General features: G+C 40.6%; 2 protein-coding genes across 2 annotated transcripts; both read left to right on the forward strand.

The window, feature by feature from the left end:
- The first annotated feature begins 413 nt into the window (after window positions 1–413).
- Window positions 414–63,352, forward strand: ANKFN1 (ankyrin repeat and fibronectin type III domain containing 1). The gene is made up of 17 exons (XM_074889223.1): window positions 414–599; window positions 7,866–8,076; window positions 12,617–12,811; window positions 14,229–14,342; window positions 28,576–28,673; window positions 30,182–30,272; window positions 34,065–34,172; window positions 41,420–41,519; window positions 42,706–42,838; window positions 43,448–43,564; window positions 47,320–47,535; window positions 49,666–49,832; window positions 51,265–51,415; window positions 53,174–53,342; window positions 56,792–56,958; window positions 60,269–60,488; window positions 62,559–63,352. The coding sequence occupies exons 1-17, from the start codon at window positions 414–416 to the stop codon at window positions 63,350–63,352; spliced, it is 3,237 nt and encodes a 1,078-aa protein (XP_074745324.1).
- A 28,473-nt stretch (window positions 63,353–91,825) lies between these two features.
- NOG (noggin) lies at window positions 91,826–93,607 on the forward strand. Its single transcript, XM_074889032.1, has one exon. It carries the CDS (start codon window positions 92,312–92,314, stop codon window positions 92,981–92,983), a length of 672 nt encoding a protein of 223 aa, XP_074745133.1. The 5' UTR covers window positions 91,826–92,311; the 3' UTR covers window positions 92,984–93,607.
- The last annotated feature ends 50,572 nt before the right edge of the window (window positions 93,608–144,179 follow it).

Genomic DNA, 144,179 nt, shown 5'->3' on the forward strand with positions numbered 1-144,179 from the left:
GATTACATACATGTTGTCCAAATTGTATAGTAACATTTACATTTGGGGGTAATTTTTTCTGACACCTGTGTTACCAGAACTCACTCTGTCAAAAGGCCATTCCCTTCATTAAATGAAACCCCTTCTCCTTATACAAATTAGCAAATAGTTCTGAAGTGGTCTGTTTCATTTTTCCATCCTTAATTCTCCTTCCCCATAGATATCCATGGGACTAATTCCATAAAGAGCAATTTGCCATTGAAAAAGCCCAAAAACGTGCTTCTGAGTGTTCAAAACCTGTCTGTGTGAAAGTGATTTTTGCCATAGAAGTCTTGCAATGCGCATCTCAATGATACAGTTCTGATCAATGATGCTAGTGTAGCAAAAACTTGTTAAACAGCTGTTGTTTTTCTTCTAGAAACTACTAGCTGAAAATGACACAGCAAATGCATAACTTAAGTCTCCTCCAGACTAAAAAGAACAGCGTGCCATCCTCTCCAAATGCTGCAAAGCGGTTATATCGGAACCTGTCAGAGAAGCTTAAGGGGAGTCATACGTCCTTCGATGAAGCATATTTCAGAGCTCGATCTGACCGGCTCAGTCTCCGTAAGACCTCAATGGTAATTACTTGATATTTATCAAATTGCCAATTTACTGTCCTATTAATCTCCTTATTCAATTTGCTTTTAATCTGTACAATTTTCATCATCTCACTTTGTTCCCTGACCGACGCTGTACGTTCTTCCCAGACATACCACTTATGGTTCTGTGTCAAAATAAAGTCTGACCTTCTTGAAGGCTAAAGAAAAGCTACCTTACTCAAGTGATGATGCTTTATTTTAGCAGTAAGGTCTTAACTTGGCATTAATGTGACAAAATGTAGATTAAATATATACACAGAAGTATTTCTCTTACAAGAAATAATGAAGAAAAAGTATTTTGAGAAAACTGAAGATGACTGTAATAGAAGTTCCCATTTTTCCAAACAACAGAGTAAGTGGAACTTACATGCTGTGACAGAAAAATGCAAGGTTGTTCACAGACTGTGGTGTGATGGTCACTAGATAAGACCATGGGAAAAGGAGATCACCCAAGAAGCAGTCTGGCCTGGGTGCCCTACCCCAGTTGCAGAACACAGCCAAGCACTCTGGTGCCAGTATAGGAAAGCATATAAGCACCTGCTGGATTTACCACTCACAAGTGCTCCTATTTATGCCAGTGCTGGTGAAGTTACACAACCTCCAGCAGATACATTTTGAAACATGGACTGTGTCCTTGAAATGATAGCACAGTGTAAGTTCAGTGCAGAACAGAATCTTTTATATTTGCTGGAGGAAGATGAACCTACTGTTGATACTGCCAAAACAAAATAATTTCCCCTTTTCCATAAGTAGGAAGAACTGACACATCCTTCAACTTCTTCTCTGAGTTATTTCAAAGAGTTCCTCTCCACTTCTGAAGAGCCATGACTTATAACAGTGTCTGTGAATATGCCCGGAGACACCTCTTGGAACCATTACTCTGCTGCACTAAAGCAGATGCTTAGCTCAGTGCAGGTCTAAACTCTGAATATGGCTGGGCCAGATAATAAAAATATCACATTTTGTCAGAATAAAAAGCACACTCTAGACTCCTTTAACACACACAAATCTTTGTTATGTATGAGAAAATTCATATGAATCAATGCCAAAATTGAAAATAATTGTAAAGGCAATTCAATGATCCTATCTGCTAGGATCACTCCTTTCTGGAAGTCAGAGGACCCATGCATGCTCCAAGGAAGAGCTAAGCTGAAACGTAGCTCTAGTGCATTGGAAAGTCAAGAGACTGTTGTGTCTCTCCTGTGAAGAAAGACTATGATCTGAAGATAGCAGGGGATCATGGCTCCTTCCTCTCAGCTCTGCCAGAGCCAATAGATTTTGTTTTACAGGAGAAGCCTGAAACTCAAACACGGCTTCATAGCTGAACAGCCTTTGCACAGGAGCCAACAGCTGTGCTTTGAGGCAGTGGGCTTCCAGATGCTTTCATTTTGTAGGGAACATTTGAGTTTGGGCCTCTAAGTATAAACTGTGGGAAAAGATTCTTTAGACGAATTTTTAGTCACTATCTTTTCTTGCCTTTTTCTTTTCAATTGCAAGCTTGTGTGTGACTAAGCGAGTGAAAGAGAGGAGGCTAAGCTAGTGCTGGGGACCATGCCAGAGCAGACTGACATGTAGACTGAATGAATGCCAGTCTGTTAGCATATATTCTGACCAGTGTTTCTCTAAATATACACTTAAAATTACATATTCCTTCAAATATGGGGTCTTCTGTCATACTTAACTAATGAGAAGAGAAATTGCGAATGAGCATAGCCCAAAAATTGAGGAGCAGTGTACTGCTTCTGAGGCTCAAGTCCTCTGCTGTCCATAGAACTAATTACTTACAAACTCACTTCTCTCCCTTTTCAGTCCAGATCTGTCAGGCGGTGGGTGTGCCCATTCAATCAGTAATTGTGATTAGGAGACTCGATTTTACATTGTGATTTGGATGGGGGTTTAACGGGATGTAGACTTACTTGTCCTAACTTTGTTTCCCCCAACCCACTACGCTGTCATGGGACTGATGTAGCTTTTGTCACTGCTGACCCACAGCAAGCACAGGTACCTCTAGGTATTATCAGTCGGGGGGCTGAGCTGGTGTCCACAACAGTCAGTGAACAGACTCCCACTGAACTCAAAAGGCTTTGGTTCCCATTCTATCTGTTCTGCCTGTTGTTTTCATAGTTTTCCCTAGAAATAAATAGCAATGAAACCATCAGTGAAGGGATGGAAATATTCCAGGTCAAGTTGCTAGCTGATGTATTTTCTAATCATTGAATTTCTGTGCTACAGAGCTAAGTCAATGACTAAAATCATGTCTCCAGACAAGTGAACAACACTTGTTAGAATTTGTTTTCTTTCAGCTTTGGCTAGGGAAGAGTTTTCTTTCCATTCTCTCTTGCTGTGCAACACTTTCCATTCAGTAAATTGTTGTCTTGCTGCAGACATAGCAATGTCCTAAAATAGCTTTATTCTTGAACTCCTGTTTATCAAAACAAGTCTTTGCAGAAACTACTTTAACATTTTTTCCAACTCCAGTAGCACATAGTGGACTTTTTCAGTAAAACCTAGAGCAAATATCTTGAAAGGGGCACTTCATTTTAATTAAGCTACATAAGATTGCATTTCTAAACACTCCAGCACTGAATCACTTACTGGAACATGGTTATTACTTACTGCAAAGCAATACTGTGGTCCTTTTCAGTTTATACATTTGTGCATCAGAGTAACACCTAAATAAATTAATCACATAGCACAGCTGTCTAGCTAATGATTGGAGGCTGCAGGACTGAGTCAATGAAAAAGCAATGTAAAAACTGCCCCTAAACTTTACCTGATCACTTGTAAATGTGATTCAGTTTCTCTTTGAATTCAATGGTTTTGCCTTTTCAGAGCAGAAGAAAGTTATCTAGTAAATGTAAATGAAGGCAGAAATTAGAAGGCTCTTGTTAGTATTTGTGACAATACCAGTTGGACTAAAATTGAACATGTGAGTCTAAAGATACTATGTCTTACCCCTCTTTGAATTTCTTACCCTCGGGCTGCAGATGTCTGAATAATGCTGCAATACTAGAGAGTCTTTTACACAGAATATGATCAACTTTTTGCAGAAAACTGTCTAATCTTCAAATATCTTTGAAGATATGCTGACGATATTTTCAAATACTCTGTTTTCTGTGTGAAAGCAAATAGTTGGGGAAAAGTTGGTCAGGTGTGTAGAATGTTTTTCTGGACTTGGAGAGCTGGGCTCGATGCAGGCTTCCAGATGGGACAATTTACTAGCATGACTGAAAATGTGGTAGATATTTTGCTGTCTCACCAGGATATTTTTTCACTGAAATAGATATAGCATGGTTAGATGCACACTGCTATGTGGATGAGGGATGCATACATGCCCATATCACAGTTCCCATGTTTTTATACTCTTTGAAGTTAGGAGACTTGCCAACATATTTCAGCCTATTGCTTGTGTCTGAATTGTTCATTTGGAAAAACTGATATTTGCAATTTGGTCTCATAATTGTTTGGATTGGATGAAGTAGCTTGTAAAATTCATGATCTGTTTCTTGTTTAAATCGGTGTAACTTTTTCAAACAGATTTCTAATGAAATAAAGAAATAGAATTTTTTTTTAAATTTTTTCCCATTCAGTGAAACATTCTTGCCAACAGATTAGCTGTCAAGAGCGTTTATGAGGAATTAACTTAAGCATGTGCTTAGAGTCTGTTTAGCAATTTACTTAAGGCCAAAATTTCACAAATACTTTGGATATTTCATTTGGCAAGCAAAAGTCCAAAGATGCCTTTTCAAAGGCATCTAAACAGGTCTAAATCTTGATAAATTAATCCAAAAATAACAATTCAAATCAAAGTTTTAAAAAGAGTTCTACCATAATCATTCAGGTAGGTAGAATCTGTTGTTAAAGTGTGCATGTATATATTTGAAAAGGGCCAAATGCTTTTGTCAGCCACATCATTGGGTTAATTTCAGCCGTAATGCTGAAGTTAGCCATCTTTTTTTTATTATGTAACAGGGATTTTTTGTTTTTATATAACACAAGAAATTCCTGTGATGTATGACAAGATTTATTGAGTTTCACACAAAATTGGAATTAAAGCCAAATAATGGTATTGAGCACTTAGGGTAGCACTCTACAAATGCTAACTCATTTAATTTTTATGCACATACATAAAAGCAATTAAAAGAGAATGACTATTCTGATTTCAAAAAAGGGGGAAACGATATATGTACCCAGGGCCACAGAAGTGGAAATGTAAACTGAGAAATACCTGGTTTGCTGTCCTAAGTGAGCACCACAAGCCTGTCATTGAGTGATATCATCAGCTGTACCTTTTTGTTCTGCTCTCAGATTGTTAGCTGGTGTTTCCTAAAAGAACTTAACTAAAAATGGAAACTAATGTAGTCATTCAGTTCAACCAATTCCCTTCGTAGTAAGCTCTTTATGAATTTGCTGTTAAATAAGTAGATTTCCCTAGCTGTGACCAGTTACAAGAGTAATATGATTTTGCTTGTTTTCTGATTGGATCAAAAGCAGACGCTTCTGAAGCATAATTACCCTTTATTTCCATAAACAACAGTATAAAGGAAGTTCCAAAATCAGTAGAAAACCAATTTGAAATGGGTGTGAACTGTGATGAAATTAATGCTTTTTAGAATGTTGATATATATTTTTGAAGAATTGGTGAATGTATTTTGCATTTCTAATAATTTATATGCAAAAGCAGTCTGTCAGTTCACAGTTCTGCATTCATAATAACGAACTTTCAAAGAGCAAAGGAGCACAGCTTTTTTTTTTTTCCTCTTTAGGTGGAACATCAATGATCTATTTATATGAATTCTGAGTACATAGCACAGTGACATACAGCTGTTAAATGCATATCTTTGACTTGAGTGGGAGTTGGTGACATATAGCACATATCAGAATCATACCATTAATATAAATATTTTGTAATTATAATAAAAATTAATTAAAATTCTTTTAATTTCTAGCCAGAGCCCTTCATCCCTTCAGGGTAGGGGCAAAATGCCAGAATAAGAGTAAGATCTCTGATTTCAGGATGATAAGGTGTTATATAAGCAACACAGCAGATGTGTGGAGCTACTGGAATTAAAAGAAACATTGCTGCATTGCAGTAAAAATTTCTGTCATTTTTACCTTATAATAAGAGAAATATGTGCTGGCCTCTTTTCTAAAATTTGTTGGAGATGTGCCCTCTCTAATGACAGTATATATCCTTAAAGGCAATTTTTTGCCTTGAACAGTGGGGTAGATAAAGAATGATAAATATTGCTGCTTGCCATTCAACTTTTTCTGAGATTTTTTCTCTTACACCTAACACTGAAGTATGATCTAAGAATTTGATAATGAAATTAAATCTGAATCTTACAATCTAGAGAAGAATCTGAAAACAGGAATTTGACACAGACTCATTTTGATGAAGCACTTGTTTAAGTAGTGTCTTTTGTTCTGCATAGAAATCTACAGAAAAAATATTTCTCCAGCGTGAGTTATTTTCTGTACTTAGATGTCTAAAGGGTAGATTCTCAAGTCGGCACTACTCTCCTAGATTTGCATAGTTCATCTCACTCTTAGGTAGTCGTCTCATGTAAGTATCTCATTTGACTATATTGATAATTTTGGGTAAGGATCATCTTATGTACATCTGTCTTCTTGTTCTGCTGATCCCTAATATTCAGCATAGGTGGGATCCATATTAAAATTTTAAGATAACATCATCTTTGCCATTGCTTAGTGTGGTACCAATACTTCACATACAAAATGGTAGACCAGATCTCTGTCAGGTCTGAGAATTTCTGAAGACACTTTTAACTTCAAGCTCAACTGAAAAAAAAAATGTAGAACTGATCAAATTCCAAGCTGTGGACTCTGGTTTTCAGAACTGCTTGTAAACCATTAGTTTATGCATTTTAGGAGGAGACAAAAGATATTCCAGCAGATCAGTGCTCTGTCAGAAAGAGTTGCTTCACTGAGAGCAAAACTTGGACAGGTATATGCCAAATAAAACTGCATCAATTTAAAAAAGAAAATGAAGTTTTAATGTGGCTGAAATGTTAATTTCTAATCACAGAAGACGGTTTCAATTCAATATTTCATATCATAAAGAATACGTTATTATATAAGAATTTTCTCTGTGTTTCCTCCATGTGGGTTTCAGGGCACGGGAAGTTAGTTTACATCATCTATCTGGATCGCTTGCTCTCTTAGGTATGCATTTCTTTAGTATGCCAGTTGGCACAATATGTCTACGTATATCTCAGTTCCTTTATGTGACCACATGCTGAGCTCTCCTTGCTTAGCTGGGCCTCTTGCTTCTACTAATTCATTCTTAAGAGGAAAAAAACCTATTGGGTAATTATGGCAATAGGACACTGGGAGAGAATTTAAAGAATCTTGGCAAATAACATGTCATTACTGTAGGCTCCAGAAGGATGTTCTCATAACAGAAACCTGCAGGCCATGCTACTCTCCTGCACCTGCTTCTCCTCAGCTCAATTAAGAAACTATATGTCTCTTTGTATTATAACATTCTTTTACCTCCTTGACATTGGTAAGGAAAAGGTTCAGTGGTTCTCCCTGCTTGAGAGTTTTTGGTTTTGGCTGCTTGTGTTCTCTGCTGTTCAGACACGTCACTTTCTGGACATGCATGCTAGACAGTCAATTTTTTCAGTCTCACTTTTACTTCTTTATTTAAGGACTATATGTTTCAAAGCTTCTTCTAGTTACAAGTTAAATGCAAAAATGTGTGCATCTAGAAATGACTGAAGTGTTGGAGTGAACAGCTATTACTAGCTCACACTGGAGCTGTGAAGTTTTTTTGCTCCAGAATTATCTTGTTTGATTTGGATTTTGATCACCTGAGTTTGTAGATTTTTACTTTAAATTTTGAGTTTGAAAAACTCAGTAGTCCAATACTCTGCCAAAATCATAGTCTTTCACCCAGTTGCACACTGAAAACATATAATATTGCTCATATAGTTTGATTACAGGACAGATGTCTAAATAAGTATGGGTTTGCTTTGTATGGGTTTGAATCTCACTTGAATCTTCCCACAGACCTGAAGCAAGTTCAAGCACACACAAGTCCAGAGGCAGACCAAGCTCAGTTTTGCTGCAAACAATTTCCATGTTTCTAGCTGAACCTAAGCTGGGGCTGGAGAATCAATATTTTATAGCAATCTCACAAAACACAAATTTTCTCAACGTATTTTTAAAACACTGACATTTGAATAGTTTTACTGAATTTCTGTTTTTATTGATACACAGAATTTCCAGTGCAATGAAGCTATGTTTGAGGCCGTAGAACAGCAAGATCTGGATGCTGTTCAGATTCTTCTTTATCAATACACACTGGAGGAACTGGACCTGAACACACCAAACAGTGAGGGACTAACCCCTTTGGATATTGCCATTCTGACAAACAACATCCCTATTGCTAGGACCCTTCTACATGTTGGAGCAAAGGAAAGCCCACACTGTAAGTAAAGAACACGAACTGACTTAGATAATTGTCTGTAGGAGATTAGGCTTGCTGTTGTTTTGGAAAATTAATTACATTACACAAAAATTGCTTGTTTTATCATAATGAAGATTATACCAACAATAGTACCACACTGCTGGAGGACATTTGCAGCAATATCTGCTTGTTGAATGCATGCTCAGTAGATCTTTTTGGTTCTCTATGTCAGATACACCAACTGATGAATCAGGTTGAGCTTCTAATGTGATTAACACTGGGGCAGCTGAGTTAATATCAGTATTGAGAAAAAAAATCTTTCAAAACATGGAAACGAACTGAGTGATTCAAAGATCATGGTCTGAAATATGGAGTTTGTCATCAAAATTGAAGGGACGATGGGTTGTCTAGACTTTGGTTTATTTTGATTATCCTTTTGATTTTGGCTATGCTGCCTTCAGGAAACAGGTTGTGTTGAAATCTATTATTTCCATTACCCACAGACTCCTCACTCCTGGTCTTCAAATGGCCTAAAATCCCACTTAAATGAGAATTTCAAAGTTCTACAGAACCAGAAAAAATCTAAACACAAAACAGGCTTCTAACTTTACTGGAATACCAATATTGCTTATAACTACATATTGTAGTTATAAAACTCCTTTGTATTCCTTCATGGGCATTTTTATGCACAATTTGTGGGTTGGAGGGTGACTTACCAACCCAATTAATCAACCGTACACCATGACACAAACTCTGACGCCTTACTTGTGTCTAAAAATACACCAATGTATGCGAATTTGTTTTAAACTGTCAATGCCTATATTTAGGACATTCCCAGCAAGGCTATAATGAGACTGTGTTTGAGGGGTTCGGCCACTGCAGACTCTGCCATTAATTTGAAGTTAGTTAAATTAACAACATTTAGTGCTGGCATGTCAATCTCGGTGCTCCAGGAAATTGCACCTTGAGGCTACTAACATTGCCAGTTTTTTCACTGGAGAGTGTGTGTGCATGTGCGTGTGTGTGTTGAGTTTTTTTGCCAGACCCTCAGTGTTGGTACACCTTTATTGCTTTTCTATGTCCACAGCACTTATATTATCATTTATTCTGGCCTCCTTTAACCTTCCCTGGAGATTTTTGCATAGTGTAGCTGCTCAGTGAAAAGAGTTTTTTAGTTTTATATTTATTTGTTTATTTTTCTGTCATGGTTCATGACTGAGGCTTTAAAAAAAAGTGTGACAGCATTTAGAGTACATGATTGACTGCTGAAGCAACATTCATTAACCATGACAAATCTAGAGGAAAACACAGTCTTGAGTGTTCTAAACAGCAGTAAAAAAGACTAAACTAATTTTTCATTGACCTCATCTGTAAATAAATGCAGTCTGATGGCGAGCAGGGGCAATCATAAATTAGTATTCATTTCCTGTAATTAATGCAAACATGCCTATGAACACAGAGAATATGAATATATAACCACCTCATTTCCATTTCAAAATATACCCACCAAATTTCCACTTCACTTATCTTGATTTTTAGTTTTTCTGATTGAAATAATGGATGAAGCATTCTCAATAAAAAGCAAATGATTGTTTGGTTTGGGTTTTTTTACCTTAAGGGTTTACATTTGCTACTTGAGAGCAAAATACAAAAAAGTTATTTTCAGCAGTCAAAACAAAGGTTCACAGCATCTTTGTATGTGGCTTCATTCTTGTGGAACTGATAGCAGTCACTTTCTATTTTCTCTAGTCTTTCTGCTTTGCTTTCTGTACTTAACCAACCCTGTTAGAATGAAATCCATTCTGTTTCTATGATCTCAGGGCTGCAAGAACATGCTCCAGCAGACAGTGGGAGCATTTTCTTTTCTCTATGATGGGCAGTTGAACAAGGCTTCCCCAGGCTGAGTGGGAGGGGAGAGGATATCAAGGTAAAATTCTGACTCACCCCAATTTTGAGACAGGACACAAGCATCTCTTAATCTGATTGGAAGTGTACAGGGCAGATGCACAGATCTGGGAGACTGCAAGGTAGAGGAATTCCCTGTTCCAAGTGCACACCAAAAGCTTCCTACAGAGAAGACTCTTGCTCTTCCACTATATGAACCGTAGTGATCCAGCTGAAATCTCAATACAGTCCCTAACCTAATGCTGTAGAAAAGAGGATCTGGAGGACAGATAGCTTCCATCTGTACCACCTGGATTTCTGCCTGGAATAGGAACAACAGCAGATAAAGCAACAGAAAGTAAAACTATGATCTTCATTTCCACATGGAGCTCAGACTGTATAAATCCTTACAGGAACCAAGCATCTCTTAAAAACAAAGAAAGATCAGAGAGTACAGCATTTAAAATATTCATTTAGTTGGGGAGGAAGCAAAGTCCACTGTGTTATCTTTTCAGTTACTCTTATTCATCATATACTTCATTGTTTGGCTTGGCTTGTTCATGTGAACTCAAATAAAAATAAGATTAAATTGTCCAGTGGCTGATTGGACACATTTCCAAGGCCTGACAACTGTGGATCAGAATCTTGATTAAACAGATAGAGCCAGATCCTCAGTGAGAACTTGAACCAATGCCAAGTTTCAATCACCTGAAGTTCTGGCACATAAAATCTCCTTCCTCAGTCCTGTTGTGCTATCAGATGTGTTGCATGCTTATGGTAGGCATGGATCCAGGCAACCATATCGCCTTTGGCCTCCCAGTAAACAGGCAGTTCTGAGGATACCAGCAGATTCCAGTAAGCCTGGCCATATGTCTCTGATGTCCATATGAAGAATGATCAAACTTCAAGAAGGATGGCTTCAAGCCAGCTTCTGAAAGCAAAGTTGGGGGTTTTTTCCAGTCTTTTTTTGAGACACACATTCTTCAAAAACAATCTTTTGGATGTCAGAGGTGTTGAGTAATTCTTTGCTCTCCTCCTGTGGCTTTAGAGATCCCATGGCACTTTTCACATCAGTACATAGGGTTATTCTTAGACTCTGATAAACTTCGACTGTGATATTGTTATGAGAGACAGAGGGCAAAAGTTAAAATGAGAGGTTCAGACTGGATAAAACAAACACCTTTTTCACCATAAGGACAGTAAAGCAGTGGAACAGGTTGCCTAGAGTCGCTGTAAAGCCTCCATCCTGGGAAGTTTTCAAGACCAGACTGGGTAATGCCATCAGTAACTTGGTCTGACCTCATAGCTGATCCTGTTTGGAACAAGAAGGTTGGACTAGAGAAGGTCCTTTCCAATTGGATTTGTCCCATAATCCTATGATTCCAGTTTAGGAATAACACATTCATATGCGCAGACATCTTCCCTCATGTGGTTTTTTGATGTCAAAAACCTGTCAGAGTCTTGGTCCTTTATATGGTACAGTTTGATGTTTTCAGAAATGTCCACTGCTCGTGGCTTATCAAGTGAATGATTGGTGCATCCTGTGCAAGAGTCAAAACCTTAGGGAAACCAAGAGCCTGGCTGTCCTTACATAGCAACTCCCCATCATTGCTAAGAGTAGCTGCTTGTGCTAGGGCAGCGTTTTCGGTAAATAGGGGCCTTTTAAATTAAGGCTATCTCAGAGCTCTTTCGCAAAAATACAAGACACCAGAGAAAAGTTATTTTCTGTGATTTCAGAATTCCTTCTCCTGTACACTATTCCCTGCATATTGAACATCAGATCAGTGGTTGCATTTGCTTTCAGATTAAACACCTTTACAAGTCCTATTTTCTAAACTGCAAATAATTTGAACAATTTGAGGCTAAGAGCATTTCTGATTCACCACATTTCATTGTATAATCAAGGGGCTTAGGGTAGTCTTGTGGACTTGGGCTAAAATCAAACCTACTTCAGTTTGTAACCTATGCAATCTTCATTTTTACCTTTATGTAGCACGCAGTAGTTCATACAGGCGATCTGAACTGCTAAACGTCAAATTAAAGTTTTTCTGAGTACTGGAGAAAACCAAAATGTCCATGTGTCAAGCTGCTCACTATCTGTCCAGTCTGTCAGAGGACTAATTATATAGTACATGGGCAAAACTGTGGCACAAAGAAAACCTGGAAAGAGATGCATTCTATACCAGCCATGGCCCTCAGGCACAAAACTCTCACTTTTAAATTTGCCAATTAGATGTCTCTTCGCCTGTAGAGATTTATATATTGTATGTGTTTATTACAATTTTCTATTTTTCTATGAAAGGTTATGATATTATGGCAAAGTAGGGGTTTCATAGAAACCAAATGCTTTATTATTTTAGTTTGGTTTTAATATTCCATTAATTTAAAACATATACGCAATTTCAGTCTAATTAAGACATTTTTAAGCATATGAGAAACATTGGAAGACATAATCTGATCAATTTATTCATGTTGTTAATCCCATTCAAGTGGCCAGATCCTTAAGTGGTATAAATCGGCACTTGCTGACAAGATAACTACTGGAAGGCAGTATTTAGTGATGTCTGATATAAGGTCAAGGATTTGACCTTACCTGTGTTACACTGGAATGCGTAAGGCCAGAATTTTGTCATATAGGTCCACCAAGCAATTACTTACTTTTCCCTTTTCTTGGTAGTTGTTAACATGGAAAGCAGGTCAGTGCATCTGAGTACATTGGTCCAGGAAGCACAGCAGCGAGTTACTGAATTGTCTGCACAAGTGATGAATGAAGGCCTGGATACAGACAACGCAGAAAAAGAGAAGCAGCTAAAAGCATGGGAATGGAGATACAGGCTATACAAGCGCATGAAGTCAGGCTACGAGCATGCTAGTAAGTAGAAGAAAGTAGTTGCAAAATTCAAGACAAGCACTGCTGTGAAGCAGATGAATGTTACAGTGGGAAAACTGAGGCATACAACTACATGGCCTTTCTAAGAATGAGAAGTGAATTGATGTTAGAGCAATAGAGGACCAAATATCTAAGAGCAACAATCACATAGCTCCTTTAGGAGTTAATGAGACCTCCAGACTCTTGGTTCAGGATCTAATGATTCTGTCCTGCTTATTTCTCTTTACATTTACTCCTGGATCTCAATTAATGTGCTCAGAGTTTAAACCAGGATGATTAGAAAAGAATATATAAATAGGGAGGAAGAGGGACTGGGGACATTGGCCTTTCTTCTGTTGTAATTTGATATTTATAAAAAAAATAATTATTCTGTTTTAGAAGAATGGAGTTCTAAACATTTGTTTGGAATTTTATTGTATACATAAAAGTTGTGAAAATTTAATCTTAATTTTGGCATCCATGTATAACATTTCATCAGTGCAGTCACAGATTGGGTCACTTTAAACAGTTGTGCAAGTGAGTCTGCACCCAAAGTAAATGTGAATTTGGGCCCATGGGAAGAAGTAAACAGGGCTGAATTGTTTCACGTGTAGATCTTTTAGCTGTATCCTATTCAATGAAATATAATCATTGCCATTAACATTTTTACAACCATCTTTAAATAAATGTACTTACAAATAATTTTCTCAAATTTATTGTATTCTAAGATTACTTCTTCAAGACAGATGTAGTGCTCCCCATATTAGTACTAAATACAGGAAATACAGCAGTAGTGTAAGTCAATATAATGATTTTTTAAATCAATCCCAGCAGTAAATTGTGACATTTTATGTTTGATTTCTGAACTGACTCTGATTGATATTCTGTGAATTAAGCTTTTTTTAAAAAAAAAAAAAAAAAAAAAAAGTTAGGCCTCAACTGACAACTGTATTTTGGAACTACTACACTGAAACATTTGTGGAATTTGCAATTTCTGAATCACAATAATGTAAAAACGTTTTCTGTTATTTGATAAATTTGAGTTTGTTAGTGAAACCATAAAGGTTTAATTAGCTCTTTGTGGTTTTGTCCTTTCTCCTCTCCTCCTACCCACCCCAAGAGATTTATAGGGGCTTTTCATTGACATAATTAGCATGAATCTGTTTTATTGGGTTACATATATGCAGGAAGATATTTTTAACCGAAAGGAGCCAAAAACCATGATAGAAACAAATGGTGTCTGCAGGATATTGTTAGCAGGGGCACTAATTAAAATGCTCAAAAGGCAGAGAACACAAACACCTACAACCCAAAGCTCACAATTGCAGGGTGATTTTCAGTGGGTTCTTTGAAGACTCAGAAACATTGTTTGAATAGGATTTGTTGTGCTGAAGAGCTGATGTTTTCTCTTCTCTCCCAGGAGCCCCTGAGGCGCCAACCAATGTCTGTCTCATGGTAACAAGCAGTACATCACTCACTGTCACCTTCCAAGAACCTCTGAGTGTCAACTCAGCTGTGGTGACCAAGTATAAAGGTACTGGATTTAGATATCTTTCATTTACCTTAACAATGTACAAAACTTTGAGGGCTAAGTGACAAAGGTATTTATCTACAAGAGCTTATATTACAATGTTAGTAATGTTTGAGTTTGTTTTCCCAGTTAATAGCTGTAGAAGTGGAATTTTCTTAAAAGATTCCCCAAAGACAAAATTTTTATTAAAAAAGAAAAATAAATTAACCAAAAGATTTCTCCATGAGTGCTTTGAAGAAGTTTGCTTGACTCACTGTGGTTAGGACATCGGCTCAATGACTGGGTTGAGATGAGCAGTTATAAAACACAAGCTAACTTTTGGTGCCTGTGGGCTTCTGAAACCATGTGTATCCTTGTAAATGCCAAACCCACACCATCATTCCTTAAAGGAATGCCTCTGGAAGCTGAAACTTTTGGCAGAGGCATCATACAGCCCAACTAATTAGCTATTCCAGGGCTGCCACATCATTCTTGGAAGAGCAATACGTTTGGGGTGGCACCAGTTAGTTGCAAAGTGGAATGAATAGGAAAATGCTTCCATCTGAATAGCGCTGTTGAATAGAAATGGTTTTAAAACAGAATTTCTGTTCCACAGAAAATTCCAACATTAAAAAAAAAAAAAGTTTTATTGAAGATTAGAACAAAAATGAGAAATTTTAAAATTTCCTGTTTAAAGGAACTTCCAGGTTTTCTAAAATGTTTGGAACAGTAAGTTCTTCAGTGTTAAGTGCAGCAATCCACAGCCTCCATCTTCCAGTGGGAGCCCGAGCCCTTCTAAGGTCAAGGAACTGAAAGCACTGTTCTGAAGATCTGAGGCCTTCTTCGCCCAGCCCAGGGGAGTCAAGGAGGGGGGACCCTGAAAGTCCTCTTAGTTATTTCCCACTATGTTTCTCTTAATGTTTCCTGTTGTGTTTGTTTCTTTGTATTAATAACTAAAACTCATTTGAGAGGTACTTGAACCTTGTGTTTCCATACATATAGCAAGAACCATAATGGCTGTGTTGTGGGGCAGTCTATTTCATGTTTCCATGTGTGGGTGTCACAGGGATTACTTCAACGGGGGAGATTCGGAAAGCCCCAGTCTATCAAGGGTCCAATAGCTCATGAAGCTCTTCTGACGGTGGGACATGCTGGTGCACAGGCTCCACGGGCAGCAAGCATAAGCACCCAAAGGACTGCATGAGTTTATTTTGGAAAAGGCAGATTCTCCCTTTCTTTCCTCCCCCTGCTTCTGGTCAGAGCTTCCAGTCATCACTGGCTATGCCCAATAAAAAAATTTTTTACAGCGCAAAAATAAAACCCAACCTCCCAGACATCGCTACAGCCATCAAAGTGATTCCATTCCTGATAGCCTCAGTAGAAGGGTAAATTACTGTATTACACCTAGTCAGCTGTGCAGTGCTGCAGGAAGTGTGATTTTCAAAAACATCAAAGCCCTTTAGAAGCCTAAATCTAATTTTCAGCAATGGGTTGGGTTGCCAGGAAACTAAATTTCATTTAAGGGCTTCCTACTGCCTGATTTACTTGTGAAAATGATACTTGGGCTCCTAAAACACTTAAGTTCTCTTGAAAATATCAGCCTGCTCTTTCTAATACACATATTTTAAACAACCTTGAAATATTGTCCACACTCTAACTATAATGATTGTTGATATTATCACAGTAAAGCAAATTCCCAAATAGAATTGGTTTTTAAAATAATTTTCTAAAGGTTGTAGTGTTTTTCTCTTCTGTATTCATTTGGGTTGAGTCTGTTTTGCACCATGTCACTTCTGTCTTCTTTTTGGTATTTAATTTAATTTAAAATTCAGAGAAATTTAATTCAACCTGACCTAACTTTCTAATCAGACTAGGTAGCATTGCCGTTGTATTTTGAATTACCCTCATTGGTGATCATTTTATGCTTTATCAAGTTGACAGTTAGTTTTGCCACAATGTTCTTTTTAAATCCCTTATCCCAGGAGGCTTGCATATTTATGGTTAGATAAAAAGAAAGATCATTAATAGCTCCTTTTGGTGACTTTCGGGAATTAATTAAGCACTGGTTGTAGAATTGTTTATTACATTATGGAGTGAGATTCTTTGTGCTAGTTTGAGGGGTCATAAAATGAACCTTTCAAATGATCACTTGCAAGAATGATTAGAACCAGCTAGCAATTACTAGCCCTGAAAAGAGAGCTTGATAACATTGTGTGAGGATCTTTTCAGTCAGATATATGTAAACCTCCTATGCAGAAAACCATCTAAGCGTTTTGCTAATTCCTGGACAAAAATAAACTGTTAGGGTTTTTATTCCCTCAATACTTTACCATTTCTTTTTCTAAGCAAATTAAAATCCAGGAGCATTTGCAGCAGTGTTTAGGGAATACCTGCTCATTAACAGAAGCTAATAATGTTCTTTTCTCCAGACCTGAATTATAGGGGATAAAAACTGACATCAGTTTAGTTTAGTTCCCTAAAAACAGTGAGAACCTGCCAACTCCTTTTTTCTGTGTTTTTTTTTTTAAAAAAAAAAAACGTATTTTTTCCAAAGCTTTATTTGCCCAAATGTCATTTAGAAACTGGGCTTGGAACATTATCTGTCTGCTGTTTTCCTGTGTGATCTTTTCCCTTGTTAGCTGTATAACTTACAAATAATAATACAGGAGAATAATACTTTGCACTCACTCTCTAACCACTAAAACCATCTCACTTCATTAGGAGATTTAATTTTAACCACACACGGTGAATGGGTATTGACTTTGGTGTCCCAGCTGGATGGCAGTTCAGTGACTGCATTCTGTTGAGCCATTTCTTTAAGGAGCCAGAGTATTCTTTACTTCCTCTCCTGGATTGTTGTTTAATGTTGCAGGCACCATCCTAATGGCTCCCTTCAGTTTCCCTCCAGAGAAGGCTACAGCGTGGTGGTGGCTGACATGAAATGATTCCTATGTATATTGTAACTTAGTAAAGTGTTTTGAGGCTGGAAGCAGACAGGCATGACATAAATCAATAACAATAGTAATAATCTGCTCCATGCTAGAAGAAAGATTCAAAGCCAGAGATACCTCACCCCAGCCAGTTTTAGGAAGGATGTGAAGCATCACTGTAATATTGAGAAGAAAACCCCCTGCCCTTGGCTAATCATGCCCTAAAGTCAAACTTCACATCCATCCTGGAAGTACTTAAGACCTGCTTTAGTTTTACATCTTTGAAAACACAATCACTACGTTCCACACTAACATACAAAATAACTTGCCACAGTTTGAAGCTGGGGTGGACCTTCTGTTTACAGTGTCATATTGTTACTGCATGATGTAATATTATCCTAGAGCTACACTACTGTAGCTATCTGAATGCAAAAAATCCCAGCAGCAACATAATCCAGATAGGTACCACCTGACTCCTAGAAGCAGTCCCAATACAGCCAAGTGCTAAATGCTTGTGGGGCTTTTAAGAACTGTTGTCCTTCACTAATTAGCCTTTCTAGGGTTCACATGTTCCACACAAGACACACACATTAAGAAAGCATGGTTTTTTAAAGAACAAAATTATAAGTAATGGTAAGTAGTTTTGTTGCACTTGTTTTCAGTGCATTTTAAACCTGATTATTATTCTGATTTGATGGTGAATGAGTACAGATAAACCTCCTCTTATTGCATATTTTTTTTTTCATCCATTTCCCATCAGAAGTAGTCAAAATAATACTTGTGATCCCAAATTATAGGATAAGGAAGGAAAATGGACAAAGTGCTGATCATTACATACTGGAAAGGATCACTATGCAATGGAAAATCTCTGTTTATATCTCATTTACAATTTTTAAACAAACATCTATATTCCCTTTTGGAGAAAAAATGAAACAGCTTGTATAACCAAAGTTAAGCTAATTTATTTAAGAGCCTGGAACTATTTATGTTTGAAGAGAGAGGAAGAAAGGAAAAAAATCTGAGCCATGTTTGATGTAGCAAACAGAGCTGATCTTCCCTCTGTTTGGATGTAGCTGTGGTTGTGGATGCCAAGTTATTTTCCAGATAGTGATACCAAGCTGTCCAGGCCACTTTAGCCCTTGTTACCTTTTCGTTTAGTTTGTTATTTTAGCAGAATATTTCATGGTTTTTGGGACTGCCCAGCTGCCTTCTAGGATTTCTGTTGGATGGAGAGAAGATTTTTTAATTTTCTATGTCAGTGTAGCTCTTAAAAAAAAAAAAAAAAGTCAGTTTAGATCAGGAAAGAAGAAGTTATGTCTTGCTTAAATTTTGACAAAAAGTTGCTCCCTGCCTCCCTTCTTCCAAGTCAATTTGTTGTTCATTTCAGACTTTTTTACATGAGAATAATTTAAATTGTCTTTAAATCAGTGGTTCAGTCCTAGCTAGATATGCAGTAGCCACAGTGTGTTGCTATCTCAAGGCTGCATGGGATGGGTTAGTTACAGGCAAGTACCCTTTGGTGTTATCATTGCAAGACTCAACTAAAGGATGAACAGAGCTGCCTTTTCATTAAAGGTCAGCACCTGAGATCATGGGATGAGGAAACCTGCCAGGTTGGGCCTGTATGAGATATGTTCTGCAGCTCAAAAAAAATCTGTATGTGAGATTTTCAGTTGATATCTCACTGTTTCAATGGGAATTTTTCATTGAAAATTTCAGTGTGAAAAACCTCAAAGTTTTTACAAAACCTGTCTAGAAACTTTGTGTGATTCTACATGTTTTACTCTCAGGAGTAATCCTTTCACAACCAAATAATCATCGTCTTGCATAGGCTTCTGCTTGTCCCTGTGAGCACGTACAAACAGCATATACCGTATGTTTTGTAATTATGCATTTGATTTGTCTATCAATAGTTGAATTACCATGTTTGATCAAGTTTGGAGTTGTTCCATAGCAGGCTTCCTGCAGTAATCCTTTCAGTACTGTACAGTGGTTTTGACTCCAGACAGATTTGGCTAGTCTAATAGGTAGAGCTTACACAGAGACCTAAGTACATATATATGTATGACATCTCCAGCTTTTTTTCCCGCTTTGGTGGCAACTAACTGTTCACATATCAGAGTAGAACACAGCAAGCCTGTGCTTGCTTTGATTTCTAGAAGAACCCTGGTTATGGAAATGGATGCTTGTAGAAGTGAATCTTGGGTATGAAAATGTGATGCCTTAATATTAATACCTATGCATATTTCTAAAGTAGGAGCTATGTCACTGCTTGATCCTGTTCCAGTCTATAGTGGAATTAAGTAGCATTCTGCATTCAACTTGATCTTGAAACCCTTTTCAATTATTCAAAGTTTCTTTGTATATTTTGAAACTCATTCTTTCTTTCCTCAAAACAGTTCTTACTCCATAAAAAGGAAAGAGAATACATTTCTTTGTAAGACATTTGAATTTATCCTGCTGAATAGGTGTGGTCTGATATTTTTTACAGTAGTTCATTTATGGCATTTTATTAGGTCTCCTGGGCACTTTATTTGCACATTACATTTTGGTAGCTAACAGGACTGTGCAATTTGACTTCTATTTTTATGCCTAGCAAGTACAGAAATGTATAAATGTTAAAACAAACCTTTCTATTTCTAGCTCCTGTCAATGTCTGTAGTATGTGTTGGACTTAACATAAAATTTAAGAACCTCTATTTTTTGAGTTTGCTATGTATTTAAAACCACCTTTGAACATGGATCACATATTAAGTGATGATGCAATTAACTAATGTAGTTGATCAGACACACCAGTTACTCAATTCAGTCATTCTTTCCTCCTGCTTTGTGTTTTATAAGGATTCTGAACAGCAGCTCAAGAGAAGCTTGAGAAAACCCAGACATACAGGCTCTGGTTTTGTCTGCCTTTGTTGTCTAAGAAAAAAGACTCATATCATGATGCTGCTGAATCTTAGACATTGCCTTACCTTTTACCTTTGTTTTGACTTACCAACATTAATAAGTGTTTTTAAAAATTATTTGAGTGTGGCTAAGCATTACAGCTTTCATTTCATAGGTACTGCATAGAAAAGGTGAATTTCTTATAATTAGTGGCAGGACTGGAACTCAAGACCTTCAGATTTCGTCTTGAAGGAGGTTTCTGATTTAGCAGATCTTTTGATTCATGGGTGTGGGAATGCTTCCTCACTGGAGACTTAAAACCAGAATGTCTTCAAAAGGATTGTGGCAAAGTTTCTCTGTTCAACACTTTGTCTGAAGTCTTCTCTGGTCCATCATGGACTTTTTTTGGGCCATTTACAAGCATAAAGGGTCTAAAACATAGCCAGTTTGCCTTTCCAACCAAAACCTGATACTGTTCTAGTAATTAGATCTGACCCACAGAAATGATAAATGAATGTTAATTTGGAATCAGGCCTTTGGATCTGCTTCAAGCTCCTACCTCATGTATTGAGCATAAATTGCAGGGTTTAGTTTTCATGCATGAGTGCCCAATTAGTTCACGCATGAACAGCCAATCAATTTATGCATGAGCACCCAATCAGCTCATGCATGAGCACCCATTTAATTTACTAATGAACACCCAGCTGGTTCACACATGAGCAGCCTATGAACTCATGTCTGAGCACCCAATGAGTTCACACATGAGCACCGGCTTAGCTCACACCCTGGTATTGTGTTGGGCATATATGGCAGATTTCAGTAGCCAGGGGCTACAGGTGTGGGAGGAGGTCAGGAGATGCCAGGTGCTGGTCACAACTGGCCCACCCAGCTCTAAATGTGATGGAAAACCCCATTGCTGAGTGTAACCTCATGGTGGAGACAAGGGAAGTTGGCAGTAGGAAAGGTGGGGGATAGGTGTTTGACTTGAGTTGAGCCTGGAAAAGGTGGTAGAAAGATGTTCACTTAAATTTTTGTTCAATTGTATATGTTTTCTTTCTTCTCACTCTGAATGAGTGATTAGAAGTTTGTGTTAATTGGCAATAAATTAAATTAAATAAAAATTTCCCAAATCAAGACCGTTTTGCCTGCAATACCTGGCTGCAGTGCTAGGGAAAGGTGAAAGCTCTTTAAGCTACTGTAGGGATTAGTTTATAAAGAAAGAAAAGCCTTAAATATAATTAATTAACATCTATGCAGCTAAATCCCTCTTTAAAAATATATTACAGGAGAACCAAAGGAAAAGCAGTGGAATCCCATTAAACAGAATACTTGATTTAGCGTTTGTGTATTTACTTTCTTTGTTAACAGCGCTGTGCAGCGTTCTGGTTTGTCTCGTACATTGCGATAGATTACTTTTTTGTTTGCATTTTCCCAACTGCTCATTATTAATTAGATGTTCATGTATTATGTTTTGGGAAGAAGCTGAGCCTAACCTATGCATGCTTCACACAAATGAGTAGTCCTTACTTTCATAAGCTTCCCCACCAGCTTTGGTTACACAGGTTACATGAGTAAAACATACACTGGGAGTGGAAATCTGCAGAATTGGAGCCAAGCCTGTTATACCTTTCTAGGATGTGAAGCCTTTGCGTAAGAACCCCATTTATTCTCCAATCCCTTTTCACAGTTCTAACATGTATTTTCTCCCACTTTTCTTTCCACAACCAGAATGGGATATGTTTGTCACTGCAGGGCTGAGACACAAATCTTGGCTGTTATTATAATCCATTGTAGCTTTTTAACCACTGGCCCACATTGGAAGGCAACATGCACTCACATGGCACATTTTCTTAGTTATTTATAAAATGTTAGTAAGAAATGTCATTTTCATGAACAGAAAGGAAAAAAGTTCCTTCTTGTACTGGAATGGCTGACCTTACTACAAACTGATAAAGAATTGTAAATACTTAGAAAATGCTAATTAAATACTTGAGAAAAAACAGTCAATAACCTTTTTATTTTCTCTTGGTGAGAATTTTATTACAATGCAATAAAAATAGTATCTTATAAATCATTTATATAATATAGATTTGCTATAATATGAAATAGTGAAACCATGATCAAGCAAAGATGTGTCTTTGGCACCCAGCCTGCTGTCATAATGCTTCCCATAAGCATCAAGACATAAAATAAGAGTATTCTGGCCTGGGTCAAAGGAACATCCAGAAACAGGGCCATGAGAAAGGTTATTTAACATCATCAGTTATTATTAGCAGGCATAACAGGTAAAGGAGCCCACAGCTGTTTGGGAAGAAGCTTTACTGCAAATAAAGTATTTGATTATTAAAAAAATTCTCTGAAACAAGTATCATGAAGATTTATAGGCAGGGAAGTTTCAAATGAAGATGTGCTCTCTAGGAAGTGTCTAGGAACGTTCTTCTTGGTACTGTTCTGACTGTTTTCCGATGAGAGGCCTTTAAATCCACGCATAGCTCTTTCACACTAAAACACAGCAGTGCTTTATTTACTTCAGGTGGACACAGTGCTGTTTGTTTGCATCTTTTTCATTCCTCTTCAGCCTTATTGATGTTTCTACTGACCCAGTGCAAAGAGCCTTGAATAAGCTTACAAATAAATGGAATAGTAGATAAGATCCAAAATAATGAACACTAGCATTTAGAGCAGTTAGGAGCTCAGGTTTTAATTTAAGTAGTACCTAGAGATCCTAGTACCAGGCCATGACTACACTGTTACAACTTCTGTGTCTGCTCAGCAATATGTCTAAATCCCTTAGGCATTGTAGTAAATCCAAGTTAGAGTCCCTAAACAAGCAAACAAATGAAAAGTTCACCTGTCCCTTTTGTGGCTCGTATCATATTGTCCCTGTCTACAATCTTATTGAGCAGAATGCAACCAATTCCAGACTTTCTAAGTTAGTGTGCATTTATGGATGGATCATACCCTTCAGCAAAAAAAATCCATGGGAACAAACATAACCTCCTCAATGCCAAACATTTGGTTTTTTCCTAATGGAAGCACTATGCTGGGACCTCCGTCAGTACTCCCTACAGCTGGTATGACTTGTCTTTATCATTCTTCGGAAAATTTCTAAATGTGAGGGAAGCATGAACAGAGCCTGAACCCAAATCTGCAAAACTGGGTTCCTTTCTTAATTCAGGAGGAGCTGACCAAATAATGCAAACTATGTTCTCCATCTGAGCTGGTGATGCTGTATCCACCAACAAACTGATTCCTGCTTTTCACTAGTTTTCAATTCTCTTTACTTTTTTTATACTTCTAAATATTTGTTTAGGTACTTTCATCCTGATTTTATTCACACAAACAGCAGTGTTCAATATCCTTAAATCAAGCTGCTAAGATATTATGAGTGTAAATTATTAAAATTATTTCGTAAAGATCAGCAGGCAGAAGATGGTGTGACGTGGTTTCTGGTGTTAGTGCTCTCTTTCAGTTCTACATTTCAAAGGAAGCTGTTGAACAATGCAATTATTGGTTTGGAGGCCCTTGGAAACACAAGCTAAGCTCTCGGTGTCCTTCAGCCTAGGGGCCTGGACATGGGAAGGAAGGGAAGGAGAGAGAATCCTTGCTGCTTAAGTCTGGGTTAAAAGCCATAGTGGCATAATGCTTTGCCCAAGGTCACAGCAAGTCAGTAGCAAATACGAGAATAAAACCCAGAATCCCAGCTCAGTACACTGTTCTGTAGACCCCATCAACTTAACAAGGTAGCTCATGTCCCTCGGTCTAATTAATCTACTCAGCAATTCAGTGAGTAATTTAAGTGCAAGCAAAAACAAATGCCAAGAGAAGTGACAAATTCTACTGTGGCTCAGGCTATTTACCTAACTCAGGAGAAGGTTCTTTCCCGAATGAATCTACAATAGGGTCAGGAGGTGTTTTGTGCCTTCACTTTGTCTCTTGTCTGTCTGCTGTCCATCCCTCTGATAAACTGTTTAAGGCATGCTCAGTATAACAGAAAGATAGCGAGTGCAAAAGAAACAGGTGAAAATAAACTTCTCCCTTTATTTTAAAGTGCATGAATTGGGTATTAAAAAAAAAAACCAAACCTTGGCCACAAGTAAGTTACATAACTTAAGCCAGTCTAAAATTATGTGCCAGCAATTTACATGAGTTTTATGTAACTGTTTATACTGCTGTTTATTTAAAAATTACTACTTATCTTGGCGACCGCAGCAACACATCGTGCATTTGCTAGCTCTGGAATACAGGGCACCTTCATTAAAACACATAGTCACCAATATATTAAACACACAAAAAACCCCTGCTCTGACATAACGTGAAGTGTCAGATGGAAAGCCGCAACAGCAAAGACATTCAGCGTTCACGACAAAGCAGCCCTTTGGCGTGTTCAGAACAGGACTGGAACATGCTCCATCCTTAATTCACCCAACAGCTTTCAGGTCCTTTACAGCACAGTTGGTACAGTCTACAAGACCAGCTCTTGTTCCTGGGCTCTTATAAAGGACCCTCTTCATCTTCAGGTTTTATACTTGAGCATTTTTATATTCAGCTTTTAAGGTGCTGAGGTTAGCTAGCCTTTTGTTCTTTCTTAAAGTCCCAAGTACTTTAGAGTTCCACAAATGGCTGATATTTTTTGTTTGCTATCAGAGCAGTCTGTCCCAGCACCCTCTCTCAGTAAGTAGGCAAAGATTTAGCAAAATCTTCATGAGGGGTTGCTCATGCACAAAGTTGCATAATTTTTAGATCCGGGTTAATCACAAGGATAAGACCATGGATGTGTAGCTTTGTACTGGTACCAGAAAGAGCTATATATATCCTACATAGCCAGAAAGTGGGAGCAACACTGGCCTAATAAATGTAATATAGGTCATAGGAGTTTGTCCTTTGTTGTTTGGGGGCCTTCTGAGTGAACAAGATGCTCTACCTCTCCTTGTCTTCATTTTCTCATCCATAAAATAGGAACACTGGTATTCACATCCTTCTAGAGGTTTAAAACCCAACGAATGAGTATAACAGAATATTTAGATGACTATTATGGTCATCTAAGGAAAAGCTGGCAATGTGTAACAGGAGATATAAACTTAAGTGATAAATGACTTAAGTTCATTTGCATTTCTTTAAAACTATATCATGTCATCCTCTTCTCACTTGAATCAGTAAAATCATGGGGAAAAAAAGTTTAAGATCAAAAGTCAGCAACAAATTCCAAAATTTGTTATGTGTTTCTTTATGACGGATATCATGAGTCAGAGAATGACATTCTGTCAAAAATAGCAATGCTTCAGTGTATCCTGTTGATATGTTTTCAGTACTGCTTTGAAACAAGGGGAAAAAGAAGGCATTATTCCAACACAGCTGTTCAAAAAATATTTATTTTTCAGTTAATGGAAATTTTTATTGAAATGGGGGGGCAGGGTTTTTTCCAAATGTGAGGTTTTTAAATGCATATATATGAAAATTGAATTTTGAGTAACTTTGTATACACCATGATGCTAGGTAAATGTCCTTTAAAAGAGTGGTTCTCAATCATAATGATTACCTTAACCTGATCCACAAGCTAATATCATATTCCTATGTTTTCAACTTTTCAGTGACCACAGGGTAAGCTAAAAAAAAAAAGTGTAAAATGCTGGCATTACTTGGCTGTATAATGAGAAGCACAGCTGAGCCTCGGCCTAGCAGCAAGTGCAGACTCGGCTGGTTGAGGGGATCAGAGGGGTTCACAGTCCTCCTCAGTACCTTGTGAAAAGACTAGTGGACTCGGTCACTCTCTCTAGTGAGTAGTTGTCCTTCAAGGGACTGGGAGATCACAGTGTCACCCAGCAAGTGGATGAGGCCTGCACATGGGGTTTCACTAACATGTGTTGGGGGCAACAGTTTGCCGTAGAACATCAGAGCAAAGCTGTGGTTTATTATTTCAAAACCCACTTCCTCGGCTGTTCCTGAGATGGCTTTAAAAACTTTTCTCCCCTTGGTAACTCAGCTTCTTTCTCTGAACTCAGTGGTCCTTGATTATTCCTGAGAACAAACTGCCATGAAGTTGCTAGTCATAATACTAGTATCATGATGTTCCTGCTGTACACATGCTTGCAAATATGTAGGATTGCAATCCTGTTTAGATTAAGACAGTTAATTCCTCTTCAGGCAGTGTGTTAAGATCTCTAAATATTAGGAGCACTTTTCTAAATGCCAGAATACAAGTGGAAGGGTTAAGAAGGAGACCCACATCAAGAATAGGGCTGCAATGTTTATTTGTGTAAGCTACCCAAATTTAAATATGCCTCTTGAACTACCAGTTTATGTTTGGGCGGTCTCCAGTCCATAGAACAGCTCAGTTTAGGAATTTGGGAAGCTCAAAAACAGCTTAAAGCCGCTTATTTCACCCTTGGTTTTTGTTTTGTGCTGCCTGAAGTGCAACCTTACCACTGCCCCTCATGCTGAGAAGCACAGTCAGACATGCCTGGGAATTTCAATGAAGACAGGATTTGTTGGCAGAATCTGTCTTGAGTGACACCAGCTTGCTTAACATGAATCTCTGAAAAGAAAAACGGTATCTGAAGTAACTGCAAGCTGTTGATAACCTGTTCAGCAGTTCAAACAGGGTTTCTACAATCTATCCTTCTGGAAAACAGATGCATCTAAGTTTGCAGCGTGTATACAACATCCTCAATGATTTAATACAGTGGAGTTATAAACCCTGAAAATCATGGTTTACAATGGAAACTCTGACAGGCCATCAAGTTCAATGGTACTTGTAAGTATTCCTATAATTAAGTTGTCAACAAAAACCTACAACACAGTACCATAACAGTCTCTACATTTTCATACTAATGTACAGAGATAGCTTCCTCTAAAGGTGGCAGTAATTAGGTATTTAAAACCTATGAAAAACTAGAAAAATATACACTGAAAAAGTTCAAAGACAATAACAAAAGTGATATCCTTTTCATTGCAGCAAATACAAAAATGTTGCAGAACATGCTGTGCATTCACACACTGCAATCACAGAAAAGGAGCAATTAGGAGAGAAAGGAAAAATGAATTGTGCTATTGATACTTGGCTATTTTAGAAAAATGTGTTGGCAGTTAAATGTTGTATGTGCTGAGCAAAAAATTCTGTAAAGCCTTTTTCTTTTAATGTGAACATACCGGTATGACACAGCCAGAAGATGAAAATTCCACATGCTGAAATTAAAATACCTATATTCTCTGATCTATTCTAAATTACTGACTCTAGTACTAATAAATATGCAAATATTTTGTGAATTTTAAAGGGGAAGCTTTGGGTTGAATTCTGTACCTTGGTATAAATCCACAAAATTGATGGGATTCTCCCATGTCTACAGTAGAATAATTTAAGAGATTATTTTCACTATGCTTTTGATAGGTTTTCCTGGAAGTTTGAAGGTACAAGTTACTAAATCCCAGAGGTATGACTCCGGGATTAATCTCTAATCATGGTCTCTGTCATTAATAAAATATAATTTAAGAAAAAGAGCTTGTTTTCCTACCTGCAGCCATCAGTTCCCCACTTGTATATATTCTTTTTTTTAAAATCATCTAGTAGTTTTTCATGGTCTGTTTGATACTACTTTACATGCATATTAATTTTTGCAAGCACTAAGAAAGAGTACTGACAGCAGGACTACTAATTTCATAACCCCTTAAGGAGGAATATGAGTCGTCCGTACAAGCTGATGGGAGCGCTTCAGTGAAGGTTCCCATTGTAATTTAGGCTGCAGGGTGGGTTGGGAGGGATGTGTCAGCCCAGCGCCACTTAATTCACTTCAAAAGTGGATACAACTCAGTAGGTCCTTGTGGAGCTCTGTAGTTTCAGTGACCGCAGCAGCATCTGGCTTGGGCAAGAGAGCCAGAACCCACTGAAACCAATGAAGAGACTCTAGTGGGTGTCAGATCTAGTGCGAGGAGGGTATTTCTATACAAATTAGCCAAGGCTAGATGATGAGAGTTTTGTGGACCTGTGGAGCCAAAAGGACTCTCTGCCCATGCTTACCTATGCAGATCCAATTGCAAAACAATACTTTTTGTAGGTTTGGATGTATGAACTGCCAAATTGCATTAGCAGGTCCAAATCCTCTACCTACTCTTTTCCACTACTTTGCTTTCTTTAAAAGGAAATTGTTTAAATGAAGGTAAATGTTGACTGAATGTAATTTGGATTGCAGTGTATTTTTAAGCATTCTTTCCTGAAAAGCTTTTGAGCAATATTTTGCTTTTCTCTCTGATACACAGACATATAATTCAATTATTGTGTGAGGTTTTGCTAAACATTATTGTTAAACATAACTTTTAGTATCCACATGGAAAGGGAAACTGCTAGGAAACTGCTAGGAGAAAAGTTAACCTCTGAGTGATTCAAGTACTTTGATTTCTTTGCTTGGACTGGTATCTGATTTTATTTTCTCCTGCTATTTGTTTCCTAGTGGAATGGAGCTCTTCAGAAGACTTTTCTCCTTTGGTTGGTGAAATAATTATGGATAATCTTCAGTCTTTGAGGTGCACGATCACAGGTCTCAGAACGGTAAGTGCCAAATGACTCATTTAGATCTTGATGCCCCCTGCTGCCCCAGTGATACAAAGACACTGAGAATTTGCATCCATGCCTGTTGATAATAAGTGTAAAGTGCCTTTCTTCTAGCAACAAGTTCCAGTCATTAAGCGTCATATGTCTGGTATCCATAATCTGAAAGTCACAGAGGAATAGACAGACAGCATGAACTGTTTTATAAGTTGTCATGCTTAGGGGAGATCAGAAAGGACTGGAGTGAAAGCTGCTGTTTTCTGGATCAGAGGATAATCTTAGTGCTGATCAAAGGCTCATGAAAGATGTAGTCCTGACTCTGATGACCAATAGCTAAAATAACAGTTCTTCCTCTTCTACTTCTTCCAGGAACACACACATTGATGGCAATCATTTTCATTTTTGTTATTTATTTTTGTATAAATATTTTACACTGATAAGAACTGGGTCAGCAATGGGGAAAATTGGTCAATATCCATAAGGATTCTTAAGCAGAATAATTTTGACCGTGTGTCTGAAAGTCTTTTTCCTATAGGTTGTTCAGGACTATTTGTGCAAGCAAATTTTGATTCACAAAATACTTGCTGAAAATAAAGCTTGTCCAAAATACAACTATTTCCCCTGGAATCATCATGAGAGGGGCCCAATCCATCATCCACTGAGCTGGAGCCTTTCCACTGAATTCACTGCACACTGAATCAGGCCTACAAAGTTATAGCAGGCAGAAGTATGCATGTGACCCTTGGACAGTGCCCCAAAAGATGGGCTCTCAAAATGAATTAACTTTAAAGAGTAAGCAATGGGCTCAATATAAAACCCTCTACATAGAATAGAAAAAATACTGGGTTTTTCTAGCCTGTTATTTGAAGAAATCTTTGATTTGAAGCACACTGTCTTCCAGGGAGCTGAGCCACAGTATGTATTTACTCTGTTTCTCATTTTCTAACAGAAAAACAGAATAACTGTTCTTAAGTTAAAATCAAGCAAGCTTGCACAGTCATTTCCATAGGCACATATTAAGAACAGTTCTTACTGTGTGTTTGTCTATACTCTCCAAAGTATATAACATATAAAGTTAGACTTTCCAAAGTGCTCTCTATCAGCCTAGATTTATTCATCAAAATCTGTGATAAAGGTCCAACTGATTTCAGTCGCAGACAAACTAAGCTTCTTTCATCACTGTACTGGCAGGGAGACTGTTAAATATGACAGGAAAAAGGGGAGTCCCTATTCCCGAAGTCTGATTGTAAGAGTTCACAGGGTTTGGCTTTGGTAGAAGAGATCGTGGTTTGTCAGATGGAATTGGTGTGTTCTGTAAAACCTCAGCAGACCACCTGTCCCAAAATCTTGGTACTATGTGTCAATTTGTTATGGTGCATCAGTTGATGCCAATGGAATCTATTTCATTTTTTCAAAGAAATCATCTTTGGGAGTGACTGCTTTCCAGTTATTACAGCCAGGATTTTGAGTCAAGTGATAGTTTTGACTCCAGTTGTTTCCATTTGCAGGGCCAGAGGTATTATGTTCATGTTTCAGCATACAACATGAGAGGATGGGGACCTCCACGCAAATCTACTCCTGAATATGCCTCTCCTTCAAGTAGGTTGAGTTTGTCTACCCTCCTAATTTGATTAGTGATGTTGCTTTGTAAGAATTTCTCCCTCTTCAGAGAACAGAAAAAGAGAAATATTCTGGAGTTCATGATTTAATTGCCATGTCATCTAGGAGTGAAATAAATAAATAAAACTCCTTCCACCCCTCAAAAATAAACAAAACAATCATATATGTATAATTATTTGTCTTATCTTTTATCCTTCTCCAGTCTGTTGACAGAACGTTGTCATCTAGTCACTAACACTTAAGAAAAATTTGAAATATTTTGGCCTTCATTTCTCTTAATAGAGTTCTGCTGTATGAACCTCATTTGTCAGTACATGAATGGATCAAAACCTGAATCTGAACTGATAGAATCAAAACACTTACATGTATCATATGTAGTTTTGTATTCTGCCTTGTAGCAGATGTAGATTCCTTTTAGTGGACCATTCTTATAGCACCCTGTATGTAAAATACTCTAGTGTGGACATGCATGTTGATAAGATCCAGCCCGTAAGCACTAAAATGTTCCTGACATGTCCAAAACCCTTCCTTCCTTTTCAAACCTATGACAGGTTTTCCCAGACTCCATTAGAACTATGATTTTTCATCTGTAATTTTTAATCTATTATAATCACATTGTATTGTTAGTTGCTTTGCCAGATTTAATGTTCACTGCCAAACCGGCTCAGCATATCACAGCTTCTTTTATATTGATTAATGCAGTAAAGAGGGACTTTTCATTTTATTGCATTAGCACTTGTTTTTATTAGGCTAATGTAACAATTTAATAACCTTGCATCCTAGTGTGAGAAAATAAAGCAAGCTGTACCTACTCTCAGTAGCCATAATGGAGAGGGTTGAATAAAGGAGGCTCTTGCAGTACTATTGTCCCATTTTGCTTCAATTTTGCTCTTGTTTACCCCAGAGCAAAACCAGAACTAAGGTAAAGAAATATTCTGTTTGAGAACAAAAATGTGCTACAATCATGGGACAAAATTCTACTCTTGGCTATGTGGATACCTCACTACTACCGAGTTGTTTTGAATAACTTATTATCATGCAGCTACCTTGACTATAGCCAGGTAGAACTACACAGGATTTGGCCCCAAAAACCAAAAATTTACATCAGCTGATAGACTCTTTTACAGTAGCTGCTAGTTATTCAGCTAAATATCCCCAAAGAATGGGGCACTCCTGGCAAGATAGGTGGCATTTAAGACTGTAGCTTTGTATGATATGAACTTTTGCTTTGACCATATTGCATCGTCTTCCCTGTGTATTTCTTGTCCACTATTATTAACCTTCTAAAATCTGACAATATGTGCCAGTTCCAAAGCTTTGGGATGTAAGGGAAGTTTTCCTGCAGATTTCACTGGATCAACACAAAAACTATGCAGAGAATTAAGTTCATTTCCCATGTTTAGTGTCTCAGGGATTCTGGGCTTTAAAGTAGCAGAAAGTCCTCGACTTGCTGGCATTAGGGCCGTGTTGTCATGTGCAGCTGCTCAGAGCCCAGTGAGGTCCCTGCTTCCCCCAGGGAGAGCAGTGCCATCCACGGGAGCACTACTGAAGTGCCTGGGACAATCACTGCGGGGTGTCTCTCTGAAAGGCAGCCAAGGTAACAAAAGGAGTCTTTTGGATTTCCCTGTAGGACAGCAGGAGCATCACTTGATATATATGGGATTTTTTGTGAGTTTATGGCAAAGAGAACTGTTTCTTCATGGCTACATATGTGTTTTCTTTGTTGATGAACACAGAAGCATTAGGCAGACTCAGCTCACTGTATATAGATACCTGGCAAGATTGTGGTATTTTCATTAAGTGACACATGCTTAAGCTTTTCAGCAAGTGAGACCACCAGAGCCTAAATGTAAATTATTTCATTAAGTAATACTAACATCAGAATTTTAGCTTGAGAAACAAGATGTTGTCTATCACTGCAATTACTGGGGGCAGAACTTCTTTATCCATGTGACTGCCTTCACCACTGATTTTGAAAACTAGCAGATTTGTGCTTGGCAAGAAGGCAGCAACCTGAAATTACACCAGTGTTGCATAACAAAATATGGCCCTAAGCTAAAAATTAAATGTGAATACATTAATACTCTACAAAGTTGTCTGTAACGGCAGCCAGAAGAACATGCAAGGGAAATGAAAGCTTCAGGGCTTAATCCTGATCCATTCCAATCCCAGAGCATTAAAGGTTAGTGACATCCTTGGAGATGCATCCATGTAGCATGGCAGTGAATGCTTGCCACTGTCCTCCTGCTTCCCCCACGTACACAGTAGCAGCCTGGAAAGTGGCCTGTGTTGTGAAGCTGGTCTGTGAAATCATAGTAGGCAGTAACATTTCTAGGCTTATTCATTAGCGTGTGAGTGATGGACGATGAGGGAAGCTGGTCTAATTTCCATGTCATTTTTAAGGTAGTCAGCAGTCTGGAGGCTCAAAAAGTTTGGAAACCACTGGAATAGAGAAATCATGAGGTTGTTCGAAACTCTACCAGTTTGATGACACCAAAGCACTTTGAAATTGGTGAGTTCCAGTTGGTTCCTCTTGGCTGCTCACAGGAGACCTAAAAACTGGCCTCCCCACACAGAGCTATAAATGCAGCTGGCCCTTGATCTCTGCAGTAGCGTAGGACATGCAGGATAGCCACTCTGCAGCTGTTACAACTGCCCACAGGCTATCAGGATAGCAAATGTCTTCTCTTTCCACCCTTTCATGGGGCTTACTCTAGCTGCTATACTAAATGGCAGCAAATACATATTTATATCCCTGGCATAGTGAGCCCATTGGAAGGAATGCTTGACTCCAAATTTGCACTAGAAACTAGATCTGTATATTTAGTGAGCGAGCAAACCGTTTGTTGGTGGCTGTGAACACATACATGGCCTCTATGCCAGCAAGATGGAAGCACGTCTGCCTTGCAGACAGATCTCTTATTACTTTGATTCACCATTACTTTGAGTCAGGAAACTGGTGCGATACTTTTTTCTCATTATAATGAAAGTATGAAAACAGTCAAGTCTGGAATTAAAAAGCTCCGCTCTGATACACACGGTTTCATCTTCCTATTTGTGATGAGATTGCTTGGTTTTTAAAATCAAGACTGAGATTGTAACTAGCAGCAAATGAGTAAAAACAAAGTCTTTCGTAGGTTGAAGGTATGTGAGACAGAAACCGCAGCTTCTTGCCTCACGAGTGCAGTGCTGAGCAGACCGTAGACTCTAGGGCAGGAATTGCCAGTGTTTGTTCAGGCCTCTGCTGGGAGCAGATTTTCAGAAGTGATTTTACTCAGAGCATGTCCCTCTGGCTACAGAGCTAGCTCTGGATGTAGGAAGATGTTCATTCTCTGCTTTGCAGTCAGTTTTCTATATAAATGTGGGAGAGTCATTGAGCCTCCTGGTGTCTCACCAAAAGGCAGAAGGAGCGGTAGCATGAGCTTAGTGAGGTACTGAGTGTCAGTACAGTACAGGCTGAGAGCAGCTCTGACACTACAGCAACAGAGGCCATTTATGTACTGAAGAGAAGTAGCCATTGTCTAGTCACTCACTACAGGAGCTTCTAAGAGCTAATTGTTCATAATCATTATGATTAATTACCTAGCTGGCAAAAGGCAACGGAAACGTACTGTAGAAGTAACAACAGCACACTTAAAAACAACTGCCATTTTTTCCTGCGTACCCAGATGTAAAACTCCTCTAAAGCTGAGAAGTATCAGAGGCAAGAAAATATTTTAAAACCTCCTGCTCCTTTGTGTTTCATTTCTGTTTATTTCCTTTGTTCAATAGACTGGAAAGACTGCAGTGGAAGAGAACCTCGGCACAGGGGACACACTGAGGCCCTGGAACGTCTCCTTCAGCAGGTTCGAGCAGCTCATCAGCATTATAATTGCAGAGGTAAGGATAAATATCTATGTGGTAGGGCACCGGCTGAAGCCTCTGTGGCGCCTGTAATTTTAGCAGTTTTCTAACTAGGTCATACCTTCTCATTCATCAGGAAAAGAAAGATATTAATATTGGCCCATCTGGAATCACTTTAGCGCACTATCTTGCTCTTAACCCTTGAAATTAGTTGGATGAAAACATCTGAAAGCTAGAATGCACACAAGAACAGACACACCCTTTCTCCCTCTGTATCCTACACACCTATTGATTTGGTTTTTTCCTACAAATAAGTTTCACACAGGATTCCACTAAAATGTTTCAAGGATCTCTCTCTTATTTTTTCATATAAAGAAATACTTTAGAGAGTTAACAACTGGTTTGGATCAAAAGAGAGGACTTGGCTGCCTCCAAATGGAAGACACAAAGTACTCTAGTGGATGTGATGCCAATCTATAATGAAAAATACTTGCACAATGCAGTGGGAAGATAAGATTGCTACATTTTCAAATAGAATGGATCAAAACTAGGAGAGAGTTCGAATCTCAGCCAGCTCTTTGCTCTTCATTCATGAGAAACAGACTGTGCCTTTAATAGCTCAAGAGCTAAGGCAACAGCTTGGCATTCTTTTTAAAGCATATATAAAAACTCCTGTTCTATACGGGTTGTTGAAAAGTACTATTTATTTTCTTAAAATAAACTTCTAACTGGAATAATGCTTCATTGCAAAGGAACTTATTTTAAACTGAAAAGTTGAACTACCATGAAGTTTTCATTTTTCTTCACCTAGTATGACTGTTATGTCAAGCTGCATCAATTGATTTAAAATCATAGAAATACTTAGGGCTAAAATCATCTGGCTGAAACATAAAGATGCAAATGTGCAAATATGTCACTATCACAATGATCCACAGTCTGCCACAACCCATTGTAACCATAGCAACTTAAACTACTCAGCTATGTTGCTTGGAAAGGAAAAGGAGATATTGCAAGAAAATGTTGTTTCTCTAATTAAAATTCATACAAGCATTATCACTTGCAGGTGGTCTTGGTACTGAAAATACAGATGATGTATTCCATATCTTACACAGATTTTTCATGCTATTAAGAATTCTTTTTTCCATGGTACAGTTTTTCCTCTCTGAAGTTAGCGCATATCTCAGGTCTTTCAGGCCACCTTCCTAGTCAACAGGGAATAAGTGATGGAACATCTGAAAATATTCTTAGTATAAATTGTTTTACTGACATACCAGCCCAGAACAGAAGCAGTTATAAACAACATGCAGAAAATCCCTCCTTTTGAGAATCTTACACCAGTGCCTGGTTCTTAGAAAATTCCACTGCTCCAGAAATTAACCCCAGTCTCAAAGCAAAGCACAGACAACTCTGTTCTTGATTTCCTAACTGCTTTTCCTTAAATAATAAATAACAACAATATAGAAAATCTGTTTAGCTCAGAACATTTTCTTGCATGTCTGAAAGAGGATGTGGGAGCTTACATGTGGCAGTACTGCACTGTGGAGTCAGCTTGAGCAACACCCTTGCCTCCAACCAAATAAAAATCTCATAATTGCTTGTAATGCTAGCATTACACAGTAGTATATTTTGGATAAATCAGGATTGTAACATAACAGGAGAGCCTTTGGAACTTGCCTTAAATATATGACTGATGTCAATCCCTTGTATTTCAGTAATTTGGTAAACAATCAAGGCAAAGAGTTTGCAGAAAAAGTAAGAATTATGACATCACTTTGACTCTGAAATTTGGTTCTGGTACTTATCAACCTCAGTGAAATTTGAGGAGTTTGATCAAGGATCTCAGATAAGCTACTGTACATGACTGAAAAGCCCAAATAATGGCTTTCACTTCATATAATACAGAGGCCTGAGTTAGATTCTTAATTTATGTAAATTAGCATGATTTGATTGACATCGATAGAAGTCAGCATGGATATGCTGTTAAGCTGAGGACCTGCCCAGGCATTTATCCATTCTTTACCATGCTTCTCTTTCATAGCATCATAGAATCATAGAAGGGTTTGGGTTGGAAGGGACCTGAAAGATCATCTAGTTCCAACCCTCCTGCCACGGGCAGGGACACCTTCCACTAGCCCAGGTTGCTCAAAGCCCTGTCCAACCTGGCCTTGAACCCTTCCAGGGAGGGGGCAGCCACAGCTTCTCTGGGCAACCTGTGCCAGTGTCTCACAACCCTCACAGGGAAGAACTTCTTCCTTATATCTAATATAAATCTACCCTTTTTCAGTTTAAAGCCATTACCCCTTGTTCTATCACTACATGCCCTTGTAAAAAGTCCCTCCCCACCTTTCCTGTAGCCCCCTTTAAGTACTGGAAGGCCACTCTAAGGTCTCCCCAGAGCCTTCTCTTCTCCAGGTTGAACACCCCCAACTCTCTCAGCCTGTCCTCACAGGGGAGGGGCTCCAGCCCCCTCATCATCCTCGTGGCCTCCTCTGGACCCACTCCAACGTGTCTGTCTTACACTGGGGGCCCCAGAGCTGAACACAGCACTGCAGGTGGGGTCTCACAAGAGTGGAGTAGAGGGGGAGAATCCCCTCCCTCAACCTCCTGGCCACACTTTTTTTGATGCAGCCCATGATACGGTTGGCTTCCTGGGCTGCGAGTGCACATTGCCGGGTCACACTGAGCTTCCTGGCAAGCAACACCCCCAAGTCCTTCTCCACAGGGCTGCTCTCAATCCATTCTCCACCCAGCCTGTATCTTGGGACGCTTGGGATTGCCCCGAACCATGTGCAGAACCTTGCACTTGGCCTTGTTGGAACTTCATAAGGTTCACTCTTCTTTGATTATACATTAATACTGTAATCTCTGTTTTCGTCATTTGTTTTAGAGATGTCAGTAAATAGCTGGACACTGTTTGGAGAGTGTCCTTGAATCTGCTTACAACCACTGATTTTCTGTCATTTATAAATGAGAGCAGAATCAAGCTCTGCACGAATTAAAGCTAGATGAAGATAGAGACAGGACTCAAACCTGGGGTCCTGGCACCTTGGCTTTTCACTAAGTGATTCCTCTGTGGGATATCACACTTATGCTGCTCAGACTGGCTGAAGGAGAGCGGAGGATGGTGCAAGGGCAGTGGAAAAAACTGAGGGTAATCGATCTAAAAGGTCTGAGATTATTTGAATAACATAGGCAAAAGCTTCCGAATACAGAGGAGCCAGAAGAGCAAGGCTGTGTGCTAGTGCACCAGCGTGAGCTGGGAGGGTTAAATTGCCTAGATTCCAGGCAGATCTCTTGCCCAAGTCTGCTCCTTCAGGCTTTGCACTGCAGCCTGCCTTTTGCCCTGTGCTTTGCATTGCAGGGGCTGAAGAAAACAAGCTTACAAAAATACCAGGAAGAATACATTGGAATGTACAGTGAGTTTAAGAGCTTTTGGAATTAGATCAGCTGTTGCTTTTGAACCTGCTCTGTGATATGATGAAATCTCCTAGGGAATTACTTAGGAAGCTTTGCTTTCATATGCTTAATCTTCTGGAAAACCCTGATGATTACAAACAACAGTCATCCATTTGTCTTCATAATATCATGCTACAGACTATCATAACTGAGTTACTACAATTGTATGTCCTGGCAAAACTTCAAATGTATTTTTTAAGTATTTTTTTCTTGTAGATCATTTTTTCTAAACAATCCTGAGTGGATTTAAGTAATTGTGGGATGCTTCATTAAGAAAGGAAGCCAACTCTTCAGTGAAATGCTCACCAGATATTTTCTTTCTGAAATTTGGTTGAAATGTATTTTACTAGACAAGGCAGAGGTGGAATAAAAATGTTCTAATTGTAATTTGATTCACAAGCAGAGCACATAGTTTTATTGCATTTAACAAAGAGAAGGATCTCTGATTTCACAGGCCAATTACAATGTTTAGATTATAATTATTGGTAAGAATATACAAAAACAGGCTTGCGAAACAAGCCATAGTTCAGGTAGGGAATTTAAAAAGTTACAATTTCAGCTGTTGAGCCTGACTTTGTAATCCAAAATATACCACCCAGTAATATGACTATCATGCCAGTAGCTTCTTCACGAGATACAGAATTTTCTTTTGAAAGACATCCCACACTGAGGTGAGGTAATACAGAATCTATCATGTTCTCAAGCTATTGAGGTGTCTGGCCACTACTTATGCCTCTAACTTCTCCATGCACATTATCACAGTGTCAGTTGTTTGCAATGCTAAAAATGTGCAGCTTTAAACTGAGTTTGAATTTGTCTGGAAGTTTCCAGATATTTCATGTATTTTCATAAGGTTGCACAACTAGTGAAAACTCTAAACCCCATTATATGCCCTCCATTAGGATTTCAGTAGGATCTAGCTCATCTTGTGCTAATTTGCTTCCTTATTCAGGGTCACCCTAAATGATATTTAGCAGTTCCGCAGGCTGTCTGATTTGTGGGGCTAAGATCTCAGATAATTTTGCACTGAGGTAATTCCATTTACTTCACATCTGCCCCACTTGAGGAGAGGCACCCGCTTGTCTAGTGATAGGACAAAGAATTCCAGATGATCTTCCTCCTCGGAGAAATGGCACGGCATAGCAGACATTCCTCTACAGCAGAGACCCCAGATGCATACTAGCAGCCTGAGTATGGAACTTTGCTCTTATTCTTCCACAATGGACTCGTGTTGCTTTTAAGTATCTGTTGTATTTAAGTGAACTGCAAAGAAACATTTATATAAATATACCTTTGTAGTTAATTGTCTATTTCAATCCAGGGTTGAATGCTTCCGATCTAAATCTAATCACCAGAAATTCTCTAATTTCAGCCACTAATTGTTCACTCCTGTGTTTCTATGAAAAGAGCTTACAGCTCTACTGCTGTATCATTTATTAATATAAACTTATTTTGTTGTTACTGGTGTTCTTCTATAAAGGTTACTCTATGTTATTTATTAGTTAATTAAATAACAGACAAAGTTCCATTTCCTGTAGATCCAAATTATCCTCTAATCTCAGCTCCATGTTTTTTGGCTTCTAGACACACTATACTGTAAAACAAAAGCAAATAGCAATGTAGGAGAGTTTAGAATCTCCATCTAGTTTTACATTGTTTCTTTTGTTGTTGGCTTCTGCAAAGCTGTGGACTAAACCCAAACCACTGAAAAGCCCAATAACATATATTTCACTTGTAATGTGCCCTCTTATTTTAATGCTGCAGTCTCTGAGTGTTTTAAATAGAATTATGTTGCTTTGCCTTCAGCAATTTCCTCCTTCATTCCCTCCATCCTTAATATAGAAGAAAATAAAAATCACATAATTAGAATGAAATTTATATTCCTAAATTGGTCTTAACCTTGGAAGACGGAAGCAGTAAGACAGGAGTTTTCATGTAGCATTTGGTTTACATTACTATGATATACTGAAAAAGTTCACAGTAAAATAAAAATTATCTGAGGAGATATGAATAGAAAAAAAAATTTTTTAAAGGAAAAGAATACAAAGATCAGTTGCATCAAAGGAGTAGTCAGGGATTTGGATGAGTCTGTTAAAACTAAACTGAACAGCACATTGGAGAATATGCCATGGAGAACAAGTTTCCACTGGAAAGACAATGGATTTGATGATCTAATAAGTCTCATACATCTGAACTGTATGATTTCACCTCTAATAGAACCTTGTTCTCTTTGTACTTGCTGTTCAGCAGAGTGGTAATTATTGCTAACAATGTGTCTTCTTTCTGTGGTTTTCAATGTGCAAATTTATTCATCATTTAAAAATATGTTGAGCACTTCCACAGATGGGGTTTTGACAATAGCAAATTTAGATGTTCTTTAAATGTTCAAACTTAGAACTCACTAGGGAGACACAGATAGACACGTCCTATTCTGCACTGGAGGTAAGTGAGAAATATGTTACTCTGAAAACACCTAAGCAGAGTGATTAGCAGCTTTCAGCAAATAGTTCTTTATGAGTCATATTTTTTCCCCACTGGAGAAGGGCATCCCTCAAAATGTTTCATGCTTCAGTCTGGATGGTTATCCATGCTTTATCCGAATAAACAGTCAAATCGTGGAAAAGTGAGATGTAGTTTCACAGTTACATTTTTCTTTTTGTCTTTCTTTTCAGATCACAGTAAATATCGGAAGAATTAATTCTTTTTTTAAATTAAATGTTTCTGCTGTTTCTCTGACAACAGCATTAAACAGGAGGGACATTGCAAAAGACAATGCAAAAAAAAAAAACCCAAAACAGCCCATTCCTTTTAAATGCCGTATGTGGACAACAACAACTGACAATACATTGTACATTATAGAGTCCTGCATGTTCCTGACTGCCATCTATTGGCACACCCTCTGAAGTCTGCTCACAGGTACACAGGTGGACACAGCTGTTTCACAGAGCTTGCAACTTCCAGTTCCCACTGGAAGATTTCTGGCTTACAAGGAAACTCAGGCCATGCATGAGAGAAGGAAAGACATTAAGTCAAATTCATGAAAATGAAAAATAATACAATGTATAAAAATTTAACCACATTTTTTTAGAATATTGGGTGAATATTTGATTTTATTAAATTCTTCTGCTGAAAGAGCTGGTCCAGAGATCCTTGCAGGCACACAGCAGGTCTCAGCTTTGACATGAAGTGAACAAACGAGTCAAACACCTCTTCCTTGGATTCCAGATTCCTAGGGAGCAAATGTAACTGTGAAAGTTCTGAAGCAATACAGGTGACTGGAAATTATTCTGATACAGAAAAAGAATCCAAACAAAAGCACATGCATTTAATGTGATACAGAGAAAGACAAGGGACAATCTAGCTGTTTTCTTAAAGCTTTTACTTAAGACTGGTGATGCTGTGACGTTAGTGATTGCCAGGGCACCAATTATTCAGTACTTAGAAGGAATTACAGCACCCTAAAATGTTGACTGATGGTTTGAATCTCTTCTTGGTTTTTTGAGATGATTTGCAAAATTCACATCTATTCTGAACATTAAGAGTACGTAGTACTGGTTCAAGCTATTCTTTGCCTAGGAGCAAAACATTTTTACCAAATCTGAGTTTGCTGCAAGTAAGGAAATTGTTTGCAGTTGCCTATCACTAAAATAATGAAAATATAAGCAAAAGGTTGTATTTGAGCATGTTTCTAAATGTGGCCTTTTGAAAGGTATATAGTGGGCACTGACTGAAATTTAGTATTGTGCTTCAAAAGACAAAGGTTCTTTATGAGATACTAACTGAAATTTAAGTGCTGGGCTTGGTTTGCTTTTTATTTTCCATTTTAGAGAGTTCTAAATTACAGAATGCTGGTCGCAAGCAATCAGTTTCCAGAAGCCTGAAGCACCTTTTCCACTCATCGAACAAGTTTGTGAAGACTCTGAAACGGTTTGTCATTCACTTTATCTCCCAAACGCTCTGAGTTTTAGCTAGCAGTTGTTGCTCTTATGCAATAGTGAAAAGCACCTTAGAAATGTATGTCAAGATTCCACTACCAATGAAACAGCAATCAATCAGAACGAACTTGATAAATTTGCATACATGTAAGACTGGTGCAGCTGATAGGAAAATAATGCTCCAGTTCCTACTGAAATGAATAGAATCTTTTCATTGTTACTGTTGGAAATATATTTGAATTGTAATGAGTGAAATATTCTGTGAAAACACAAAGTGCAGTTACTGTGGTATTTTGGAAGTACTGCCTCTGTTGCTGCTCAGTAATGAAATGGTATTTATTTCATTCATAATATAAAATGCAGAGCTCAGATAACATGTTTTGATAGTCTATTGGCAACAAGCAACACATCAAGAATTCTCTAACATCTTTAGCTAGGTTTGGAACTCAGTGTGACTCAAACAACCCTCAGCCTTGATAATTTGTTTTAGCAAATGGAAGTTTCTTATGCTGGATTATTTCTTCTTTCATTGCCAGGAGTGTTCAGTTTGCTTTTTCTTCTTTGTATTTTGATAAGAGTTTGATTCTTTCAGAAGAGCTCTCCAGAGTCTTTAAATTCCCTAAGGCAACTACTTAACGTATGTAACTAATTGCAAGGGTAAATATTGAAAGGAATGATCTCTATAAACAGTTTTGCAGATATGCTGGCCAAATTACACTCAATTACACTAACGTAAATCCATAATAACCTGCCTGATTTCAATTCAGTTACTTCAGATTTACTCTGAAGTAAACGAGGGTAGAACTAAGCCCGTTAATGATAAAAAGTTTTAGTAAAATTTCTGATTTCTAAAGGGCATAAAGCCTCTATTTTATACTGTTTACTCTGACAAAATCCTTACTAAAACTGTTGTCAGTGGCTTGCATAGATTCATAATTTCTTAGATTCTTGTAGTCTCACATCATCTAAAGCTGTAAGCTTCCCAAATATTTTTCAGAATTCACTGGCTGAAGTTGCCAGTGATCTATATAAGTTGCATGATCTATATAACACAGAAGTTATGACCAGATGATTCGATTTGTCTCCTCAGAACTTAACATCTATGATTCTTTGACTAAAATTTGGCATGGATGTGAGTAGAAATGAAGGTGTTTGACAATGTTTCCTTCTTTCTTTAGGGGACTCTACTTATCTGTTATATTTTTTTACAAAGACAATTTATTAGTAACCAATGAAGATCAAATCCCAATTGTGGAAATTGATGACTCTCACAGTAGTTCAGTTATGCAGGATTTCCTGTGGTTCACAAAGGTAACAGGAGCCTAATTTCATATATTGCTTCTACAGATTTGTTGCTAGCAATGCATAGGCCTTAGCTCTTCATTCTGAATTTTTGAAATGATGTCAATAAAAAGCTAAATGATGAAGTGCTTTACCTTCACTCATGTTAAAATGCAAAACACTTATATGGGTTAAATTCTGACTGGGTCGCTGACAGTGGCACAATTACTCTTTTAAATGTATGATCCAACATAAGTGACTGCTACTTGGGTACATAAAGGTTTTATGAATATTTAGAGGAAGAGTCTAAAGGAATAACTAAAAGGTTTAATGTTGGTATTATGGTTATGCCATCATTCAAGGTATCTTCACACTATTTTTTATACCCCAAAGAACAGTAAATCAATTTTACACAATAATCCAAAGAGCAATTGAAGTAGGTGCATGATGTTTACAAAGAAACTTCTGTGTCCGATTCAGTATGTGTTTCATGTTTATATAGGCAATACATTGCCGTCCACAGAAACTCAAAATGAGCAATATCCACTGATTTTTCCTAGTCCAAAATGCTTTTAATTTCATTTCTGTTTTTATAAATGCCGAGAACAAAAACTGATTGAACTGTATATATTTTTGCAGTTGTCTTGCATGTGGGATGATATCAGATGGCTGAGGCAGAATATGTCTGTATCCGTGTCCTCATCAACAGCACTTCAAGCCAGGCAAAAGATGCTTTCAGCAGCAGCACAGCTACAGGTTGGTTGCATTGCGTATTTCTAGCTATTAACTTGGTGACTTTCTGATCTCTAAGGGATAGTACTGCCAGCTGTCCTATGGTTCACCACTCCCCACTGGCCTGTTCTTTGGAGCAGCGTTATCATCTACAATGAAATGAGCCACTGAGCCTCTCTTGCCAGCTGGAAGGAAGAAGTTACATTAAAAGTAGGAAAAAGAAAGGAAAGAAACGAAAGTGGCAGACAAAGAAACAAACAGATATGAACCAGTGAATAATGACCACAGATAAACCTGCGGGTTTGCAGATTGGGAATTCAAGAGTTATAATCCTAATATTTGCTGCTCAAAAGCCTCTTAGAAAGCCTATTCATTATTAATTATTAATATATTAATAAAGGATTTAAACTCTGGGTAAGATTTAGCACTCCCTTGTGCTACATGGGAACCTGCAGCAGTAGGTAGCTTCTGTCCCCAACAGGAAGGACAAATAGACTGCGGAAGTTGCCAAAATAGCACTCTTGATTCACCCATAACTTACAAACTGCTCAAGTACAGCTTCTAGGGCAGAACTACACTGTTTGACAAGCAGGATGGCTATGCTGTTGTGGATTGTCAGCAGGGAAATAAAAATGAATCTTTCATTAAGTTATTAACTGAGCCGCCAAAATTCTTAAGGTGAAAATGTACCTTTGTGCAAAGAACCAGTCAGAGGCCTATTTAGACCCTTAAAAACAGAGACTAAGAGAGATTAAGTGGTGCATAGATCTTGTGCTGACCCCTCAGCGCAGTGGTGAGGACAGCAGCACTACATGGACTATTCATATCATGTTAAGGTGTAGCAGTGACTCTCAGGACGGTTCCGTTCCAACATGTGCTACAGATATAATCTGAGTGGTACTGAACAGGTCACTTAATCCTTCTGTGACTCAGTCCACTATTTGTTATGCAAATAATAATTACACTTTCTCCAGCAGAACATTTTGACATTTATTGTAATGCTTCTGAAGAATGGATTTCATGATAACATGAAATCTCTAGCTGAAAGACAGACATTTTCATAAAATACTTACTTTTGTGGCAAAATACATTTTCAAAAACGTGTGCATGATTCTTGCAGAAAAGTATATCCAGGCCTCACTTTCTCCTACCTTTTGTTAGAATAAAGTCACCAAAGCTTCCCAGAAAAATCTATGGTACAGTCATGGAATTAATGAAGATCTTCATATTGGTTGGCTCATGTATTAGCCATACGGCCATCCCTCGTTATTGCCAGTCAATGCAATAAGCTAGGTTTTATAGCAGCTATGAAAGCCAGATACTTTGTGGCCATTATTAAGAATATCCATGTGGGGTTTATTTTACATCTTTTGGCAAAGCATGCTGTACAGGAGAGTAGCCTTCCTGGGCAACCACCTGTCTTGACTGATTTCCCCAAAGTATCCCGAAATCTATGGAATGCCAGTCTCCTGTACCTTTATTGGAGGACCACCTGTGTTAAGCAGCAGCTGTTTGTCAGTCCTTTGAGCTGTCACTAGGGAAAGTTTTAACTATATCTGCTGAATGTTCCCTCTGGTGTGGTTAGCTCAGCTTAGGTAGCACATATTCCTTTGGTTAGCTCAGTTTCATTCCCTCTGTGCAGATTGTCTTTAACAGAGCATTGCTAGTATGCACGGACTGCACTTTGAGATAACCAAGGTTCCTAGTACATTGTGCTATTATTTGCTACCGGAGATGTTAAGAGCAGAGCTTGAAGCACAGAGATATACCAAATGTGTCCATGTGGTATATTGCTCTGTTGAATTTCTGGCAAATTTATTGTCCTTAACATTTGTTCTGTTAGCTTGGTCCCCCGATCAACGGAGGGATTGTCACCGATCTGCCAACATCTAACAGTGTGTGTGGCCTAATGGGATCCACCAATGGAAGGATCTCAATAAAGTTTATACGGTTGAATACATTTTATTGAGGCAGTTAATAGACTGACTCCACAAGAATTTAGGACAGAATGGAAAGATCAGTGACAACACAGCTGCTAAGGGACCAGATCAGTGGATTCAGAGACAACAGGGACTGTAATTTTGCCTGTTCTTACTGCTAGACAACTAAAGCAAACAAAACACAAGTGATGGGGTGCCAAGCTAAGTAGACACAAAACTTTCTTAGTATATGAATTAGTCACATCTTCATATTAGTAGGTACACACTTTCTCTGTGCTGGAATGTCATTCAGAATATACAGTCAGTGACAGTAACGTTCGTTTTCATCTAGGCACATTCATAGGTTGCAGTGATTAATGTGACAACTAAATGGTTAACACCTACCTGCAATCATTTGTCCCACCTGTGGACACATGGATAATACAAAATGTATACTCAAGACATCCAGTGCTAATCAGTTATGCAGGATAACCTCAAAAGACAGAACAGTTAAAAAAAGAAGGGAGGTGTTGTATAGACATCAACAGTATGCCCTGGAGAGGGATGCATAAAGCTAAAATAGCTAAGTTATACCACATAAAGAACAGTCACTGTGCTGACTACCTAGAGTTTATAAACAATTTAATAATACAGTTTATAAGTAAATATTGCCTGCTAAGTACAGATAAATAATTTCAGGATAACCTATCCATTTACAATGTCATTAAGTTAACGTATAGCACTTCCCTAAACATACAATGTGCTATATTGTAAATTCAAGTTTTCATTTTAAACTACCCCCATCCCTACCCAGCTTACTGTAGACCTCTTGAAAAGTCACAAAGTAATGAGCATATTTTAAATGTTAGGCATTTTTCTTTAAGACATCTGGGAATCTCTTCAGTGGCTGGTCACTGGATTGAGTGTGTTTGCACCTATAAGCAGATGCCTTACTGTGTGAGAAAAGGGATTTTGACCAAAATATGTATTTTATGTGGAGTCTTTTAAAATTACTTTTCTTTAATCCTCACATATTTTCCTGGAGAGCTTTGCCCTGCTAGTTTGTTAGTTTCTGCTGGTTTTGTCTAGCACATTCTTGGTATCTGAAGGAAAAGGAAAAGGGTCCGTGTCTCTTCAAATCCTTCTGTGTTCCTTCACAAACACACTCCACAGTTTAACTCCAGATTTATTTACATTCAACATAGATATGAGGGCCTCTTGCTTTTCTTGCTGAAAATAATCTGAATAATTTTAAAATGGAGAACAGAAAATGGAGATTATCATTAATGACCCTAAGAGAAAACATTTGAAGTGTCTATTATGAATGATTTGGGGGCAGGGGAAGAATTTTGTATCATCTCTGACATTTGGTTAAGGGGAGGTTAAGAGAGCACCTAGCTCTTCAGTAAGTTCAAATCAGAAGGGCTTCATTGATACCGAAGGAATCACCACTAGAACAACATTGAGTGCTTTTGAGAAGTGCATCCTTTATCTTTACCTGACTGGGCAAAGATAGGAAGTTCTGTCCAAATAAGTGATTTTGTAGTGTTTCCTTTTACAAAGTCATGGGGTCATAATAGTCTTTCTGATGTTCTCCATTAAATGTTGGACTAAACACTGCTGGGCCATATACATCAGAGGATCCACAATTCAACCCACAAACACAACCTCGGGAAAAACTTTTCCTTTTGCCAGTTGAATGATATGACTGTAGGACAAGTCTTTGAGAAACACTTTGTGTCTAGTTTTTCTTGAAGTCAATAGGACTGATGTCAGTGAGCACAAAGTTATGTTTCAAAAAATACTACTCTCTTGATATGCAATAAATAACTTTCATTCTATAATTTGCTTGTTTTCTAGAATTTGCTGGGAACTCACAACTTAGGCAGAGTTTTTTATGAGCCAATCAAGGATCGACATGGCAATATGCTGATAGTTACTATAAGAGAAGTGGAGAGTCTTTATTCATTTTTTAATGGCAAATGGATGCAGGTATCCAAACTACAAAGCCAGAGGAAATCCCTTTCAACTCCAGAGGAGCCAACAGCATTAGACATCTTGCTTATAACAATCCAGGTAGTGCTTTGCTTCTCTTACTCCATGTTATTTGCTTTTGTAAAGTCTGTGCCAGAGTCCTGATTTTTGGAAGAGTCTTGTAGAATTTTAGGCCTTAATCCAGTGCCCAATAAAATTAATGGCAAGGCTCCCGTTGAAAGCAAAGACTTATATTACTTCCAGTGGGTCTGGGATCAGATCCTTAATATGTAAAATATCCATGAGATTCTAAAGAAATTACTTCAAAGTCCTAGCAGAGAATAGTAGTTTCTATCAGTTTCGGGAAACCATGCTATAGAATTCTGTAGCAAGGGATATAAAAACCTTTAAAATTCTCTGGGATGTTCTTAAGCACCTATACAGACACTTACATTTTCTACACTCCATAAGATTTTTCCATCCAACCTTGAACACTAAATCTAGGTTTAAAACTTTACTGTTCTACTTAATAAACTTGTTCTGTGGGGTTCAGAGTTCCTTGGAGCCTGGTATAGTTGCTAAAGAATTCTTTACTGACCACAACCCTTCTTTAATTTCTGCCTAACATGCCCCTAGACTTCAAAATTAGAAAAATACCAAGGTAAGGACTGATCTTGGAAGTTGCTTTGCATAGTCAGATCAGTTAATATCATTGAGAGTCATGGGTTTTCAGCCCTTCAAGCATCAGGGTATCTGCAAACTCATGTTAAACATAGATAGTTCACATAAAGATTAATACATGTTTTCTGTAGGTAACAGCAACCTATTTGTCACAAAATGTAAGTAGCCAATCTCTCTAAAACTCAGTTGCATAGTTACCCAAAATGCTACAAGACAAGTCATTGTCTTAGTCCCTTCTTTAGCACCCTCAACTAGACGATGACTGCTGTGATTAATTTTTGAATTAGAGGCACTTTCTTGAGCAGAGACTCTGCTTTTCGTACCGGAAACTGACAGGCAATCAAAATACACATTACCAGGTTTTAGGAACGTTAAAAAATTTCCAAAAGACAATAAAACTTACCTGATCTATGTTAGATTTAATGTATTAAAATGTGTTAAAGGTGTAGAAAAATGTCAATCTGGGCAAAAGTTTTATATTAGGAAACCCAAAATACAGGCCTGATCAGATTTCCACAGAGATCCTAGTGGAAAAAATGTTCCCCTAATGGTTTACACATTCCTATCTAATGCCCACCCTTTCTTCTATTACTTGTTTAATCATCGAATGGGTATTTTGTTCATGAAGTGCTTGTGAAAATGAGGGTCTAATTGCATTGGTCAGAGCCAAGCATAGCACTAGCAGATAATTTGATGGTTCCAAGAGTAAAGGCATAAGGCCAGGTGTCTAATCCTCACCCACTGCAGAAGCACACATTTCTCAGGATGGCAGCAGACATCATTTTTAGGGTAGTTTTGGGGAACTGCTATACATAGCCTTGAAAATGTCTCCTGGCTTCAGCAAATACACCATCATTATTAATTCCTTCTAAGCTCTATTTGTTAATAAAGGTATTTGTTCAGAAAACACCGCCATTAATTAAATTTTGCAAACCACCAACCCCCATGGTCGTAGAGATCTTCCTGTTGACAGCAGGTGATACAGAACAGGTTTTTGAGAGATGTATTTGGGACTCTACAGGGATTTCTTTGGTGACAGTACGGGCTTACACAGCCCCTCTCCTCCACCTTCCCCAGGTGATAGTTTTTTCCCAATGCTGCTCTGCTACACACCAAACGTCAGCCAGGGAACTGCTCTGGCTGAAAAATGACTGCTCCTTTTTCCGAGTTGTTTTTCAGCTGAATCAGTTCCCCAACCCAGCTCACTGCTGAAATGATCAGACAGGAGTGCAGAGGTGGGTGTTATTTAAGCTAGTTTAAATACTACACTTGTAGAAGATTGAAACCTCAGTTTTTTAGAACCAATCCCTGCATGACGTGGAGAGCTTAGAGAACCTGTGTATGGCTTTAAGTAAAAAGCTGTCGAAGTGCATCCAAACTACCAGAGATTATTTATATGCTTAAGCATGTGCTTAAATGCTTTGCGAATTGGGAACACTGTTGAAACAAAAAGACGGCTGTAAAAACATTTGTTTCTTTTTGATCCCAAATTCTTCCGCTTATGTGGAAAAAAAATGAGATTTTTATGTAGGACTGTTTCTCTTAAAACAGGACATACTTTCCTATCACAAACGAAGTCAGCAACGCCTCCCTCCCGGCTTGTATCTGGGTTACCTTAAACTCTGCAGTTCTGTGGATCAAATCAAAGTGCTTGTGTTGCAGAAGTTGCCTAATGTCCTGTGTCATGTTAAAATCCGAGACAACAGCAATGTCTCCAAGTAAGTGAATATGTACATATTTACACACACATATGTAGAGAGAGAACATTTGTTTTAAGTTTGAAACAACTGATCAAATTTAAATGCTAAGGCAATTTTTGCCGTTGCAAAATTGTAGGTGCCAGCAAAGTTTGGCTCAGGTGTGTACCACCCCAGAGATCAGCGCTGAACTAAACAGGTGCACCTGTGTGTTTCCAGCAAGCTGAAGGCCTATCCAGAACACATGCGTATGAGCCCACTGGTTTCTAAGGACAGTGTTCTCTGGTTGCTCAAATTCTGCACAGTGGTAATGATCTTCCCTATATCCGTTAGGAAGACCATAGCCTGCAGCCCTGATTCGGCCTCCAGTGAATTCAATGTCACCCTTTTTATTGATTTTCACTCACCATGGGGTGTTGGAGCAGGTGATTTTTCTGTGTATTCTCTTATGCAATATCTGGTTTCTCGCTCTAATGCACAGCAAGCATACAGCAATTGAAAACACATATTCGGACAAACGCTATCAGCCATTGAACTGTTGTGCTCTGGGAAAGCCATCTTCCTCTTCATCCATTGCTTCCCTTATCTATCGGGCAAGTGCACTTATTTGTACTGCCTAGACCTTGCCTAGTGGGCAACACATTTTCCTGGCTTTTCTGGAGCTTTTTAATCCTATATCATTTCAGCAACCAGCTGATAATTTTGCATATGGAAAAAGGAGCTGGATATCTATATGGGTAACAAGGATATCCAGAATGTAGTAGTTAACAGTAACAAAGATTTTGGAAGGAATATAAAGCCTAGTGCTTCAGAGTTTATAATAATCTCTGACTCTTGAATTTTAAGATCAGATCTTTATTTAGGAGCAAACTGTACCACATCTATTACTCATCTTGTAGTGGCGTTTCCTGTACATTTTTTTCTTGAATGTTTGGTGCTGGCTGCTTTTCAAGACCGAATACTGGGCAGGGTGAATTAAGGATTTGATCCAGAAAGATGATTCCCATGTTTATCAGGTCTAGAATGGATATATGTCGAGCAAACCAGGAAGTTCTTTGGCTCCAGTGAGTATAAGAGAGTCTGTCACAGAAATTAAACTTCCTGCTAATTGTCACTGTTGTCATTTCCAATGTATGCTTTTTAAAATATTGTGGTAGATAGGGAATTATGTGAAGAAGAAAACCTGGATTGAGAAGCCTTAGTGAAATATTTCAAAGGCAGTTGGACTTCCAGAGGTTTGCAAGGAATGTTCAGCCTGATGTACATGTGCTAGAAAAATTAAACTTTTCAAAGTTAGAATTTTAACCACAAACAATCAAGATTGCACAAGTTTAGAATGTTTTGCTATATGAGGATTAAACTATCAACAGATCCCAAATGCACATACATTGAATTCCTGCTTGTGCACTGAACTTTTGTTATATTTCTAATTTTAACTTGACTCAACATACAGAGATGAGTGGGAATGGATCCAAACACTTTCTGGCTCAGAATCTGTGGAAAGTATGGATCATACTTCAGACTGCCCTACTCAATTGTTCTTGTATGAGCTCCAGATGGCAGTGAAAGCTCTCCTTAAACAGATCAATCTACCTCTGCATCAGGTATTTTCCTTTGTGGTATTTATCACCTTTTTAAAAACTGATTCTTAAGAACACTAAAAGCTACAAACTGTGTAACTTGCAGGTAGGGATTAAACGTTAATGGTCGCAAGAAAAGAAAAGCTGAGAAGTATTGTATTCCATTATTCTAAGTGTGTGTAGAGGAACATCTTCAATAAAACAGTTATTTTCCTGCATACTTGAACATATAAGGTTTAAGAGACAAATCTTCAATTAGCTCCTATTTTTGCATCTGTTAGTATATTTGTGCAACTTCAGGCAGGTGCAAATAAGCACTTTTGCACGAAACTAGTAGTTGCAAGCACCTTTAACCAGCTGGCAAAGAAAAACAAGTATTTTTCCAGGTGGGCAGGGCAATTGACTGTTCTTTTGGAGGTAGTGAGGGTGTAAGAAAGTCCTGCTGAAGACACACACAGATAAACGTAGCACTTCTAAAACACATAGTACCAGACCTCCAGATTGCTGTGGGTGAGGAGAGGTATCTGGCTTCTGGCTTTACATTTAGGTACAAGAAATGCATATGTGAATAAATAAAGTCAGGGAGGATAATCTATGATGTGAAAGATCCATGAAAAAATAAGCTAAGGAGTTTGTTTCTTGTTTACATGAATTCCATTTTATTTTGGTCTACAAGGGTAAAGAGGGCTTAAAGTAGAAGTAAATCATCTTTATATTCACTTCAAGGTCTATTTGTGCAGCTAGAAAGATGTGGCCTTAAAATAAATTAATCTGGTTCTACATTTCTTGATTTTGAAAGGTTTAGGTTTTGCTTTTAAAAAGAAATCCATCAGTGCTGCACCTTCTAGCCTGGGAAGAGCCAAGTAAGACTCAAGTAAATCCAAAATTGAGACAGATGGTGTGTGCTGCCTTGTGGGCAGTCACTCTAATTCAATAGGGCTCTGTACAGGTCTCTATGCTAGTGTATTTTCTTGGAGGTTATAGCTTTTGTGCTTGTCTTTTTTTTTTTGAGCTAGGGACTAAAATATTTAAATCAATGTGCAATATGTTCCTTAGGCTGCAGCTCAGCCAAGCATTTAAGCTCATCTATTCTGCATGAGAGATAGACATAAACATGACCTTGCAGTTAAACACAGTTGTAAATGTTTTGATGACTCAGGACCAAACTTCTATGTTAATGAATTGAATTTTTAATTCAACAGATTTATTTATGTATTTTTATTATTTTTGTGGTAAGCAGAATCATGGACAGTGACACTGGTGCATACCCAGGGTAAAATGCAGTGCTGCACACAGCAGCTCTACAGCAGCCTCAGGCCAACTCCTGTGTGTGCCATTTTCTCTTGCTGCAGCACTTGTTAAACCTTTTCAGTGCTGTGTTGAGGGAGAGCTGCATATTTCTCTTAACCAACCCTAAATTGAATCTTAAAGGTTTTTAATTGAATCCATTTTCATGTTTTCACATAATTATGCAATCATAATCTTGAAAAGCACATGGCATGTGATCATTTTCTGCCTAATAAGAAACATAAATGTTGTTTTCAGGGGGGTTGTGCCTGTGTGTTGTTTTAATGTGGAACATTGCAGCTTTAAATCTTTATTTTATGTAGTGACATGAACCCACATTTAGCCCCCCCCTCCAAATATTTATGTTTTATAAAAATTCCGAGCTTGATGTTGTGCAAATTTTCTTTAATGTTTTATATCATTTGGGGTGTTGTTTATATAAGTGCCATGTTGTAATTCTCTCCTATTTCTTCCCCCGCGCGTGTCCCTCTACAGGCTAAGCACTTCCGTCTGTATACACAGGAGGTGTTGGAACTGGGTCACAATGTCTCCTTTCTTCTCCTGCTCCCCGCCTCAGACGACGTCTGCACTGCCCCAGGACAGAATAATCCTTACACCCCACACTCAGGATTTCTTAACCTCCCTCTTCAGATGTTTGAACTTGGTATAGTAGCTTGCTTCACCTAGAAATATTAACCCAGTCTCCTTATAATAAAATCACAAAGTTGTATCTGTTTTCCCCCTTGTCCCAGTGGAGAGTCAATAAATCACATGATGGCTTTGGCAACAACACTACCTATAACTGTGTACAAGTTATAGAGAGAGCAGAGCAGTTAAAGCATATACTGTAGCAATCGTTATTGAAATGCAAAGCATAGAGCAAAGCCCACAGTTATCCAGTATGTGTCTATAAGCTTATTTGGATGATGTTCTTTAAAAAACAGAACCAAAGAATTACACACAACATAGCAAGGCTGGAGTGAAAGGAGATGCAAAAAAAACCCATCTCTCTAAGTAGTCACACAAATAATCACCAGTTTTGTAGAAGAGAATTTTTGCAGTTCCCGATTGCAGATGGTCCTGCTTAAGGTCTGACTCCCTCACACCTTTGTGAAAGGTCTGACTGGAGTTTCCCATGTGAGGGTCATCTTTTCCTTCTGATTCCTGGAAAAATGCAGGAGAGTCAGTCCTGTTGCTGTGGTGCAGGAAAAGCCTGTTGTGAAAAATGCCAAAGCACTGGACTTGAATCTATTTCTGTAGGGAGCACATCCTGTGCTGTAGCAGATTCAGCCCTCTTGTTCCACTGCATTGCTGACTGGGTAAGAATTCCCCAAAACAGAGTTTTCCAGCTGTCTCACAGAAGGCATAAGATGCTTTAGCTTCAAGGTCCTCTAGTCCTCATTTCTTCTTCTTTGGTCCACAGAGAAAAGAAAGGTTCCACATAAAAGCAGCTCATAAAGACTTAATAGCTCTTTTTAGAAAGAATATTGTAAGTATGGGGACTGCTGAGCCTTACAGGAGCCTTAGTCTCCTGTTTCCTTCTGGCCTGTAAAACCAGATATCTTTCTTTCCTCTGCCTTGGAGAAGAGAGAAAGATATGAGCCAAAACTGATGGAGTCAGTACACAAGGACCCACTACAGAATAAGTCTCAAGTGGCAACTGTGTCCTCAGTGATACCTCTCTTAGGTGTTTATGTGGCACCAGTACCAGCACCACCCTATTTCCTACGTATCATTGCTAAGTGCTGCTAGAGTCACTAATGTAGAAGAACGATGATTGGATGTTAATGGAGGATCTTACCAAGACTCCATTTCTGTAGTCACAATAGATCCGTGACCTACAATAATCCAGCAACACAAATTTCATTTGGATCGTGCAGGGATATACAATTGTTTTATGCCCCATCAGCCAGAGCACACAAAGTGGTGCCTGTGACAACTCTGGGTTTTTATGCTGGTTGTGGGAGGACAGATGACAGCTGAGCTGCCATAAAATTATGAGTGGTACAGACAGACAATACATGAGCTGGTGTAGTCTGCCAAGGAAAAGTAACCCCTTCAAAAGAAAGCTAACGTAATTGAACTAGAAGAGTTAGTTCAGTGCTTTGGGTCATATGGCCACGGCTGTAGTGCCCTAAAGCCAGACTTACTATCTTCTTGACACGCAACCCTGAAGCCGACAGTTAGACTCTGTGTACTGAGCATGTCATTTCTCCCTATGAGAGGTGACTGCTGCATTCACTGTGCAAATTAATGTATGAAGCAAATTCATCTCTGCTGAAATTAATCTCCACGCCAGAGGTTTTGCAGACTATTTAACTCTCATTATGTGGTACAAAGGCCAGGGGCAGGAGTCATTCTCACTTCTGGGACACAGTTTGCATCAGGCTGACAAAGCAACAGACACTGAAGGGGATGATGTACAGATAAACATGCACCAGAGTGATCTCAAACAGCATTCTGGGTGCAGACCTCTCTGTTTAGCAATGTTGCTGCAGTGGGAAAGCTGTTCATGGCGGAGAAAACAGTATGGAAAGCTGCATTTTACTTTTAAGGGTATTTTTTTAAGTAAGCAATCATCTGGCCAAAGGCAGATGACATTTCTATGTGACTTATTATATATGTATCCCTGATGTTCTATAAAGTGACTGTGATTCACATCTCAAATATTAGAAGCTTCCATTCCCCATTAGCTGGTGGCTACCAACTATATAATTGCATAACCACAAAAGACTATGTTGAAGTAACATTTGTTAAAGTAACATTAAAGGGTCTGACTTAAAACCACAAAGGCTAGAAACTTCAGCACTGAAGCTGAAACCGCGGCTGTAATTCACTCAAGAGTCCACCACATATGGCATATATACTGTAAGACCACACACTATTCAGCCTAGATCCCTGCAATATCTAGGCATCATTGAGAAACCAGAAGGTAGAATCCTTTCTTTCCTTGTTTTTTGTGGGATTTCTATGTTTAGATTAGGCCTTTATTGTTATGCTAATGATGTTTCTGTGAGTGGATTTCTTAGTTTGAGAAATTCTTCTCAATTATTCTTATCATGTTTTTTATAAGGGATAAGTAGATGTGACACTGTTTTTATTTCTTTTTTAATATTTATGATAAGAACATATGCAATTTACACTTGAAACACCCTGAAAAATATCATGTCACAATCCAGAAAAGTAGCAGTTATAAGTCAACTGGCATTCACTGCTATAACAAGATCATGCTGCATGCCTGCATTTATTGAATCACCAATGAATAGAGAAGTATTTCTGAAAACTTGTTCTCCCTCAGCAAGTTTCAGTATGTCTGTACTGCAGTTTGTAGAGATAACTGGTAAGTTTTGCCTTTCAGGTTCTGGAATAAGGTAGCTTTAAGAGGCCAGGTAAATTAACATTTGTGAAGCTCCATGGCACTGTAGCTGTTCTGCCTCTGTTACCTAGTTACCTCTTTTAGAGGTAGCTCAGATAGCTCTGTGCTACTCCAAAGTCAAACGACACAAAGCAAGAGGTCATGTCTGAACTTTCTGTGCTACGTTTCTGCATGAGAGTTCAGAGGATGATATGTGATAACACCTAAAAGTTTTAATTGTTTTACCCAAACTGTGATATCACTGAAATGCTTTTACTGCTGAGCGATTTACATTTAAGTTACTGATTTAAGCTAGCCTAGCCCAAGAGAAAGTTATCATCCTTTGAAATGATATTTTCTTTCTGAAACACTCAATTAAAAAAAAGATTAATTCCATTTTCCAGTCATGTCACTACTTTCTTGATAAAAGAAATTATGATCTATAAAAGCCTCAGAAACAGCCTTTCTGATTAAAGCTATCAAGGGCAAGAAAGCCTCTGGAGTTGCATACTAAGGACCTGATTAGCCTTTCACTTAGATATAAATTAGAAATGACTCTTTTGAAATCAGTGAAGTTACAGAGTAAATCCAGTGTAAATGAGAGAAGAATTAGAGCCTGTAATATTTATTTCTAGCTTAAAGTAACCCATCCAGAGTTAGTAATTATATTTAATAAAATTTGTGTTCTGAAAGCTAAGGATTTCATATTTCATAACCAGAACATAACAATGTTTCCTTTGCACTTGGTCTTTTCACAGTTCATTTTTGCTGTTACAAGGAAAAATTTATAAGCCTGTATTGCCGCCTTTCTGCTGTCATAGAGCTGGACTCTCTGAAAACCCAGCAATCCCTAAGGGAAGCAATTTCAGACAGTGAAGTCGCTGCAGCCAAACAAAGACACCAGCAAGTTATAGACTACATACAGGTAATAGTCTGTTTCTGGCTATTCCAAGGAGATTTTAAGGTGGCTTTCTTAAAAATTGCATGGGGCTGTAATTTGAAATCTAAATGGAGAATTATTCACAGACATCATAAAAAGAGTAGTTGTATCAAAAGTGCAATTCTGTTTTTATGAAATTCAAACCCAGAACATGATTTCCTTAGTTGTTGCTTTTATACAAGGATTTTTATGGGTAAAATCAAATGACAGTTATACTAGACTGTTATAAAGAAATGTGTCAGTCTGCTTGTAAAACTTGCTCCCATCTAATGTGAGGTAGGCTAGTACTGTGCTTGGGCATTCATTTGTGTAACCATTTTTCTCTGTCTTTGTGAATTGAGGACATTTTTCACCGTGATAAGTTGCCAATTAAACACATTAAAATGAAAATTCAGACTAGGTTGTGGAGACAATCTTCATCAATGATATCACAGTGAAGAAAGCAGCTCTGCATTTAAGATGGCAAGCTAGCCCCAACAGCATCTGTAAGTCTGTCCAGCACCATGCAGTGATATTGCTTCAGTCCCCCAAATGTTATCAGACTTGTCTAATTTGCTTATTCTCTGTCTCTCACACTGATTTTCCCATACTGTTCCCAGATCAGGACTTTACCTACTCAACTCAGGGATCTTTGAACTACACCTCATTGTGCAGCATGGCAAGGCCTGTCCTTTTGCAAACCATTTTGGCAATTGGTTATTTATAGATAAAACTCAAGACCTTTGCAGACTGCACCTATGGACACAGTTGATCTGTCTTTCTACAGGGGAGGTGCAGATAAGTTTACAGCTCTATATTCTTAATATTCAAGCAACCTTCTGTTGGCATAGGAGCCAAGACAACCATTTATCCCATTGATAATATGTTTGGCTCTCCACAATTATGAAGGAGATGATAATATTTCTGTTACTCTTTGCTCTGAATTCAGATCCCCTTTGCCTTGTCCACTTTGGAGCAACCTGCAGGGGAGCAGAGAGGAATGTTCCATTGTACTTTCACCACTCAATCATCTCCTTCCACCTCATCTTCCCATTCTCACACTCAGAAAATCTAGCTTTTTCCCAGGGTGCAGGAGAATTTGGAAAATGTCTATCTTTCACAGCAAAAATAAGTACGTATGTATTAATATGCATGTGCTGTATAGACAGTTCTGTATTCTTCTTCTCCAAAGTGTTTGTGTCACATATATACATTGGGAAAACATGGCAGAACATTTTAAACTTCAGTGTTTTGTGCTGAATTATTGTGACAGTGTATTAGCCTTGTCAGGTTTCCTCTCAAATGAAAACCAGCTGTATTCCACCTATTGGCAAAAATATCTCAGCCCACCACATACCGCAATCTTCAGTGGTGACCACAAAACCGCAAGAGCATTTGTGTGATCCTAGATCTAAGACAGTGTTGAAGTCACTACACAAACCAAACATTGTAAAGAGCAAAGGAGTCTATATAAATGCAGTTCTGAAAAGGAGTCAGAGGGCATCTGAAAAGTAAAAATTTAAAAAAAAAAACAAAAACCCAACAAAAACAGCAGATAAGGTACTTGGAGTCTTTACCAGAATGTTACACAGCAAGAAATCTACAGACACTGAAACTACAACTGAAGTTAAGCTGTAATTTATATAGCGTAATGTTTCAAATGTTCCTAAATTGTAAAAGAACCACAGTTCATTAAAATGACTGGTCCATTGTCCCAGGAGACACTGCAGAATGTCATCAGGGAGAAAACTGACAGGATTTGCATTTTATTAATCTTCATGCAGTATGATTTTTGTTTGGGGTTGAGGGAAGATCACAGAAAGGAAATACAAAAACTCCAAAATCAAGTAGGTGAGAAGTTTGCTAACTGGCATTCTCTTCATGGAGCTACACAGAAGTCTTGAAATGACGTAGGATTATGAATTAATCTCTGAACCATTTGATATTCTTATCAGGGTATATTCTTAGCTCAATTAACTCAGTGGCAAGGCTTGCACTGACATCATTGGAATCGGGATTTCACCTTTATATAAAAATGGCCATACTAGGTCAAAAGAAAGATCCATCTATCCAGATATCCTGTCTCCAAAACAGCTCATCAAGAACTGCCCTAGCTAATCTGGCATCTACAGTATCCTTTGGCAATAAATTTCACACTTTGAATGCACATTTTGTGAAGAAGTCTCTCCAGCTAAGAGTATGTGCTGGAGAACTCGTCTTAGAATATATCAGTCTGCAGACTCCTTTTCACTGATCCCTCTGTTACTTCCCTATTTGATAATACTCACTGCACCCAGTACCACTCACTTTTGCCTATCCATTTACTGACCCCAGGCTCTCATTCTGCATTCTTGAAGAATGTAGCTTGTGTAACTGCAAAGCAGTTTCCCTCAAACACTGCAATATTAATATGAAGGCTCACTTATTTAAATGCATAATCTTCTGTAGGAAGAGAAGTACAATGAAGGTTCTAGAAAGGATACTGCAGCAGAAGGATATTATACCCACAGGTACTGTCCTTTGCTGGTTGCAGCAACATTTGCTCAGTCATCAAAGATCTCAAATTGCTTGAAGATGTTAAAGGTGTTCCATTATCAAAAGACTCTCAAGACCCACATTAAATAGCATCTTTCTTCTCTGCCTAGATACTTAAAGCTATATCCTGCTATTGATTTAGGCACTTGTCTCTTATTGCCATCAACAGGCATGTGTTAGAACTGTCTTAGTGTAGATTTATACTATTAAAATATATGCAGACCAAAATTATGATAAGGGGGAAACCTGCGGTCTGGTGCATAGCGGTGCTTCAAACCTCCATGTGTGGGTATTCTTCTACATGTATGTATATTCTTTCTCTGTTAAAAACTAGGTTTCATCTGAGCACTCTTCTTTTGAACATAATCCTGGGTTTGCAAGGATGCTCAGCAAGTCTTGCTTTTGTTCCAGTACAGAATGAAACCAGCTTTCAAATGTGCTACAAAATTTATCACATTTTTTACTCCATCAAAGACAATTTTTGTTTCCTTTCCATGTCAGAGTTTAGGCCTGGATTCACCCCTCCTAACTACAGGTTCCTAACTGAGGTACCTAATTTGAGAGCCTGGTGGCCCCAGGCAGCCTCCGCAGTGGTGGAGGAGAACAAGCACCTAACCAAAGGCAGTTCAGACCACCTAAATCTGAATCGTCCTGTCAGGGGATCCTTCTTCTCTCTGTTGGCAGTGACTACACACCTACTTGGGCACTTGAAGAAACTACACACTTAGGTAAATTAATAGACAGACTAAACTGTACTTTTTCAATATTCTTTTCTCTACAGCAAATTGATGAGATCTGGAGGGACATGAGATGGATCACAGAAGCACTGCAGTATGCAAGATACAAGCAGCCAGCAGCTGGCCTACCCATAAAGAAGCTTGTGGATCTTTCAGAAGAACACTCTCAAAAGAAAATCAGTTCAACCTCTTCACATCTAGATTGTCTTCCTTCACCTCCCCCTTCACCTGAGGCTAGAATCCAGAGGAGAAAAGCTGTGAGTGGTAAGAGAATTTTTCTGTGTTCATCAAGCAAAATCTTTCAACCCACTTTTAATTAAAACAGTTCTTGTATGTCTTTTATAAAAGGAATTAATTTTTTTCCATACCTGCCATGGTATTTTAACAGTCATTTTACCAGTCATTTGCGACTCAATATCCTGAGATCCCTCTACCATCTTCACAATCATTTTGTGCTTTCAACTACTCAGAATAATCGCTCATCATCAGGCACCTTTGTCACCTCACTGTTCCAGATCATTTAATGAAGAGATTGGAAGGGACAAGTGCTATCACTGCCATCTCCATGATGTTCAGAATTAGAAAATCCATCCATAGTGAAAGCTGACTACTTCATTTGTTGTCTACACCAACAATCTGCTATTAATATATGGAGAGAGCTTTCTCTTTATCCCAATTACAGCTTCATTGCTTCAGAACCTGTGGTAAAGAACCTTGTCAAAAGCTCTTCAGAAATCTAAGGATGCCTGCGTATTAATTGTGCACATGTTCATAATCAATTCTTCACCATAGTTCTAATAATTTGTCCGGAATCTAAGTCAAACTTTTCCATAGTTTCCATTTGTCACCTTCTGTTTCTCTGATACTACAGCCATTTTCTATCCATGTTTTGACTGTTCCTCTGCTTTGGAGCAATTCTTTCTTACACTCTTCTTTGTTTTGATAGAGCAAATTCTAGTGCAAATAGTCCGGTTTGATTTAACAGTGATTTTCACATACCTCAGTGTTCTTAGTGTTTTAGACAAGCACTTTAAAACCCAGAATTACACAAATAAGTACCCACCTCATTGACCATATTGCTTCTCTGAACAACTGGAGAATTAAACTGATGAAAGAAATGGATCACAGCAAATAAAGATGAAGCAAATTAAACAGTAACACCTAATTTGCTAACAGAATAAGGACTTTGGAAAAAAATGTAAACCATCATTCTGCTGAGCTGTCTTTTAAGCAACAAGTAAATAAAACAGTAGAAACAAAAGCAACAGATGCTATGTTAAACAATTGCCATGACCATTTTGGTAATAATAATTTGTTTTTTCAAATTGTCAGTTCCATACAGTTAAGAAAAATGAATAAATCTACTCTGATTAGATTAGGTTAAAAGAAAATAAACCCAAAGCCAATGGTGCTTTGATTTGCTCCATTACACAGTGGTGTTCTTTCTCAGCATCTCTCTCTGAGCTAATTTTTCTCCCTGCATTACAGGCTATGAATGCAGAATAATCCTTAGCTTTGGCACCATGTAACCTAGAGCATTATCTTGTCCTGCATGGGCTTGATTCATTATTGCTGTGCTATATGGTAATTTACACTAGGTCAAAGTGAATAGTCAGCACTGTATAAAATCTACGTTTTCTTCCTTGGATCTAATATAAACTATCCAGGGCAGTGGAGCATCAATCCATTCTATCACATATGCCACTATTTATTATGTTATTGATCCTTCTACAGCCAAAAGACAGCAGTGATTTCGGTGCCAGTGTGAGTTTTGCTCAACAAATTCACATCTGCCCTGGTGGGCAAATGGGTAGTTTTTGTTCATCTACCTCCGTGTCTTGCCTCAAGCCTCTTAACGCACACACACATACAGTTGCACCCTACTCACAGTTACAGAGGTATAAATCTGAAGTAACTCAACTGACATCTTTAATAAAAACAGAACCCTGATTAGAGTTTTTCTCTTTCCCAAATCTCCATCTCTATGAAATTTGGTGAAAACAAGATAAAAGAAAACGGATCCTTTGAGAACGTAGTCCCAATTCAAATTCTCATTCTTCCCTGTACTTAACAGAATAAATTATTCTTTTTTGGTTTTCCTAATTCTACCACCACCTCACTAATGCATCTGTAAATCCTCCCTGACTACTGTCTTTGCTGTCACCTAGGCCCATGGACAATTCCACAGAGGAAACACACATACATTGTCAGAATTGTAGATTTGATTCTGAATTAAAAAAAAATAAAATAAAATAACAAAACACAACATAAATGACAGGTAAGTAAGTTCTCTCCTGTGCTTGTCTTCTTAGTGTTAATCAGTTCTCTTTGCAGATTCTCAGCCCTGCTCAGATGAAGAAGGCTGCTCAGAAGTATTCCTTCCAACTGACAGCGACTATGACTCCAGTGATGCATTAAGCCCCAGAGAATTAGACCTGATTTACTCCTCCTCACATGACATAGCCCAGCAGGCAGGCAGTGGCCTGGGTGGCAGTGCACCTGATGTTCTCCAAGTCCACGACATGAAGCCGTGCCTAACATTGAAAGAAGGCCTGACAGAGTGTAGTGCCTTTGATACTAACGCTGAATGTTGCACAGAGTCTATGAGCAATCTAACAATGTCAGGGCTTACATCGAAAAGCATAGACAAGTCCTCTAGCTCCAAGCAGCCATTGAGCTTTTTAGGGAAAAAGCTAGGGAAACATCAACATTACAACTACTTCAGCCGGCATCATCGCTGGCTGCGTGTGCACAGCGAGACACAGTCTGGCTCTCTGTCTGAAGGCGTGTATACTCAGCATCTCATGAGATCTTCAGATTTGTCTCAAGAACCTACCTCCAGTGAGCAGTTAAAGATTTCCATTGATGGGTCTCGGAGCACTTTCTTGCCTCATGCATCCAGCCTTCCAGAAGATGGGAAAGGCAAGTATGAGGAATCAAGGCAGAATGTCCACAGGATACACGTGGAGCCTTATAAAACAACACTTCTGGATGAGGAGGGCAAGTCCTGGGCAACGAGCACACAGTCTGTAGAACACAGGGATGTGCACAGTGCTATGCAACAGATAACGGGTCCAGATGACCAGTCGGGTTCTGCTGTCTCAGAAGTCTTCAGCAGCACACTTTAACCCCAGGCTCCTGCCTTCCTTCCCACTGCTCTGCATTATGCTCATACTTTCAAAACCACTTGTAAAGATCCAGTTCCTGAAATGGCAACTCATGCCACTCGAAAGAATCCTAATCTTTTGACTTCATCACCAGATTTCTGGTCTTACAGGGGTATCTGTCATGATGCAAGCATATTATTGGCATCTGCAGTTTTGCAGATAGAGTCGTAACAGTCACCACATACAGAACGATCTGTGGCTGCAAATCTTGCAGTTCTCTCGATTTCCATGTTTCTCTGAGCATGCAAAATTTTAAGCATGAGTGGTTCTGCCTGCAAGTTAGCAGAAACTGTAACATCCTTGGTGTCCTCATGTTAGGACTGTGTCCTAAACTTCTATTAACCTCTTTTGCACCATTTCCTAAAAATTTTTCTACTTCTCAGCTGTCTTGAATGGATTTAGGTTGCATATAACTAAAGCGCTAACTGGTCTAGTAACAAAGTTAACGCAGAGTTTTTCTAGTCACAGCGAAATGAAAATCCTTTCAATATCTATAAAATGCAGTCAACACCATCTCTGAATGCTGTCAGAGCCTGACATAATTATCACAATGGGGTTTTTTTCAGGAGCTTAGATTTCAAATTATCTGAGTAGCAAGTTATTTTAAAAGCTTAGGAGGTGAACCTTTGAGGTCAAGAGCAGGCAGAATGAGGCCAAGTTCTGAAGAAATAATACGCAGGGTCTAAGTGAGATTGAAGCAAAGCTTGGTCTCTTCTTCTGCCCACCACACAAGAGTGCATTTCTTTATGTTGGCAGCACTCTCATACACCCATTGGAAAGACATGCCCCTACTTTTGTTCCTGAATATTCACTGTAAACTTCAAGTGTATTTGATCACCATGTCTGAAACTGGGATATTCTGGCAATTCAGATTAGGGAAATTTGGGGTGCAGTTTGAATCTAAGATTTTTTATTTGGGCCACCAATAAATATTAATATCATAAGGCGGGTAGGAGGTGGTGTTTTAGCATGCTGTATTTCTCTAAAGGCAGATCACAGTGAGTCATGGTTTTGTCTTCTGCAACCAGAATAGGACTTATAGTACTACAGAAGATGATCTCAAAAATGAAATCTATATTAATGAGAACCATAACATTTGAGTTGCTAAGAAATGAACTAATGTGGAGAGAAACCCCAGCTGTTGCACAAGCTTTAATTTTTCTTAAACAGTTCTTGAAGTTTAATTTTATAGGCCACATTCCTGCTGGTTAAATTCCCTCACTCCATGTTTGCGCAGCCTTCTACCTTTCAATTTTTCAGCCTCCAGGTGGATACATTCTAAGGCCTCCAATAAAGAGATTTGAGTTAAATAGTTGAGTTTACAAGTCCTTGAGGTAAAGGTAAGGATTTGGGCCCATGATCTGTGGTCCTTATTAAAATAGCACTTCCATAACCCCAGTGCTATTAAAATCCCTGTGAACTCAATCCATAAATTCAAAAATAAATGTTATTCACTATTTTATGCCTGGTCAGTATGTGGAAGCCAAGAAGAGTCTTTGCAGTGATATAAGGGCAAAAACTTTCTATAAGGGATTTACATTTGTAACTTCTCTTTTTGCAAGAGGGAAGTTAACTTTTTGCACCAAAAATATTCATTCATTACTTGATCCAAAGCTCAGTGAGGATGGAAAGACTTCCATTCACTTCCACAGGGTTTGAATGAGACCCACACTGAAAATTCCTGTGGGTGAGAAGATGCGGGGGGGAGCAGAAGTGTCAGTGCCAATTTGCAGCTAGAAGGACACACACTGTATGTTTTATGCCACATGGAACTGCATGGGGAAAACCTGACTCACACTCCATAGAACCAAACAGTGATGTTTTACTGTCACTGACAGCAGTAACAGCTTGTTACATTAGATTATGTTCATTAGCAGAAGGCTTTTCACCAGGGAGAGCCGGAACAATGTAATGCTCATATTCGGAAGTCAAAATAATTTACATTGTTTTCTAGCATACAGCACCTAGCCCAGGCTCCCCTAATCTGTTTAGCCTCTAAGTAAAACTGCCATAAAACTGTCTATTAAAGAATAAAAATAACAATATGCTGAGGCCATATGTTTTTGCAGGAAGTGACGAGATAAAACAAGATGTTACTAAATGAAACCCACCTTGCTTTGCTTTGGGTCCTCAGGAATGGTGAGGCAAGAAGCAGCAAAATCTACAGCAGAACAGGTACACACTGCTGGTTAGATAAGGATGTAAAAATCTCTTGTTATCTACTCCTGCTGCTGGACTTTTTCAGTAGTCATGTATCTAATAAAGCACTAGATTCTTTACTGGTAGAAAGGGCTTGACTTCATCATAATCTTCTGTGCTAGGATGGAATTTGGCTCTGGGAGTGCAAATGCCAGCCACAATCTACCCCATCTTGATTTTTAACCTTGTTATATGGAAGTAGTGTTTACGTGATGGCCAACGGGGCTTGCTTCCTTGATCCCATTACCTCCAAACTGAGGTTCTTCCACATAAATAGTCAAAGTAGTAACTGATAGTTCTAAATACTTCTGATTATAAAGCACTGGATTATCTTTTGGTAGAAATCCATGTTCTTTGCTCAAAATTGCTATCCCTACCTATTTGGTGGGTGACTCAGTAAAGCAGCTCCTTAAAAGAATAGTAATTAACACTAAGAGATAAATAAATAGTAGAAAGCGGTGCCTTTCAGGTACTGTCATAATACTAATAGTGGTACTAATCATAATACTTCTGTGATTCTCTTAGGAAAATCACTCCCACATTTCACAGGCGACTATAGCAATTCAGAAGAATCCTGCAAAATACAGCACTGTTATCCTCACTCCATAGAGGCATGAGTGACTCTTCTGAGTAGAGCTTATAGTAAAGGCTCACAGTCAGGAATCAAATTAAAATTAGGAACTCAGACCTTTGCTTTAATTACTAGGAACCCTTTCTCCAGGTTGAGCTAGAGTGCCCCTCCAAGGATTCTTGCACAGAAATGGGAAATGCTGTGGCTCAGAGCCCACAGCATACTAGAATTTCATTAGCCAGCAGACAGCTCATTCAAATGAGTCCGTACCCACTTCTATCAGCTGAAGCTCTGCTCTAAAATGGGTACTTGGGCTTTGCAAACTTCTAGATATCTCTCTCTCCTACTGACGTATCTTGCCACAGAACCTTTATCCTGCATTTTCCAGGGAGTATACTTTCACCTGGGCTGAACTCAGTCTCTCCTATTTCTAGGCACGACATGGACTAGCCAGAAAAGAATATAGTGCTAATAGTATGACTCTACAGAAAAAAACCAACAACGTGGACCATACTTCCTATGGTCTAAAACTTTCCTGTTTCTGCTGGTAGGAAGCGAGATATAGATAAATGGCAAGGTTTATACTCAAAATTCCTTGCATCCGCAAGAAGGCAGTCTGCCCATGGACAGTCTGCCTCAAGAAACCTGTGGCTCAAGCATTTATTTCCCATGCTTGTATTATTTTTTCTTTGCCTTTAGATATTAACAATTGGATTTTCTACACAGTAAGAGCACACACAGAGAAATATAGAAATTAGTATTTTTAAATATAGACATTAAAGGGGGAGGGGGAAGATGGAAGATTTTATCCTGAACGTTTATGTTTAGAGTGTTTTGGAAAGAGATGGTGCATCTTTAAATTCTCTATGGTATAAAGAAATGCATTAAGTTGCTGGTCAACTCTTTTAAGGTGTTTAAATGCATGGCTCATGACTGTTATGTAAAACTTCAATACAGCCTTACAAACAACAAGGGTATAGTGTATTTGAAAATATGGTATACAACTTGGAAACTTACTCTGAATTTCTCTGAGGTGTTGAACTTTGCCATTAGCAAAAAGTATTTTTAGTAAAGAGGCCTTGAAATTTCAGACAACAGAGATTTCTTCAGGTGGGTCTCTGATTTTTCCACTACAGAAAAACATTAAATAGCTAGAATACTTTATTTGTAAGTATAATTTATCTTTTGATTCCATGAAGTAACATTCATAAGGCTAAATCATGCCCAGAAGTGAGAAGTAGAGCTGTTGCCCAGTAGATTCTCTGCAAAAACCAAGGGCAACGTTGCCCAGGGTGGGCTGCACATCACACTCTGGCAGCGTGCTTTGCCCAGGAGTTCACCCCTCTTTTGTGCAGACACCAACTACAGCCCTCTCTTCTGCTAAGTAAGCATCTGCAAAGTCATTAGGAGTCACTCTGTTGATGTGACTGGGCTTTAGAGCAGGCCCCATACATTGTTGAATGCTGTACAGACCCTACCAGCTCAGAGACCATCTCCCCTGGGTGCTGATGTTTGTGAGCTCTTACCCAGCTAGCTGTCTCATACTGGGCTTTTGGGGTGAAAGAGCCAGGCTAGAATAGCTTCCTCAGCACCCTGGGCAAGATTTAGCCTTTAAACCAGTCATCCTATGATAGGATAATATGTTACTAAGCTTGTCTGTCACTAGGCTATAGAAAAGCTCCTATTTTCCTGTCAAATAGTAAGAATAGATTTTCAATGTTTATTGTTATTTTCATTTTCTTCCTTGGAAAAGCTACATGAAATTCATCTAACAGTAGAGAAAGTGATTGGTGTAGCACTAACCTACCTTATTACTGTGAACTGTAGTAATTTATTGAGCAGATTTTAAGCTAAACGCATGGACTGTTTGTGTTTTACTTCATATAAAGGTCAGTTTGGGGCCAATCCTGCTGTCCTTGGACCTCATTCCAGGCTCTTTTGCACCAGTGTAAATCAAGAGTAGTTCCACTGAAGCCGAGTCAGGTCTTACCTTGTATAAATCGGGATACCTCCACTCGCTCACAAGGCTGGCTCCGTGTCCGCTGACGGTCTGGATCAGTGGAGTCATCATGAAAACAACACATTTATGCTGGTGTAAAAAATGATATGTGTAAGGAAGACAAAAGGGTTTTTATCTCATGGAATATTCCCCTAGAGGTCACAGGGACTGTTGTCAGAGCCGGGCTCAGAGAGCGAGCCCACCATGCTGCTGTGTTACCAGTTGTACTGGGGGGAAATACGGACTGCATAATGTATTGCTACATTTTATAATAGGGACCAAATTTCTCTCCCATGTTATGCAAATGAATCCCCTACTGAATGCAATGGGAGTTCCAGTTATTTTGCCGATCAAAATGAAGACTGTTTAGGGTTATTGGGGACTTGGGGGAGGGGAAGAGGGGTTGTTTGTTTTTTTCCCCTCAGAGAAAAAGTAATTTAAGTGAAATGTGCAAGGCAGTGTTTAATTGCTTCCTGCCTTGTTTGTACATAGCAATTTGGCTGTTTATTGGTTGTCTTTGTTCAGATTTTTATTGTAACTTGTTGCTATATATGCAACCAAGCGTATGTTAAAGTTTAAACTTTGGTACGTAATAATGCACAATTTTATGTGCTTTAAAACTTTGTAAATATATAGATGAACAATGTATGCTGTGCTAACTGTGATCTTGGGACTTGACACAACAATATTTTCATGCATATGTACCTGCAAATGGTTTGAAAATAGCAAAATATATATTGAGGATGGCCATGAGCCAAGAGTAAATGAGTGCCGTATGACTCATGCTTCTTTAATAATTCCTGAAAGAGGCATGTATAGTACATAAAATAGACAATAAAAATAATTTTCAAGACTACAAATATTTTTTATAACTTCAGATATTAAATACTATTTTAGAAAAAAGATTGGTTGGTAAAAGAAATCTTAGGTTTATTCAAGTGAATCATTGTCATAAAAATGTTCTTAACATAGATTTTTTTGTTTGATCTAATATCATAGAAACCTAGCTCTTTTAAGATTTAGAAGACTTGAAGTTCTCTTGCATTCTTACAATGCCTGTGATCTTCTAAAATTATGTACTTCAAGACTTCTCCCACATTAACAAAAAAATGCTAGTGTATACATTCACATAATCCTAAATACCATGTGTAGTTGCATATAATCTTTAAACTGTATTTTTTTGAAACATGTTATAGGGGACCATCATCAAGTACCCACATATGTGAGCCTTACAATCCACGGAAATCTGCATGTAGTTTGTGTTTTTCCCTGAATTCTCTTATTTTTATTGGAAAGTGACTTTTCTAAGACCAAGCTTTCAAATATGGTCTCCAAATTTTGATTTTGGTCTACATATTCAGAAATCAAAATGAAATAGGCATGGCTTCCAGAGTTTGTGGGTAAAAATAACCTCCCTCCCATCAAAGTCAACAGAAATTGAAATTCAATTTATATAAACGTAAATGCCTTAATACAGAAGTGCTTTCTGGGTAGTCAGATTTGAAGTGGCATCTTTCTAACGTGTGTTTCCCAACTGCAGCAGTTGCTAGCATACAAGCATCTTTGCATCAAAGCACTGAACAGCCTAGAACTCTCGCAGGCTGACAGACTGAGCCCTCTTTCCCCACGCCTGGGGGCTGTTGTACGGGCTCTGCAGCCTTCAGCTGTGTATTTACAATGACAGCCAGACAGGATCTGCTGTGCATTTCTGGTGTGAATCCGTGTTTGCAAGCCACGTTGTAAACATACTGTACTGTGGGGATGTATAATCTTCTTGTAGTCGAGAAACACCCCAGATATTACCTACTGCGGGAATTACCTTATAAAAGTGAAACACACTCTTCTGCTGCGATCCCTCTGTTTTTCACACACTCTTGTACACAGAAAAGCATGACATTTCTAATGTAGTATAAAATTGAGTTACTGTGTGTAAGCAAGAGAAGTAAGAACAACTCCATTTTGAATGCTGAAGTAAAACTGGAAAGATTCTGCTTTGGGTCACTGTTTACCTTGTTTCAAAGACAGACAGGTTGCTAAATGTATTTTAACTACCGTACTGTCTGAGCCTCTCAACGCTCCATGCACTGTTCTCCCTTTTGTACAGATAATGCCATAATTGGAATAAGTGACATGCCCAAGGTCACACACAGAGCTTGTGACAGAGCAGGAACACAATTTTCTGGCTAACATCCTTACAACACCATCAGTCGATTATCCATAGCTTGCGCACAAGTATATATGGTAACGTAAATGTTGACAAATGTCTGTACTTAGGCCACGACATGCCAACTCTTTGCAAGCTTCAGAATAACAGCATCTTACTGGAGTATCTGTGGTTATTTCACACATGGAAAATATTTTAACCAAAATGCAGCCAAAGTGAAGTTAAGCAGCAGAACAAAATAATTCTTAAAATGTAAGATAAAACAAGACTGTCAGCCATTTCTGCTTCCTTGATTTTTAATTTCAAAACATTGAGATTGTTAGCACATTTACTAAGTAAGTAAAAGAAAAAAACCAAATGCAAGTAATTAGTCATGTACAGTAACCTAAGAAATTAACTAGAAAAAACACTGCAAGACAAAGAAGGATTTCTGTGTGCATGTACTTAAATTACTTCGGTGCATTTTTGCATGTACCATGCATTTTTTAGGGCCTGGTTGTTCATATGTTTTGCTTGCCCCAAACTGAGGTTTCTTCTTTATATAAGAAGATAAGTAGGTGAACGCTGCAATTCTTACAGACCTTTATAACAAGTTTGCCATGGTTTCTTGAAGGACAGTGCTGTTTTATAATTGCCTCTGTGTTCTATGCTGTTTTACTGAAATGCTTTTAAACCAACTGGAAAGAAGTTAACAAACTCTTACAGGCATGTTTTTGACTTGTTACTCTGACAGCAAAAGATAACCATTTTGCTGTTCCATTCAAATGTATTAACTTATATAAACTGTCATCTCTCTGAGCAAACTATTAACTTATTTTTTAATTCTGTCTTTAAATAAAAGCTTTGGGTTTGATTGGGGTTTTTTGTTTGTTTTGCAAACACACAAAAAATCTTTATTAATAAGCTTCACTGTTCTCTTCCCCAGACTGCTATTTTCAAACTCTCTTTTCAAACAAATATATGTTCATTTAGAAAAGGGTTATTAAAATGTTTCTAGTTTCTTAGAGTTTTTAGTTAATATTAATTAATCAGTCCTAATTAACCAGTAGGACTTCTTCTCCTTACCTGTGTGAATAACAGATCTAATTATTCTGATTTTTCAGTTCATCTCTATTATAGCAAACACGCAGGAAAAAAATTCAGGTTGAATCCTCTGGTCTGCTGCTCACATACACACTCAGTTTACAAAGAAAAAATCGTAAACTGAGCAGAAATTTTTGAGCTTTATAAACTAATATTAAAGTCAATTTAAAGACAAAACAGCCTTTTATACCAGTAAATATAAAAGCTTTGTTTTGGAAATACCAAAATAAAATTACTGAATTTAGTGATATGGGCATTTTTTTGACTGAATCAATGCAATATTTTGAAAATAAATTATTTTAAAATTTCAACCAAATTTGATTTTTCAGGGGAAAAAAAAGGCAACGCCAAAATGTTTTGTCCAGCACTGTTTGTAATCACTTTTTGAAAATCCTGAAGCACATTTCATGTGTGGATGCCTTTATTAAGTGGTGATAAATAACTCTGTAACAGATTCAAACACCCTTCTGTAAGAACTGCCAACATCTGCCACTGCTGTTGATTTCAGTGGTACTTGGGAGTGCTCCTTACTTCTGAAAATCAGGTATTTTGTTTAAGTGCTTAGTATTAGTCACACATGTATGAGAACGTGGCTCCGGTTCCCCTCAGCTGTGATCATTTCTGGACCACAAAATATTTTGCCACCTACATGGGGGTTCCTCACAAGAACCTGCATGGCCTTTGCCTTTTCTCATATTGCTTTTTAAAATGTTTGAGAAAGTTTCAAAAAGGTCGCTTTTTTTTGCTTATCTCCTTTTTTTCCTGAAATGGTTGCAGAAGGGAGCTACATCAGATCTTGGGCTTGAATAGTTTAACGTCTGATTCTCATGGCTGTAGATGCTTTGATTCCACCCACCCCCACCCCCGTCCCGAAGGATTTTTTCAAGCTTTCTTCTGGGGCACACTTGCTCCTTCCCCCTTCTGTGCCTTGTGGTTTCATTCTGATCCCCTGCTCTCTCGTGGCTCCATCCTGATCCCTCTCTTCCTCGAGTCTGAGTCACAAGAGCAATAACCCTGCCTGCTTCGACCTACTCAGTGCCTCAGCTGTTAGGGTAAAGCCCACGCTCCCAAGGGACTCACGTTTGAGTACAACCCCAGGATTGTCAGGGCTCTGGCTGGCAGTGCTGCCGAGGGGACAGTCTAAGGCTCTATTTTAATCTTCTGGAGTCCGGCCAAACACTGGAATGGAGCTGCCAGCACGAGGGGGGCCCTCCTGCTCACTGCGCCTGACCTCCCATCAGGAGAGGTGCTGGTGTGTTCCTTCTCAAACTACTAGGGCTCTTTCATTGCGCCTGACCTCCCATCATGAGTGCTACCAGGGATCCAGCTTCGACTACTGGGGGCTTAACCCTGGCACAGGTCCAGCACACGAGCTACACGCTGCTTGTCTCCAGATGTAAGATGCACCAAGTGTAAATTCACGCGCCACAGGCTCAGCTGGAGGCGGCTGTTTCAAGTACTTTGTAAAAGCAGCCATGGAGCGCCGCTGACTCCTTGCCCTGTCTTAAGAGGTGGACATACCCCTGCACGGTTTTCAGCTGCTCCTTATCTTTTTATTTGGGTGTAGCCAGCATTTCCCACGCATCCATGGTCCTAGCCACAGTCCATACTCCAGCAGCTGCCTCTGTAGCTTGACTATAGATACACACTCCTGTCTCGAGTGGCATCAGCTCCACAGCCTGTCCCCACAGACAGTAATTAGGTAAATAAGACCCAGCTGTGCCACGGGCCTCGGGGAGGAAGCCTGCAAACAACTGCGAAGCACAGAGTACGCCCTGCCCTCTCTCAGATGCCCAGAGATGTGAATTTTACAAAAGACAGTTTCAGAGGTCAGTAGTTCAGCTAAGTCATGATGGGTTTTGCTGCTCAGCTTTGCAGATCTCTCCTTCAATAGAGGCAGCAAAGGCAGCAGTGGTCTCCTCCTGCCCTGGACTCCTGGTTTGCCCAGAGCGCCAGGACATCAGCCAAAATCCGTCCCGCGCACCAAGAGCTTTTCCCTGATGCCAACAAGCTCTGAGCTGGGATCTTGTTTATTAGCAACCTCCTGTCCTATTTTTTTACATTTGCTGCATATCATAAATAACCACATCACCCTCCACGCCAATCTAACACCCCTTGCAACTATCAGTATTTTTTGTTGAAAGAAAAAAATATTTTTACCAGCCTAAGTCAGTATGTATTTATTAACTTCATTAGTTTGTTAGTAAATACACCCATGGGTCAGCGCTAGGGGGTCACGCAGGTTTACACCTCAGGAGCCCGAAGCTCCCGACGCAGCTGTGGTGACAGGAGGCGGTGGCGGGAAAAACCTCTGTCCTGCGGAGGGGCAGGTGGGACTCTAGGTACCAGCCGCAGGTTGACACTGCCCTGTGCCCCTCGCCTTTGCTGCCCGAGAGTCCCGTCTGTGCCCGGTTTGGGGACCGGGCCGGGGCACGCTGCCTGCACGGCCCGGCCCTGCCCGTGCGCCCCGCGCGCTGCCCGCACACGGCCGGCCGGGGCCGCGCTGCCCGCCGCGCCTCTCCTCACCTCACCTCACGCCCGCCCAAAATGGCGTCCCACGGGAGCCGCGCGGCGCCCTCTCCTGGGCAGCCTGAGGTAATGGTGGCCGCAAGGCTTGGCTTGGGGTGCCCTAATGTGCTCTACGGGCTTCGCGGGGCAGGGGAGGAATTAGCCAAGGACCCATAAACGAGTGGGATGAAAAAAACCCTCCGGTGTTTTCCACAGCCCCTGGGCCCGTAGCTGCGATGTTACAGCAGGTCCATGCTCCAGATATAGCACCTGCGTTGCTAAAGCTCAGCCTGTGTGGATTGCTTACTCTGCGTCAACCATCGAGGGCCACTGCTGCCGCCTCTCAGGTATTTATCGTTTTCGGGGCTCTGAGGTGACTGGAGGCCTCCCGAGGGTGATGGGGGCAGTGACACAGGTGAGGTGGTGCAGGCATGCCTTCACCTCACCAACACAGAGTCGTGGCTGGTCTGAACCTGCCCAGCTGCAACCTGCAGCCATCACCACCCTTAAACTTACTATACACAGATCTTCATCGTGCCTTAGAAAAGCTGTAAGGGTTTTCAAATCAAAAGAGATTGAAAAGCCATGCTCTAAGTCACTAGGAAACACCTGATGGGTGAAAACATCCAGGTGTGGGTCCACATGGATAAGGCATTCCAACAACCAAGGGCAGCTTGTGTGTCATCCACGCTGATGAGTATCTGGAAGACGGTTTGCACATGCATTCTTGGCAAAGTTAAACTCATAAAGATTACTCTGTTTGAATGATTGCATCACCACAGGTTTCTGAGTGACTCCAAACTCAAGATGCATATTTTAAATCTCCCCTGCTGTTGCTGATAATTTGTTCCATATTTACCATATTACTTAGTACTTGCAAATGGGTTTTTTTTTAGAACGTAAATGTTAATTAAATTAGATAGCCGTAGCCACAGCAGGCCAAACTCATCTCTGGCCCTTAATGTCATTGCAATCCATGGTTTTAACATTCGGGATGAATTTAGCACTATTGACTTTCCCCCTACATTAATCCATTGTACTTGAAAAGAAACGGAGCTTTCTCTTCTCTCTAAGCTCAGATGGTAATTATTTCTGTGTTGAGCTTCATGCTGGCGTTGGGTCCTAAAGGTTTTCGAAGGATGAGGCTACTGAAACTTATTGCTTGTTAAAATATCAGTGTGTGATAAATATATACAATTCTGGACTTACTCAATGACCAGTTCTTACATCTGCATCTGTCAACGTAGGATTTGTGTAAGAACGTAGGTAAAATAAAAGGCTTAACGCAACAAGCTTTTAAAACCACATTTACACAGCTGGAGTTTTTATGGTAATATTTTTCCTTAAAGTAAATCAGTGAACTCCCACAATATCAGAAAAAGGGGTGTTACTGTAAAAGCCATCAGAGGAACTTGGGGGCAACTCAGAGAAAAATTATCTCATGCACAGTCTCCTCCATTCTGTAGCGATTGCATCCAGTGTCCAGTATGGCATTTTTAAAATCCATTGAATAAAATTATATTTAAGGCAATGTAGTTACCGTTCATGAATACAATATTCTTTACGCGCTCGTTGATAGCTTTCACTTTGGAGCAAGTATGATGTAAATGAGATCCATGCTGTTGGGCCCACTAATGTGCAAGCTGATGAGAGGTCCATTGTTTTTGTGACAGATAGCTTTATTATTTCACTTTCAACATGTTCTACATTATTTGCTAAATCAGTTTATAGAAAATCAGCTCAACAAAAACTGAGAAAAAATATTTTATTTTTGGCAATTAATTTAAAAAAAACCCTGAAGATTCATTTCAGCGTCCACTGAAGCCATGAAAGCTGCAGACAATGCAGCTGTACTGAGCATCAGCTACCTGATTACATTCCAAGTAGGCAGTATTCTAGTTTTCAGCTTTCATGTTAAAAATCTCATTTGAAGTGAGAAACTAACGTCTTTCACTGGTATTTTTCTTGCTAAATGTCTCCTCTACTTGTGGTTTAACCAATTATTTTAACTTTAATTCTTTGCCAAATGACCAGATTTACCACATACAGATCCACATTAATACATTTTAATACAAGTAGTAAAGTATTTCATCCTGTTCTGGTAGTCAGACTTCAGAAAGGTTCAGAAGGATCAGTAGGGATTTACAGAATGATTCAGGGATTGGAAAACATACCTTAGAGCAAGATACCTAGGCAACTCTTTCTAGTTCATTTAACCAAGGGGTGACTAAGAGCTATTAGCTCCTGTTCAGTATGTATGTTCATGAGAAGGATGCTTCAAATTGTAAAGGTGTCCTAACATTGAAAAGAAACTGCACTGTGAGACCCAGTGTCTGGGTACTGGAGCAGTTTTGAGTAGAAAAAGGGAGTGCAGTTAACCTGGAGAAACTTGCTGAAGATTGACTTGCTCTTTGCACTGAACTGCCTCTCTAAATTCACATTTCTTATTGGATGTGGAAAAAAACCCCAAAACAACCAAATTATTTGCCTCACAATACCTTTTGTTAAGCAAAGAAAAGCAAAAAATGTGACTTATGATGAACCCTAAAATTGTATTTAATACATGTGCCATAAGATACATATGCCACAGCATGTATTCCCATGAAAAATTTTAGGAGGAGCAGTGCTCTCAAAATAGTTTGTATTTGGCCCTATGCATGCATTATTCATGCGCACACATCATTTCTGTGAAAGTTGAGAGAAATGGATAAAGATGAAGTCATTAAAAGAAAAGTTAATTCAGGTGGTCACACTTCAGCCCAATTTGTGTGCCCAAGGTCTGTTTTGAGGGTTTTTAAGGCTATGTGCAAAATCACCAGAAAAACTGAAGAATGGATTGAACTTTGCCTGTGGAAAATGTCTCTTGTATTGGGGCATTCTTCAAATTAAAAAATATCTGTTGAATACTTTTTCATGCTGGGTGTTACACGATAGCAATTCCCCTCTTTAATGTGAAATTTGTGGAAATTTCTTTATAACTTCACCATGTACATTTGGTGTACATATTTTCAGCATAATTTAGCTAGTCCTGCTGGTGTAACAGTTAATGTCTCCCATGCTTTAATTCATACAGGAATTATTTTGGTCTACATTGTTAAGTGGTCTAAATAGCCTGCATGTTAGCAGCCACTGAAATGAAGCATAGTTTTAGACTCCTCGTGACACTTAGCAGTTTATTATTAGCTTCATATTTTGTGGACTTTCATAACACACAGTCACTGCCCTTTTGTAATAAAAATCAACAGCTGTGGAAAAAATGGTGCAGTTGGGCTGTACCTGTTCCTCTATGGCCTTTCTGTCCCTGACCTAATCCGCTGAGCCCTGCTGGTGAATGCAGAGAGCCCTGAGCAGTAGTGCACTAATACCTCTGTGCTGCTTAACCACTTTGGGGAACAAGTAGGTAGTCTGATCAGTCGGGGTGTCGTCAGTCAGGAGCGAGTGTCGCACAGACGGTGGCCTTGCTGTCTGTGCAGTGCCCGCCCGGGTGTGGGAGCAGCTCATCCAGCTCCTGCTGCTGACTCTGCCACAATCTATGGCCAGGGACCTCTGGAAAGGACATTGGAAAACTATTGGCAGTGTGCATGAGCTTGACTTAAGTCTTCCAGCCTGAGCAAATACACAGCTCTAACTCTACCCCATACCCTCTAAGCTGGCAAGAAGACACAGGTTGAAAGTGCAAATTAGCGTACTTTGAAGATTGTTTTAGTGTGAATTGATGGGAGGCAGGCAAAAACACTTGTAAGAGCACTGAGGCTAAATAAATAAATTGGGACTTTGTGCATCCAGTTTTACTGGAAATGAAGTTGAGACAAAACTTCACTTTTTGAAAGAAGTGAAGGATACTGGTAGTTGAATGGCCCCAGTAAGAGTGTTGGTTCTGGGAGATGAGCACAGGTTAAGACGTGCCTTTTTGGATGCAGTTTGGCAGGAGTGAAAGTTGGCAGAGCTAAGCTGACAGCAAGTGCTTTAAAAATCCCATCCTTGCCCTTTTAGTTCTCTGGGTAATACATTCCCTTGGGCTGTGTGACTGTACACAGCAACACCCCTTTAAGTACTTCCATGCTGGTTTTGAGTATTGGCTCATGCTCCTCTTTAGTTGCCTTTAGGCAGGTTTATAAATTATGTGCTGAGGCTTATTTTGCTTATGTGATTTCTTAAAACATGCTTAAACTTAGAAGATATTTAGTCAGTATCTTTGTCTCTTTAGAGACATTCTGTTATAATTTGTTGCTCTTACTGTTAGCTTTCGGGTTTCGCATAAAAAAGCTCCTGACCAGCAGATCTGCAGTAAAGGTCTACTTGCCATGAAGACCACCCGCCTGCTTGCTAACCACGTACTGTTTGTCAAGGTGCCTCTTCTCCCCTATTTCAAGTTCATCAACTGAACTTTGTTGGCAACAGTAAACAGTTAAGTAGCTAAATGTCTATTCAATGAGTGGCCTGCCAAGTTACCAATGCAAGCATATTTTTGTAAAGAAATATGCAGCTCAACTTGTGGTGGCCATTGAGAAGCTGAGCTGCAAAAACATCAACACCACAAGGACACAATATTTTTCTCCTGATTACAACAACACACTCATTTATTTTGGAATTCTTATGCCAGCTGAGGACTACAGGGCAGTGACAGTAGAAGAGTTGTCCAGATGCCAAGGAAAAGAGAGAACTGTATATGTACTCCTGTCCTGAAATTGTAGAGGGTAGGGAGAAAGGCTGAGTAATGATTTGAAAGAATACATTTCCATAAACTTTTCAAAGGAATCCACAGATTGCTCCCACAACAGATACCTGCAATACTTTGAAAATATGTATAAAATCCAGCTGTTTGCTGAATTCTCAAGTCTGCTTGTTCGCTTTGCAGAGATCTGCAGATTCAGAACAACTTTTCTTTTAAAATTCAAATAAATGATTACCTTTCAAATTAGCTGGGAAAGCCATCACATAATAAGGTACTTGTCTGGGAGCAGTCCCTATAGTGTGTATTCCTGGGGCCTGAGATAGTGGCCTCTAACATCTGACTGGGTTGGCCAGGCAGCAATACAAAGAATAAACAAATAACTGTAACAGAGACTTTGTTTTGGTTTATGTGGAAGACTCAAATCACCGTGTCTTTCTATAGTATATGTAGACAGGTTTTTTTACCTCTTAATATGTGATCGTTTCTGCATGGAGGCAACCTCTCCAGCACTCAGCATTATTTAGAACTTTTGGATTCACTGACAGTTCACAGCACTGACTTTTTGAAGAAGGCTGTGTTCATCAAAATGTATGGAGCACAGGCTGTATAGCCTAGCATGAAATTTTTTCTATACAGAATTTTTTCCTGGGTCCTACCACAGTATCTGAAGTTTTTAAGCCTTCTTTTAAAAGCCTGTTTTTCTGTTTTATCTGAGAAAAAAAAAAAAAAAAAAGAGCATAGGTGCTGAAGCACAGGTGTGCTGAAGCAAACCAGCAGATGGTAGTTTCATTGTCTTTCTTCTGTCATACCATCTGTTACGTCATGGTTTTAATTTACGCTATAAACTTTTGTTGGGGCAGGGATGCCTTTTTCTTACGCATTTGTACAGTACCAAACATGGTCAGTCCAAGTCCAAGCCTTTAGGTACTATGACAATATAAATAACAAATCTTTGAAAGGATATATTTTTTTATCTTCCTAGTATCATCATGGGTGTGATGTCATTTTATGGCTGGAGAACCAAGACATAGATGATCTACAGTCAAAATTATCAAGTATCCCCTAATTGTGGGTGTGCTTACTCAAGCCACCTAAGTGCTGATATTTCATATCAGGACTTCATATGTTCAAAGCACAGTTCCAGTTGGCTTGAATTGCAGCTGTCGTGAACGCACGCCCTGCTATGAATGGAGTCCCAACTGAGGCTGCATAGCTTAAGCATTGTCGAAAATGAAACATATACATTAAGTGGCCACCTGTGAAAAGTTTTCAGTTGCTTATATGCTCCTGCACTGGCATTCTTTGGCAGAACACAGGGAGAGAATTCATTTTTCTGTCATGATGTTCAGTTCCTGCAAGTGTTGCCTTTATCTTGAAATCTTCTGCTTCCTTCACTACTTAGCATCTAATTACTGTAACAAATCAGAGTCCTCCTTCTGCAACAGTCTCCTTTCATTGCATATCTACCATCAGGTGCACGGTCAGTGAGCTCCAAAGATGGAAAAGAAAGTCCACACACTGACTGCAGAAGTACACAGGGAACAAATGGCATTTGCTCAAGCAGTATAAAGCTGTAGCATGAAGTGTGAGAACAATTCAGGGCTGTTTCTCAGACACTAATGGCACATGATAGAACATGGTTCATTATCAAAAATGTGCTTCCTTCACACGAAGGCCCTTCAGCTTCATTCCTTTATATGTCACACTTTTGACTGAAAGGTAGTTGAAGGTCCTCTATCTGTAGGACTGGTATTTGAGAAGCAGTGACTTATTCAGATAAAATAGTAAGAAGCCCTATAAAAGGAACAATTGCATTAAATTTAGGAGGCTGTTTCTAAACTAAATTTTGTCTGTGTACTATTTCCTTGCTGCAAGGATTACTTTGAGGAGCTGTGCAGAGAGCAACCGGTATTTCACACACTGTACAACTGTTCCCTGTAACTACAGTTCTTACTCTGTCACGTTCTTTGCCAGTTGATAAAGCCACTGTTAGCAGCACTGTGGAGTTTTGCTGCTGCCTTTCATGCAGCTGTGATTTGGGCCTCCCTTTCTAATTGATGACTAACTCCCACTGTAGTGAAATCAGAAGATGCTGTGAAATCCATGAGGCCCTGTGGCCTATCCCTGCCAACATGCTCCTCTTATAAAAGATAGGAACTGGTCCTGAGCAGGGAAGGTAGAGCCCTTTTCTCAATTTTGCTGTTTTGTGACCTTGGGCAAGCCGGTTCAGTACTTTGTGTGTTTTTATCTTCTCACCTTTTATCTGTGTAATCTACTGAGATGATCCAGAATTCAAACCCTGAACTGCCGTTCAATACATGCACAATGCCTACTGCAAAGGAATCCTGATTACGCTGCACTAACATTCACCTGATACCTTTAGCTGAAAAAGCAAAGTGAACAACTGACAGAAGAAGCTGAACCCAACAGAATAATCACTGACCAAGCGCTGAGTACACACAGCATGGTGCAGAAAACATGTACCGGTTTGTATGAAATGTGTTGGATTCTCTTCCCAGTGTCTCTGATAAATCTCTTTATGACACCACAGGTGTATATGTGTTCTTGATGTTTTGAAAATTTTCAAAGCAGCCTTTCAACAAGGAGCCATTATTTTCCTACGTTCTTAGTCCAGGATACAGTAGCCTTATCTCCTTGTACAAAATGGCTTCTTTGCCTGGTGAATGATGTAGTTTAAGCCAATCAAATCAAAGTCCAGTTTCATTATAAGCAGCGTCATATGTGGCACAGCAGGGTTTTAAAGCACTATCTGGGATTTCAGAGCTCTGAGCTCAGTCTTCAGTTCTGTCATGGACTCATGCGACCATCTCTGCTCAGGCGGTGGCTGGCTGCACCTGTACCAGGAATGAGCCGTGCAGCCCAGCTGAGAACAGTCAGGCTGGCCTGGGCCTTGGGTGAGAGAGAGACGGGGGTCCTCTAGCTAGCCAGACCCTGGGCTTCCCTCCCAGCTGTTCTGTATCACAGCGCAGCACTGGCTCTTCCCCCTGCACACACTGTAGTTTTGCCACTGGTTTGAGCAAGCGTTCACGCCTGGGTCCGGTTCCTACCAACAATAAACATGACCTATGCCAGGACAGTGAGTCAGTGACAGGAATCTGGAAGGAAGCTGCTCTCTGAGGGGTTTGTTCCTTTTGGAGATGGGCATTCGTTGGCGCTCAGTGGCAGCATACCTTCTCGGGATACCTGTGTGAGCGAGCACACACGCACACATCTGCTGCCTTTGGGCATGCTTTTTCAGCAGCTAAACAAATGGGGATCTAAGGGAATCAAAAGGCTTTATTGCTCTTTGTTGCTGTCTTTTGGAAGGCTCTGTTGCCCATTAAAATCCATGTGAGCTTTTTCTGTCACTTCACAGGCTTCTTGAATGAAGCCCTTTCCAATGTCAGGATCTAAGCTGTGGGATCTAAGCTGCAGGATCAGGCTCTTACCTTGAAAATCTGTGCATTAAGTGCCTCCTATCTTACCTATATAGCTGTTGAACTAATCAATAAACACTCTACTACTAGTTACATTTACCCTCCCAAGCTGAGGGATCACGCACCACTGGCATTGAAAAGGCTGAATGATTTGCCCCGGTTCATGCTTTTGAATAAAATTGACAGCTATGAGATGGAAATGTTCAGCTCTTTTTTTAATTTGCTGCCGGAAAGATTTATCAGACAGAGGTGAAGTCTTTGACCCAGTTTTGTCCTGCTGGGGTCTCTCTGAACGCCTTTACAAGCTACAGAGAGAACGGAGGCGTCCCAAGCACTGATATTTTCAGGTATCTCTTGCTCTCCCAGTTACAGCCACAATACCCCAGTGAGCCAGTGAGGTTTTAGGGTACCTCACTCTGCCGTTGTGGCCTGAGCAGAGCTTTTGCAGGGCTGGGCAGAGACTGCTGCGGCACAGGACGCGGGGCATGCGGCCACCCAGGCGGGAGCAGGGGGAGGCTGGGCACCTCGAGGCACCGCATCCACTTGCAAGGAGCCCTCAGGGAGCAGAGGAGCCCTCAGGATGCTGCTGCCTTCCCCCAGGCCAGGGACCCTCACTGGGGGAAGTGCAGGGTGGGACGCGGCTGGCAGAGCCTGGGGAGCTGGTGGGGCTGGCAGGCCCAGCCGGGAGGGCTGAGCTCGGCCCAGCCGAGGGCTGTGCTCCACGCAGGGTGCCGGCGGTCCGCGGGCCTGGGGGCAGGGCGGCTGTCTATTTTTAGTGAGGGTTTTATAGAGTGGATCCCTGCGGTCTGGCTCCACACTGAAATATTGTCCTAGTCTCAATGACATAAACACAGGGCCAGCCTGTGATCCTGGCGCCAGCTTCAGCTTAGGGAATGTGAATGAAAGTACCAGTGGGGTCCAGGCAAGAAGAAGAAAAAAATCCCGACTGTAATTACAAATAAATCCCAAACCCTTTCGCTCTCATGGCTCACTTAGTACAGCAAATAGCCTCTGATTCTCTACAAATAAGTCCCAGCTTAGTTACTGACAGATCTACCAAGAGGCAGTTAATGGAATAATGACTAAGGGAAGCTTAGGGTAATTTACAAACGGTTCCCAGTGTTGGAGGGCGATTGCCCCCACCTCACCCCCCGCCCTGCTCCCTTCAGGTCCTGCAGCAGTAAGCCACTGGGCAAGGCCTAAGCCTAGGCACACAAGGCCCCTCTTAGGCTGGTGGGGGAAGGCTGCTTATTTATTTATTTATTTAAGAGATCTAACACAGAATGATGACAGGCAGACTCTGATATCTGGAGCTGAATTGTCCCCCTGGAGAGAGTGATTTAGGTTAGAGTCTGCAGAGCAAGGTTATTCCTACCTTCTTTTTTGATGAGAAAAGTGGGGAGATCTTAAGTGAAAGTGGCATAAAAAGCCATTTCTTGCAGAAGACACTTTAAATGCAGCAGTGTTCCCTTTGCTTCTGTTTCTGTTACAAAGGCATGTCTCTTCTTTGAATCCCTTGTTCAAGTCTGTTTCGATACCTAGTATTTGAGTTCAAGCACTCAGTTTGCTTAAAAAAGTTAACCTTCGTGTTCAAAGTATGGAGAATTCTAGTGGAACTTCCACAGTGGTCAGGGCAATGCTCTTTTTTGTTTGGTTTTGATCTTTTTGTAAATAAAAACAGAATAGTGTTCCAAAGACGCATTATCCTATCAAGAATGGGAGTAATGGAAAGGCTGTTCCTATATGGGAACAACTGCACGTGCCTGCGCACACACACACTTGCACACATGCCTGTAGATATATCAAGAGAACAAATCCAAATAATAGTTAAAATATATGCCATCTGGCGTCTTATTGAACTTCTAGTGTGTTTATTATGAAAACAAATACTTTTAAACGGTGATGTGGCTTCAGAAGGCATGCTAAACAGCAAGGATATTCAGTTGAAGTGTCATTATTTCAATCTTGCTTGAAAGAAAATGAGCCTACGACCAAGGTGTATGTGGGAAAGTCTAGCTGATTGTTAGTCCTGTGATGGGTTGTTTCTTCTTTACTGTGCCATCTTAGACTTTCCAAGAATCTATATTAAAAGGAGGAGGGTAGTAGCCTCTTGTTAATATTTTTTAATGAAAAAAACACCCAAAGGCCTTAACTCAGGCTTGTCGAAGGAAGCGGACTATCCATAAGCGATGCTTTGCTGTGAGCAAAGTAGTAATTTGTGACCACTTATTTCTTTGCTGTGGAGATGTTTTCTGTGGGGCAGTTTGTCTCGTATTCCTACTATACCCTACCATACCCTGTGTCAATTCTCTTTTAGAGACGGTGGTGTTGTGGGATGTAGCTCTATACCCAAGAATGGCTCTAAAAGCTTTTAACTCTATCCTGTAATTGATGTGTTGTGTAAACTGCAATAAAGGAAGGATATTAAAAAAAGGGGGGGGGAACAACATATTTAATGAGGATGAGTAAACACACCCAAGATGTAACTGTAGATATAAGAAAAATAAAAGCAGCTGGGGGGCTTCTGAGACATTGTTTGTCTTGAAAGTGATGAGAAGAGGCACCATCAAAAGACTTGTTTTACTACAGTCATGCTTCATTATGGGGAAGGAGAGTGTGGGGAAGGGGAGGGGTGGGGGTTCCCTACGTGACCAGGTTGCCAGAAGAGAGAACCTAACTCGTTTGCATGGCCTAATTAATCCCTGAACCCAGTCAAAGCCTGAGTCAGAGGGAGAGAGCAAATGTCAGATCTATGTCTGGGAAGCCTAGATTCATTATTTTACTCGCCTGGGTCTCTTCGCCTTCACAGGCAAAGACTTGAAACTCCCAAGCCAAAGAAATACATCCCAGAGATTCATACTGAACATGAGCAGGTTTGGAATCAGTCTCCTTTGTGTCTGTTTCTGTATCCGAATTAATCCCATACCCCCGTGTGTGTGTCTGTTTCATCATTTGTGAGAGAAAGGGGAAATAATTCCATTTGCCACTAAAGGTACAAGTTTCTTTGAAAAGTATCCTATTGAACATAGAGCTTTTCACAGCCAGCCCAGTCACTGTGAGATTGTATTTTGTGACATTTTGTAGCATCTGCAAAGATAATGCTAGGCACGCAACTCAGGCTGATCACTGTGATCTACTTTTTAAAGAGATCAGATTCCCTAAAGGGATAAAGCATAAAAAGCAGGGAAGAAGTGATAAATACAAAATGCCGGGGAAAGACATGCAGTTTAATCTTTTTCTAGGTATTAAAACTCCTTCATCCTTACAGATTTTCTAGCCAGAGCAAATTTAAAGAATGTCTAAGAACGCAGCGGTTATGAATTTGTGGGACCTTCCTCTGCTGCATTTATTTTTGAGGCAAAACTGTAGTCAGGAGTTGTTCTATATATATTGGGCTAAATTCTGCTCTTTTATTACTCTGTAGCCAAAATACTTTTTGTGAGCACAAAGTGCAGCCATTCTAGATTTGGTCCAGGGTTTCTGGATTAGATATATTTGTGATCCTGCTCCCCCTGGCTCTCTGGTCAGGATTAGACCCTGCCTTTGGGATTTTGAGCTTCCACAAAACCCATGAGTCTCTCGGAACATTTTGCCCCAGCATCTGAGGCAACATTTACTGAATGCAGGGGACCTGGGGGCTCAGGACTTAGTTGATAGAAGTACTTTTAAAGTAAGTTTAATTTTCCTTCATTCATAACCAACAGGGTAAATATGATGTAATCGGATTTATTTTTTCCTCTTCACCCCCACTGGAGCCAGGAAAATGAAGTAGTTGAGAGAAAAGGGGTTGTCATTTTCAGTCAAGCAGCCATTCATCACATAGCATTAGACAATTAGCAATAAAACATTTGAAGGGCTCCATTGGTGCTAAAAGGGCGAGGGGGTCTTTTTAAATATCAGAGGTGGGAAATGTTATGTATCAGGGTTATTCAGTAGCTGGCATCAATGAATCACTCACATGCACACAGGGCTTGATTGGGGGGTTGCTATATTTTTCGCTTCATTGAATCTCTGTCACTCAGTTGTCTTTAGTGTTTTATAAAAAAGGAATAATAAAAACTTGGTTTATCTCAGTAGACGTTTATCTTAATAAGCATGCTGGCAAAAAAAGGATAAATACATTCCTACTTGTCATGTGTGTATATATGTAATATATGCTGCTACAGGGAGTTTGTTTGGATAAACGATGTTGCCTGTGTGGAAATTCAAATCCCCGTCAGGAGCCATTGCTTGTAAATACAAGTGTCATTTTTTAACATAAAAAATGCCTTGGTTTCTGTTTCATCTTTGCCAATTCTCCCACTGGCCTCTCTCTCCATAATGAATTGGTCTGCAAATGTGAGACACTCAACCAGCTCTGGTCTCTTCTCTCGACTGCTGAGATGTTAGTATTTGGCACAAAAAGTGGGATGATTAGGTGGGATAGAGGAGGGGGAGGATTTAGAAAAACTTTGGGTTTCCTCTGTTGCAAACTTTTTGCGTGAATAAACAAACAAATAAATAAATAAAACTAATTCCTCCAAGTGGGGTTGCAGCCAAGAAAACTCTGTTCTGAGAAATTCAGATTTATGGCAGAAGACACTGCTGAGAGAAAAAGCGAGAAACAGAGACAGTGGAGTTCCACCTCCCGTGATATATAGAGCCAAGGGGAGGTATAAATACCCGTCACTTCCCGGACCCTCTTTTAAAAAAAAAGACAAACACCCAGGATCCTGTCTCTGGCTGGCTTGCAGCAAGGCGCCCTCATAAAAGCTAAGATAAACAGTTTATCAGCAGATGAATGCACAAGCTCTGTTCTGAAGACAAAAGTCTATACCTTAGGAAAAATGCAGGAGCAAGAAGAGAGTGGGCTGAGAATCAAGGAGGCACAGTATTTTAGGAGCAAGAATGACACTGAATGAGGAAAAACACAGCAATCCTTTAAGGACCTCGCAAGACTTAATTTTCTTCTTTTACATCATTTTTTTTCTTTTTTTTGTGTTAAGGCAATGGATACATCTCCACATATAGCTGTATTAAAGACTAAGAAATAACTTGTTTTATTTTGGGGCGGTCTCCTTTTTCTTTCTGCTTCTTTTCATTGCTTTAATGCATCAGTCATTTTAGGATTTACTCCACTATAAAACATTCATCCCAGAGCTTAGTTTCAAAATATATTATTTATACATCATTTATCACTGCAGATACAGGTTCTTGGCCAAATGTACCCTTCCCTGTCTCCATTCTGTGGGGATTTCAAGGTAGAACTTTGCTCTCTCAAAAAATGTTTACCTTCCGAAGTATGTGATTCATAACTCTTTTCTTTCAGAGCAGCTGATCACCTGCTAACATTGTGTAGTACGTTAACACAATCCTTATTCTGTGGTCCTTTCTGTGAATCAGAAAAGGGGCAGGGAAATGGATGAGGTACCTTGAGATGCAGCACCACATTTCAGAGGTCCAGCAAGATCTCCCTTCCAGACTAAAGAATGTATCTTGAAAGCAGTAGAACAGTGATTTTCTACCTGTGGTGCATGGATTCCTGGGTGAGGTCATACATGACCTTTGATAGCTGATAATATAGATTAGGTAGATCGTCATATGGCATATATGAACTTTGTAAAATGTCTGAAAGCTGTCCATCTCCTTCAGAATTTTTTTAGGGATTCACAGTTTAAAAAAAGGAAGAAAATTAATCCCTAAGGAGTTCCTTACTGAATTTACAGGGGTGTTACCAAGGCAGAGGGAGCTGGTCTAGCAGCTCACTAGGACCTAAGACTAAAACTTAAGTAATTTTAATTCAGTTGTCTGCTCTGTCAATCACAGGTTTCATCTATAATTTTTGTAAAACACTGGACTCTCCCCTTTGCATTGATATAGATTTACTGGTAGCATCTAATCATCTCTGTGAAAGAGGCCAGGATTAGCATTCCTGCTCTACAAATAAGGAAAGCAAAAAGCTATGAAATTTATTGCCCAGAGCCATATGAGAAATTTGCATGAGAGCTGGGCAGAGGACTCATTTGGTTATGTTACTGGTTTTCCTTTCTTTAACAAACAATCATTGTTTCATGCCAATGGATTTTTAAAAATAAGAAGTGAAACGCAATGAGATCATTATTTAAATAATCTTTAAGTGTAAGGGAAACAAGAATAGTTGTAAGGAAGTCTCCACTCCTAAGGAAGGCACAGCTCTTCCAAGCATACCTGGCATAGTTCTTCCTCATCCCAGTTTTGTAGGGGTTTATTACTTTCTGCGAGATTCCCCCTGTGTTTTAGAGTGGTGCGTGCATCAAGCTCGAGACCGTTGCTCATGGACCAGACTGATTCAACACCATGGGCTGAATTCAGTGGGATGTCTCTGAGCGCTGGGTTGGATGAAATAGGTCAGGCCATTTTCTGTTAGTAGATTTAACGGGAAACAAATCTATTCTGAATTCTTTCTGTGCATCCTTGCCATTGTGGACTGAAATCAGATCCTTTCATAATGTGTTTTCAGAGCTGTGCCTCCAGAGTCATAAGCAGAGCAGCGCAGGCTGCATACCTCTTCTCTCCTCATCAGAGATGTGACCCTACAGAAGTAGCATCTTAATCTTGCCCACATTGGCTTCCTGTGTGCTATGAAGGTTGTATTTGCTTTGTCTACTGAAAAAACACATTTTTACTTCTCACAGCACTCCAGAACTAATAAAGCTGAGGTGAGGGGAGTTGTTTTCTCCCCTGCTACATACACCATTGCCAGTTGAGTGACCAGCTGAGGCCTCTCTGAGCTGCTGGCCTCTCTCCCTGCCCCAGGAAGGGCTGGCATCACACACAGAGCCTGGATCAGGCCCTTTACCTCCAGGTTTCATTTACTGCTGTTTTCAGCGAACCCTGAAATAAACCAGTTTGATGAGAATCCAAATCTCTTTTCCCTCTGACCCAGAGACTTCTAGCAGAGCTGTTACTGGCAGCTCTTTCCCAGTGCTGCTATCAGCCATTCCACCAAGAAATTCTTGGGCCACAAGTGATTTCTGTCACTTCTGCATCCCTCGAGCTTTCACAGCCTTGCCAGGAGCCCAGCACACCCCAGGCTTGAGGAATTACCAGTGCACCTGAGCTTGAGGAATTACTGAGCCCCAGCCTGCTCCACTCAGAACAAATCGGTGTGCCTTAAAGAGGCAGCCCGTCTGAACCTGCCCCATCCCAGAAGACATTTCCTCCTGCAGGTAACTCAGTTCAGGAGAGAAAGGTCTTCAAGTGCTTGCTTAGGATCACAGTTTTGAGCATGGACTCTTAAACACACTGCTGGTGTGAAATAGACAGGACATAGGCCTTAGAGGCTTTATTTTTACACCTTAGAAACTGTTAAAGAACCGTTTGCAAATACCAGCTGAGTAAAACTGAATTTATTATTAAAGAAGAAATACAAGACATTAGGTATAACTTCTGAATTTTTGCTTTCTGTTCGAAACACTATTATTTTAACCTAGTATTGTTATTTATGCTTTGTTCAAACAAGGTGGTTTAAAAGTGAATTCAGAAATATTTGCAGTGACTTACAGATGACTTATTGGCTGGAGTTAGGAACCTAGTGAGGAAAGAGAAAGAAAGAGGCTGACAGGCACCCCAAAAAACCAGTTACCACCTGGCTAGGATTCATCAGCCATCCTCACAAACAACTGCTCCCTCCTGGAACCAGTCACATCAGTCCTTCCCAGAACCAGTGGATCAGCTGATGAGCTCTGAGTGCGGGCTTATGCTTCTGTGTGGCAAGAAACATTCTGTCCTGCAGGGTGGGCAAAAATATGGAGTGTGTGTGAATAAAAGAGGGATCAGCTCAGCTCAGTGACAGAGGAGCATCTTCTCCAGGCTCAATCCCAGGTGGCAGGAGTGGAAGTGTGGTGTGGCCAGGCCAAGACCTCGGTGAGAACCTGAGCCAAATGTGTCTTGTGTCTGAGCTCACTCGCTGGCTCTGTGCAGACCTGAGCACCTCCGTGTCCTGCTCATATTCAGGTCAGCATCAAAGTCATATCCAGTTGAGTCCTAAATTCAGCAGAATGTCTGTCTTTCGTTCCTGATAAGTTTCCACTCCTTGAATCAGGGGAATTTGATTTCAAAAGATAAGAGGTGTGGCTTCTCACTTATTTGCAGGGACAACTTGTATGCCAAGTTTCAGCAATGAAAGTTTATCAGGTTCTAGGTGAAGGTAGAGACCTAAACTTCCAGGTGAAAAAATATCTAGTAAAACTCCAGCAGATCCTTGACTGACGTAGTCGTAGCAAGTGTCACTGTGAGGCTTCTTTTACAGTATAGAGCTACGGCCAGTTTTCCATCTTTTTCATGTCATTTATTTCAGTTATGTATTATTTATAAAATGCCCTACTTGCTCAGGAATAAAGCAACGTAAGAGTTGTTTTAAAGTTAACTTAGGGAGTGAAAATAGTTGGAAAAATATAGTTAATTTTTAGAAAAAACAGTCAACCCGGGTAATACGATCTATATATTACTTTCATAATGAACCTAAATTTGAAGGTTAACATTTAAACAAATGCATAAATAATTTAGGTGAAGTGGCTAAGCTTCAGTCTCATTAAACTTAGGCTCCTAAGTGCCTAAATAGCCTGCAGGAATGGGATTCAAGCACTTCAGGAAATTTTACTCAACCCGTAATAGACTGTTCACCTCCCCTTGCAGCGTGCTGCCTGGCGAGCGCGCTTTGTGAGACAGTACGTGTGCAATGGCAGCAGCATTTAGTATCCATTTTTAAATTGTTTTATGTACTTGCTATTGAGGTAGACTGTTCGTCTGTTCTATATGGATTGGGGGTGTAACTGGGAATTGTGTTTCTGACGGAGAACTCTTAGAGACCTTCCTAGAAAAATGCGGAGTGCTTGCTCGGGCGGGCAGCGGAGCCCCGCAGCCTGCCGGGATGATCTGCCGCGGGAGCGGGGCCACTGGGCTCCTCGGGGGGACCGCAGGCTCCGTTCCGAGGGTCCCGCTCGGCGGGAGTCCTCCGCGCTCTGGGCACCGTCCGCAGGAGCCGCCGACTCCTCCCGCCCGCGGTGCTCCCCGGAGGGTTCGCACGGCGGCGTTTCCGCCCGCGCTGCCCGGCGCGCCGCGGGACCTTCATCCTCGCAAAAACGCGAGGGGTGCGCGGGGCGCCCGCCGCCTCCCGCTCTCCCCGGGCCAGCCGCCCGCCCGCGGGCAGCCGCCAGCAGAGGGCTCGCTGCGCCCGGGCACAGCCGGTGTCGGCGGCGGCCCCGCGGCCGGGCGCGCTGGTGCAGCGCATCACGGGCGCCCATGGTGCGGAGCCGGGCCAGCAGCCCCCAGCCGCCGGGGAGCGCCGGCCGGGCCAGGAGGCCGCGGGCAACGAGAGCGCGGAAGCCCTCCGCGGGCAGGCGGGCCGCGCTACTGCGCGGGGCCGAGCGGGAGAGGCCGCGCTGCTCCGCCGCCGCTGCCCGGGCTGCAGCCATGGGGTGACCGGCGCGGCGGCAGCGAGGCCGGGCGAGGAGCCGGCGGCGGCCGGGGGAGCGTGCCGTGGCGGCGGAGCGGGGCCGGCCGGCGGCTGCCCCGGCGGGAGCAGCATCTCCTGGGGCGCGGCGGGCTCGCCCGAGCGGCGGCGTGCGGAAGGCGGGGGGGGGGGAGGCAGCGGCGGCTCCCGCCTCAGCCTTCCCCAGCAGAGGGTGCCTGCTGGGTGGGAAGGGGGAAGCCGCGCTCTCCTGGACTTTTGTGGGAGTGGGGGTTGCGTTGTGTGTGTGGTTTTTTTTTTTTAAGGGGGGTGGGGTGGGTTCGAAGAGAGTCTGTGGTTTCCATGGAGATGAAGCTGAAAGTGCAGGAAATTTAAAGGCTTTGGGTCCTTGCAAAGCAGACAAACTGGTGCCAACGTGCGTGGCTGCTGTTGCTGCTGAGGAGGCTGCTTTGCAAACGGCGGAGAGGAGCGGGGAGGAAGAATCGGCAGCAACTTCTTCCATACGCCCGGGCAGACAACGAGGAGCAGCAGCAGCGAGCAGAATTTGCAACAAAAAGAGGCATCTCCCTTTCCCGGGAAGGGTGAAGAGAAGCAGCAGCAGAATTTTGGAGCGGCTCCACCAGGAGAAATTTTATAGAGAAGCCTGCAAGAGAGAGTGTTTGCAGGGGGCTTGTTCTCCGGGCTTGTTAGGGGGCTGTCTTTGCCGGTGGTGCGGGGAGCGGAGGTGATCCCCCTTAAAGACAAGCTATTTTGGATATCCCCGTACAAGTTTTCTGATGTCTTTGCTTGCACCTTCTTCCCCTGCTGTTTGGTGAACCCAGCCCCCCTCTCCCCCCCCCACCGCTCTCCCAAGGATGGATCATTCCCAGTGCCTTGTGACTATATACGCCTTGGTGGTTGTGCTGGGTCTCCGGCTAGAGCAAGGCGCCTGCCAGCACTATCTGCACATCCGACCGGCTCCCAGCGACAACTTGCCCTTGGTGGATCTAATCGAGCACCCGGACCCTATCTTTGACCCCAAGGAGAAGGATCTTAACGAGACCTTGCTAAGGAACCTCATGGGCGGACACTTCGACCCTAACTTTATGGCCATTTCCTTGCCCGAGGACCGGCTGGGGGTGGACGATCTAGCTGAGCTGGACTTGCTGCTCAGGCAGAGACCCTCGGGAGCGATGCCCAGCGAAATCAAAGGGCTGGAGTTTTACGACGGGCTGCAGCCGGGCAAGAAGCACAGGCTGAGCAAGAAGCTGCGCAGGAAGCTGCAGATGTGGCTCTGGTCCCAGACCTTCTGCCCGGTCCTATACACGTGGAACGATCTCGGCAGCCGCTTTTGGCCCCGGTATGTCAAAGTGGGCAGCTGCTACAGTAAAAGGTCTTGTTCAGTCCCAGAAGGCATGGTTTGCAAACCTGCCAAGTCCGTGCATTTAACGATCCTGAGGTGGAGGTGCCAGCGCCGCGGAGGGCAGAGGTGCACATGGATACCCATCCAGTACCCCATCATTTCGGAGTGCAAGTGCTCCTGCTAGGGCTTGCACTTACCTTTTCTCGCCCCTTCTCCGGCGGACTCACGTGGACCTTGGCTGCAACAAAAATAAAAGACATTTGCTTTCTGGTTAACGTTGTAATGCACTGTAACGTGTAGGAGAATGTATATTGTGTGTATATATGGCACCGTTTTAATATACTATTAAAAGGTCAGTATTATACGTGAAATAATCAGCGTCTACTGTATTTTTAAGACTATTACCCTGATCGTTGCTAATGTATCTTTTTTTTTTTTTTTGTATTTATATTCCAGAGAGAAGTTGCTTCGCTTTGGCGAAGTAGTCTTTTTGTTGGGGTTTTTGTTTGTTTTGTTGTTTTTTTTAATAAAAGGATTAAAAAATACAAACCAAAATTTTTGATAAGAAAACGTTTTAAAGCTATTTTCCATTATTCGGAAAACGTGTGTGTGAGGTTTTTTTCTTTTTCCTTATGGACTTTAGATTTAAAATAAAAGTGAAAAAACGCCTAGAGCACAATGTTATTGTAAATAGAGAGAACAGTTTGAATGACTTAATCCTATGTAAATGAAGAGTATCTGCTATTTATTCTTTATATCCTTGTAGTAAAAGTGCAGTGCAGAATTAAAGTCAACCACTAAAACACGAGCCGTTTGGATTCTGTTTGCTTTTTGGTTTGGCCACCTTCGGGGGGGCTTTCTTCTCTCTCCTCCTCGTTCTCCACGCTCAGCGGGACGTTTCGCGGTGGCAGGGGGAGGTGGGGACCTGCTCAGGACTCTGCTCGAGGGGCATCTTTGGCACCGCCACCACAGGAGTACCCCGGGTCCCGGCCCCGCGGGCGGGGCGGGCGAGGCGCGGCCGCGCAGTCCCCCCGCGGAGCCGCTCACCCGCAGCCGCGCAGGCGGGGGCGCGCTCGGTGGCAGCTGGGTCGGGATTTTTTTTTTTAACCGCTTGACATTTCATTTACAACGGGACACGTGTCTTTCACACCTACCATTGTGGTGGGACACTGCTGAAACTTGACCCTTGGGCTTTGGGGGTTTTCAGCGCAGACACGTTATTAGCCTGATCCTATGACAGCCTCGCACACCCTCCCTGCCCGGCCGCGCTCGCCCCTCGCAGCCCGGTTAACTCTTTGGGCTCCCGCCAGCCCCCGGCCGAGCTCTCCACTGGCCACCCGGGGCTTGCGCCGCGCCGCTCAGGGACGTGCCCCCCACCCCCCGGCCCCGCTTCCCTCGGGCATGCCTGGGAGCACCGGGCTCCGCCGCGCCCGGGGACGCCGCTGCCTCCGCGGTGCGCGCTGGCTCCGCGGCCGCGCTTTCCCCGGCCCGCCCTCCGCGGAGCCCGCGGCGCCGCTCCGCCCGCTCCCCCCGGCCGCCCGCTCCCCCCGGCGCGGTGCAGCCCGCGGGCTCCGCTCCAGCCCCGCGGGCTCCGCTCCGGCCCCGCGCTCCGCTCTCCGCTCCGCGGAGCGGGGCACCGGCGGTGGGGGGATGTCCCCGGCCCGCGGGGCGCGCTGTGCTCCGCGGGGCGCGTTAACTGTCCTCCCGCGGCTCTGCAAGGACCCGTTGCAATTACCGAAGTATTTGGCTTTTACGTGCTGGGAGACCCGACGGTTAGTATCTCATAGATACCAACTGCAAAAACAAACTCTCCACGTGTTCTTCAAAGGCTCCCTGACAGTGCAGAAAGCCTTTTCCTTATTTATCTTGGAATCAAAAAACCTTTTTTTTTTTTTTTTTTTTTTCCCAAACTGTGAGGGAATCTATGCTAATTATTTTAAACCCGTGGGTCTTTCATTGACACAACCCAGCCCTGCTTTCTCTAACGTTTAGTTCGCGTATCTCCGAATGCATATTCATTCCCTCTCTCACTCTTTCGGTGCGTTTTACCACCCGTCTCTTTGCTTCTAATTTCAATAGTTTGGAAAAAAAAATCAGATCTTGGGACATTTAGGGTATTCATTAACCTAGTGAAGAGGAACAGAGGCATTATTACTCACATAGAAGGCACCCTGCCCCCATGTCTATCTAAGGGTTCATTGTAAAAGGATTAAAAGTTAAAGACCTTCATCTTATGATTCTTTCATTTAATCTTCGTGGCGCCTGAAAGACATGCTGGATGGATGATCACATTTAAAATATTCCTAATGTCGGCTACCTTAGGACTCCAGGCAGGGCAAACAAACGTAATTTATTTCTAGAAGAAAGGGTATATTGAGATGTTTAAGTTTATGAACCACCATTACCATGTATATTTGTTAGGTTCTGACAAATACCCAAATAACATTAAAATCAGCCATTCATCACATATGAATTTATGCAAAACCTTCTATGCCTGGGGCCAATATTTTTTTAGACAGAGTTTCACTTGCAAAAAAAAAAAAAAAAGTTTATTTAAAAAAAAAAAAGCCAAAAGCAAGAGTTTTTCATGACTGGTAAACACGAGAATTATGTGAACAGAAACTATTTCATGCTGGGATGGCAGCCAGGGACTCGGGAATGTCAACAAAAGTTCTCCGAAGGTTGAAAATGTCACTGGATTACAATACAAGGTCCTTTGCCCCATTAGCAAACTTTACTAAAGTAATATTCCCACTCCTTAGTGAGGGGACTCACCCAGTGATTTATCTGTCTGTGATCGAAGCAATGGGGCAAACAGAGACTTCATCTGGAAGCCAACTCCTGACCGTCTAAAGATTTTGAATTTTTATGTGTGCAGAGAGATGTGTGTATTTGTGTTAGGCGAGTGTAAAATAAGTATGTTGTTAATATAGTCATATCTATCACCATATCTGTCCTATTTTTAATCTGATAGTCATTGTAATCAGTAAGACATATGTACATACATGGTTTCTCAAATAATAACACCCTGTTACTAATAAATTTACAAGAATATTTTGGGTTAAAAAAATCAAGTTTCACCATCCACAAGGCCTGTGATTTTTTTTTTTTTTTTAAATAACTACATTTTGTCAGCTGGTAGAGCAAAAATAAACTAGTAGTTTTCACTGTTGTTTCTGGTCAGGTTCACTTTCTGGTCCTCCTGCCCTAGTGTTGAAATGTTTGGCTTGTAGTGGAAGTGTTTCAAGCCAAACAAATAAAATATCTTTCTGATGAATGTTTCTATGCAAATCTTTTTAATATTAGATTTTGTAATATGTTTTTAAAGCAAAATTGAATTATGGCTATTTTAAATTGAAATCAATTCATAACACTGCCAATTTTTGTTTGCTGATCTTTGTAGTGGCATCATAAGACCTCACAGAGACCACTGTGGGGAAGAAATAAGAAGGGAAAGGTTGAAAGTATGCTTTTAGTTATTCTTCAGTTTCTTCTTTTGCAATTTTAGTGTCTTAAGGCATAATATTGGAAATTTAAATTCATTTCTAGCTCCGCCATAGCTTCATAACCTCGGTTGAGTCCTTTAACCAATGTGCTGCAGTTCCTTGTGAGGAGTACAGGACTTCATCTTCTTTGTCAGCGTAGTTAGTCTTTATCCAGAATAATTTGTTCTCTCACACCATGTGTTCATTCAAAATCTAGTAAAGTTAAGGCCCAGTGTTCAAGGGGCGGTTCCCTGATGGTATTTGATTTAACGTTCAAGCCATTATTTTTGCCAGTGCAGAACTGTATCTTATGTAGCATTCTCAAACGCTTTATACTTCTGTTTATCAGGAAAAGCATGTGGCTTTCAACAAAAGTTGTGATGTTGTAGGCTAATTTGAAAGTCCTAAGAGTAACACAGTTGATAAAAGGATAAAAAAAAAGTAGACCGGAGTAAGTTGTCCAAATGTTTGTAATAAGCTCATTCAAAATTAGACCAGATAGTGTGAAGAAAAATAACCAACTCGGAAAACTTTGTTACACATACCGTTAAAGTGTGGTGTCCTCACAGGCGTACTTGACTGAAAAAATATATTTGATTCATTTTATCCTTTTCAAAATACCACCACAAAGATAAATTCTTGAGATTGCATGAGTGCATGATGGAGTCATCACAAAAATAACCACAGCTAGAAATGAGAGCAGTAGTGTTTGTATAAATACTGGACAAGTTTTTCCTCTTCCATAGTTTTAATAGAGAAATAATCTTAATTTAGTAACGTCAACAGCTGCTAAAAAAATTCCTAGCAGTTCACCTTACTTGGGTTGTGTTATATAAATGTAATCTGCACCATGTTGGCTGGATCTTGGATCCATTAAAAAGAAGATATTCCAGCTCGGAGATTTGCCAGGAATCTTCATCGAAAGTTGAAATAAATATAATGACGTCATCATATAACATAACATCATAGCTTTCAAGGTAAGCCAAACCAAAGGTATGTTGGCAGGGGAATGCTGCCACCTGGTAGATCCATGCTAGGAATAGATACGATACTCTCATCCAGCGGGGAGGAGAATAGCCACACTCTTCCTGGAGTGCCCACAAGGATCCTGCAGTCTTTCTGTGCATGCAAGTCCTCTGGGAGTCTTACTACACACGAGAGCTGCAGAATCTGTGTCAATGCTCTCTTTTAGGAGAGCAGCTACAGCAAATTTGAAGAGACCCTTTCATTCCCTCTTCCTTGCTCCCGGACCAAGCAAGAAGCTCCAATGGTTAAAAGGAAGGGAATGAATACATTCACTTGAAACAACTGTTGGAACGGTTCAGAGGGGAACAGAAATATTCAGCAATCAACATTAAAGACTCTAAATCCCTAGAGGTGTTATTGCAGGATCAGCAGCTTACAGCCCTCTTTCGTGAAGGCTGGGTACCAACGTATTACTGGTAAGTCTCCCGCAGCTAGTTCTCTGTGGGGAAAAGCAGCTGCTCTATGTGATGTGTTTCCTGAAGAGTCTGAGAGGAGAGATACTGGAAGAGAAGTCTGCATGTGTGTAACGTCACAGTGAGTCATGTCTCTGCTGAACTGGAGGACAGGACCTGCAGAGGTGGCCCAATTTAGCTTCTAACTCTTCAGGTGGATAGTTAGATGGAAACCAGCTGAGAACAGATGCTCTGGGGGCTCACTGGTTGCACGTTCTGCTGCCATTAAGCCCGGTTCTGAACCAACATGCAAGACCAGACCAACCTGTGTGTGCACTTGGGCCCAGTCAAGCTGCAGAAATCCCAGAAAGCTTAACAGCCATCCCTGTGAGGGCCTCTGGCCGTGTGTGGGTGCTCCTGTTCAAGAGCTACCACCAAGCTAAAGGCAACACTACGGACTGAAGGTGCACAGATCTTAGCACTGGCTAGGCTGGAGCCTACTCTTCACCTAAGATAGACATTCCCCAGGACTCAAGTCTCTCCCTTAGAGAATCCAAGAGTACTAGCTGCATCAGATAATCATAACAGAGTTTGAAAATAGGTTTCACACTCCCTCCTCAGCTTTTTTTTCCCTCATGAGAGGGGGAGTGGCAAGACTCCCATCACAAAGAACGTTACTCAGAACCAGAACAGATCTTAAGGCACAACACTAAAAACCTGTATGCAATGGAGAAGGACTGGGTGGCTCGGGGGATTGGTAATGGTATAAAGAGCTTTTCACCGCTAGGCTTCTGGCTTCAATCCAGAGGTAGTAACTGAAAGCCACAGTCATCTGATGCCTGCACAGTGGGCTGTGTAGAATGAGTTGTTGGTCTCTGCATAGATCCTACCAAGCAGGATCCAGATCACAAAGCCACCACCAGAACTGACATGCTTGCAAGGATTCTCAATGCAAAGAGAGAAATGAAACAGGAACGAGGATGTTTGATCTGTTTGTGATTTAGTAGCAATAAGGGTATATTGTTGTTGGGGTTTTTTGTTTGTCTTGTGGGGGAGGGCTTAATATAGGAGAATATAACCCGTCTAGTCCCTTGTACAGATACAACACTAATAGTATTTTCCTTCTGGCATAGTACTATCTTTATATTTGACCTACACCTGGCAACTTATTACCTGGTTTGGATGCAAAACCACAGTCCAGAGGAAGATGCAGCAAATGCAAGGGCCATACTCTGCTGTATTAATCGAAAGTGCCTGCTGCACTGCGTGGTGTGGTGCAAATTACTTTACAGTAAATTATGTAGGCACAAACATCTTGTGCCTACCAGTAGAAATAGATTCTGCTCGCTGGGTTGGTCTGCTTTAGTTAAGGCAGAGCAACTTTCCAGGGCTCAGGTTAGAGTTTACCCTTTCATAGGACCCCCAATCATGCAGCTCTGAACACACATTTCTCTGAACAAAGGATGGAACAGACTGTGATTCAGAATATGCTTGCCAAGCTGCTGTGTTGTACCTGTGCAATAAAAAAAGCCAGCACCTTTCTCAGCAATAAATAAGCTGGTTTTAACTTCAAGTATTAGGAAAAAGAAGTACATAAAACCAATACATATTTATATAAGGGCCAGTGTAAACATCACTCTTCTGTTTCAGAATGAACCTTCTGGTATTCCAAGCACTTCATAATATTGTCTGTGAGTGAAAAATGGACAGAAAATAATTTTCCTTCACTCCCCCTCCTAGTTTGCTTTGGACATTTAGAGATACTGCATATCTAGTTGGTTTTATTTTGCCCATTGCATAGATTTGTTCCTCCAAGGGCACTCTGTTTCTTTCATACAGCAACAGAATACTGGAAAATATTGAATAAATATTACTGTAAACATGCATAAATTAGTAGACGGACTTTATAGCCCGGTGAGACAAGCTAAAATACTATCTTTTAAAATTGAGTGGACTTCCAAGTTCATCATGTCCTTTTGGAATAAGTGGATAAAAACTTGGTTTGTAGGTAATACTTGCACAATAAATGACATCATTGACTTGAACCTTGAAGGTCTTGTAAATAAGCCTCACTGTCTTAGTTATAATCAAGCCCTAAATTAAGTCTTAGTGCTACATTAGAAACCTTTCTCATGGCCTTAGAAGCACTTAGGTATCTCTCCCCTCTGTCTTGTTGATTCTGCTCGCAGGCCATTGGCTTCAGAAGGGTGTGAAGAGTCCCTTTTCACCAAGTAGTTTACTGAATCCGGATCCATTATTGTGGTGGGTTGACCCTGGCTGCCCACCAGAGCTGCTCTATCACTCCCCCTCCTCAACTGGACAGGAGAGAGAAAATATAATGAAAGGCTCGCGGGTCAAGATAAGGACAGGGAGATCACTCAGCGATTACTGTCTTGGGCAAAACAGACCCAACTTGGGGAAATTAGCTTAATTTATTACCAATCAAATCAGGGTAGGATAATGAGAAATAAAACCAAATCTTAAAACACCCTCACCCATCCCTTCTTCCAAGGCTTAACTTCACTCCCAATTTTCTCTATCTCGTCTCCCCCAGCAGAGCAGGGAGCAGGGATGGGGGTTGTGGTAAGTTCATCACCTTCTGTCTCTGCTGCTCCTTCCTCCTCAGGGGGAGGACTCCTCACACTCTTCCTGTGCTCCAGTGTGGGGTCCCTCCCACAGGAGGCAGTTCTCCATGAACTTCTCCAACATGAGTCCTTCTCATGAGCTGCAGTTCTTCATGAACTGCTCCAGGGTGGGTCCCCCACGGGGTCACAAGTCCTGCCAGCAAACCTAATCCAGTGTGGGCTCCTCTCTCCAGGGGGCCACAGGTCCTGCCAGGAGCCTGCTCCAGCGCGGGCTTTCCACAGGGTCACAGCCTCCTTCGGGCACCCACCTGCTCTGGCATGGGGTCCTCCATGGGATGCAGGTGAATTCTGCCCCACCATTAACCTCCATGGATGCAGGGCACAGCTGCCTCACCATGGGCTGCACCACAGGCTGCAGGGGAATCTGCTCCGGCGCCTGGAGCATCTCCTCCCCCTCCTTCTCACTGACCTTGGTGTCTGCAGAGTTGTTTCTCTCACATATTCTCACTCCTCTCTTCCACTGCAGTTGCACAGGTTTTTTCCCCCTTCTTAAATATGTTATCCCTGAGGCGCTACCACCGTCGCTGCTGGGCTCGGCCTTGGCCAGCAGCGGGTCCACCCTGGAGCTGGCTGGCATTGGCTCTATCAGATGTGGGGGCAGCTTCTAGAAGCTTCTCATGGAAGCCACCCCTGTAGCCCCCCTGCTACCAAAACCTTGCCACACAAACCCAATACAGTTGTGTATATACACAGTGGAGTATTCCAGTTAACTGGAAAGTCTAATAAAGTTCACTAAGAACTACATGAAGAAGACATTAAGGCTGGACCACCAGGTCAGGGATAGTTACGTTGTACTTAAGCTGTCTTCAAAAGTGCAGAGCATTCTGGTCTGAGCCACAAAGTCTGAAGCACATACTCAACCTAGGCTTCATGAGCACCTCCACAGAAGAACTGCTCACCTGATTGAAGTAAAACATGTATGTAGGTTCTCCCTTGGGTCAGGCCGAAATGCTCAGCACCCTGTATCAGAGTCCCGAGGGAACCGAGAGCAGCTTGGGTGTTCAGAGGAGGGCTGTTTTACCTAACCAGGAACAGCTGAGTGTTGTGGTTTGTATAAACTGTTTGCCATGTATGTGTGGCATGTGGCAGTAAATGAAACACTTACTTTAAAACTTATTGAAGTTCTTTCAGCAAAAAAATTAATGTGGGGTTGGCTTTTATGCGTTGTTTCAAATGAAGCAGAGATTTATACACCTTATTATCCTAATTTTTTTCCAGACACTGCCCTGAATATCTCTCATATCTTATGGGAAATTAAATATCAGAGTTTTTAAAGAGATCATTTTTAATTTCCCATCTATGGTACGAACAAAAAAATGAGTAAGTCTAATGAAGTGGCATGTAGTCAAATGTTCAGACTGTAATCATCCACAAAATATTTAAAGCAATCTGAATGAAACTTTTCAGACAGCCAGACTAGGTTCCTCTTACTCCTAAGCTTCTGAGAGATGCCAACAGACTTTAAGGTTAACATTTTCAGGTCTGGGTGTCTAAGATTAGGCACCTAGTTCAACAAGCATTCACCTATGGGGGAGAAAAACTGTGGTTTGAGTTTTGGATGCAGAAATTCACAGCTCTCAGTAGGAGACAATGATAATATACCACACAGTGGAAAACAGCAGATGTAGCCTTACCGCTTAAGTTTGTATCTGATACTGTGAACTTTATAATTGGTCATAGTAAGATTTTAATTTCTTTTTTCCAAAAGAAGAGCTAATAGGTGCACATTTAAAAAAAAAAAAAAGTGGGATTTAGGTATATAACTTTCCTAGGAGCTGCAGAAAATCCCATTTTCAAATCTGCTCACTCTGAAGTAATGAGAAAAAGGAGAGGACTTACAGTTTCTCACAGACAAGAGAAATCCTAAAGTCAAATAATTAGATTCTAAGCTGTATCTTCTGCCAGGGTGGATTTGTAGGGAAAAAGGGAGGATGGGGGAGGTAGAGCTAAGGCAGCATTACCCTCTCTCCACTTTTTTCCCTCCTCCTGCCTCCCACCAGTGTGGTTGATGCTGTCACATGCTGAAGGAGTGGTTGAGTCCCCTCCCTCCTTCATTTCAGCTCTCCATCAGCCCCTGCAGATGTAGTGGATAAACATATTGACTTCAGTGCAGTTATTTTATGCCAATCGAAGATCTTAATCTGCTTATAAAGTAAATGAAGTATTTTCAGAAGTCTCTTTTTCTGTTTCTTGTTGCCTAAAATCTTTCTGCCTTTGGCACAGAAATTAGCTGTCACTGAAGTTTCTCTTTGTCATCATATTTTCCCTGAAGGTGATCATAATATTGTGATTAAAATATTTTTGGACCAAATAGTAGATGTTCTGTGAAATTCCACATTTTCTTTTGCAAGTTTAGCTTTGTGGAATTTCTTCAGCTTTCTCTAAAAACAAATCAAAATATGGGCTTTTTCATCACCCCTTTTTTCTTCTGTAATTGGATTCTAAAGCTGTACTGCCCACTCATGAGGTGTTCGTGAGAAACTTCCAGTATAGCCTTTGCAATATTACTAGAGTTAAGATGAAAGCCTGCAATTAGAAGGGCTCCTTTGGTCACTTCATAGTGTAAACCAGTAGTGTTGAGGGGCAGAGTATAAACATTATTTCACTGTTAGGTAGAATATCTGGTATAATAATCCCTGTCAGAGTCTTGCAGTATCTCTAGTGTCTGTGCAGAGACTGCTACTACTTGACCTGAAGAAAGCTATTAGCTGGAAGCAGTTGGAGGCTTCTGTTTTCTGTGCAGACTTACCTCCAGAAAAGAATACAGTATATGTATTTTACAAGTGTGCTAGTTATCCTCCTATGTTCAAGTTTGGGACCGCTACTACTGCAACCTCTAGTGACCTGCTGTGCTGTTCATTGGAAACAATAACTTGAATGCTGAGGGGGAATTGCAGTATTTATAATATATTAAGCCATGGAACATGTGAAACCTGGTTTCCTGTGGATTTATGTCTTGAAAGTTAATTTCTGGAGCTCATTTGCCAAATGTATGTGGAGCCAAACCTGGACAGCACTAATCTGACCCTCCCATTTCTGGGGAGCGTTGTCTTGCCTGTGCACTGCAAGCCAGGTGACATCAACTTTGACTAAGCCGAGCGGCACTCTGAGAGACATGACCTGAATCCTGGTCTGTCCGTCTGTCCCACTGGGTGAGGCCTTGTGTTGGTTCCTTGATTCTTAATAACAGCTGAGCTTCTGCTTCAGCTTACCTTAGCAGGGGGAGCTACTAGATCTCTCTTCCCAACATAGCTTTTGGGTTTTGTTATTGTCAGGAATTTAATATTCATAAATGAGAGAGCATATAGATACATACACAGCAGAGTCCAATAAACCTAATTTCCTTTGAAAACAAAAAAAAATTTTTTAAATTGCTGTAGCACTGAATAATAGATCTGAATCCCCTGAATCGCAAGTAGCTCTACTGCAGGTATTAAATAGGCCTACTGCAAATCATCCCCAAATGTTCTCCTACCTCATATGCTCTTGAGCATCATTTCTCAATGGCATTTGCAATGTGCGAGTCAAATATGTTATTTATTTCAAAGGATTTTTCGCCTTCTAGCCTAACTGAGCAATTCTACAGTTTATTCTGTAACTCTTGTCCCTCTTGTCAGCATTTTGGATTCATTTAATTGTACTGCAAATGAAACTAGATTGAAGGTCCCTTTGAGAAAATGTCCCTGTTTCTATATTTCTGCTGTAAATTGCTCAGAATAGTTTAGGTTCTGTTAAAACAGTAAATGCTCCTGGCCCTACTTGTGCAAATTGTCTTACTGAGATCAATAGATTTATCTACTTGTACAGCTGAGAAAAATATTTTAGCAGTTTTTCTGGGGCAAAAATGGTGACTCAGTGGTAGTGTAACATTTTACAGATTCACATCAGCTGAAAAATGTGGCCACTTTCCAGCTTTGAAAACGTTAAACAATTTTTTTTTAAATAAAATAATATTTTGTTCTGATGTTTTCAGAGTAATACGTATTGATTTTTTAATTGAAAATGTTTTTTTCATTTTGAAAGTCCTCGTTCAATTCTGTTAAAAAAATCCATTCCTTTTTAACCTATGTAAGCCAAAACCCTATCTCAATCAAAATTAAACTCTTTAAGATTGAACAGAGAATTTTGTGTGATTCTGAGCCAGTATTTCTTACTTTTCAGCTCACCAAAAATTTTGAAAATGTATTATTTTTGGTGAGCTCCAAGCATATATTTAAATTATTCACCAGAGCTGCAAGGAGTGGAAAAATTAGATTGTCTCACAGCTCAAATCAGATGCCAGATCCATAGCTGCAGTAAATCAGCATAGCTTTGCTGGTGTCAGGCAAGCTATTCAGTTTTATGCAAGCAAGGAATCCAGCTCCAGTGAAGTGTTTGGTTCAGTGGGACTGTGTAGATGGACTCCTCAGGTGAATATGGCTTGTAGCTGAGATCCTTGAGAGGAGAGACTTGTAAGACAAAGGTCTTGTCTGACTTACCCATGGCATTAACATGTGATGCCTCTGTTTTCAGTACTATTAGTATAAACCCTGTGTGCATGGCCATGTATTACATGAATTTACTTCTATACTCCTTCACTAGGAATATTAAAAGTTGCATGACTTCCAAGTCTTTCTATGTGCTGTTGATTAGCATTCCATCAGGATCACTAACCTATTAGAGTGTCTGTCACTATTGGTGGAAAAGAGTCTTTTATTTCCTTCTCAAATGATTTTGCTTTTCTTCAATGGTGTCCATAGCAACACATACTGGTAGTGATGAGTCCCTGATTCTGTTGCAGGCTTTCCACAGCAGTGTCTTGCCAGTAACAACAGTTGACCCGACATTGTAAGGCTGCTCAGAGGCACGTAGCCACGCTGGTTCTCCTGATGAATGGGAGGTATCTTTCCTTACGTGGCAGGTCAGTTCTGGTAAATGACATGGCTGATTTCTAGTTACTAGCATCTTACGTTATTCTGAACACAATTATGGGAATCTGTCTTTGGAAGGTCTTTTAACTGAAACTCCTTTTCTGAATGTGTATGTGCATACATGTGTTCCTGTGAATGTATGTAACTATTTCTACAAGTAGGAGTTTGCTGCACTGAGCTGAAAGTTAGCTCTAATAGCAAACAGTCTGTGGAAGATGTTGTCCAGATTATAGCCAGGGGACAAGGAAAGCCATTTGTCTCTTAATCTTCTCAATCTTGTCTCCCTGTTTTTAACCTTTTTGTCTAGGTAAAAGACATTTCGAGGAAATGAGTAATCTGCAGTATGGACTATCTGTGCTGCAGACTTTAAATTAGAACCAACAATCTAACATCAAACTCAAATAAGAATGACTTCATTACCTAGACTGAAGCTGGCAGGGAAGACAGAATGCTCTGCTGTGTGGTCTCCTGTGCCTTAACCTAATATTCAGAACTATAGGAACTAGTCTTGGACTTAGTAAGAGTTGGCTTTATATCACAATGTGCACAGAGCAGGGACCAGATCCAGTAACCTTTCTTCATGCAAGTAATTCTCGCTCACATATGTAATCAATGGGATGATTTGCTTAGGTAAAGATTCTCTGCATGTGTAAAAGTGGAAAGGACCTGGACAAAATTCTGCAGTTTTTCTTTCTCTGACTCATACTTGTCTCTGGATTTGCTTTGTGTATGTATTGGCACTGTGGATGCCTCCAAGCCCCAAGTACATATCTGCAGTTCTTTATGTTGTATTTTGAATGCCAAATAGACATCCTGAGTTTCTCATGCATCCATCGAAGAATCTGCGTTTTGGAAGCAAGAAGTCTTGACCAAATGCCTGTTGCATTAAATGAAAATGATTTGTGCTGACTGCAGTACCCCTGCCATCTTCACTCGTGCTAGCAGTGTGTCATTTCTGGTTTTCAATGTTATTTCTTCCAGGGACAGCTTCACCCTCATGCCTTGGTGTAAGGGTCCCATCTGAGCTGGGGCCAAGCACAATGAATGTTATGTTAACAGATGGACATGACTGCAGTCAATAGACCATGCTTAAGTGTGAGTGGTGAGAGCAGAACTCACAGGTGGGAATGGCCAAATGTCTGTCTGTACTGTGGTTAGGGGGACATACCATTGCTAATTCTGCTGTGGGCTGACTTAACTGAAAAAAGAAATTCTTCCTTCACCACATAAGGAGAGGTTTTGGCCTGTTGGAATTGCCTGGGTGGTGCAAAGGAAGGTGGGGTGTAGAGAGACATTCTAATTAAGTCTCTATCCCCTTTTGTTCATATCTTTTTAGGAAAGCCCCTATGGAATAGACCAAAATAAGCTCCTACCCCTAGCTGAATAGGTTGTCAGGGTGCAGAACTATATTCTGAAGACTTATGCATGTGTAAGGGGTGTGTAACATTTTTGTCTGAATGGAGCCCTATGTTCTCATAATTTATAGTAAGTAATCTTATTTGCAAAGCATGCCGTTACAGTTTTAAAAAACAAGTTAATTGACTTGCATAAAAATCAAACATGTCAAAGTTTTCCATCTCGACACAAACACCACATTGAGCAGCACATTGCTACAATAGCCATGATGCAGTCTGGGCTACCTATTGAGATATTTCATAAACCAAAATGGAATCTTAAAAAGTTTGTCAGTTTTGCATACCTCTGAGTTGCTGAATTTAGGAGTCCATTACTTGACTAATTATACAATGTTTTATTTTTTTCCTTGTGTAAATAAACAAACTTGTGTCTGAATTTTGGCAAGGGGCACTAGAAGCCAATTAGAAGGTGTTCCCAATGTATTACAGTATTACAAACAAGATGCCTTTTCTTAGAAAGGCGAACACACCGTGTTTCTTTTAATGAGTGTGAAAATATACCAGTTGCTTAATCACTAGCAACTTATAGTTATAAGCATAAGTGAGTCCTTTCTCAGGAATGAAAAACATAGCTTAGTTTCTTTACTAACAGATGACATTTTAATTTAAAGCTCCAGTTTTTGTCTGGAAGGGCTAAAACATCTGAATTATTTGAGAGCAAAATAAGGGGTAGAGGGTAAGTATGAGAGAGCAGGCGGGATTTTCTTACCTGAGTAGACTTCACCGCCTGCTCGTTTGAGTGGCAAGGACAGTGTGTCCCCCTCGGTTTGTGTCCGTAATGCCATCTAAGATCCTGTGTCATTTCTAGTACAGTTCATTCACTCAGTCTTGATGCACTTTAGCACTAAACTGGATCCAAAACTAAAGCACTGTTGAGTCGCAGATGTACAGTTACTTAAGGGTGGATTATGCTTTCTGCATGTTGTAGGTATGGGTGGGAGCACAACAGCATCCCTGGAAGAGCGGCCCGGGAAGCATGGTGACTCAGCTGTAGTTTTTTCCCATGATCCTCTTCTGGGTAAAAAACAGGGATGCAGCCTTGACTTGCTTTGAAAGGGTAAAACTTCCTCCTATGCAGTCTAGACAAATCACAATATGCTTCATTGTGTTTCATTGTGAAGAAGAAAAATATTAATCTGGATGAGAGACTGAATAGAACAAATAGCTCCATATAGAGATCCTTCATCCTTGTTTTTCTTGAAATGTTTCTCTAGAAACATAAAGATCACTTGATTTATGACTTGTTCAGCAAGCTCCAGATCAGATGGCGTTGCATTCGGAGCAGTGAATCTGTCAGCCTGGTATTACTCCACTGTAGCCAGTGGAGTGGGGCGAATTCCGCACAACGACACATCCCTAGCTGCTCGTCACTGGTATTATGGCAGGAGTATGTTACTTGTCAGCAGATAGAAGTGTGGAAGAATCTGGCCCATCATGATTTTTAATCCTTCTCATAAAATAAAATAAGCCTTGGGAAAGCTCTCCAATGTTGTTTAAAAATAGAAGAAAGAGTGTTAGTGGTTTTATATGGATTACATAAATTACTAGTTTATTAGAAAAAGGGATAATTTTAAAAAGAGAGAATTTCCCTCGAAGGGAACGTTTAACTTCTTTGGGTTACTTTATGGATATTTTATTTTATATTTTAAAATAATTAAATCCTTTAAAGCAGAAATTTACATTTTTTGTCAAATAATGCTTTTCCTACTTCAGAGCTACACAGCTGCTTGTGAGCCGGCCTCCATGCTACTCAGCAGTGAGGCATGTGCTTGTGAAGCCATGGCTCAGTAAGTTACTGCGCAGAGTTTTGGTCATAGTCTGTGCCTGTACTCTTAATTCAAGGCAAAGGGAACACTGACTAACTTGAACACCGAACACAGGAGATTTAATCCAAAGCCAGCTATACTGCCCAGCTGTAGTTATGTCAGGTACACAAGGCAGATTCCTAAATTGGGAGTTTAGTGTCCCTAGTCCAGTGGAGCCTTTGGAGAGGCAGAGCATGGTTAACAGCCTATTTGCTGCCTAACTTACTTGCTCTAAATCACCATCAAAATTTTCACACATAACAACATAGCAAAAGCAGTTCAGGAGTCCATGAAAGTTAAATGAGTGCAAATTGCCCACTAAACACACAGCCTAACCCTTCTGAGATGCAGGGAGTGAGGGCCAGCGATCCTGCCTGGAGCAGACTCTCCGTCTGGACATGTGTGCGCTGTCCCTTTGGAGACAAGGTGGTGGGGAGGCGCTGAGGATGAGGAAGCCATGGCTGGTGAACCCCTTGCATGCTAGGCAGTTTAGTGCAGATGTAGATCAAATGCAATTTCTGCTCCCTGCTCAGGACAAGGAGGGGACTGGGGAGGGGCTGTGACTAGTGCTGAGTCTAAGTGCCTCCCAGAGCTAGTCCTAGAGTGGTGCTGCTGGGTCACAGCCCCTCACTTCCTTCCTTCCCACCAGTCACAACTTTGATGAAGAAGAAGAAGAAAACATAGAAAATTGCCCCTTTTGCTGTGATTTTTAATGGAAAGTTGGTCGTGTCAAAAAATTGCGTTATTTTTTCTTTTCATAATACATCTGAAAATGTTCAGATTCAGATTCTGAAAATATTGTGAGGCTCTGACTGGGTAGCAAACTTTGTTAAAACCAGGAAAAAAGTCAGGTTTGCTTGTAAAAATTCTTTGGTTTTCAGTACCCAAAAGCAGAGAGGAAGAACTTTGTTCAAAACTAAAACATTTCAGCTTTCTGTCGCTGAAAACCAAAAAGTTGTCATTGAATTTTTTGTGGTGAAAGTAATAGTTTCTAATCTAGTCCTGAGATTTTCCAGGACATTTAGGGAATAGTAGGCTGTGCTCTGGATGGGGACACAGGAGAATAGAGCTCAGTTCTCAGCTTTGTCAGAGGTTTTTGACAAGCTACGTAATCTAGGTGGGTATGTCTGCATGCCCTGATAGAGGTAGCCCAGGGCTCTGCTGGAGTCAGTTCTGTCTGGTTTGGTAGAAAATAAAAGCCAGTTAATGAAGTGGCTCTTTAATGCCACTTCAAGCAAGCTCAGCTCCCTGTCATTGCTGTCCCCTCCTCAGAGAAACCCTGCCACCTGCCTGTGTTCAGCTCAGCGGGGCATTTCTCCTCCTTTCCTCACTCCCTTCCCCTTCCCACTCACACCTGAGCCCCCATTTCTGCTGTTACCCTTATGCTCCCAAGGCTGCTGGCGGGTGGTCGGGCAGCACACCACCACCGCCACGGAGGCTGCCCCCAGCCAGACTTGCCCTCGGGGCAGGAGGCTTGCCCTCGGGGCAGGAGGCTCACCTTCAGCGGCAGCCTCCAGATGGCTGAAGTCTGGCCTCTCCGTCACGCAAGACCCCAGGTGTCCAAAATGCCTTGTGGATTATCATGCTTCAGAAGGCATGGTCTCACCAGTTGCCCACAGATGGTCTCCAGGCTGTCTACAAGGCTCCATGTGGTCAGAAGACAGCCAGATCCTGAGAGCCACTCTCACAGTCACCTATCAACTGCTCTTCTGTCTCAGTTTTTCTTCTGTGAAATGGGAATAATATCCTTGGCCTATTTTCTGTCTTCAGTTAGGGGTCTCTGTCGGGGTCTGTGTCTATATATGCTGCCCTGGCAAATTAGGTCCCTTTTGTAGCTGCAGAGACATGGTTGTTAAAGGTTCTCTGGTACTACTACTAAGTAAAGAATATATATATGTCTAAATACTCCCTTTTGTTCAGATTTTTATAAGCATTTTGCTTTACTGTGAAAGATCCTCAACTGTTGTAAATTTGGCAGGTGTCCACCAACGTGAGAGCAGCTCTACCAATTTACACCAACTGAGGAGCTTGGCCCCAGAATATGGTGGGAAAAAAAAGTAAGCTTGGTGTAGGAATCCTTTTGTTAATACAATTAGCATATTTTGTGTTTACAACATTTTAAAAAGTTCTGTTAAAAATAAATTCCTGAAGTCCTGGATAAATAAATAGTTGTACAGAAGAGTCCTCTGTAGCCACGAAGTTGCCAAAAATTATCAGTAATCCTCAGTCAGATGGAATGTACAGTTGGCAAGGAGATGGCAGGAAAAAGTCCTCACCAGTTCTGCCTCGTATTCCCATACAATGAGAGATGCCAAGTTTTTCCATTAGTGTCTGTGATGCAGTTGAAGATGGGAGTGTTTGTCATTAAAGAGACCTTGTTTTAGTTAAATAACCAGTGAAGGGCTCAGTTCGGTTGCATATTTTTCCATCACTAGATGTTGATTTCACACGAGCTGCTTTATTTTGTTAATGAAATTTGACCCTCGTTTCTTCTCCCTCTGCATTTAATTCAATTTAGGTCAAAACATAGAATATGCAAATGAAGAACCACAAGTCCAGCCCACTAGTGATGTGGTTTTAAAGTCCTGAATAAAAATAAAAATTATTTACAGACTAGTCTGGGGCAATATATGCCTTGAAAACTGACATCCAGGATCCTGGCAGCTGATGTATATATTTATTTAGGCTTTGACACTGCTAGGATTTATAATTTTGGGGGGTTTGGTTTTTTTGGAAAGCGACTAGTGATTTTAAGGGCCTTTATTCTGAGTGACGAAATTGAGACAAATGAAACTGGCATGTGTTCCCTGCTGTCTGAAACACTGCTTTATTTAAGCCTTATGTAGTAAAGCTCCAAGCTCTTGAGGAACCCCCAATCACTTGTCAATTCTGTGTATCTTGGCCCCTGGGCACAGTGCATGTAAGTGGATAATGGGCCAAGAGCTGTTTTTATTTAAAACTGTGGAATTCCCGCTTGGTTCAACAGAAATTACACCTGTTCAACGAAAGGCAAACTTTGGCCCAGGAATTGAAATCTAAAGATATTGCTGCATCAGAGCACAGTCACACCATGTAATCACAGCCTCGCTGCGCAGTTTTGCTTCAGTATTACGCCTACACCAGGCACATCACAAAGATGAAATAACAAAGTAGTAAGAAAATGGGAATCTGCTCAATCTGAGGTTCTCCCGTCTGTTTGACTGGATCCAGCTCTAATAAATATACCTACTAAACGTTCCACCGTTAAATTTATGTGATTGCATTGTTCTATGCCAACAGAGAAGTTATAAACACTTTGCTGCTTAGAAAAAACATCTGCTGAAAAGTTTAGTAGCTTAATTGCAAACTTTAAGTGTGTAGAAATGTTTAATAGTCAGAAGAGTAGAGCTGTAGTTATAGGAGTGACTGTGTCTGCATAACACTTGCATCTTTTCAATTAGCCCTGAAGGTAGACGTCTGAGAACAGAAAAATTGAGACTGAAAAGATTTGCCATCATTGCCATGATTAAGCTCCATTCATACTCAATTTTTCAGTGTTTTCCTGACCATCAAAACATAAAGGCAAAGTCTGAACTATTTAAGGACTAATACAGCTGCAGATTAAATTAATATCTACGTTATAGCAGCTACTTACTGTGACTGTCAAAAGTTAGTTTTACCCCAGAGAGAAGGTACAAAGAAAACAATGGACGGTCTTCTGTGTGAAACCCTGAAATCAGATACTAACAGTCACGCAGAGTTGTGCAGATGTAATACAATCTAACCTTTTCATGTTTAGACTAAAGCATTTTCATTTAACATTATACTTAACGGAACAGCTTTAAACCAGCCACAAAGAAATGACCTGGCATGTTTTGACTATAATAAGCATTGATTCCATGCCTATAAATTTTATAGTTGAATCAATTATACTCGTTCTTTATAGGATTAAAGAAAACGTTCCATTTCAAATGGAATTTTTTTTATTCTCATGACAGAGAGGAATTGAAGGGGAAAAAAAGAAAAATGAGTGAGCAATGCTAAAATTATTAAGAAAATGCCTAGAGTATGTTCTTTTAGAATAAAAGCTGTCTAGATAGAATATCTCAGCCTGTGGAAAGATCCACAAACACTGAAAATATTTCTTATTTCCCATGAAGTGAGAAAAGGACCAGATGTGGTCTTTCACTTCCCAGAGCAGTTAGGAGATGACACTCAGATCTCACTGCAGATGGGCCTGTCCCATCAGATTCAGCACTGAACGGGAAGGCACACTTTTTTCTGTCAGAAATTGTAGACTGGGCTTTGGGGAGAGCTCAGTTAAATTTTCATCTCTGCCACAAGCTTCCTTGGGCAACTCACCTTTCATCTGACAGTATGAAATGTTCAGGACTGGTACTGTGTTTTTGTAGAGTGCCTGGTCAGATGGGACTTCCAGTCTTTGGTGGGACTGCTTGAACACAAATCCTAATTCTCTCTAACTGATACAATTAAATGATGTCTATGAAATGCAGTGTTCTCAATGCTGTCTGCCTGTTGAGTGGTAGAGTTGCAAAATCAAGTAGTAGGGAAATGATACAGCTCCAAAAATTCTTTGGTTTTGTGGTTTCTGTATTTGGCCACTGAAGTTGTATGGGGGTTTTGAAGTACTTTTCAAATTACTTATCATGCTACCATTATAATGCAGACATATTTCTAGATGTTTGCAGAGAATTCACCAAAGGCTGTTGTTAGAGTTCATCTGTCACAAAGCAAGGAATAGAAGCCAGAATAGAAGCTCTGCCCATTGAGCCACATCTCATTCTGGTGTGAAAATACTCCCCTCACTACACTGAAGTGAGATTATGAAGTAGCTTGTGACAGATATCAACAACACAAACCAGAACTCTTCACAGTCTCCAAAACTCAGACGAACTTGTGTACTCCAGTAGTCTTTATTTACAAGTGCTCTGAGTAAGGTGCCAGCCCAGAAGTGCTAAAGATTACATCATACGTAAGGATTGAAATCATATCCTTGGTTTATTCAAAAGCAACCAGGACACAATTTATATCCTAAAATTTGGGGCATATGCTACAATACATGTTCCTGTGTATCCACACAAAATTTTGCTTTAAGTCAGTAAAATCTAAGGTGTGACCCAAACAAAACCAGCACAGTGAGCAATAAATTTTCAGCCACAGGCAGAAAATACTGGTATAGGTGCACACCTCTGAAAGCTCTACTGAGAGCTTAGAAACCCTTGGCTTTTGCCTGTAGGATACCGTGTGGTGTGCTAAGAAAGATTTTCACAGTGAAAATAGCCTTGATCAACCGCGTGTGCACTCCCACCCCAGGGACGGAGCAGTGTCTACCAGCCTGGGGGTGGGAACCCTCGTGGTTCCTCCTGCCATTCTCACCACCCAGGGCAGTATATGCCCATGACTGCACAAGCATCTCTGCAGTTGCACAATCCCTGTTGTCAGCTCCTGTACTGCAAAGCAGTACCAGTTCAGAGGACAGCAAAACATCCTTGCCCAGAGCAGCTCACTCCACCCTGTGAGGGATCCTCTAGATCAATGAAAGATCATCCAAGGAGAAGAGAGAAAAGGACCCACTGGCTGGTTCTTTGCAGTTCCTGAAGGCCAAGTCCTGAGGCAAATGTAATCATTTTGAGTACTAGAGTGCAGTAACTAGCTGATCAAGGTGGACTAATTTATGATGGTTGATTTTATAGTTCTAGATTAATTATACTTTTTTCCCCCCCTCACAATTACTCCAAGTACCTGACAAACAGTACCCAAACAAATTTCCATAAAATGAGGGGGATGTGAGCAGCTTCTTTTGAAGGATACACCAGAAGTTTTACATCAGACACAGTAAAACATCCCATAAGCTTCAGCAAGCTGCTGCTAATGACTTTTCAGTTATTTGGACTGTGTTTTAAAGTAGATGAGATTTTAAAAACTCTTCTGGCCTAAAAATCTGTGAAAAAATACTGATCTCTCTTTGCTTCCTTTGTTGGAAACAATATATTGCAGATAGTATTGTATCATCAAAATAACAGATATCAGGAGAGCTGGGAATCCATGAGTGGCTGGGAATGCTCAATTTCTTTATTCTCAAAACTGTGTAGGTCATTATGTCTGGTATCTGTGTAGCATAGACATCCAGTTCAAAAAACCACCTGTGCCTGTATTAAAATCCTGTTTAGTCTGTGAAATTTTGTAAATCCGTAACCTTTAAGACCTGTTGATGCAACAAGCATGTATTTAAAGATGCCCTTCAAAGATTTCCTGAACTCAGGCTGGAAACTGTGGTAAGGTAGTTCTGATCAGGTGAAGATGGATTCTTTTTGTAGGGAGTTTTATTTCACCCACAAATAGCATGCCCTGGTTTGCCATCATTAATAGCCTAACATGGTGAGTGATAATGTAACATTTCCCTGATTGTTTTGTTTTTTTATTTTTAGAATAGTAGCATTTATATAACAGTCTTGGTAGAGATTTAGGGTACAAAAACCCCCTAACCAAGGCTACAGCTATTAACCTCATGTGTTGTGTTTATAAAAAGCCACTTTAATACGGTGCTGTATAAAGTATGTATAAAAAGAAAAACCCATTACAACCAAGGGGATTTTCAATGAAGTATTAGCCTGGTAAGAGGGTTAACAAGGTTGGTGCTTTTTTTTCCCTTCCTTTTTTTTTTTTAAATCAAGGCACAACTTAGTATAAGCAGTTAATGTGCAGTTTTGGTGCCACAGATTAAATTGTACAGGCAAAAGTACTGCAGGGTTTTTGTAAAGACATATATTCAGTTCATTGATACATATAAATAAGATTATACCCGTTCCCCTGTATTTGCATTAGCCAAGATAAGTATTAGACATCATAATACAGAATGGTTATTCAGACTTCACTAATTATGGCCTCGTATCTTTAAATGAGATTATAATATGGCCAGCTCTGGATCCTGGTACAGCCTGACTGAGTTATGCTGTGACACTTGGAGGCAGCAGAAAAATAGCCTGGAAAAAAAGTTCACAAAATTTTTCCATATCAAGTTGGTAAGAGTGTGTGTGCAGGGCAGGAGGGAAAATGGATCTTAACCTCCTGGTTATAAACAGTTGTTCCAGAGCTGATGCTGTCAGCTGGCAGTGCAGGTGCTGAAGGTAAATAATAGCAGACTGCATTAAACCTGTGAGTGAGGAATCGAGGGTGGCTGCCTCCCAAACACTCCCACGCTGCTCCAGTAATAGTGGAGTTTGCCCCTGCTGCTTTCAAGGACTATCCCAGAGATTTCTGATTCAGCTGAAGATGTGGCCATGCAGTTGTTATACTGGCTCTGGACTTCAGTAGACCTTTCCCAGTTCTGTGCTGGCTGGGATGGCCTTCAGGTGTTTGGGCAGACAAAGCTCTGTGAAAAAGAGAATGCAGGCTGGGTGAATTTTTATTTTTGTGTGTGACTTTATGGGGATGTTATCTACATACCATCCATTTTTCTTAGGAACCTGTCAAGTCTCTGCTGCTCTTCCCCTCTTCTGCCCTTTCCAGTTTTTGATCACAGCTGCACCTCTGGCTGGCTGGTTGGCAAAGGGAGCAGGGCATGCAATGGAGGTGGTCGAGTTTTCTCTCCATTCCCTATTGAGCTACAGCCTAGCATGTTTAACATCATGTGTAAATCACAAATAACATGACAGAATTCAGTGTAACTGCAGTAAGATATGAAAGAAAAGAATCAGGCACTCCATACTCCCTGCTGTAAACTGCTCTATAGTATTGCTCTGAGCGGTTGCTACTAGCCATGCTTCACCCCAGAGCTGGCTGCATTTCAGTGATGAATGAAGCCACCCTGTGTCCAACATGTCTGTTTTGTTTTAATTCTGCAGAGCTCTTTGGAATCTTCTAGGATGAAAGGCGCTATATAAGTGTGAGGTTGTTGTTTTTGTTTGGATTTGGAAATAGCCTTTCTGAAAATAGTAACTAGTAGATTAAATGCCAGACCAGGATGAGGCAATACTGCTTTGTACACAGAGAGGATTATTAGAAATATTTCTTTAGAATGATACCCAGAATGTGAATTACTCAACTTGCCAGGTTACTTATGAAACAGAAAAAGTTACAGAAGCGCTTATGTAACATTGTTTTTCCAGAAAAATAGGTGGTGGTTTTTCTCAGCAGCTCCATCTGCTAAATGGACTAACATCTTGCAAAACCCCCTCACTGCTTTTCCTCCCAGACCTTCTGTAAGCGGACACATACAAAAGCATATCCATGCGTAACAAAGAGCAATCTCAGATGTTTTAAGTAGGCAATCGGATACAAGAACAAGCTTGGGCTATTTGATGGGTGAGAAAGGTCAGTTTGTTTTTAACTTCTCTGCATATAAATCATCTATGAAAAAGTTTATTTTGCAAATGTCTTGAGCAGTACAAACAAGCAATACAAAGTTCATTGATTGGGTAGGGGGTGCAAGTTAGCCAAAAAGGCCTCTTGACACGTGGCTTCATGCTTGTTACACCCGTGCTCTGTCACACCGCTCTGACAGCAAGCCCAAATTAGCCCCTTTCTGCATAGCAGTGACATGAAGAGGTTCGGTGTCAATGCGGAGTGACTCCTGCAACGTTCACCTCTCCTGAGTGCAGCAGTATTTATAGATTAGCAACTGCTCCCTCTGCTTTTGGAATGCTTAATATTTGGGGCTGAATTCTTCTAGAAATGTAATTATTATTCAACACAGAAGGAAAAAGGCTTAGTTAACTCAGAGTATTCGCTTCTAGGCAAATATATGGGAGGTCTCTAGTGATACAGTTATGTTGTGCCTACTATTTAGTCTGTCTAATAGCATGTTCAATTTTGGGTACTGAGCTGAGAGAGATCTCTTTCAGAGGGTGTATAATTTACCCCTTCAAAACACTGCTTCTTGATGCTTATTTTTTATAGTATTTTAAAACTTACTACAGAACAACAACAACAAAGAAACCCTCCTCCTTGGTTCCCCAGTAAAGTTCCAAGTGGGTGTTTATCTCACTCCTTTAACGGGCATTTGTATTTTATACCTTATTTTAAAAATGCATTTACAGATTTCTTTCTAATTAAATTTTATGGGTGAATTTACTGCTCATGAAAGCAAGTGATTAATAATACTGGCTTGAGTCAGATGTAGTGGTGTAGGCATTATGCAAACTTCCCTGCGTGGCTCTGCCAGGGCATCTCAGTCTTGACCTATTTTACCCTGGAGAGCAGGCTGGCCAGTCGTGTGATAGCCATGGCACATGGCGTGACTTTTTCATCACGTGCCACCAAGCAAGCTGCCAAGGAAGAATTTTCCTCTGGAGTGTCAGTGGCTGGCATGGTTCTGTTATTTCTGCTGCTGACATACATGGTGATGTACCAGCAGTAATAACAACAGGAGAACCTGACTGGGAGCTTTGCACTTGGCTCCCATGAAAACAAAGAGTAGCCTGACCTTCCTGTCACTTACAGAGGGTCTGAAGCTTCAGTACTGGAATAACTTCAAGGTCGTAAATAATCTTACTGCCTTTAAGAGGAGAGTCATCTTCTTAAGGGCGAGCATGTGATGAAGTCATTTGTAGCCTATGAAAGTCAAAAACCAACAGAAGCAGTAAGACAGGGGAGGTAAGCATGCCAAAGTCTTGGAATCAAGTCATTAAAAACCAGAAATCAGTATTTCACTGATCGATCTACATTAAAACATACCTTAGAAATGCAATTAATAAGTAAGATTCCTTATCTTCTACTCCTTGAGAAACCCATATTTTTCGTGTGTTCAGAGTAACTCATGGCAAATACTAGGTCATTTCTGACAACATGACCTGAAGTAATTGTAGGAATAGCTCTATTTCCAAAAGCTTGTAATGCCCAGTGTATTTCCCAGTGACTCCCTCCCAGTCCCGAAATGCATGTCACCTTTCATGGCTGTAGTACAATTCTGAGTTGATACTGTGGCATCTTCAGAAATCCTGCCAACACCAAAACCATGAAGTTATACCAGTTCTGAAAGATACAGATCTGAGTTTTACTCAGCATTATTTTTGAAACCATAATCCTGAGTATTACTTGTTCTTTGACATTTTCTGTCTCACAGAAATCCCCGTCTCCTTTATTCATCTGGAAAGGAATTTTATCTTTGCGATGATTGTCACAACAGAGCATTTCTAGAAAGCAAAATTCCCTGTGACAGCTGTTCCAGTCTTTCTCTTACTATTTTTAGACAGTGGACACATCCCTCAGCTGATATAATCTCAAGTAGCACTTTTAGTTAAACTTAAATTTTCAGTAGTCAGAGTTTAGCCCCAACCCTTTCAAACTTTTCTTTCAAATACACTTTTAACTGTGGCAGTCTTTAGCATATTTCATTTATATGCCTGTTACATTTTTGTAAAATAGGCCCTCTCTTCACCACAAACTTTCTATTAGCAGTGTTGCCAGCCCTCTTAATACTTAGCGTTTATATGTAAAGGCTTGGCTTTGGGATTGCGTGAAGACATTAGAATAGTAACTTTCAAGTTTTATATTTAAAAATGTATCTCTCCGTACTGTGGTCATAAAGTTTGGACACGTTTCTTAGGACAAGAAGGGAAACAGAGGTCAATAAATATTTACAAACTGTCGTAAGAGTTTGTTTTCTAAAGAGACATAATTCTGAATCTGCTACATCATTTCTTTGAACACTTTGTAAATGCTGTAATAGATATAAATTACCATCAGGAGGCAAAAAGGGCTCTGGACAGAATGAAATGATGCTACTGTTACATGAAGAGAAATTAACTGCAGTATATAAATAATGCCTGTGCTGCTTGACCAGAATTATCCAAGCCTCACACAACTCATCTGATAATGCTATTTGTTGTTCTGTTTTTTCTCCCAGAGAGAGTTCTGGTAGTCCAGAAAAGTCTAATGAAAGGTCTAATGTAAAGGCTAATGAGAGTCAATGGAGATTTAAAGTAATGCTGGTTAACACTGCAGGGTTAGACCAAGGACAGTTGCTGAGACATTTTTAGAGAACAGAAGTTGATCCAATAACATTGGTATAATTGATAGGTGTTCCCCAGACACCAGAAGCGGTGCTGGTACAGCAGTAGGTTGCACACGGAATAGGCTTCTGCAGGGTGATAGTTTATAATGGGATTTGAAGTATGGACTACACCTACACTCTCAAAACTGAGTTGGGGTACTGAATAGAGACTCTTGTATTGGACGACTTCATATGGACCAGTGGTATACTCTGGGATGTACTTACTGCATTATTTTCAGCCCAGATTTTAGGCCACTTCATAGGGAAGTGGCTATTTACATGTGGAAAATGCAGCAATGTCTTCCTAACCACAAACGGGATTTCCAGTGAATAGTTAATGTTAGGCAAAGTAGGCACCAACAGTAAATAGCAATGTGGTTACTGTTGGTGCATATTTTATAAATATATATAAATATTGCACCCATATTTTCTTTCCCCTTTTAAAAATTTAGCCTTAAAATCCCAGGTTACCAGACATGATCTTTATTGCTAGGGCCTTATATAAATGACTTTCATACACTGCTTAGAATGTATCTGTCTCACAACAATTAAACTATAATCCACTTTATTACACATTATCTTTAATTTACTAATACCATGTTCTGCAAGACAATCATTTTGGAAATTGTTTATGAAGAATGTTCCACTAGCCAAGTGAAATGCCAGTTGAATATCTTAAGGAAAACTCTGATTAAGTAAAAAAACTGACTGATCATGTAATAGGTTTTGCTTCCTGGTGAAAATTATGCTGTCTGCGCTGAATTGCTAGGGGTTTTTACAATGATTTGTTGCAGAACTCAATAAAGAACCTTCCATCACTCCTCCTCCTGGCTTTCAGTGGTGTAAATCCAACCTAAAACCTGGTAAACAAAGAAGAATCTTCATGAAAGAATTTAACATTTGCTCCTTGGGAAAGTGTAAAGAGTGACCATCAGATAGGACTTTGCAGTGAAAATATTTACCTGCAATAGCATTGATGTCTCAGTAACTGTGAAGAGCGTTCTCCAATGAATAGTCAATGTTTGGCTTAAAGTCAAGTGGCCCAACAGCTAATTCAAGTTGGCAGGATTTGTTGACCCACAGACCTAATTATTTACACTCTCTAGGTATTGTGACCTTTCAGGACCACATTTCAGATTGAAGTAAATGGATATATGCCAGTTTACACCAGCTGTGGAGCCAGTCCTTAGTTTTACACCCTGTTCTTAAACATTCTGAGTCAAAACCAAAGTACAAGGATTCATGGAATCTAAGTAATTTCTGGATGTGCTTCTGGATCCGTATCCAGGATAGCTTGGCCCCTTCCCTAGCCTTCCCTTCCATCATTATGAGCTTCAGAGATGTCTTCAACATAATAGTTTATGCCCTCAGAAAGGCAGTCGTTGCTGTTTCAGTAATTCCTATCTACATAAAACATTGTTTGTTGAGGCCTAGTCCTCTGCTGATTGATATTGGTGAAAATCAGGAGGAATGTCACTCACCTGGCTACAAAAAATTGAGAATCTTTGCTAAAGACCTCACCTAAGGAAGGAAGAGGAGGGAGTAAGGAATATAGCAGCACAGAGCAGGTAAACTGTAAAACCAGAAATAGCCCTTATGTTTTTCAACATTCTCTTAGTACCCTGTCCACTGGACTACCCAGGTGTAATTAGGAGGCTGAATTAACTGTAAACTAAATCCATGGGAACTCAGCATAGAAGAGCTAGCCAGAATATCAGGAACAAAACTTTGTTGTTGGAATTTGAAGGGCTCTTTTGCACAGAGCGCTTCTGGATTGCATGTAGAGCACTTAACTGTGAAGCTGGCTCCAACCGTTAGATAGTAACAGACAATTCATTTTCATCCCCTGAGCAATGGTATACCTACAGTGAAAAACTCTGGAGAAATATATGGGTATTAGTGCAAAGAACTGCAGCAAAGAACACATACCAACTGGAAGTATTAGAGAGTCCTGCACTGGTAAACTTGTTACAGAAAGTCACAATTGTGGTCATGAGAATTTGATCCGTTTTCTTACAAGTAATCACAGTAGGGCAGATGAGAGCATTCCAAATCTACTTATTTAAAAAATTGAACCAAATTTCAAGAGTCCCACTCTTAATTTTGCCCATGCAGTGCTATGATAAGGGTATCTGGATACACCTAAGGACATCAGTTTGAACTGTGCAGTTTTAGCCCATAGGAAAGGTCACACCACAAAGTGATCTACAGTCAGTGGAAAGATTTCAGGGAGTCCTGACTCATTGTGTGACATGGGTGCTTTGAAAAAAGCAATGACTAGCACTAACTGCAACTGTCGTATTATTTTTCCATAGAAAAATACCATTTTATCAAAACATTTTTAATTTTAATTCAACATTCTGATATTAGGAAGGAATTTTGGATCAAAATCAGAGAAAGACAAAGAGTGAAAGAAGCTGTTCCTTCCACCCATTTCAAACTAGTCAGTAAGGTGGTAGCTGGGACAGTTACTTGGAACGTGAGATAACTGCCTTCTAATCCTTCTGATTCAGAGATTTAAAGCTTATCCAGGAGCTTTACACTAATTGTTACTCTGGAATTGTTAGCTTTTTTTTTCTTCTCTGATTTTTGCACATGAAAATTCAGAGGGACTTATTTTTGTTCTGCAAGAAATTCTTAAGAGTAGGTGCTAATATTTAACAGTTTCTACAAAGTACAGTTCTTCTTTTCTAGCCTGGATTTCTCTCTGAAGCTCTCCACATAGCTGTCTAGAATAGTTTCTGCACTCTTCCATCCCACTTTCAGCTCTGAGTATGTGTAGGGCCAGGGAACCCTAAGCATATGCACTGAGATTTATTAGCAAACACAAAAGTAACTTAGTTACACTATACAGGAAAGACTAGAAAATATAAAAGCATTCTTATTATTTCAAAGTCATATCCGTTGCCTTTAAACGTACAACCATGTGTATGAGGAATTGGGTGTGCCAATCCCATTAACAATAATGGGAGCAGAGGGCTTAATTCTCCACATACTATGCTGAAAATGTGCCCCCTTAAGAATACTGCGTGTGTAATTGATTTGGGCTATTTGTTTGAACTTGCCAAATGGATTTCTTGAATATTTGTAGCTAGTTTTGAAAGCACTCCCATCCTCAACCAGACACACACGTTATTAAAGGATTTGATTTGACATTTAACAATTTTGTATATTAATATTCCCCTCTTTTTCCTAAATCGACATAATCCTCCTAAATCCTAGCATCAACAGTCATTACACCAAAAGAACAAGATGTTGCTGGTGTTGCTGCGTTCCAATATTGAATTTTGTATGAGCTTGGCTGATTTGGACAGATTTATATTCTGCTATTTCCTGAACTGTGTGCAGGACCTTGCAGGTTCAGCTCTTTGAAAGCATTCACATAAACAATCTCACTTCATTACTTTGAAAGAAATAGATTCAGTGGCATCTGCTGGAGTGGTGATATTCTGTGACACAGAAAGATATCTTTTTGCTCTCAATCCTGACTAAATAAGACTCAACCCTGGGTACCAAGAGACTGGTACAGGATGGAGATCTGATCTCAGATATAGGAAGGATTCACATCATTTTGAGCTACTCTGTATTTCAGCTGTTTCAGGTGAGACTGACAGCAAGAAGCTTAGTTTCAATTGATGTAATGATTGATAGTTTTTCCCATAGCCAACGCGAATTGCAAATCAGAGTTCAGTATTTTTCCCCAGCTTTTCCTAGGACTTTTTAATGATAGGTCTTCATTCTGTCTTGCAACGCTAAAGTGCTTTTCCTGTCGTCTCATTCTATAATCACAAGCTATAAACTATGTTTTGCTGTCCTGACTGAGTATTGCATCACTCAACAGATAATTCCATTGCAATGAATTGGGCTACTCCGAAAATCTACCCTACAGCTTCAGATCTGAGTGTGATGGAGTGAACAGGATTCACTCATCAAGTGACTTCTTATTCCAGTAGGTAGTGTGAAGAATGAATGTTGGTTCCAATTTTAGAGTCACTAGCCAAAACGGCAATGTCAGCATAACAGGAAGATGTTGTAATTTGCTGCTGGTGTAAACTGGCAGTAAGTTTCTACCCCAAAGGACCAAAAGGAAGTAATGAAAGAATAGTGACTCAGAGGTGTGTCTCTGAGTCACGAATGCCCTGGGGATTATCTTCAAGACAGTGCAATTAACACTCAACCCCTTGTTCTAGGCTGTGCCTAAAGGTACCATATACCCTGTGTGATGAAGATTGATCTGAGCCATAATTGCTGTTGTATTGAGTAAGGTGAATGCTAATCCCAAAGTCCAAATGTTGAATATAAGTAGTACAACTCTGTCAGCCTTTAGCAGAGGAATCTTCTGAGAAATATGAATACCTGAAATTTTCTGTGGAAGATGCTTAACTTTTTTTTTTTAACATCTTGTCAGACACAATTCAAACTCAGGCTGAGGAGCTTGGAATAGCTTAATTTAAATACAGTTGAGTGCTAGTTATGCAGAATCCCCCAATGAGTGAATGAAGAACTATGTTTAGTGCCATCCATTTATCAGCAGTGTTTTGTCCCAGCATATCTAGCCTTCTGTTGACATTGTAGTGTTTTCCAGGCCTGACTGCATCTCTCCAGGCTGTATGGTTGGCAAATTGGAGAGAACAGTGGGCATTCTAGAGAAAGGCCTGGCTTCCATTGCCTGCCTCGGTCATACTGCTCCTAAGTGAATACACCACACCAAGCACTTCGGGGAGCTCCTTCTGACCCCTTTAGCCTTTAGGTGTTAGTTCAGACTTCAGACATCTGGGACCTTCTAAAGCTTGCTCATCATATAAACCAGCGGTAACTACCAGCATGCATACACCTTTTTTTTTTTTTTAATACGCCATACCACTCTTCACATTTCTGTTATGATTCATGGAAAGACCTTGGGTCTATGATTCACATATTTTCAAAATCACCAGTGTTATGACCTTTATTTCCTAATGTTCTGGCAGAAGTTGTGGTCTTGGTTGTGTTTTGTAGTTTCCTCCTATTAAAATGTCTTGAGAGAAGTTGTGGTTGAGGTTGTTATGTAAAAAAGGACTCTCACAGTTAAGATGACTAAGAGTGTAGCTTATTTACTGGACTCAGCAGGACTGAGAAGGGCTGCATTAGCAGCCCAGGCGTTAGCTTTTCTCAGGCTACTTAGGACAAGCAAGCCAAATCTCGATTGCATCTCCTTAACATTTTCTGCTTCCAAACCAAATGAATTAATTATCAGAGAGAAATAGGGTGAGAGCTTAAAGGCTTCTCTAAATGATCAAGAACATGTACTTTTAACAAAAGAGAGAGATTCTTTTAGTCAAAATACTGTGTTCTTGCTGATGGTGTTGGGAGCTAGCTGTCAGTGTTGGAGCCTCACAGATCCCTAAAGGAATGAAAGTAGAAAATTGGCCATTAAATGTTACCACTGTGGTAACATGGCTGACTTGCCTGTGGTATAGGGGGTGAAATGATGCAGCTGGCGGTACTGCCTCCATCCTTCTCCACCTTCATGGCACAGTTACCTAATCCACTTTCTGCCTTCAGCAGGTACAGCTCAGCATAAAAGTTACATTAGCAACTTCATGAGTAAGCCAGATAATGGCTCCAGTGTCGTGCTTATCTAGGTCCCTGCCCCTGCTTCTGTCAGCTGCCACTGGTTCAGTCACTGCTAGGGAGAAAAGGGATTTCCCCTGAAAGCTACTTCTCCTGAGGCCAAAACATCTTTGTGACACTGCTGGTATGTGAAAGAGTGATACACAGCAAATAGTATTTGTACATTACTGAACAGCCCATTTGGGGGTTCCTGTACTATAAATGTTGCAGAGACAAAACTTCTTGGGAGGTGACATTCAGTGATATTGTCATATTCCATTCCACCCTCTCCAGGTTAAGATGCAGTATTGCAGTCTTGAGGGAGATTATTTCCTCTCTACAGTCTTAAACTTTTCATCTGGGATTGCATGTTTGACTTACAAAACCCTTGAATTAGGCAGAAGAGAGAACGCAAAATGATAGGAGCCCGTAGGGGAAAAGAATCTCTCTCTTGTATTTATTTGAGCTGAGATTCATTACTCTGTTAACAGCCTGTCTTTGGCAGCAGCACTAAAGACCTGTCCCACCTCCTGGGGAGAACAGGAACTCCCCCACCCAAGCCCACCTCATCTCATGCATTTGTAGCCCTGCAGCACCACATCCAGCCTGGCCCTGGCTCCTGGAGCAGGAGCTGTGCACAGACAGTGGGTCCAGCCCTCACACACCCACACCTCCCTCCCTGCAGGGCTGCCCCGACACCGGCCCAACGCACACTCTCGCCCAAGGAAGGACGGACGCCTTGAGCAGAGAGGCTGACGGGGTCAGGCCCGCTGTGTGAAAAGGGAGTGAGTAGAGCAGCAATACTGATGTTTGTGGTTTTGATCAATGCAGTTATTTTAAGATTTTCATGTCCCTAAAAACAGTACGTAGCCCTTTATTATATGTCAACAGTCTGCAGCTTAGCTCTGTTAGCTCCAGTGAGTTCTGTGCACGTTCCTTAAATATGAATCATATAGTGCACTTAAAAAAAAAAGAGGGCTGATTTATCCTTATTTATTCTGTACAACTACAAACATCTGTGTAGAAAATAAATATGGACACTGAAGAAAAAAAACACTTCACCCTTTTTCCTCCCCCCCTTATTTTTAAACCTTACAAAGGCAGGCCATGTGGTCAACATCTGGAATGTATGTGGGAATTATTCAAATGAGCCTTAGCGGTAGTAGTTCCCTTGTGCCAGGCTCCTGAAGTGGCAAGGAGGAGTGACAGCCCGCCACGGCTGTGTACACGCTACGCTCTCGTGCACCACATCCACATTCCAGTCATCATCTTTTTGCTGGATTTGTCAGTGCTGGCCTACAGGCCTGGTGGAACATAACTCCACCTATTTCATATCAAGTATATTTTGCATGTCTAACGGACACGTCTATTCAAGGATCTTAGTGCTTGACAGTACCCCATCTTTGGGATGAGGGAATGGATATAGTTGCTGGTTTTAGTGGGGAAGGATAACATTGAGCCACCTGAGCAATATGCCATTTGCAAGGCAAAGGGAGGACAGTCACATCCATTCTTACAACTACAGAGCCCCCCACAGAGCCTGGCAGAGCTGAAGCCCTCGCTGGAGCTCTCACCGTGTTACTTCCAGTGAAGCAAATCAATGCTGTTTGAAAACTGAATTTGAGGGATCAGCACCAGGAAGGAACACGGCCCACTACCCAGCCACAAGTGCAGCGCTTTCCTGCAGCTCCCCGGGCAGTGCCTGGGAGGCCGTGCACCGAAGGCGAATTGCCATCGGATAAAGTCAGCGGCCCTTATGCTTGGGCTGGTGGCTTCTCCTCAGGCTCTGCTTGCTTGAAGTGCACATCACAGGCTCCAGTTCACCTTCCACCTGTGCAGCCAAGTTTGTAACACCCCACCATGCTCTAGCTGACTTCACTGTACTTGAATAAAGGCAGTAGAACAATATTTCTTGGGTAAAACATACTTATTTGCTGCTTTCTAGCCTTTTAGCTGGAAATTCCTCATCGAGAGACTTCATCTTACACAGGTAAGGGCTGCACTGATTATCAGATTGGTTTGGGCTTGGTTTTTTTTCCCATTACTATCAAGTAAGAGTCATGTCCATACTTAGAGAAGACTTTAGCAAAATCTTTATCTCTATCTTCTTTGCTATTTAAAGAATTGCAGCAAACACACTGGAACTAAACAGACTTTCTCTCCTGACCTGACAAACCTTGCTCCTTTTCTTCCCAAGTAGCCAGGCATCTTATAATTAGAAGCTGGATGGTGAATGCTTACTCACATCAGCGGCTCATTACATCAGTCATCCCACTTACGTTGGTGCTAGGCTAATACTCTCCCTATTAACTTCAATGGGAATAAGCGTGTGTGAGTAACTCACCGTCCTGAGCTAGAGCTTGGCAAGCCAGCCCTAAATATGTAGCAATTTGTTCTGTGAGATAAACAGTGACCGAAGCGGCTGTGGTTTCATCAGCTGAGTTTACTGGGCTGGAAGGAGATGCGGTAGGAGCCTGCCCGCCATCCCCGCTGCTCTCAGCTTCGCGGCGGCGGAGCCGGGCGCGCCCGGGGAGAGGCGCGCAGCCGCCCCGGCGCTCCGGGCTTGGCTCCCAACCACAGCCACAGCCTGGGGAGAGAGGGGAAAAAAAAAAAAAAAACCAAAACACCATCCCTCGCAGAATGAGGTTTTTCAGCAGCTCGATTGGCTCCTCTCCTCGGAGCAGTTTGAAACTTTTTGACAGCTTAGCAGCTCAGCGGCGCGATTTTCGCCCAGCCCGAGCAGGGGCGGGTGAGCGGGCGGCAGCGGCAGCGGGCTGGGCCGGGCCCCCCTTCGGCAGCTCCCTGCGGCAGCGCGGCCCGGAGCCCAGCGGAGCCCAGCCGCAAGGCTTGTCCGGCCGGGCAGGGCCGGGCCCCCGGTGCCGTCGGCCAGGCCGGGCAGAGCCGAGCCGAGCCGGGCCCCCGGTGCGGTGGGCCGGGCCCCCGGTGCCCTCTAGCGGCGGCGGGGCCGCCCTGTCGCGGCGCGGGGCGCGGGGCGCGGGGCGCGGGGCGCGGGGCGCGGGGCTCGGCCTCGCCCCCAGGCACACAAAAAAGGAGCCAAAGCTTTCCGTGGTGCAAAGCGGCGTTACGCCGTTGGCTCTTGCTAATTGACTCCAGCGGAGGATCTGGCCCAGCTTGTTCAAACAAATTAAAAACGATGCAAATCAGCCACAAGTACTTGATGATTTCACTGTGCTAAGGGGAATACAACTATTTGGCACTGGGTTTGCTGTCAATGGGAGGATTGCGAAGTATTTTGCAAGCACAGCACTTTCTAAGTGCAAAATGGCTCACTGATGTTAGGGCTGATCAAAAATATTTTGTCAAAACTGTTTTCCAGTGGAAAATTGAATTTCCCCAAAAACCCCATCTTTTTCACAATGGAGATCTGCTTTTGCAGAAGAAATATATTTCCCTTGAGAACAATTCAGCCAAAATTTTAAACTTCTGTTTACAGGCTCTTAGTTTCTGCTGAAATTATTCATATTTTGGTTTGTAAAATAAAAAGTTTGCATTTCTGCAGCAGAGAAGGAGTCATTTTCCATACAGGTCTATGAATTAACTCTCATAAAACCCAAGCCAGCAACACAAGCATAGTTTTCTTTTTATGGATGAGAAGCTGAGAAGCAAAGAGGTTAAGTGATTTGGCTCCAATCCCTACAGGCACCATTAAAAGCTCCTGGCTCCCAGTTCTGTGCTCAGAATGTTAGATCGCATGACATATCTTTGTGAGGCAGTTAAATGCTTTCAGACTCCCTTGGATTTCAACGGGAGAATCAGTCAGTCTACCGAGAACAAAAAGAATGGTAGAGTAGTCTTGCCTCAACTCACACAGTGAGTCTTCAGCAGAATTAGAGCTGGGACTTTTGACTCAGTTGTTTGCGTCACACGTCACACAACGGCTCAACATACAGAAAGCTTCCGCTTTCTCTGGCCCATCTGGGCAAATCTTAGGTCTTAAGATGGAACACCGGTGACTGTTCCATGGAGAATGGTATTTGCCCTGGATATGAAATCTAGTTGATAGCCATAATTGAAAATTGGACCCATTGAGTCTTACAGAGTGGTTAGTAGTACAACGTTAACAGTACACTATCAGCCCCAAAATGGTGATGGTCAGCCACAGGGAAGAAATCAGAAGACTAAGTAGCCTGATAAGGTGACTGAGGGTGTCAGTCATTTCTTTGTTAGAGCCCATGAGCTGAAGCTCCTAAACTGTATTTCCAGTTTTGGTACTGTCATAATGTCTAAAAATGGTTAAATCATAGCATTTCATTATACCTCGGTTTTCATATATGCTTATAAAGTGTTTCCAAAACTTGTGAGAGAGCAAGGTCTTACTAAAAGGAATGGTATTTAGCTGGGCAGAAACTTAGGTCAACCACGCTGGGGTTTTTTGTGTATTCTCCAAAATTACAGGAGGTGAGATTACCTCCCACCTGTGCTCTAGGGTTGCACATGTAACTCCAGAGGCTGATATAAAGATAGGTTCCCACTTGTAGTTAGGCAGCATAATTTGAAGTGACCTGGTTTTTAGTGATTTCCATTTAACATCTGTCTCTTCTCAGTTTTGAAAACTGAATCACTTTGTATATTGACTGAGTATCTCACTGTGAACAGCCAAGATGGAAAATGTTACTTAGATTCTTTTGTACACTGGAAAACACAACGTTTGCTCCTGGGTGGTACAGATCTTTTCACTCAAGCAGCTGCATGTGTTAATATTTTTACATTGAGGGTTTATTATCTTCATTCACAGTTTCTTTCATTTAGGAGTTGTTATCCCTTCCCTTGACTTTTTTCTTTTATTCTGGACCAGTATCTTGATGAACCAGGTTGAGGAACCAGACTATATTGTATTGTGTTACAGTTGCATTACCAGCTTGTAACACTACTATATTTTCTGACTCTGCCAATCAAGTGGTTTGTAAACTGTCTAGAGTACAGTGATTTTTCTACAAATAGCTGGTGTAGTAATCTCACTAACAAATTCAACTTGCATGATTATCATGTTCAGGCGAATTCAGTTTGGCAGGACCTGTGCAGGAAGCACTGCATCCAGTTCAGAGGCCACTGACCAGAGCATCCCTTTTATCACAGGAGACAGTATAAAGAAGCCTTTTTTTTTTATCCTTTTCCACTTCAGCAAAAGACTGCTTTAAAAATACAGTTCAAAAAATGTTAGCGATTCATTTTTAATTCAGAATAAATGGTTTAAGGCGTCCTTACATCCTAAATACTAGTACTTTTTTATGAGCAACATGAGAATTTTTTTTTGCTGTTCCTTAGCCAGTTGATAAATATCACCATATATTCTAAATTTTAGGGGAAAAAAAGAAAACATACTTTTTTCCCACACAAAATGTCTAATCCTATTTTTCTTTGAGCTCTAATTTCAGTTCTTCCCCCAGCAAAAAAAGAGAAAAGTTCATTATGTCCAGGCTCTATGGGCACTAACAGGCCTTAATTGCCCCAACCAGCCTCACCTGGGGCCTCCCCACACTCCCGTGCCCATGGGTCCAGGGGCTGTATTTAAGCACAGCCCTGGGCCCTGGGCCCCTGTGTGATCTATGTTGTTGAAGTGTCTGTCTGTAGCTCCATCATGACTCTCTTTGGCTGTGGCTCCCCATGATCTGGCCCTTGCCTTGCAGACTGTTTTCCCTGCTTGGTCTTGGACTTGCCTTATTGCCATGGACTTGCTTGGCAGTCACAGATCATTGTCTGACCCTGGTCACCCTCACCAGAGCTGATCCTGATTTGACTTCTCAGCTTGACCTCATCACCAGGGACGCCCCTGCTGTGGACACTTGGCTGAAGCTGGCTGCTACCCTGGACCTGCCCTGCTTGTCTTGCTCAGGTACTCTGGGACAGGGCAGTGGCCAGGAAGGTCACAGCCCCACCAGCTTTGTTATCACTTCCAGCCCCACATCCCTCAGGGAGCAGCCAGCGCAGCTATTTCAAACACTTGGAAGCTAGACAAGTGTTCATGTGGCTGTTTTACTGTACACTTCCTTTTCCTTGATAGGGGGTAGATAGAAAGAGTAGGCTACTAATGCTAGTCTTGTTCTTTTTCCCCCACTGTCTGAAATATAGATGTTTTGAATGTTCAGAATTGAATCTGTATAAATAGGAGACTGAAAGAGACACAGAGAAATTACTTATGTAGTAGCCTGATAGGAGAGTTGGAAATGAAACTCATTTCTTCAGCCAGTGATCCCCTACCCACTGAACTAAGTTTAAAACCCTTTTAATGCATATTTGCCTCATTTGGAAAGGGGACTTTTAGTAATTCAAACAGGTTTTGTGCCACTCCTCTACCTTTAGGGTAGCTAGATAAATTGGCTCCTTCTAGTTCCAGGTATTTCTGCTGGCTTGAATCAAAGACCTCATGTTGGTGCCACCTACTTTGCCCCTTCTGTGAGAGGCTTGTGTGACTTACTGCACTGAAGTTACTTTTATTATGCAGTCAACTCAAATTTGTTAATTTCCAGTTAGAATTGATCTACTTTCCAACTCAGAGAGCAAGCAGGTGAACATCTTGGTCTGGATGCACCTGTCAATCAACCTGGGACTGGTATCTAACCATCCACTTAGTGAGTTTTAGACAGTGTAATATGTATCATACACATTGTGTAACAATGCCTGCGAAAGTCCATGTCATTCCTTTCATTAAGTCTTAAAAATTAACATAATCAGCCAAGAAACAGGTTTTCTGCCTCAGACTAAGGAAATACTGGCACTTGGCATTACAGCAGCATGAAGTGATGAGTTGGTAGCTGCTAGGGGAAAGTAACACATCTTGTAGTGGTGCCTGTCACTGAAATACTCTGCAAACATCAGCCCTCATAATCCCTCTTTCAAAGACATACAGAGGCAGAATTAGTTTAAAATAGACTATGCTGTGACTTGTCCAAGAGCCTGTATTAAGTCACAGGCAGATGCAACATGAAGCCAGGCTGTATCAGTCCTGTTACTGTGCACCCAGCTCCCCTGCTCTGGTATGGTGGCTTTGTCCTGTGCTTCTTGTCCAGGCCAGGTGCTGCCAGCTTGAGCAAGTAACGTCCATACTGGGAGGAGCTGGGAAAAAGGCCTGATATTGGTGAGACCTAAATTGTGAACTGGTGACCTAGATTGTTTCCAGTCTTTGACATATGATTTCTTTAGTCTCTGAAGAAACGGGCCTTGCTATCTCACACAAATGGAAGGAAACCAATATTCAGTGTATTTGAAGGAAAGAACAATGAGGAACACTGCCCCAAAACCTTGTTTCAAACATTTTGTGGGGGTTGAAGCTCTACAGTCAGGAAAAGGCAATTCATCTAGGTTTTCAATTTCCTTTTTTTCAGCATGCTTTATCATAATTTACTACTGCTGAGGTCTAAAAAGGAGTTGTGTAAGTGGCCAGAACTTTCTCTGGTGAAAACCACTAAAATTCCCTGTAACTTGAGTAGTGTCACATTGATTGGCATGGCCTGGGCATGGTCTCTGGAACTCAGTGGAGCTCCACTTGCATCAAAAGCAGTTTTGGTCCAAGATGCACTCTGATTTGTGTTTAAGGTGCCTGGCAACATGGTAATGAGCAGCTTTATAAATAACTCTGTATTATTATCTTTATGTCTTAGTAGTAGTATTGTTATTTTTATGGTACTGTAATGTTTATTATGGCTATTTTATGGTGTAATTTGATTAGTGTGTTACTCTAATGTCACATAGAAAAGGGGAGGGCATTCCTGTCATACTTCTGAACACTACCCCTTCTGTTTTCATCTGAGGAACCCAAAGCCCTTTGGCGATCATTAATTGTCCCACACCGTATAAGTAAACTCAAGCACAGAGAACTTAAATGATTCCCCCAAGCCCACACAACAAGTCAGTGGCAAAGCTGAGAGTTAGACCTCAAGAGTCCTGACTCCCTGATGTCTGTGTTAACCACTAGAAAACATTCCCATCACAGTAACAGCAGGTATAATAGAAATGAAGATTGCCACTTTGGAGTTTTTTTAGGTCAGTTGTAATGAGAACACTCAATGTTTTATAAATCCTTTAGGTTTCCTGTTTAGGACTTGATCAAACCATAAACTGCTCGTTTAAATAAGCTCCAAAAACAAAATGTACTAGAAAGTTGAGGAGTAAGGAGACAACATCCAACAGCAAACTTATGTTTATTGCTCATTTGCTTTCCTTGCTGGGATGATGCCGTGTACTTAGATTAAATATGCAGAGCCAAATTTATCCCTAGGGTGTAATTTTTTTGGACTCTGAATGACACCAGGGTGAATTTGGCACATTTACACTCAAAATTAATATGGGTTTTACGAATATTTGGAACGGTGTCAAAATGTTGTGGGTTAAATTCTGTTCTCAGTTCCACCAGTGCTAACCCAGGTTAACGCCGTTCTGATCTCGCACTGGATTTACAGCAACGTAATTCCACTGGCCCAGCGTTCAGCTGGTGTGAATTAGTTTATCTGCACTGGAATGCAGGCAGCTCAGCTGCTTTACACCAGCTAAGAATCTGACCCATATTTAAATAGAATTACTCCTAAAATACACAATGGCAAATGCAATGTGAATTAGGTCCGCTGTGCCCCTAATTTGCACTGGGGAAACACAGCTGAAGCTGGTTCTGCAGCTATGCTGTGCAACAACAAAAACTAGTGTTGCAAACCTGAACCTGACCCCTAGTCGGTCTTCTGATGCTTTATAAGTTTTAAAATAACACTGCAGTGTTACACATGCTGCGTGTGTGTAAATCATCCCAAACTGCTGCAAATCATCGTCCGTTCTCTTGTTTCAAAGCAGAGATTGGGAAGTGCTTGGTGATATTTGGGCTCAGTTCAGATATTCCAAAGCTTGGATGGATGGATTGTTTTGATTCTTTCTTTGAACTCCTTTCCCACCCCTGCTAAAAGGAACAGACAGATCCACTCAGTTAAGCGACAGACAAGTTGGAGACAATGCGCCACTGCCCTCCCCAGTACCACCCCCCACATGCCAAATTTGCAGACATCTGCTAGCTGGAGCACAGCTCTGCGGTAGTAAAGAAGTGCTGGTATTCATGTGATGTACTGCCTTTAGCATTCACAAATGACTGAAATTAACCTCTGTTCTATGGGCCTTAACTTGGTTTACGACTGGGGGTCTTTTGTTTTATACCACTATACAGAGGTGCCTTTGCCATGCTAAAGATTTAACTAAATTATAATGAATGATCCTCACCAGCACTGTGCCCCTAATTAGAACAAGTCGCACAGACATATTGTCTCCTTGATTTCCTCTGTTACATTTCTCTCACTCTCTTTCTCTGCCTGAGACACATGGGTCCCATTAAACATTTTAGCATTTAATGTGGTTCCCTTAAATGACTTCTCAAGTTTTCAAGTTCCATTTAGAATTGTATGTTACTCTCCTGACTGTGGTTTTGATTTTGTTATGTTTCATGCATTTAGCCAAAGCAATTGCTCTTCTCCTCCCTCTAGTGGGGAGTAGCTTGGGTCTGTGGAAGCATGTGTGTGTGTGAGTGTAGCGTAGCGTCTACCTTTATACGTTTTGCAGACATTCACACAAATCTCTACATTTATATATAAAATAAGGAGACGGGAAAATAGCTCCTAATGATAGGTGTGTGCAAGCATGGTTGTGTGATGTTTTTTCAGTGCAGTACAGTTGATTTGTTAATGAAAACAAAGCATCTGTTAGTTTACTATCATTAGAGTTCCTTCAAGATCTCTTTGTAAGTTTCTGTAGCACAGAGAGCTTCTTATTATCTTATCTTTAGATATTTCCAACCTAAATAGAAATGGTTGACAAAAAGCTTTTATAACATGGTTATATGTATGATGTGTATTATCCCCATTACATATCCCTGTTATACAGATGGAGTGCTGAAGGACAGAGATTTTGTTGTTGATCGCATTGTCTGTAATGTACTTCCCCAGTAACTGCTACAATGAGAATACCAAATTGTCCTTTCCAAGAGTATCAAGTCAAGTTCAAGGTCTGGACCCTAATCCTCAAGGTATTTTGTGGCCTGGGCCCAAGGTGTCTCATAAAGCTTGTCTGTGCTTGTCTTAAAGCTTGTCTATACCACTGTAGTTATTCCATTTCAGCTCTATGCCTGGATAATTATTTTGGAATAAGAATGCCTTATTTCCCCCACTCTTTCCCAATTTAGCTTATGCTCCTCTGAAAATGGTATATATCTATTTAAAGGAAAAGGGCATTCTTGTTCCAAAATAAGCATCTCTTTCCAAATAGTGTCAGAACAGTAAAGAAGATTATAATAGCGTAACTTAGCAATATAATTAGAAAAGGTAAGAGAAAGCAATGTAATTATAAAAGGCCTTTAAGAGAAAAGGCCTTTCCATAGTCATAGAGGAAATCTGTTACAAAAGTGAGCAGTAAACCTGGATTTCCAGGCTCCTGGTTACCTAAGTGACATCATATTGAGAACCTGTATCTTTAAAGCTGTTGACTTTGTCAGTACCAGACTGACAGTGGTTGCTGTTAGGATACTGTTAGGATTGTGAATCCAGAAGCTTATTTCTGCCTGTTAAAGGCATTAATACTCTGGTTCTGATACCATTGTCACAGTGTTTTAGTGGTGGATTTTGACATGCTGTAACAAAAACATAAGACATAATTTCAATGACAACGTCTTGCTGCTTAGATCCCTCTGATGTGAAATCAGCTGAGATTTAATTATGGCGGCTTACCAACATTACTTGTTCTTTAGATAATTCTTAAAGTTTCTGTGATGTATTGGCTTCCAGGTTTAAGCCACAAGAAGCTTGAAATTTATCTCTGGAGCTGAGATTTAAGTTTCATTAACAGTTAAGCCTTCGTCTGGAGCGCTGATGTGTTCTGCAATGGGTAATTCGGCTTGTTAGTAACATTAGCAGATTTGTGAGTCCTCAAACACGTCCATGGATAATTGTGTTTCAACCTTGTGTTCTTTATTATAATCCGCTGTCTGATAATGGGTGACAGGGTAGATAAGAGAAGGAAATATGCCAGTAAGATTTCATTCAGTCTGGTACATTCTACCCACAGCTGCTGTTTCCTCTAAGGTGATGGCTGACTTGGCATCTTTTGCTTTAAAACAGAGAAAGCCACGATTGATGGCAGGCTGCTTAATGTGTTTCTTACCAGCCACTCATGGAGACTTTAAGATTACTGTAAAGAGATATCGCAGGTCTAGGAGCTGCTTTCTGGAATCATTCTTCTTGCAGTAGTGCAAATGGACAGCTTTTGTTTCTATCACAGCAATGATCACTGTTTAAATTAAATAGAGCTCTTTGAAATTTTTTTGACAGAGCAGTTTTCTGTTGATAAATGCAGTTTCACTAAAATTGAAATGTTTCTCCAGGGAGGGTATCAATTTTGGCAAAATTTTTCATGGGAAAGTTAAAAAGAAGCATCTTGTCTTTGTTGAGAGGAATTTTATGAAGTTGAAGTATTTTGTTTTGACTTAATAATTAATGTTTAGATTTTCATTTTTATACTAAGGTTGCAAAGATAGATATTTAATAACATACCAGTTGCATTAGTGCATTTCATTGTTCCTACACGATCGTCATAAAAAATGTTTAGCTAATTCTAAGTCTTGGAAGGTCTTAGAAATCTTGATTTGTGGGGAAAATCTGACATTTCAATTTAAAATGAAAACAAATTTTAAACATTGAAATTTCCTGTTAGAGAGAAATTCTGGTTTCTGATTGGTTCCTGTATTAAATGCAGACATTAATTTCTCTAGTTGATCTTTTAGTTCTTCATAGCTCCACAGCCTTCTGAAAAAACTCCTGTTGCATGAAAGCTGTTCCCTAGAAAAGATTATTGTGATAAATATTTACTTTCTAAACTATAGAGCAGCATTTCTTCATCTTTCACAGAAAGGTAGCCCTGTTTCCTGTCAAACTTTTCACACAATACTGATCATTTCACTTACATTAATACCTTATTATGAGTGTTTCTACTGTCTTTGCAATATACTATAATCACAACACTGCTGTTGATGTAGAGATTAATTTTATTTTATGAATTTAAAAAAAGGTGGCAGAGAAACTAAGATCCAGACTCTCAAAGACTCTTATGCTACTTTGGCTCCAAGTGACCTGCACTGTCACAGTCCTTCTGTATGATCTTGGGTGAGGAATTAACAGTCCTAATTTCTATAACCACTTTGTGGCAAGCTTCTAGCAGCAGCTATGTGCCTCTCAGGGATGACAGCCCATGCTGAAATATCCTGACTCAGATAATTTGAAGGGTTAAAAATCAAGGAGGCAAACCACCAACAACAAAATGCCATGTCTTTGATTTAATAAAGAGATAATCCTCTTTCTATTAGCTACGATAATAATGACTCACCAGTAGTAAATGAAGGAATATACACAGAATGACATCATGTGAACAGCACAGTGTCTGTGGGACTTAAAACGAAGAGGATTATTCCAACATATCAGTTCTGAGCCTAAAACTGGCAAGGATGGATCTGGAGTAAAATTTAACATGAGAAATGTTTATTGAAGCACTAACATGAGAAAGGAATTATATAACTGAAGTTATTAAAAACAATAAGCTCCTATTTCAAAAGCTTTAATTTTGGTAGAATAATATACACCCAGATCAACATAAGGCTGTAATTCTATTGAGTCATTCCAATGACATCATAAACCACAGAGGGGATGTGCCGTGGTTTATCAATGTCTGCAAACCACACCCCGTCCCCTGGATGGAATTACAGCCTCCATCTTACACTGGAGACCAGAGTCTCATCTGGTTCCTAATGCAGAGGGAATTGCCCTGAAATCAGCAGAGTTAGTGTGGACTGACACTGGTGTAAGGAAGAGGAGTTAAATCACTGATTACTCACAATTCTGAATTTCCAGGTCTTCTGCTTCTAGATGGCCCATCAATGTGCTTTATCTCAACAAGAGTTTCCAACTCCTTTATATGGATCACAGATTATTCAAAACTAATTATAAACTGTAGCAAACTAACATTTTGGTTATAGGGCCTAAATCTGATTTTTACAGACAAGGGACTTGCTTTAAGTTGACTTTGTGGGTCTGGATTGCCCCTGATCACCACAAAGATTGCCTTGCTCCCATGAAGCGGGAGCTGGGGAATGGCTGGAAGTAGCCATTTTGTCTAACTTTAGGACTAAAATGGTAGTTTTACTGTACTGGGAGCAGAGAGGGGTTCCTATAGAGAATGATTCGAAGCAAAAGTTGAGTAAAATGCAGATGAGATGTTCAGGTTATACAGCTCCATACTGGGAATGGGTGATACAACCAACTCTTCAGTGCCCCTGATGCAGGCTTGGAAGGGTTTCTCTATAGCTCTGGTGGCCCCATCTGGAGGTACAGCTGTGTAGGATGCATACCTGAATCTGGCCCCACAAAATACTTTTGAAAAACCTTGCAGCACACCTATTTCTCTGTCAGAAAATGCAGGTAGTATCACTTGTGTGTTATGTAGATAACTGGGCTAGACACCAGTAAAGTTTACTCATACTAGTCTTGGATTTAACGTTTTACTATAACAAGTAAAGAAATGCAATTTACATCTAAGAAGGCAAAGTCTGCTTCTATTGACTGCTCTTATATTTAGATACTAAATTCTGAATATCTATTTCTGGCAAATTGGATTCCAGTGTCAAGCAGAAGAAGAAGAACTCAGAGGTCAATGAGTTTCACAGTGGTGCCACTAAGGACAGATCCAGTGAGACTTGCTTGTGCTGATGTCAACAGCAGTGCTGGGGGGGAAGAATCCTCCCTGCTGCATTACTCAGAAGGTGCTGACAGAGTATCTTTTATGAGGAGTTTGAAATAGTCTGGAATCTGCTTCCTACCCTAGTCCAAGGGAGCCCAGATTTGGTGACTTTCCAGGCATGTTGCAAAAGACATCCATTTGTCAGATATCTGGAGAAGGCGAGAATATGCCTCTGTTCATCTGCCCTATGAAGAGGGTCGATGAAATGCTGCGGAGCTGATGTCTGGTTATTTTATCTATGCTGAGACAGCTGGGCAGACAGCTTCATGATCTGAAAACTAAATAGAAAATATATACAGACTTGGTTAGGGAAACTAGGCAATAGGGAATTCTGCCTACAGTTTGGGGGTAGGAACAATTCCTTACACTTTGGAAAGAAGGCATTGTTTATAAAAGGACTGTCACAGTTTCTGACAGTCCTCAGCAGGTCTGTATTTTCCCTGTGTTTTTTCTTGTCTTCTCTACCCACCTCTCCTTCTCATTGAATGATAAATGTAGAAATACTTTGTTCAGTGAGATAATTCCTTGTTTTGGATGTTGGTCTTTGATAACATATGTTTCTAAATGCCTGATTAAATTTACCCCGTTCTACTGCTGCAGGTTGCGTTAGAAAGGCAATTACTAGACAAAGCCACATCAGTAAAAAGGTGGATAAATGAACTGGGAAGAAGACATTTTGGAGCAGAGCTCTAAAACTTCTAAGTAGGGTCATTTTTCTAATTATAGGATGGCGAGGCTGAAGACTCCAAGTGCCCAGGCAAAGGATGAAAAAAAGTATCCAACTGAATAAATAAATCTCTTAAAGAAAAAGATAGTTGTCTGCCAAGAAACTTAATATGAAATGTTGAGAGCACAGTTCTGAAAAAAGATTTAATTGGAGATATACTCCTAAGAATATGTAAATAGTCTTTCAGTTTCTTAACTAAAAGGAGAAACAGATGCCAGCTCTGAGATCAAATATGAAAAGTATTGAGGCCTCTAAATGTCACTTTAAATGTATATAATTAGATTCTTATCTTGCTAAGAGGTTGGCCAGTGCTTTTCCAGAGGAAGGTATAAACTTCCTGGATATATTTTACAGCGAATGGTTCAATTGTCTATTTTAAATGCAGTAAAATTCAAACATCTAGATTTTAAAATGTAACTTCAAATTTTTGGTGGTCTTATGACAAAACAGTGATATGTCAGTTTTGACTAGCCAGTGTTTTGGTGCTCATTAGTTTGGACCTACTGATTAGGGATCCAGTATCTATTTAGTGCTTGGGTACCCCAATAGTAAAAATTTCAGCGATAGAATGTGAACTTGACTACAATGTCAGTTATAAATAGATCAACGAGTCTGAGTAAAATAAGTAAATCCATTTTTATTCATTTAAGGCCCCACTAGTCAACAGAATCTTAGTCCTTACACATGTAGGACAACACTTCTGTGGGGTTGGAGGTCAGTCATTAAATTGTGAATATTTTTGTCTGACTTTGGTAGGGACCATCAAGGAAAACACTGAATCATAGAGTAGAAATTAATGTTGACAGAAGGGATGTCTCAGTCACTGCTTGACATTGCAATTTTTCATTTACATGAGGCCATTAGATAATTCAACAAAAATTAATATACTCCACTATGCCTTCATCATCAGCCAACAGACTAAGACCCAGGAGTTTATTTTGTGTGTCTGGGGCAACAGCTCTGACTCCAGTTCTATCAAAAGCCAAGACATAAAATGATTGTGACATTTCTGATCCAGTAGGAATTTGTAAGTACCAGAAAATTCAAGCAGCTTTCACTCCACAAGTCACAGATTCAGGTAGGAGGCTTGGTCTTGGGCTGATTTTGTTCAGGTTTGATTACTGCAATAAATCTGAAATTAAACCGAGCTTTCCAACACTGAGTTTCCAGTGATGCCAGGCTAGATTTATGGTTCTGGGAACAAACCATACAGTTTTGCAGAGATTGTGGTGTTGCCATAGAATCATAGACCTAAAGAGTCTAGTCCAGTCCCTCTGCCTGCTTTGAAACAGAATGAACTCTGCCTAAATCCTTTCTGTCAGATGCTTGTCCAGCCCGTTTTAGAGACCAGTAATGGTGATTCTCCCTAGATGTTCATAGAAAAACACTTAGAAAATGAAAATATAGGCCAGCTCCTATTGTTGTTGGTGCACCCAGATGTACCTCAGTGGCAGTCAGTGTTATGTGGCTGTGGCCCATGTATGATGAAACCAGATCTTAGATGCATTAAATGTTTCCATTTCACTGTTCAAAAATATTTCAGTAAAACAGTTTGTACAAAATGATGGAGAAAAAATGGTTGAAATTAGTCCATTTCCCTTATCTTGGGAAAAAATCTTGGTTTAAAGCTTAAAAATCAGTACTTTCTAGTTTTTCCAAAGAAATGTCCTACTGTTACGAAATTGTGACAAAATGTAAAATTCCCCAAAGTTGAAGTTTTCCAAGCATTCCCAGCAGAAGGTCACAGCAGTGCTAGAAACAGATTTTTGTACTGTTTCCCTCCCCACCCTATTCTGTTGGATGTGCTTCTCACCCATGCTTCAAAACTGCTTTAGAAAGACAAGCCACGAAATGGCAAGTGAATGTCATTGTCTGTAAAGCCAACAGGAAACCTTTCCATTGCCTTCTGTACACTCTGGAGCAGATCCAAACAGAAAATCAGAGAGGGGTAAGTGGTGCCTAATTCTACTGGACTCTTCTGTGTGGCCCTCTGTTACCCCCAAGTACAAACTGCAGCCTTACCAAAAAGCACTCCTGTGTCCACTCACTGTCCTCTATACTAAACTTCTGTAAATCCACACCATAATGTCAGCATGCTGCTCCCCTGCTGTACTGTCCTTTTTGGAATCGACAACAAATGTTTAGCCTGGCCAGGAGAATATCTGGGATGGATTTTTATTTTTGTGGGGACAGTAGCAGTGACCCTTGTGCGGGCTGTGACGGGGCCAGTGCAGACGGATTGGCACCTCTGCAAAAGCTGAAAGCATCACCTTTGCCTTTGCTGTCTGCCTCAGCGCTCAGATCTCCCACACGGTCCTGGAATGCGCCTCTTGTCTGCTACCCGGCTGGCTGGAGAAGTTTTGAAAAGGTTTAATTTAGCTCTCATTTGAGCCCCTTTGCGTTGCCAAAAAATCTGAACTTTGGTTCCAAGCAGAGCTTAGGAATCCTGGTTCCCAGGAGAAAAGAGGAGGGGAGGACAGGGGAGAAAAAGTTGGGCATTTTAAAGGAGAGAGAAACAGATGACACGAGATAATTATTTTTTTTCCTTTCTAAAGGCACAGTTGGTTTGTGTTCTTATCTGCTCCATGCTGTAGCATAGAAGATGAGGGACCAGCTCCAAAACTTGGGCTAACAGCGACACTCCGTGGCCAGCTGTAACCACCCACATAGGGCTGTCCTGGGCCCTGGTGGCTTTTGTAGTAGGTGACAATTCTCTGGCTTATACCTATTTGACATGTATAGATGTGTAGGGCCAGCCTGTGCTCTGAGGAGCACCAGCATGGTCCTGTGTGTTACTCACAACACACTCGGCTTCATGGCATCCCCAAGGCAAGAGAGCTCCTGCTGTGCCTGAAGCTGGGGACAGAGCTTTCCCGAGTTATTGCGGAGTGCCAGAGTATCTCCATTATGCTACAGTCTTGCACCTTGGGAACACGGGGAAGCAGACGGCAGGCCAGCCAGCCTGGCTGTATGTGCTGTGGGGCATCACGGGGGGATCACAGAGCTGCCCAGGTGAGATGCCCAGGGCTCAGGTAGGCAGTGAGGGCCTGAGGAGGCCAGGAGAGTGAGTCTCATGCACTGTGCCACAACATCTGTAAGCACGCTTATGTATGTGTATCTGTGAACAGTATCTAGCCTACAGAACTGTATAGGTGTGGAGCAGAATCGTATTTATTGCTTCATGGACAAACCAGAGACACTGTCTTGCTTGGTGTAAATCACCATCACTCAGCTGAAGTTAATACAGTGTTGGTGAATCTTGTCATTTTATTGGAAGCCTAGCAATATTTGGTGGTTGCTTAGAGCCCCAAGTCCTGTCTCATGTGGATGCACAAGAATCTCAGCTTTCATTTTGAAAAGTCCTTGTACCTATGGGGAGAAGCTTGATAATGTGACCCAAGCACTCCATAAGGACGTAAATATCTGGAGACAAGTGGAAAAAAAGAAAAAGAAAAAAAAAAAAGAAAAAAGGGGGGAAAAATCCAATATGAGTTCTCTGCTGCACTTTCAAACTTTCAAAATATTCTGGAGATCCTGGTGGCTGCTCTGCTAGTTGGATTGAAATGAAATGAAACAATTTGTAGTGTTTTGGGATTTTATGTAAATATCCCTAATACAATAGCATAGGTATGGAAATAAATTATTTCTTCTTGTAGGAGAAGGACATGTATTAAGAGCTGCATATGTAATTTCCTACGAATCTTCCCTTTTTAGACTGTTTTCCCCCTTCTTTAGTGACATTAGTATATCCAGCTACCCAAGTAAAACACAGCAGCTTTAATCTTCTTGGTAGCTCAGATAGAGAGTCAATGTTTGTGCATTTATAGCTATTAATAGGTTTTGGTGCCATCCCAATAATTAGACAAACAAGACACTTCATGTGTGCATGTAAGGAGCAATTACACAAAGTAGCAGTCACAGGCACCACATTTGCAGGAAGATATTTCTTTCCTGTCTGGTTACAGCATCTACGATAGGCAGTTTAACAACCAGCTGTCAGGGAGAAAACTCTGAGACTCCTCAGAAGATCAGCAATGGGACATTTCCAATGATCTTGTTGACCTCAGATGTCAAACATAATTGGGTTAACACACCAAGCAGTGAGCTGTGTAGAGCTGTCAGCTTATTCCAAAACTAACTCCCAAAGGACACTTCTGCAGCTTGCTCACCAGTCAGTGGGACTCCTGATACAGGGGAGGGCTGCAGGAGTGGCCCCTAGGAAGTATAAACAGGATTTCTCCAAAAAGAGTTCCATATGTAAATATTAGTGGTCATTAGTTTACTAATAGCTGCAGGCTAAGTTATGATGGAAAGAGAAAGAATAAAGGCCTTTGTGTCTAAAGAGAAGAGGTTTCACTGCAAAAGTTAGTCATGCACTGTGGCAAGGGACACCAGTGGCAAAAGACTGTCAAGTTTTCAAGCTGACTACAGCGTAGGATGTGAAGATGGTGGTAGTGCTTTGCTGGAGATGTCAAAAGATCTTAGGGAGCTGAGGACCTAAATGCCAGGCACATCTGAATGGTAGTTAAGTAGAAAATACAAAAATCCTAACTTGCCCTGTAGAGATGCTGAATATCGTTAAGTCCTCTACCACCATGAAATGTAGATTGCAAGGATCTAATT

This window comes from Strix uralensis, chromosome 19 (assembly GCF_047716275.1).
Source record: "Strix uralensis isolate ZFMK-TIS-50842 chromosome 19, bStrUra1, whole genome shotgun sequence".
In the NCBI taxonomy this organism is placed as follows: Eukaryota; Metazoa; Chordata; class Aves; order Strigiformes; family Strigidae; genus Strix; species Strix uralensis.

Bases quoted from the DNA above. Each gene is read 5' to 3' on its own strand.
- ANKFN1 (XM_074889223.1), top strand. From the start codon at position 414: ATGACACAGCAAATGCATAACTTAAGTCTCCTCCAGACTAAAAAGAAC. The intron at 8,077-12,616 runs GTAAGTAAAGAA...TTTTCTTGGTAG, and splicing joins AGCAAAGGAAAGCCCACACT to TTGTTAACATGGAAAGCAGG. The intron at 12,812-14,228 runs GTAAGTAGAAGA...CTTCTCTCCCAG, and splicing joins GTCAGGCTACGAGCATGCTA to GAGCCCCTGAGGCGCCAACC.
- NOG (XM_074889032.1), top strand. From the start codon at position 92,312: ATGGATCATTCCCAGTGCCTTGTGACTATATACGCCTTGGTGGTTGTG.